The sequence below is a fragment of the Toxorhynchites rutilus genome, chromosome 2 (assembly GCF_029784135.1).
Source record: "Toxorhynchites rutilus septentrionalis strain SRP chromosome 2, ASM2978413v1, whole genome shotgun sequence".
Taxonomy (NCBI): Eukaryota; Metazoa; Arthropoda; class Insecta; order Diptera; family Culicidae; genus Toxorhynchites; species Toxorhynchites rutilus.
Genome location: NC_073745.1, coordinates 44,216,838 through 44,361,016, shown reverse-complemented (window position 1 = coordinate 44,361,016; position 144,179 = coordinate 44,216,838).

The window sequence follows — 144,179 nt, the reverse complement described above, 5'->3', positions numbered from 1 at the left end:
GCTTGTTAATAACTATAACTATAACTATAACTATAACTATAACTATAACTATAACTATAACTATAACTATAACTATAACTATAACTATAACTATAACTATAACTATAACTATAACTATAACTATAACTATAACTATAACTATAACTATAACTATAACTATAACTATAACTATAACTATAACTATAACTATAACTATAACTATAACTATAACTATAACTATAACTATAACTATAACTATAACTATAACTATAACTATAACTATAACTATAACTATAACTATAACTATAACTATAACTATAACTATAACTATAACTATAACTATAACTATAACTATAACTATAACTATAACTATAACTATAACTATAACTATAACTATAACTATAACTATAACTATAACTATAACTATAACTATAACTATAACTATAACTATAACTATAACTATAACTATAACTATAACTATAACTATAACTATAACTATAACTATAACTATAACTATAACTATAACTATAACTATAACTATAACTATAACTATAACTATAACTATAACTATAACTATAACTATAACTATAACTATAACTATAACTATAACTATAACTATAACTATAACTATAACTATAACTATAACTATAACTATAACTATAACTATAACTATAACTATAACTATAACTATAACTATAACTATAACTATAACTATAACTATAACTATAACTATAACTATAACTATAACTATAACTATAACTATAACTATAACTATAACTATAACTATAACTATAACTATAACTATAACTATAACTATAACTATAACTATAACTATAACTATAACTATAACTATAACTATAACTATAACTATAACTATAACTATAACTATAACTATAACTATAACTATAACTATAACTATAACTATAACTATAACTATAACTATAACTATAACTATAACTATAACTATAACTATAACTATAACTGGAGCTTAGTTCTCTCTGCACCTGCTGCTTGATCTCGTCGACTTGCGTTTGGGAGAGCATATTGTTGCGTACAATCGCTCTACGCCTCGCGTTCATCGCGTTTTGGTCAAGCCTCCCGACGAACTCTGGATACGCTTCCTCGAACATTGCGAGTATTCGAGGGCGACCGCTCATGTCCGTCTCCAAAGCCGTGCAGATGTAATAGGCGCGGATCACGAATTCATTCATTTCATGTGTCCACATGATCCGTCGCCTAGTAGTACCCACAAGTGTGGACGACTGTCGTCTGACAGTCGCAACACGCCTCGTAGGCGCAGCGTTTCGTTGGTGATGTCGATGGCTGCTGTTTCCGTGTGGCGGTAGCTCTTCGGGTTGAACCCGGCTGGTGGCCCGCTCTTGCACATCGCCCTCCAGCCGCTGGCCGCTCGCTCTTACGCCCGTTCCAGGACCAGCTCCAGTTCGGGGACCCTCCTCGGGCGATCGCATTCTGAGTATTCTTCGTGAACGTAGCTCCATTTTCTGGGTGTATCTCCTTTGCCCGGGAGACAGCGGGTTGGCAAGGCCTCCATGACCCGGGAGGCCTTCCCCGGGAGAGATATAGCGCTCTGACTCGCTCGCACCCCCTCACTTAGCCACTTTCGACACCCGTTCTCGGAGCCAAGACCAGGTGTGTGTTTCCAGTTCACGCCCGATCTAAAAATGTCGTCATATGATCTTCGTGGAGGCGTGAGATAGGAACATTTGAGACCAACAGGTAGGCTCCTACCCTAGTGTTGATCCCCATTTGAGAACCCAAGAGAATTTCCGGATAAGAATTGCGTCAAGTGGAAATTGACTTCACCGTGCTTTCTTTGTACCCAATTGATTATATTTGGGATCAGTCTGTGGGTCCATCTACCGTTAGGGGTGCTGTTCCACTCCTGCTGCCACTTCCTCATGGAGTCGGCTCTTGCTGTTACTCGAGCTTCTCTATTGCTCTGTGTGCTTTTTTTTTTTTTTTTTTTTTTTTTTTAAAGAGGTGAGGAACGCTCTACCAGCCTTACCTGGGAAGGGTTAACCCAGACGTCGAGTGGGGATCGCACCCACAAAAACCAAGCCCTCTACTCGTTGCCTTATTCCCCCTGGGACCACATCTAGGCGACTACTTCAGGGGGCGGCTGTGCTCATGCACTTCTCGAGTTTTCAACGCAAACTAGCGTTGTCCTTCCCTTTTTCTCAATATTTTTTTCTTTCCATTCGTTATTAATTCCACTGCGCTGATGTCCTCTTCGCAGGCATTTTGAATTTACCCGTCGAGACGTGAACCGATTAGGAATTGCCCTCCAACTTGACGCGCAACCCGTCACAGCCACCCTCGCGGGGTTTCTCACCTGTCGAGACGTGAACCGATTAGGAAGCGCCCTCCAACTTGACGCGCGCCCCGTCACAGTCACCCTCGCAGGATTTCTCTTCCCAACGGAGCGCCGATTAGGCAGTGCCCTCCAACCTGACGCGCACTCCGTCACAGCTACTCTCGTGGGGTATTCACCATTTTGATCGTGGCTTCATCCTTGATGCTCGTTCCTTCGAAATGTTCGCGGTGTTCCTCCATCCAGGCCACGATCAGGCGTTGTCAGGTAGGCCTTTTGCTGTTCTCCGCGGCAGTATCCGTTTACCTGTCGAGACGTGCACCGATTAGGAAGCGCCCTCCAACTTGACGCGCGCCCCGTCACAGTCACCCTCGCAGGATTTCTCTTCCCAGCGGAGAGCCGATTAGGTGGTGCCCTCCAACACAACGCGCACCCCGTCACAGCTACTCTCGTGAGGTACCATCTCTTGCAACAGCCGTCGCCGTTGTTCACCTTTCACCGTCGGACGTTGTCAGCACTTTGGTCAGCCCTCCACCTTCGCTGCAGCTCCGACATGATTTGTGTGATTGCACTGCTCACGGCATTCCAGATCATCTCGTCGCGACACATCTCCTCCACAATATTCTCGACATGAAGTGCAGGCAGCCCCTCGCGCCTTTCGATGAACCTGGGACAGACAAAAACGACGTGCTCCGGTGTTTCCTCCATATCTCCACAGTCCGGACAGAGGGGTGAAACTGCGTGCCCGAACCGGTGTAGATATTGCCTGAAACAGCCATGCCCAGACAGAAACTGCGTCAAGTAAAAGTTAACTTCACCGTGTTTCCTGTTCAACCAGGTCGAAAGTACCGGTATCAGCCTGTACGTCCATCTACCATTTTCTGCCGTATCCCATTCATACTGCCATTTGTCCAACGACTCCGCTCTCATCAATTTCCGGATACCTCTGCTTTCCCGTCGCTTGTAGCACTCGCTATCTTCCGCCAGAGTGATGCAGATGGGAATCATTCCGGCGATTACACACACAGCTTCTGTCGAAATGGTCCTATAAGCACTTACGACTCGCATGGCCATGAGTCGGAATGTGCTGTTCAGCTTCCTCCGATTTCGGTGGGTTTCCAGAGCCGCCAACCAGGCAGGGCCACCATACCTCAGTATCGACGAAGATACACTTGCCAAGAGACGCCTCTTGCTGCTGCTTGGGCCAAAGCTATTTGGCATGATCCTCGCCACCACGTTGATGGCCTTTGACGCCTTCCCACATGCATAGTCGACGTGCTGGTTGAAGTTCAGCCGGTCGTCGATCATGACTCCGAGGTACTTCACCGCCCGCTTCGAAACGATGGTATGTCCTCCGACCGATACCTCTGCCCGCAGCACTGCCTTACAATTGCTCACTAACAGCACCTCGGTTTTGTGATGTGCCATCTGGAGCTTTACGCTGTCCATCCAACTACCGATCATGTCTACAGCCTCAGTCGCCAACATTTCCACCTCCTGAAGCGTCTCGCCGATTACCGTTGTTACGATGTCGTCCGCGAAGCCCACGATCTCCACACCTCTGGGTAGCTTCAGCCTTAGAACACCGTCGTACATCGTGTTCCAAAGCGTAGGACCTAGGATGGAGCCTTGTGGAACTCCCGCCGAGATATTCTTCACTATCTGTCCCCTGTCTGTGTTGTATACCAGGATCCGATTCTGGAAATAACTCCTCAGTATCCTGTACAGGTAGCTAGGGACCTTCAATCTGTGTAGCGCCTCGGCGATGGCCTCCCAGCTGGCACTATTGAAGGCGTTCTTCACGTCAATCAAAATCACCGCGCAGTAACGGTCGCCTCTTCGTTTTTGTTTAAGCGAGACCTGAGCTTTCTCGATAACTGTCCGAATAGCGTCCACTGTCGACTTTCCTTTCCGGAACCCGAACTGCATTTTCGACAATCCGTGGTCATCCTCCGTGCATTTCACCAGTCTGTTGAGAATAACCCTTTCCAAGAGCTTTCCCAAAGTATCCAACAAACAAATAGGCCTATACGACGCTGGATCTCCAGGTGGCTTTCCTGGTTTCGGGAGCAGCACCAACTTTTGTATCTTCCATTCCGCAGGGAAGAGACCGTCATCCAGGCATTTCTGCAGCACCACCCTGAACATGTCGGGGAAAGCAAGGATCGCCGATTTCAGGGCCACATTGGGGATTCCGTCGGGGCCGGGTGCTTTTTTCAACTTTAGACCTTTTGCCACCGCGATGAGTTCTTCGTTGGTGACTTGTGCGTTCTCTGCTTCGTCCTCACCGTACAGTGTGGGTGGCCACGTCGGTGGGTCGTGCTGCGGAAAGAGTCCATTCACAATGACCTCGAGTTTTTCCGGACATAATTCCATGGGAGTCGTTGAACTACGGAATTTCGCCATCACGATTCGATATGCTTCACCCCAAGGATTTGCGTCGACGTCACGACACAGCTCCCTATAGCAGTTCGATTTGCTCCTACGTATCTCTCGTTTCAAGGCGGCTCTGGTCGCTCGGAAAGACGCGCGGTGCTCCTCTCTCTCTACATCGGTTCGTGCCCTCTGGACTCTTCTTCTGGCTCGTAGACAGTTAGCGCGGAGGATGCTGAGTGTCTCGTTCCACCAGTAGGCTGGACGTCGTTCATTCGTCGGGTTCAGTCTTCTCGGCATCGCTGTATCGCATGCCCTCACCAATGTTCCTGTTAGCCCGTCGGCGCTCAGATTAAGAGTTCTGCTGTCTATGCGTAGTGCTTCGACGAAAAGCTCCTTGTCAAAAACCTTTGTCCTCCACTTCCGCTCAAAGGTTTTTGTATTCCGTACCGCTGCGGGATTCCGTTGGCCGACACTATACAGGATTGCCTGGTGGTCGCTGTGTGTGTATCCCTCCGACACTCTCCACTTCGTATTAGCCGCCAGTGATGGACTGCAGAAAGTTACATCGATGATGGATTCGCGGCCGTCCCTTCGAAAGGTGCTGCTAGTGCCTTCGTTCAGAAGTGTGACGTCTAGTTTTGCGAAGGCTTCTAGTAGGCTGTACCCCCTGGCGTTGGTGCATCTGCTTCCCCACTCCTCAGCCCAGGCGTTGAAGTCTCCTCCGATGATGACTGGTTTGCGGCCGCTGACCTTATCCGTGAGTACGTCCAACATCTCGTGAAACTGCTCCGCTGACCATCTTGGGGGTGCATAGCAACTACACATGAAGATTCCGTTGATTTTGACGATCACGAAACCTTCCTGTGAGCTTTCCACCACTTCTTGGATGGGGTACCTTCCCATCACTAGTATTGCAGCCATCCCTGCTTTATCCACCACCCATTTTCCGTTATCGCGAGGAACTCGGTACGGTTCTGCGATCATTGCAACGTCGCATTTAGTTTCAGTTGTTGACTGCCACAACAATTGCTGTGCTATGTCGCAATGATTGAGGTTGAGCTGGGTAACCTCCATTACTGCGAACCCGCAATCGCCTTTTTGTACGCCGGACATTTGAAGCTACCTGTGACGTGGTCGTTTCCGTCCTCCTCCTTGCACAACATGCACCTCGGTTGCTTGGTGCAGTCTCTAGCAACGTGACCTTCCGTCCCGCACTTCCTGCACAATTTCGATCTGTCAGGACCACCGCAGTTTTTCGCCTGGTGACCGAAGCCCATGCATTGAAAGCATCTCTCCATTTGCTTGGCCATACGAGGGGGAGCTTTCATCGGGCACACGGACCACCCCACTTTTATTTTACCCTTCTCCACCAGTTTATTCGCAGCTTGTTTCGAGAGCCGTATCGAGGCCGTTTGTGTCCCACCGTATGCCTTTCTCAGTCGGATTGTCATTGGCACATCGCCAAGGTCACATTGTGACTGTAACTCAGTTCTCAATTCCTCAACAGTCGTGATCTCGTCCAGATACCGGCACTCGATGGTTGATTCCTGAGAGAGAGCTCTCACCTTCGCCTCCTCCCCTAGTGACTTCTCAATGAGTTGTTTGAAAGCGGAGCTCTTAACCGCTGGATCTTTTTTAAGCTCGAAGAGCATCTCGCCTTTCTGCGTGCGCCTAGTTTTCACGACGTTCTCGCCCAGTGTCTGCAACTCCGGATCGTCTCTCACTTTCCGAAGGATAGCTGCATACGATACTCCTGCTGACACTTCAACGATCAAAGCATCGCCCTTGATTCGCTCCACTCGAGGTCCGAGTTTCTTCTTTTCCTGCTCAACTTTTTTCTTCTTCTCCTTCTGTTTTTTGCGTTTTTCTGCCTGGTTATCGACAGTACGCCATTCACTGCTTTCACCTCCTTTCGCGTTACTCAGATCGTTCTTGGCCTTTTTCAGCTCTTCTTCTTCTCCTGGGGTGTCCCTCCTTCTCTTGTCCGATCGTGTGTTCAGAGGACCCTTCGGCGTCTCAAGTATCTCGACGGGTTTCTCATTCGCCTCGAGCAGAGCCTTTTCAGCACCCTCTGCTCTCATCTGCAGCTCCTTATGCTCGCGTTCAGCAACCATGACGACCGATCTGATGCTCGTCACCAGATGTTTTATTTTTAAGTGGACATTGTTTTTGTCCTTTACGAACTCGTAAAGTTCGTTGACCTTTTTCCTAACGTCCGTGATGCTGAGCCTCCCAAGTTGCCCTTCTTGGGATGCGCTTGAGGTCAGCGTAAACAACTGGCTCTGTACGGAGCCAAGATCTCCTTGGAATGCTTGGGCAGCAAACACTTCTTGTGGTTTTGTGTTGCTTGTACTCGTTGTGGCTACTCGAGTGACAGGTGACCTCAGCATTCGTCCGCTTCTCGCGAACACATTCTCCTCTCCATCGTTTGTTGGTGTGTTATTGCAACTATTCATATTTTTCTGGGTCCCAACTTCGGGCCGCTATCTCCGCTCGTTGTACATAGTCGCTACCAGTGATCCCATGGTTATCTATGCAAGCAGTGAGGCCATGCAGGGGTTGACACGGTCCTTCATGGGGACCGTGTTCAGAGCCAGATCAGCGCAAGTCAGGAATGTGACATCTGACGCCTAGTACCTAGTGCCTGGGCCTAGACGAGCATCGAACGTACCCGAAGACTTGCCAAGTTATTACCGGGACGGGGGCAACCGCACTATTAGCCCAAACGCCATTTCAGGACGGTGTCACCCTTCCTTACTCAGGGAACAGGATAGTACGACTGTCAGCCTTTAGCGTCGTGTTGAAATCGTTTCCGTATCGTGTCCGTTTTCTATGTCGTAACCAGTATGTCGTAATCAGGATCTTACTGGCGTCAATCCTGATGTGCTTGGCACTCCTTTCGTGGCTCCTGTACACGGTATTTCCCCCGTGCAATCTCCAATAGGCTTTACCGCGCCCTTACTCGCGTTGTCACCCGATTAGTCGCCTCATACGACAGGGACAGGGACCAAGACCCGAAGTGCTATTCTAGGCCGGCAACTCCACGGCCATGCTCTGTGTGCTTGTCGTTCTCAGATTGTAGCACACACTATCTTCGCTCAGAGTGATTTCGATAGGAACCAATCCGGCTATGACACATACCGCCTCCGCAGATATCGTTTTATAGGCACTGGCTACTCTCATCGCCGTCATCCGGTAAGTTCTGTTCAACAGTCTACGGTTTTGTTGTAATTTAAGCGCTGCTGTCCAAGCCGGACCACCGTATCGCAATATCGAAGTGGCTACACTGGCCAGAAGGCGCCTCTTACTACTGCTTGGCCCTGCATTATTGGGCATTATCCTAGCAAACGCCGTGGAAACTTTAGCCGCTTTTTCACCCGCGTATTTCACGTGGCTCTTAAAATTGAGTCGGTCGTCTATTATAACACCCAGGTATTTAAGTTCGCGTTTGGAGACGATAGTATGCGCCCCAACTGTTATTTCTGCCTGCTGTACTGCTCTGTGGTTGCTGATTATCACCATTTCTGTTTTGTGGTGTGCGATCCTCAGTTTAGCATCGTTCATCCAATCTTCAACAGTTTGTATTGCCTCAGTAGCCAACATTTCTACTTCCTCTCGGGACTTGCCTGTTACCGTCAAGGATATATCGTCGGCGAAGCCGGTAATCACTACACCCTGCGGAAGCTTCAACCTCAGCACTTCATCGTACATTCCATTCCATAGTGTTGGACCCAAGATGGAACCCTGTGGGACACCCGCTGTTATGTTAAATGACTCCTGTCCCATGTCTGTGTCATAAATCAAAATTCGGTTCTCGAAATAGCTTTTCAGGATCTTACAAACATAGTTTGGTACCGTCAGTCTGTGCAACGCTTCGGCGATAGCTTCCCAGCTGGCACTGTTGAACGCATTTTTTACGTCGACCGTAATTACTGCGCAAAATCGATTTCCACGTTTTTTCTGCTTCAACACTTTTTCAGCTGCTTCGACAACTGACAAGATGGCATCCACCGTAGATTTATTTTTCCGAAATCCGATCTGCATCCTCGAGAGTCCGTGTTCACTTTCTGTGCATCTCGACAGCCTGTTGAGGATGATCTTCTCTAACAGTTTCCCAAGGGTATCAAGGAGGCAAATCGGTCTATACGAGGATGGATCCCCTGGTGGCTTCCCTGGTTTTGGCAGTAGCACCAGTCTCTGCTTCTTCCACATGTCTGGAAAGTACCCCTCATCCAGGCACTTTTGCAGCGTTGCCCTGAAAATGTCAGAGTTCGCTTGTATTGCGGCTTTAACCGCCACATTTGGGATTCCGTCGGGGCCAGGTGTTTTGTTGACTTTTAATTTTCTTGCTGCCGTAATCAGCTCCTCTGTTGACACTCTCTCGACGCGTTCTTCATCATCGCCATATGGCGTTGCTGGCCAGGTAATCGGATCATGCTTCGGGAAGAGCCCTTCTACGATTTTCTTCAGCTTATCCGGACAGCTTTCACGGGGCATCGATGGGCCTCTGATTTTGGCCATCACTACCCTATATGCTGTGCCCCAAGGGTTCGCATCGGCATCGCGACATAACTCTTTGAAGCAGTTTCTCTTGCTGGATCTGATTTCGTGCTTAAGGGCGGCTTTTGCCGTTTTGAATAATTCTCTACGCTCTATTCTTTCGCTAGTAGTTCTAGCCCTCTGCATTCTCCTTCTCGCTCGGAGACAGTCCGAGCGAAGGGAGTTAATCACCTCGTTCCACCAATAAACTGGGCAGCGTTCGTTTTTCGGTGTTCTTTTTCTCGGCATGGCGACGTCACATGCTCTCACCATTATACTTGTCAATTCACTGGCGCTCGTGTTATTGACTGATCGTTCCTCTCGGAGTGCTTCCAGGAAGAGATTTTTGTCGAATTCCTTCGACTTCCATCTTCGACCCTCTGTTCTCATTATTCGTCTTTTTACTAAGTTCTGGCTGCCGACGGTATAGCGAATTGCTTGGTGGTCGCTGTGAGTATAATCATCACACACTCTCCAATTAATGTTTGATGCCAGTGTCGGACTGCAAAATGTGACATCAATAATTGATTCTCGACCATCTCTATGGAAGGTGCTGGTGCAACCTTCATTGGCCAGTCTCACATTCAGCTTTGCCAGAGCTTCCAGCAGACTAAAGCCCCTCGTGTTGGTAAATCTGCTACCCCATTCCACTGCCCAGGCATTGAAGTCTCCGCCGATGACTATAGGGCTCCTTCCTACGAGATCTTCGGTTAGATTGTGGAGCATCTGATCAAACTGCTCTATCGTCCATCTCGGGGGGGCATAGCAGCTACATACGAAGATTCCATTTATTTTGGCTATCACGAACCCTTCATATGCGTTGGATACCACTTCCTGGATGGGGTATCTTCCCGTTGTCTTTACTGCAGCTATTCTAGCTTTGTCGGTCACCCAGTTTCCGTTATCTGGAGGTACTTGATACGGCTCTGCTATGATCGCTACATCGCATTTGGTTTCTGATGCGGCTTGCCATAGCAATTGTTGCGCCGTGTCGCAGTGATTCAGGTTTATCTGGGTTACCTCCATTTGGTTATTGCTGCCATCGCCCTTTTAAAGGCCGGGCATCTCGGTCCCCCTGTAGCGTGGTCCTTCTCTTCCTCAGTCGTGCAGAGCAAGCACCTTGGGGGCTTCGTACAATTCTTTGCCAAATGCCCCTTGTCGCCGCATCTTATACAGAGCTCCGATCTGTCAGGTCCTTTACAGTACTTTGCTTGGTGGCCAAAGTCCATGCATTTGAAACACCTAGATACTTGCTGGATAGCTCTCAGGGAGCACACCGTCCATCCGACTTTCATCTTACCAGCCTCCAACAGCTTGCTGGCTGCGGTTCTTGGCAGTCTTAAGGTTGCTATTTGGGTATTTCCAAATGCTTTCCTCAACCTGATTGATATGGGGACTTCTCCCAGCTTAAACTGTTCATTCAGGGCTTCTTTCAATTCGGTATCTGTAGTGATCTCATCCAGGTTTCTACATTCTACCGCTGTTTCTTGGGACAGAGCTTTCACTTTCGCTGTTTCGCCCAACGATTTCTCGACAAGCTCTTTATAAGTTGAGCTTTTAATCGTTGGGTCCTTCTTTAATTCGAACAGCAATTGTCCATTTTGAGTTCGCCTTACTTTGGCCACGTTTTCTCCGAGATTTTTCAGGGACGGATCCTCTTTTACTTTCCGCAAGATCTCAGCATATGTTGCAGCGCCCGCTGTAGCCACAATCAGAGCGTCCGGCTTTGGCCTCTCCAGCCTAGGCTTTAATTTTTCTTTCTTCTTCTCTTCTTTTTTCTTTCTTTCGATCTTTTTCCACTCATTTATCTCTTCGTTGTTCTGTTTGCTTTCACCATTAGCCACTTCGCTACCATCTTTCTGTTTCTTTGCTGCCCTTTTCTCTTCAGGAGTTCTCTGCACATTCTCTTTCAGTGCGTTCTCCGCCTTTTCAGCTTTTGCTCTCCAGAATTGTTGCTCGCGTTCGGCTGCTGCAAGCGCCGATTTGATTTTAATCGTCAAGGTCCTTATGACGGCGTGAACGTTACTGCGAGGCTTAATGTACTCGTAGAGTTCATCAGATGCCCTTTTGGCCTCACCCAGCTTAGTTTTCTCGTGTTGCAGGTTTGGCTGCTCTCCGATGTATTTATCGCTTGTGGATTTTGGTGCTGGTGGTTGGCTCAGCGGCGGAGATCTCATCACCTGTCCCCTTCTGGCAAAGAAGCCTACCTCTTCGATTTCGCTCTCGATTTCTGTTGAATTTGTTTGGAAACTCATTTTTGTTGTTGGGTCCCAACTCCGGGCCGCTATCTCCGCTCGTTGCACATAGTCGCTATCAGTGATCCCATGGTTATCTATGCAAGCAGTGAGGCCATGCAGGGGGTTGACACGGTCCTTCATGGGGACCGTGTTCAGAGCCAGATCAGCGCAAGTCAGGAATGTGACATCTGACGCCTAGTACCTAGTGCCTGAGCCTAGACGAGCATCGAACGTACCCGAAGACTTGCCAAGTTATTACCGGGACGGGGGCAACCGCGCTATTAGCCCACACGCCGTTTCAGGAAGGTGTCACCCTTCCTTACTCAGGGAACAGGATAGCACGATTGTCAGCCTTTAGCGTCGAAAGTAGTTCTCATCCTTAACATGTCCGTTTTCCGTGTCGTACCAGTATGTCGTAATCAGGATCTTACTGGCGTCAACCCTGATGTGCTCGGCACTCCCTACGTTGCTCCTGTACACGGTATTTCCCCCGTGCAATCTCCATAGGCTTTACCGCGCCCTTACTCGCGTTGTCACCCGATTAGTCGCCTTCTACGACAGGGACAGGGACCAAGACCCGAAGTGCTATTCTAGGCCGGCAGCTCCACGGCTGACTATAACTATAACTATAACTATAACTATAACTATAACTATAACTATAACTATAACTATAACTATAACTATAACTATAACTATAACTATAACTATAACTATAACTATAACTATAACTATAACTATAACTATAACTATAACTATAACTATAACTATAACTATAACTATAACTATAACTATAACTATAACTATAACTATAACTATAACTATAACTATAACTATAACTATAACTATAACTATAACTATAACTATAACTATAACTATAACTATAACTATAACTATAACTATAACTATAACTATAACTATAACTATAACTATAACTATAACTATAACTATAACTATAACTATAACTATAACTATAACTATAACTATAACTATAACTATAACTATAACTATAACTATAACTATAACTATAACTATAACTATAACTATAACTATAACTATAACTATAACTATAACTATAACTATAACTATAACTATAACTATAACTATAACTATAACTATAACTATAACTATAACTATAACTATAACTATAACTATAACTATAACTATAACTATAACTATAACTATAACTATAACTATAACTATAACTATAACTATAACTATAACTATAACTATAACTATAACTATAACTATAACTATAACTATAACTATAACTATAACTATAACTATAACTATAACTATAACTATAACTATAACTATAACTATAACTATAACTATAACTATAACTATAACTATAACTATAACTATAACTATAACTATAACTATAACTATAACTATAACTATAACTATAACTATAACTATAACTATAACTATAACTATAACTATAACTATAACTATAACTATAACTATAACTATAACTATAACTATAACTATAACTATAACTATAACTATAACTATAACTATAACTATAACTATAACTATAACTATAACTATAACTATAACTATAACTATAACTATAACTATAACTATAACTTTATGTTACAAATTTACTCCAGACTTCCGAATATCGTCACGTTAATTTCTGTGTAAAAAGAAGATGATTTGGTTTGCAAAATGTTTATATAATTTTTATTGATAAAGAAGTAAACCTGTGGGAGTGACATTGCGCTAGTTTTCTCTTCTCCCATAGGCACAAACCTCAATATATAACATCTTAACGAACATTCAATTTTATAACATAGAACGATCTCACCAAATAATTTCACGAGTGCAGAATTCCATCTCCTCGATGCTCTCTAAGCATGCGTCGAATATGCAACGCACACAAGGCTACACACAGCAGTCGCTTGAAGCAGGAAAAAAATCTTCGACGGCTAAATGATTTTGTACATATTTAATGAACAAACGTAGCTGGAAGAAAAATAATATATAGTACTAATAAATAGTAGGGTAGGGCGGGGCTAGTCATTGGTCATTTTTGAATAAATTTGGCTATACCTTTGTAATACGAAGTTTTGCGTTAGAATGTTATGTACCACAATGAAGCTTAACTTTTTCCCTTTCAATAAAAAATGACCAGAGAATCAATTGATTGACATTTTTCTTTTATTTAACGTATTAACGTATAGAATAAATTGACCAACTAGCCCCATACACGGGGTAAGTTAGTTTTTTGAGCAAATAATAAACGTTTTTCCATTGAAAGTGTCCTTCATTGTAAATTTATCAATTAAATCGAAACAATAACAGTTAACTAATATAATGTAGCAAGTAAAAAAACAAATTAATGACAATTTCTTTTCTTTCTTTCTTTGTTTTAAGATGCTTTAAACTTTTCAGTTCATTCGCCTCTAAGGCAATTTCTTCTTCTTTCTTTGTTTTTAAGAGGCTTTAAACTTTGCAGTTCATTCGCCTCTAAGGCAATTTCAAATTAGCATCGTTGTTGAAAATTAGTCGGGTAATCTTTTCTAGCGATTTCGTCTCACTTCCACTTTGTGGCGAACCAGAGATGCCAGGCTTGAAGACATGTCTTCATTTTGAAGACATTTTGAAGACATTATGAAATACGTTTCAGTATGATAGCGTACGTGGATTTTTAAAAGATATTATTTCCATGAAATTCTAACTATTGGCCGAAAATATCGCCAAAAAAGTAGTCTCAGCGAACAAAGCGGTCTGAACACATATTGTCTCTAGAAGACATTAGTTCATTTGCACTCGAAAATTCGAATGATTGTGACATTGTATTTCTATTATTTTGGTCCTACTATGCAATAGATTAACCTACATCTTTCAAACGACCACTTCACAAATCGAAGGTTTTCCGGTTACATACCTTTTTCTACAATTAGTTTCATGGATATGGTTTGAGTTACAACCAAACTTAGAAAACAGAAATAAACAAATAGAGTTATCACTGTTCCGCTTTTGTGTGAAGAACTTTGCTCCGATATTATGGTGAAGACATTTTCTCGTATCATGTCAAGACTTTTGAAAAAACTTCTTGGTATCACTGCAACGCACAACCGCTTGAATTCTTGCTTGCATTTGTTTTGATGACATTTGTACCGTTCGCTCCAAAGTATATAGAAATAGCCTCCAGTTATGCTACATTACTCGATGCATTATTATGAGTTTTGATATTCAACGATAGCGTTTATTATATTTAATGGAAATTTTACAGCAAAAAATATAAATATGACAATTATATTGCAAGAGGTTTGTGTGGTGGTTGTCTCGTTCAAATACACTGGGTTTAGCAGTAAAACGTATGCTTTCTATATTTATTTATAGCTTGCGTGATGAAACACGGCATACCTGAAAATTTTATATGCGTTGCTCTCAAACGAGCAATTTGTGTGACCAGCTAGCCCCTCTATATATGAAAAAGAATATTCATGAAAATTCCATAAAAATAATTTTAAAAGCGATTTCCATTAACACTTAAAGCTAATACGTACAATAAACCTTTGTTTTATGTTTGAGACGTTTTTTCGTGGTCATTAACCAGTTTTAGAACACATTTTATAATGCGCAAACCGTGAATGATTTTTGGTAAAATTGGAACCATGTCCGTATTTCTTAACCTACTCAATAAAAAGTTTTTCCAATTTGCTCATTTTATTGTATCAGCAGTTCGCTATTTTTCATCCATAGATCGCTAATTGTTTGGACGCTCAGATTCCAAGATATCGTCACTGACCAACTTACCCCTATGACCAACTAGCCCCGCCCTACCCTACTTTGTGGCACGCTGTTTCCGGCATGTGCGTTTACTCACGAGAAGCGAATGCCACGTCCTAATAGAGAACAATCAACCGTAGCGAAGCGGATTTATTTCCGATCTGAATTGGACGGAGAACTGACTAAGTACCTGTTGCAACTGCTTTTCGGGTACAAATTCACAGCGATCTCAGTAAGGGTAAATTTTCAACTTTCGTTTCGTTTCGTTATAACTATGCCCAGAAGTAATAAACAAGCGAGTTGAACAAAATAAGTTTGCACTTCGACCGTCAGTCAAACACCATAGGATATCTATGGTCCTGATGCAAAATGCTACAGTGCGCGTGACAACTCACCGTTGAGACAACGATACCCTATTTCCATTTCCCAAACCTGATCAGTCCCACAAAAATGGTTGCCCCGCTAACATCGAGTAAGCCGCGAGTAATCGCTCGAATTCCTCTAAACGTAGATTTACGATGAAATAGTGTAAACAGACACTGAATGAGTGGCTCTGCAAAGCTTTTGCAATTGAGCCTTACAAATAACAATTTGAAAAAAAATGATAATCTCGTAGTTCAACGTCAACAATACGATCAGGTCTTGGATACCCTCTATCTTTTTTCCTATGATACCAATACTCAAAGCAGATTTTCATATTCTCAATGCAAGGTATACAAAGAAGCAATGTAAAAACTTTTTTAGTATTTGGTTGATGTTCCGAGGTTAAATAATACGCGTAAAATAATAGACGTGTGCGAACCAAATATGTTTGGGTATGTTTGATCGTTTGCCACCAGATCCACATTTTTAGAAAAAATCAACCCCAACTTATCTCACATTCCCAGGGTGAATCGTTAAATCACCGATAACATTCGATTTGTATAATCACGCTATCAGCTTCCTATTATCTTGCACCACTCGTGCATGAAAAGCTGAACGCAGCTGCGTGTACATAATCCATAGTGCTCACAATCTCGACACAATTTGCATAAAACAGGAAATCTATTTTCTCCAGTTCCCGATGCTGCAGTATTTCATCCCACTTGACTCAAACCCGAACGCTGCACTCGTACCGCCGCAAAGGAAACTGATTGAATCCTGCTGAAGGATCAACAGCGGTCGGTACTCCGGTAGAAATAGCATCATAGCGATTTTTTATGCTTCATTGCAGCGTAATCTCCAGGCATTTGCCATTACATGAGCGGTTGTACTCTCGAACTGATACCTTGTTACCGCTTTTCTTTGAAGTGGGAAACAATAACTGTTTTTCCCTACGCTCCCGTAAATCGTCGTTATGCGCATTTTGTGGGCAGGATTTCTTTTTGTGTTATTCTCTCTTCATCCCCTCCGGATGAGTCCGCTGAGTGGATCGATCACGCCTTTCGTTCCACCAATTCAATTCATCTTATCCTTTCTATCGCTTCGCATATAATGATGAATCCTGGATGCGTCCCAGCGTCGAGTTCCATTATAATGTTGGTTAGATGTGAACCAGGATATGCTCGGCAACTTCCAGCCAGTCTCTCCGGGTCCACAATCTGAGCAAATTCACGAATGAAAGACATGCTCCACCACGAAGAACATGCATATTGCAAGGAAAAAGTAAGTCTTTTCATCGTACGGTAGAATAAACTGCAACCCAGCTTCCAGCATCTAGTGAATTTCATTTCATGCTTCGGTTGGCCTCCGGAACATGGAGTTCTCCGGTGAGAAAATATTCGATCCAACCGGACTCAGCCGGTTCGTCCACAATTCAAATTTGAACCATCGAAAAGCAGCTGATCCCCGATTCCGTATGATTACAATAGTTTTCTCCAGTGGAAGCAACTTTCACTTCTCGCAGATCTATAAAGGATAAACTGCAATCAACTGCACGGTTCAAACAAATGCCTGTGTATCAGCGAAACTATATATCCATAGAATCGATTGAAATTTATTTAACCAAGCGCATTGGATTCGGAAGATTCTATTTTTATATGCACTCGTTAGTTCGGTGCAACTGAGTTTCAGTGAAACATCATCCGATATTTGCCAGTCAGTGATTTCCCCTCCGTATTCGTTGATCCGCCAGCACATGTCCTTAATCGTGGAGTTTTTCATGCGAATAAGGCCACCCCGGAAAAGTTACATGCATTTAATCCATGACTGAATGGTTCTGGACCGTGAAAGCTGGAAAAAAACTTGTTTCGTTGTAATGTCGAGATTTTGTTCCCTTCCGCTAGGACGAGTGCGACCCCGACGAACATATGCTAATCGTCAGTGCTTCATGGTCGAATTTCAAATTTATAGGGTGAGTGGAAGAGTATATTGTGCAAGTTGTTAAATTTAATTGGACACCAAAATCAATCACTTTTGTCACTCCATTTTGAATGCATTATAATTTTATATTAATTCAAGCAAGCAGGAGTTTCGGGTAGAATTTTGGTAATACTTTAATGAACGAGACAAAGTTGTACGCTTCATTTGTTCGGATTCCACGAATTTCCTTCGGTGTGGATGAGACGAAGGCGAGCCATCGGTGGGCCTTTTTAGATTTTTGGCAGACCAAGGATTTAACCATTAGGTGTAGAAAACACGGGTTATTTCGTGGACCATCCGTAATAGACGGAACGAGAAAACTCGTGAGCGGTCTGCAATATGTTAAGATGAAAAGACATATATTAACAATAAGTAAGAAAAAGTAAAAGAGAAAGAATCATTTTTCATTCATGATTTTTATATTAAAAGTATATCCAGAAAATATATTATCATTTTCACTTCAAACCATTGGGACATGAAGCTCGATGTTTTCGTCGCAAATTCCTATTGGAGCATTCGTTATAAATTACTGAAAAAAATGAGCGAAAACAGTTTGGTGGAAATATAAGGTAATTTATAGGAACGTTGCGCCTATTGGTCCAATGAATTCTCCAATCGGGCAGTATACTTGCTGTAGAACATATGGGAAATAAAAATAGATTTTTCCAAATATTTCTATTTTTCTCCAATTTCCCAATTAAAACATAAGCAATTCCTTGAGCGAAAACGAACACAACGAAACCTGATTAATCGGACTACCCTAACTCGAATTCTTTAGGGATTGGGGAGCTATTTTTGTAGCAAATGCTAGACATTGAAGTGTTTGCCTAGGTATTGTTTGTGAGAAAAAAATATAATGGTGGAAGTTAAAACTAGTGATTGCACCATAGATCCTATGGTGAACCGCATAAGGGTTCAAAAAATAGCCGAAATTTATTATTTAGTAGCCTACACAAAATTTTCCATAGAGCTAGTGTTTTTTTCTTGAGGACACTTCTATTTTACACTTTTACCCAGACTTTTATGGGCAATCGAAAAAATCTGGCATTTTCCAATCGTGTTCAGAAATCGGTATAGCAAAACTGCAGAAAACGAATCGAATCGAAAGTTTTCTAAATTCTGTACGTCGCGATACGATTTGATTCGCAAATTCAGATTCAAGGTGGAACTCGATGAAATGATACATTCAGATGGTTTTCATGCCGTCTGATGGAGAGCACTAGTATTTACACCGCGCGCACACATTGTTGTTGTTTGTATGCTTTTCCAAATGTAAATTTAAATGGTTATCATTAAGCGGTTTTAATCTTATGTTTATTTAAAATCAATAGCTTGTGTATTGTTCCTGATAGGAAAATAATTAATCATGAAGTTTCTACTAAAGATTTATTTTTAAAAACCCGATGCTTTCTATAATAATATACGAAGAGATAAACGAGCGAACTGAATAAATAAAGTCCATAGTTCTACGTCAACAACGCGGTCATGACATAGACACAATCCCCTACTTTTCTTTCTTAAATGTTTTGAAATGTGTTTCATCGTTTCAAGTATTTTTGTATAAAAAGTATTGCAATATGCCTTGGAGCGAAACAACGTTTATCGGAGTTCGAAAAAATGTTCTCGGAGGGTCGAAAAAATGTAAAAAACGCAAAGCGTGTGTTGGTGAAAGCATCATCGAAACAGCTATAAAAACCACTCAATAAAATGTTGTTCCTGAGTCATAGCGTTTCATGTCATGAAAATCAATAGAATAAAATTGTGTTGATATCAATACAATTATTATTTTTTCGTTTAATGGGTCTATAATGTAAGTTTTAGCAACTTCAACATTGAGTAAGTAAATTGTATTGCAGAGCTTGGAACTCTGCCACGGCTGCCTATGCTTTCAAAAACAGTAAACGGAAAAGTATTACATTCAATCAAAATGCCTCCGCCAACGAAGAGAAGGGTTAAGGCTCTCCAACGTGAATATGTGAAAACAATACGATCAACGAAGGAAAATATTAAAGAATTGTCAACATCGAGTTACTATGCGGAAAACCAAAAGAGCCCCAATTCGCATGTGTTATAAATTTGCTCATGTTACGCTCGCGTATAATCAGAATCTTAATTCATATGCAAATGCACCTTCTATATATATTTATATTTGCAATTGTTCATCGGAACATATCGTTCATACATTTTAGTTTAGTATTAAATCGTTATTTTTTTTCAAATGTATTCAAAGACTCGTGTCAATGAAGCGCCACACAGTCTGATAATTGAATTAATCTATTTACGTGTGCTTTGCTCTTCTTTCACACAATTAACCCATTTTTACACGTGGGTTTACCTATACTACTACAATGGCTAGCTTCCACCTTCACCTTAAGCATTTCCATAGCTATAGCCAATTTTGTTCCAACACCACGAAGGGATTTCTCTAAAGATAGGCAATAGGCAAAATAGCAAAAATCGAAGATGAACCAAAACACGTGTAACATAGCAGCCCATAGACGTTCAATATTATTGGTCAATAATATTGAAGATTTTGGTTTCTGCAATATTGTTCGTCTAGGGGCTTCAATGTTGTCCCTAGACGATCAATTATATTGCACAAACCAAAACACTGCGCCATAATATTGAACGTCTATGGGCCGTACAAGTCCTTTTCCCAAAGGAAAAAAAAGAATAAATTGAAGCCGACACCATTAAATGGTTGGATTAGAGAAAATGCTCGTCAAATTGGTCAATCCCATTACTTAGCAAGTTCCGATGGATGCAAAAAAACTTAAGGCCTCCACGAAAAATCCATACTTTTCAATCGAGTTAGTTAGATAGAACGCATGATTTGCACGCAATTTTGTGTTACATATAACATTCATGGGAACCTCTACCTCTTTTGATTGTTAAATTGCTCACTTGTTTAATTATTTCCACTGTTGATGTCTCAGACATAAAAAATGCTGGATAAATTTGCCGTCTAATGGTATATATAAAGTGGTCACCTAGTGCGGGCAAAGTGGTCACCCGCACATATCAAGCTAAATGGGATAGATTTATGCGTTTCATTCGTCCAAATTTGTTCAAATCATATTTGTTACAGTAGGCACATGTATGAAATAAGCTTGGCCTATTCACCTAGAGTCTCAATTTAAATTTTCTCTTGCATACAAAAACGTAGTAAGAAACACATAACGTTCCGCATAATGAGGCTTGGTTTAGTTGGAGTGGCATATTTATCCAGGGTCAAAGCAACAAGAGCAGAATGTGATGAGGTATATCAGCTTTAGTAAACAGAACATTGAAAGTTGTTATTCTCCTATGACCACTTTGCCTCCGAACATGAAAATAATTTCTAAGCTAATTAATCGCTGAGATTAAACAAAATATCTGTTCACCCTACCTAGAATATGTTAACAGTCGTCCAAACTGATGATTTGTCCAACATATCAGATGGAATAAACTAAATTTCATGAGAAATTCCTTAGATACCATGCGCACGGAACTACGGCTGAATGGCTATCGAGAGAGTAATTTCTGTTTTTATTTGTATTTTGACATGCGACAGCTCTTCTGAAGTACAGGGTGACTCAAAAGTCATTAAATTCTTCAAAGATAAGGTGACTATCAATACGGCATCTATAGTCAATAGTTATACTACCAAACAAGCAGGTGACCACTTTGCTCCCACTACCCCTACATGTCATGTTGCGCCGTGAAACAGTAAAGTGCGACAGGAATAAAGGTTAATTTTCGAGATTGCTGTTCCGGTAAGGATAGGCTGACCAAATAGTTCATGATTGAAAACAGGACACGTGAGCCAAAAAAAGTACTAGTTGAACAGGCGAACTTCGTCCCGCCCCAACATATTTTTATGAACATATTTGAAAGTCCACGTTTCCAACTAAGCGATCGTTTGTGGGAATGGACGATGGTTCAAGGTCGCTATAATAATAAATGAAAAGAAATATATTATTCCACTTACGGATGCATTACCATTTTCGATTCATAGCAACGTGAAACGAACTTAAATTCCGCGAATTTCAATTTAACTAAAATCCATTTCCATTTCCATTTTCCTTCCAAATTTTCCAATCTTTTCGCCTTAGAAAAATTAAATGCAATCCGTCAAAAATACTAAGCCTCTCGATAGAAGTTCGGAGAGAAAAGAATAGTGTGTTACAATTTTTTATAATATTCACCAATGAAATCACAAAAACTTTTCAATTGTCCTACATGAATACAAAAACACTGACCATAACTTTAAATCTAAATACCAATCAAATTTTCATTCGAATAAATGTGTTGAAGGTAATGATATTGGAATAAATATTTTTTATTCTATACTCTATACTCAAAATACGGTACAGATTGATAAAAAGCCGGAACAATCAAAAAAGGGTCGAAAAAACGGCACTGTCCCGTTAAAAACGGTACGTTTGGTCAAACTAGGTATGGGGAATTGGGAATTTTTAAATTGACTTTATTCTAATGATGAAAACTGTGCATTCGCTGCGACTGCTTGGTCTCTTTTTCAAAGATATTCAAAACCAACATACCTCAAATACCCAACGTCAGCTATGCGGTCTTGTCACGGGCGAAACCCTCTAACTTTTTTGTGCTAATATCGTCGATAGCATTTTGCGTGTCAGCAGGACAATGCCACTTTTTAAGGAACGAAAATAAATATTCTGGACTGAACAGCTCATTTGATCGATTTGAAATCAGTAGAAAACCATTATTGGTCCTCGTTCGAATGATTTATTTCGGAGAAAAACAGTATACTAAGTGTTGTAGTTGGGCTGAAAACTCTGTAAAAATGTCTATAAACCTGTTTTGCTAAATTGCTTTTCCAGAAATTAACCGAAACAGCACGGTAAATAATTATTTAAATCTAAAAAAATTATTATCTGATTTTGTTTAGATAAAAAAAAAGTGTGGAATTCAATATTGTTATTCAAAACTTATTTATACATCACCATGGATTTATGAATAAGATATTGGGGTTAGTGTAAGCTGAATAAAGTACATTAGGATTGGGTGATCTTGTATCGATATTCAGAACATCGATCATTTACTCTCTGGTTTCTGATTTTTTTTATCGATTCTTTGTACTCCAAAAAAATGCGTAAATCGATCTTTGCTTTTAGATCCATCCGATCTTTTTGTTTTTTTTTTTTTCCATTAATCCGTTAATTTTTACATGCTCAGTTACATAGGTTTAAAGGAGCCAGACTCTTGGTCCGATCTTTTTAATCGTTGACATTTTTTTGTAAATTAGTTTTTAGTGATGACTGGTTTTAATCTCACCAAAAACCACCTTTAAAATGTCCAAGAAAAGACAATATTCTGAACAAATCCTGAAATATGAATGGATCAATATGATAACAGAAAACTCAAGCAATAAAAAATGCAACTCCTACTCAAAAATTCGAATAGTTTCATTGAAAAATGGTGATCATGATCATTTTTCGGCCAAACAGAGATTACAAAAAAAATTATTCAGCAAATATGTGTTTTCCGTAGTAACTTTTGAATTGGTCTCGATTAAAAACTTCTCCATCCAACACGTTCTTCGTTCCCTCCCAGTTCTGCACGCAATGCACGCTTCTTGCCCCGGTTTTAATTATCGGCTTCGGATGTTCACGCACTGTCATCCAATTAATTGCAATCAGTTGGTCATGCGAAAGACGATGCCTAAAACTTCCTGCCGTTTACCCCTCATTAAATACCACTCGCTGCCACGGCCCAAACGTCGTCACCTAATTTATTATTCAAATATACAATTTCGACACGCTGCCTTGGCAATGTCTCCGCCATCAGCGTAATGCAAAGCAGTTTATTTAGAAATGGAACGGACCGTGGTAATAGAACCCTTTGACGAACATGAGACTCTCGGATGTCACACACGTAAATTAAATTATACGTTAGCGTTCCCAAAACTGGATTTGGTGATGTTTCACGGATGATCGAAGTCGGAACGGGTCCTGCAACAAAAGAGTTCTCGAAAGGGGATGAACTGGTTTGCAGAACGAGGAACAAAAAATACACAAATTGATGCCGTGTCTTGCACTACAATTACAATTTTTCTGTGCATCTCACTCCAACAAAAGTAGCTCAATTAAAAATTTATCAACGGTGACAATTTCCACCCGTAATGGCCGTTCGGTGAACTCCATTAGAATGGCTCGCCACTTACCGCTTCGATTCCATCAACATCACATTCCGACTTAATGCTTTCGATTCTAGTTGGCAAAGGGAGGATATATCGAACGAAATGGACTGTTTGTATACTCAATGATGCGTTGTGGGCGATGTGTATTCTCCTCGGTTCTAGCTACGGAAATTTGCATAAATTTGTGATTCGACCGAAAGAATCCACTACTATTGGTAGGTGAACTGTTATTAGTGCAGCACGTTGGACATGCTCGCCGAAAAGCTGATTGACAGTTTCTGGGCCCATCTGATCCTAAGGGATTTTCTTTCAGAAAAATATCAACATCAAAAACATTGAACCCACTGAAGCCAAAGTAACGATGAACGGAAACCAACCCACGGTATGGCTCCAAATTTATTCAGTAACGGTCCGATAATGCAAACGATTCCGCAGTGAAAATAGATTGAAAAATATGCCAGTGCAAATCAATGCAATTCTATTTTCGAATGATTCAATAATCGAGTTATTCAAATGTATTTAAATTCAAATAGTGTGGCGCCCATCGCGAACTTCACGGGGCAGCTGCTGGTTTGATTCAATTCGCCAGGCACTGCACCGGGGCGAATCGAGTGGAAACCTTTGGAAAAAACACGATAAAATATTGTCTATTCATGGAAAGCTTCTATTCCATCACCGTCCGCATCGGATGAGTTCTATCCACAAAATGTGTTTCCAGCAATCCGGACGCGAATCGGTGTGAAGTTTCATTTGAATTCCAGACCACATTCTCTCGGTGAACCTTCAGAACTTCGGAATTAGTTTAGAGCGCATCCCACCCACGCGCGTGCACTTCATGAACCAATGGCTGTAGCCAATTTTCGATGCGCGGGTGTCAAAATTCGTACTGCTGCACCTCCAAATTTGACCGTTCACACGGATGGGAAGATGTAAACGATCCTCGTAGCTCTCTCGTCGAACGGTGAATAGTTGGTAATGTGAGCTATTCCAATCAAGTGGATACACTTTATGTGATCAGGGTTTTGATACATGCTGCAAACAACAGGTTTTAAACCTAGAACGAGAAATAGTGGGTGTAAATAGGGAAAATCGATTTCGCGGCTACATCTAAATGGAAGCTTCTGTTCGTATCTGTCAATCACCGGGTGAGATGAAAGCAACAAAATAGGATTGAATTATCAGCATGACACAAGCGAAATCTGCACATGACAAATGAGGTTTAAATGCGGTTATCGGCCAATTATGGTCGGCGGGATACGATGTCACGCAAGTCAGCGATGATCTATTAATTATGATACCACAAACCGAATCAAAAGCAACCATCGTGGAACTTAATCCATTTTTGAGACACTCCGTTTTGTAATTCATTCCTAATTCATAACATTTTTCGACGCAAAAACTCCGATTATTGACATTTTTTTTTCTCGTAAACGTATCTTCGAACACAAATTTAATCTTGACAGGAACTTTGCCAGACCAGAAGTTTTATAATTTTTTTTTCTTGAGATTTGTCTGGAGAGGTCTTTTCACCGTTCAAGTGTGGAAAAAGTCAAGCTCAATCGAAAAAAATCGACGAAAATGACACACAATACCATTCGCCATCAAAAAAGCATTGCTCGATCGTTTGAAATTGGTTAACATCTTCAATTGGAATCCGAAAGAGGAGATATTTCTTCCTATCTCATTTCCAAAATAATTACGAGAAATAATAAGCGCCATTTAAATAAAAAAGTTTTATATGTTTAAATGAAAACTTCTATAATTTGCTGCATTTCAATCTCTGACCAACATGTTTAAGGTATAGTTTTTGAGTTAATTTCTTTTTGTAATTTGGCGTTTCCTCTTACTAACTCAAAAACTATAAGATCAAAAAAATTGCCTAGTGAATTAAATGTAGGAAATTGTTTAATTTTAAATTTGAATATATGCAAAAGTTTTGAAAGGAATTGCACTAATTTTTTTTATTTAAATTTATTTTTGTCAAAAAATTATTTCTTTAAAATTCTCGTTCATATAATAACTTAATTGAGGTAAATGGGGTCACGGTCTTTGGTAATACATCACTTCATCGAAATTAATCTCAATCTTCTGCTTTTTCTAACGTGAATTTTAACATTTCTTGTCTGTCTGTTTTTTTGATTTTTATGGACTCGTAAATTACTGAATCGATCGACGTGAAAATGTGTAAGTAGGGGGTTTTGGGGCCGGGTACGGGTCTTATGATAGTTAGATACCCCTCCCCCTCTCTAAGGGGGGGCTGCCATACAAATGAAACACCAATTTCTGCATAACTCGAAAACCAATCAAACAAATGGAGCCAAATTTGGCAAGTTAACGTTCTAGGGAGCAAGAAACGTTTCTATGATGAATCGACACTTCTCCCCCCTCTCCAAGGGTGACTGCCATACAAATGAAACATAAGTGTCTGCATGACTCAAGAACTAATCAAGCAAATGAGCCAAATTTAACATGTGGAGGTTTAGGGGGCACGACACATTTCTCTGGTGAATAGACACTCCTACTACCTCTCTAAGGGTGGTGGCTGCCATACAAATGAAGCATAAATTTCTGTATAACCTCCCACCTCTCTAAAGGAACAATTATTCCGTTAATAATCAAAAAAGTATTCATTTAAAACTTTGGTAAAAAATATATGAATAGTTCATGCAATAATCAACAAGTCATCTATACATCGAAAGAGGGGGACTTCTATAAGAAAAATTTTCCAACCAACAACAAAAACAAAAAAAAAACAAAAACAAAATGCGATTGGCATGTTCTGTAATTTTTTTGACGTAGGACTACGTCTAACCGGAAGATATAGGGTGTGAAATGGAAATCTAGGTACTGAACAAGTAGGAAAAAATGCAAGATTTGGAACGCTTATAACTCGAGCATTTCTCAATAGATCGCAAAGGTTTTTGCATCAATTGATAGGAAATATATCTACACATCTATCATAACGAATAACATTTAATTTTTCTTGAGATAAATAATTGAATAATTGTGAAATATCAAGCATTGTCCAAATGCACTATGTGCCCATTTTTGATTGGTCCATTTTGTGCTCCTCAAATCGTACCGAGCAAAACGGGCAACCAGAGCAGCAGCGAAATAGAATGAAGCACGATTGGAAAGGAAAAAGAAAAAAAATGAACGAAACATTGGTCTCACACATGCGTAATTCTCGAGCCAGCCAGTCAGCTTAAAAATCCCCGCTCCGCTGCCGTAATCATTCGTAATCATCGTAATCATCATTCTTTGTGTGGACACCGACTGGACAACATCGTTGCTGGACGAGCTGGACGGCGAGGGATCGAGTGCCTTTCTCAAGGCAAGAGGGTGGAGGTGGTAGCGCTGGAGTAGATTAGAGTTTTCAAAGGGCCTTTCTCAAGGCTAGAGACGAATGAACTGCAAAAGTTTAAAGTCTCTATAATACAATACCTTCCTTCCTTCCGTAACGATCATTCTCATTCAAACCGTACACCACATCAGTTCGCATCAGAACACATCAACAAACCAACCCAAGCAGCCATGTCTGGACATGGCAAAGGAAGAAAAGTGAAGGGAAAGGCAAAATCACGCTCGAACCAAAGATGCTCGCGACGATAAGAAAAACTGTATTCGGATCAGAACACATTCGGTGGACATCAAGACAACAGGCAGTTGCAGCGAGTGGCGAGTGGCAAACGCAATCGCAAAACGGCAGCTGGTAGCAGAAGAAAAAAATTTGTTCTTTTTACAATCTGCTCTGGTGGCAAATCCAGAACAAGGCTGCATCGAGGGCGTTCGAAATGTTTTTTTTTCAAAACCACGAGTACAAAGTTTTCTAAATTGGAACCATTCCATAAAACAATGCGCTTATCAGGGCCATTAAACCTTTCAAAAAAGATTTTACGAAATACAGTTCAATTCTTTCTAAAATAATATCCAAAATAATAATAAAGCACAAATTGATTTTTGCATAATTTGTTTGCCAGGATATGATGAGTATGTGAATTTGGCAGTTGTTCTGAGCTTATTGATAGTTGGGGACCTAGAGGCGAATGAACTGCAAAGTTTAAAGCCTCTTAAAAACAAAGAAAGAAGAAGAATAGTTGAGGACTTTCCTGATTATTCAATTTTCACAAATTCTTAAATTGTTTCCAGATTGAAAGTACAGTCATTTACAATTAGTTCGACATTTAGCTAATTGGACGGACATGTAATGCGACATATTTAGTTGAACATTTTTGTAAACATAGAGTTCGGGGCCCAAATTATGACCCCACATTGAAAGTCGACACTGTATCACTGTCATCGCAAATATTCAATTACAGGGTCAAATCGCCTCCAATGCGACACTGAGTGGTGCTTCGGCACGTCACATTGATTGTAATTTACTGTAAAACATGTCACAAAGCTGGATGGGAAGAAATTGTGAAAGCTGTGGCGAGTGGCAACAAATCTCTAAACAGGAAGGTTTAGCCGAACAAGATGGGGATATCGAGTGATAACAAAACAATAAACTCTTTAGATTGAAGATAATTTTGTGATCCTGAAAAGGACCCTTTTTAGCCTGCATGTGAATCCAACGAGCGAACAAATCGTAATGAATGTATTTTTTTTTTTTGCCATCGCTGCCTTTTAACGCTCATTCGTTCGTCTCGTTGGACTCGCCCCTTTGGCTGAGTCTGCCGATTTGTCTCTATCCTGTGAGCGTGTACCGCTAAAGTACAAAATGCGCGGATCCGCTGAAAAATATATCATTCTCTTTCAAACCGTAAATCAGTGTGGTTTTTTTTTTTTAATCGTTTATTTTTACAGGCTCAGTTACATAAGTTTAAAGGAGCCAAACTCCTATCTGTATAGTTACAAGTATATATAAACATTTTTTATTAATTCTAATGTTAATGAAGTAGAGAACCGATTACTCGCGGCTTGCTCGAGTTTAGAAGGGTGACATTTTGTTTCAGGAAAAGGATGGGATATAAGGATATGTTGACAATGTTCACACTCACATTCGCACTCACATTCATCATACTCAATTCTTAAGCCTATCTTATATCTAACATGTATTTACATTTCACCTTATTCTATTGTTAGTAAGAAGGGATTTGATTTCTCGCGAAGGAAAAGGAAAAGGAGAATATAAGGATATAAGGACAATCACACACGAAGATCGATAGCTTTTAGGAAGACATATATTTGGGACATGTAATCACGGTCTAACCGAGCCAACACATCTCTCACCGGCACATTGGGCTGCCTTCCTCTAGCCCGAAGAGAGTTTTCTAAATTCGATCTGGCAACAAGATACTCCTCGCACGACCAAACAACGTGTTCGATGTCGTGGTAACCTTGGCCACAAGCACAGATATTGCCATCGGCAAGATTAAAACGAAAGAGTAGCGCGTCTAACGAACAGTGATTGGACATGAGTCGAGAGAAGGTGCGAATAAAGTCAGTTGCCAGTTAGCGATGGTATTTTTACGGACTAAAGAATAAAATTCATTGAAAGCGATTTGACGCTGATAAATATCGCCTTCAATTGCACCTACCTTTGCCAATGAGTTAGCCCTCTCGTTACCCGGAATTGAGCAATGTGAAGGGACCCAGACAAAGGTAATGACATAACAGCGTCTGGATAAAGCACTCAAAATTTCTCGTATTCTCTCAAGGAAGTACGGCGAGTGCTTTTCCGGCCTCACTGAACGGATAGCTTCGACAGAGCTAAGACTATCCGTTACAATGTAATAGTGTTCAACAGGTCGTGAGGCGACGCTGTCCAGCGCCCAATGTATTGCTGCCAATTCAGCAATATACACTGAGCAAGGATTCTGAAGACTGTGGGAGGTGCTAGAAAATTCGTTGAACACTCCAAATCCTGTAGACTCATTCATAGAGGACCCATCAGTAAAGTACATATTATCACAATTGATACGCCCATACTTTGCATTGAAGATCGTAGGAACGATCCCCGATCGATGATAATCTGGAATTCCATGGATTTTCTCCTTCATGAACAGATCAAAATGTACAGAGGAATTGATGGAGTCAGGAAAACAAACACGGTTGGGAGTATACGAAGAAGGATCAACCTGCATAGAGATGAATTCATGATATGAACTCATGAATCCGAAGCGAAAATTCAGCTCGATAAGCTGCTCAAAATTTATACGGAGAAAGTTTATTCTTTGTTGGCATTTTTTACTCAGATACCTAAATCAGTGTGGTTGTATGGCATCATTTCACATCACATCGCATCAACGGATTGGTGCCGGAGCACCAGTATACCTAATAGCGGTTATAGAATTTCGGCCGCCGGAGTGCTCGAGTTGGCTTGCAAAGCTGCTCACGACAATAAGAAAACCCGCCTACAGAACAGAGCAGAACAGATTCGGTTCGGTGGCAACAACTAATTTCAGCGAGTGGCAAACGCAATCGCAAAACGCTTTGGTGCTTTGCTGCTTTGGTGTCAAAACCAGCCATCGTAAAACACCGCGCTTTTCAGGGCCATTAAACCATTCAAAGAAGATTTATTAAAAGTTATTCACAATACCAATGCATTCTAAAGTGACACAATATGACATATAATATAAACTGATTTATTTTGTTTATGCTTGTTCTTGAACTTATTGGTGGTTGGGGTCTTTTAAATTGATCATTCAGTTTTCACAAACCCATGGTTCCCGAATTAAAAGTGGCTTCAAATTACAACACAATTACAACAAATTACAAATTACAACATTGCATACAATGCAGCATGGCATTAACAAATTTTCTCGGTAGCAAGAACTGTTTTCTTTGGTTGATAACTTATGTTGAAAATTGACTGACGTTACATCTGCATTGTATAGAAACATAACTAAGGATAACAAGGACTTTAATCCGAAGGTCATCCATCCCTGTATTTACTGTTGGTTTTTCAGAACGCTTATAGCTCGTCTATTTCTCGACAGATCGTAGAGTTCGTCTCCAAAACCTCAGTTCTTTTTCATTTTTATTTACGGTTTGCGGAGACTACAAATCTTACAATTCATTCGTCTCCGAAACCACAGTTTAAGGTACGGTAATGTACTCAATAGTGAAATATATGATAGTGAATGAGCTGATAACCACCTATGCATTCCCTATCACCGCCATCATTTTGATTGTACGATATGTGCATACGCCGAAAGATGCCCGGCGTTGAACATTTAATAAGCACAAAGCCTTCAGAAAAAAACAGGAATCAAGTTTGTAAAAAATAAAAACGCAAAAACACAACACCGAAGGTTCTTTCCAGAACCCCCAACATGTCATGAAGAGTGAACAGTAAACTAATCCATTTTTCAGGTAGATAGGTAGGTATTCACGTAGGAGAAGAAAATAAAAAAAAATATATTCGAAATATATATTTAGCAAAAGCTGTCCCCTTTGTATAGTCCTACGTCACTCCGGTTATGTCCCCGACATTACCCACCCATCTTTTTTATTAAGAAATATGTCAAGAACATGTCAATCCAGAGAATTTACACACAACCATGTTACGAGTGTAACATTAGTTTTCAGGAGTCTCCATGCGAAACTTCAATATATTTCAAAATTTATAAGAGATATAATATTATTTGTTTGACAAAAGTTCATATTTTAACATTAGCTAAAGTACTACCGGATACACTATATTGACTTTGAACAAAATTAGGGTTAGTTTTTTTTTTTGAAAGAGAACATGAAAAAAATGATGTCAGGAAAACTATTTCCATGTAAAAGTACCCAAGTGACTATTCAAATATTTTTTGAGAATATTGAAAAAAATGTGTTTTTGAGAAAAAAGCAATTTGAAAAGAATCAGAGTTAATGATTATTTTGTTATTTTTTTTTGTGAAAATCTAAACAATTTACTAAATTTTCTTCCTTGACCAAAACTTTTTAGATCTCATAGTTTTTGAGTCGGATGTTTTTTAAATTTGAAAAACATTGCCCTTTTTCGAAAAATAGTCTTTTTTGGAGATTTCAAGTATACAAATCAATCGGTGTCTTCATACTCACGTTGTCCTGCAATCGGAGATGGTGCTGCCAGTCAATTCGGAACGAAATTCGCCATTAATAGGGTTCGAATTTTGTTTAACTTGTTTGAAGCAAGTCAAGTTTTTCATTCATTGTTTCGTTCCCAACCCCTCCTGAGTATATGGAAAACTATGTTCATAACCGGAACGTATGAACTACACAAGTTGAACTGCAATCTACCAGTATTTTGGTGTAATTCAAGCCGCACATTAAAGAGTTACAGACAACTTTATCGTTATTTATCTAATATTGACAAAGATGAGTCAACAAATCGATTTGATAACAGACGTTATATTTATTAGTTCAAAGATAATCCGTCCAGATACAGATCAGATATAATCGGGTACAGCCTTCGCATATCAACTCTCGTTGTTCGAGGCTCAAGGATATGTTGTGAGTAAGTGAGTTTCCCATTGTAATTTTTGTAGCACCCAATTTTTAGGATTTCGTTTTCCCAAACGTTGAGAAGACTAAATCCATTTAATAAAAAACGAACAAATAAGTAGCGAGACTTTCAAGAAATGTTTGACGCAAATGAAAACTGACTGATAAGGTTGATTGGATATTTGTAGACTTAGACTTAAAATAAAGAGAACGATTTAATTGTTCTTCCAGATATTTTTGTACACTTTTGTACAGAAATCAAACTAAACAGGCATACGTGGTATAATCTAAAATTTTGAATCCATTACTATCAGAGAAAAACATTAAAAAGCTGCTGAAGCGGCAGAAGGTCACATTAATTAGATAATTGATGGCTGAGAGAAGGTAATTTGGTCAAATGAGATTAAAATAATGTTTTTTTGGTCTGATGGTATCACACGCAAATGGCCACGATGGTGGCTGAAGTCTTAAAAAGAAGTGTTTGAGATCAATTCTCTATCTGCTTGTCTTTTATCATATAATATTTAGCTGTGAATCTTCTGAATATTGCCCACTTTTCATAGACGTTTGGGAACAGCTTGTTAACTAACGCCCAGTTGCTCTGCTAGTAGCTTTCATGTTTCTCAATTAACTTCGTCTAACAATGCTTGCAATTCTGTTTCCAGCAACTACTTTCCAAGCATTGGAACTCGGTTATCCAGCATGACGACAATATTTTAATAATGCATTCCTTTATATTTTTTGTAACACAAAATGAAGAGCTTTTCATTATAAATGTGTTGAATAACGAAAGGAGTTGCGGTTTTCACAATTTACAATAACATTGCAATAATGCTATAAATGGAAAAATTCAATAGAATGTTGTCTACAGAGAGTTATGCAAACTGTCTAAAAGTTGCTAGAGTCATGAAGATTTTAAAATTTGAAGCGTTCCAGGTTCCAAATGGCGTCAAACGTGTACAGGTCGGACTCGATTAAATTCAGACTCGATTATATACAATTTTGGACTCGATTATATACAGTTTGGAAAAAAAAATTTTTTTTTTTATATTTCAAATATGGCTTATTTAATAAAAAATAAGTATCCTTTCAACGTTAAGGTGAAGTTTAAGTGGCTATTACATGTACAGTGGGGTAAAAATCGTGATTTTTGAAGATTTTTCTTGATATCGATATTGTAGCCAAATTAAGAAAGATAGAAGTTGGGCGTAAAAGAACAAATTGTAGAGCGGTTAAAGAGCTTCAATTTAATTGATAGAAACAATCTAGTTTAAAATAAATTTTTAGGATAAAATTAATAATAACACATTAAAAATCATTGACTTTTAAGTTTTTCACTTCCGAAATGTTATTAAAATCCACTAATTTAGTTGTTCCACTACTATATCCTCTACTAAATTTTCTCATATTGCAAATGAAAGCATCAGAATCGTCTTCCTTAGCGTACTTTTTACAGTAGAGCCAGTTTGAGGCAACAGAATCCGAAACCAAAAAAAAGTTCTATAACTCTGTCATTGTTGAAATTCGAACATATACGTAGGAGATTTTTTTTTCATCATTTATTTTTTTCATGTGAGAAAGATGTTTTCTGACGTTAAGGGGATGAATGAAAAATCAAATTCCTCTTTTATTTTCAAAAAACGAAAAATACATGTAAAAACATAAAATTTAAAAAATATATTTTTGACTCGATTATATACAGGATTCAAATAATAATAATACAAATAATACAATAATTACAATTTTACACAGTCTCCAGCAGAGACACTGTTAGGGATATTTGGAATCTGATAACTGGAATGCAAAAACAGGAACTTGGACATGTACAACAAGGTTTGGACTATTTAATCTTATTCGAAATGAGAACATCTGGAAGAAATCATAATGTGATCTACAGACTGAGATATATACTCGATATAAAATAAGATAACAATAACACAATACTGCTAATGCCGAGCAAGCTTAAACAACTAAACATGAATCTGTTCATTTGATTTCAAGTACACAATTTAAACAACCTACCCCACTCCAATTTTTCGTTCGAACCACTTCCGTATTATATAGCTCTATTTAGGTTGCGCGCAACTATAAAAACGTCATTTCCAGCTAAATTGCTTTCTGGGAATCGCTGCTCGTGACGCGCAATAAAACGGTAAACGCTACACTTGATTTGGTTCATTTTTAATAAGAGCGCAAAGTGTTTAATGAGGTGCAAAGCAGGTATTGTTGCATTATTCGAGTGGATATTTATTTCCATTCATGGTTTCCAATTTAAAATCACCCACACGCTAGGGTGGGCAATTGCCAATCTCATCTTCTTCCGCAGCGATGCACAACAATGCTGGGCTGCGGATTGCAGCGCCCTAAACAGACATTAATTACAACCACTCGGACTCGGATCAATTTCCCTCCGCTGACCATTGTTAGTAGGGTCAATCGGTGGAACGGAGGCCGCATCCTTGCTGTGAAGCATCAAAATTTACAGCGTTTTAGCATTATTAAGACATTCCGGAAAAACAACAACAACCAGCGCACCGAACAATTTGTTATACAGCCCGAGCGAGAACAGCAACAGCAGAAGGACTCTTCACGGTCTTTCTCCTCACGAAAGCACTTACTTTGATAGACAGAACCCACTCAGAGAGGCAGCTTTACACGATACGAATGAAGAACTGCTTATTACCACGAAAGAAAGCGCTCCACCGAACTTTCGCCATCAGCTCGTTCCTCTCCATGTCGTTAGCAGACACTGTTTGGTTCTACATATCTAGTGCAATATCTCATTGTTGCCACCTCACGTCCCCCCCCCCCTCCGAATTCTGGCACTGCTCGGATCTAACATCGAGTATTTACCCTTCAGCATACTACCTTCTCAAATCCAGGAAATGGAACCACTGCAGCAGAAGTTTTCCGAAGGTAAGAGATTGTCTAATAGCACCGACTGCAGTTAGAACAAATGAATATTCCTCATTTTTCATCCTATCAAGCGTTTTTCGCACATACACACTCCAACTCTCGAAATGGAGTGTTAGTTTTTCACTTCTCACAACCGGCATCAGCAGCAAGCAGCACTTACAGCTGTAATAGCGCAACCGAAACGCATGGTCGATTGTGGAAAGGGAAGCATGGAGTTCTTCTAGAAAGAACAACGTAGATTTGTGCTCCCCGCCAAGCCTTCAGCATTCTTCAGCTTAGATTTCTGAACACGCTTGAAGTACTGACACACTCTTCGGGACAATCCCTATCTGTATAGCTGCTGGTGCTGCCTTACCTTGTGTGTGGCGCTGCTGTGGCGTAATGTAAAATATTGCCTTGCAGCGTGCGAAATGAAAAATTTATTGCGCTTCATTTCCTTGCGAAAATAAATCCTCGTTTAATTTCGTTTGCGTAGCAAAACATGCCTGATTGCACGCAGAGGGAGTTGTCTTTCCATTTCACCTCTCGCGACACTGTCGTAAAGTAAATGGGACGGAATACTTCCTGAGACAGCAGTTCTAGCAGCGAGCTCTCAAGGTATTCATTATCGATGTTATTAATATTTTTATCACTGCTATTACACACGCAGTACCGAGGCTGCGTACCGGCGTATTTCATCATTTCACCATGTCAGGAATTTACAGCATTTTTCAGTGCAGACGTGTGCGTGTTTTAATATTATTCAAAAGCAAAGCAAAAGTATGTGCAATTCGTTTTTGGTAGGCTTAGGCTAGCCCCAAAAATCACAAAAGCGATGGAGCAGAATTATTCTACCAATTCATAGTAAAATTTCATTATATGAAAAATGCTGCCGCTCAATATAGCATAGTTTTAACCCTGGGTTAGATAACTGCAGTTTGCAGTGTAAGCAAAGCCTGTCCATCCGCTCAAATCATACATTTTGCAAACCTTTGTTTATTATATAGGGTAAAGATCTTGGTTTGTCCGATTTGGGGTGTTTTTACGCAACTAGTAAATGCAAATCGATTTTTCTTCATGAAAATTACATATAATCGATACGAGTTTGTGCTCCCGTGGCCGAGTGGTTAGCGTCAAACCTAACATGCCGGGGGTTCGGGTTCGATTCCCGTTCTGGTCGGGGAAATTTTTCTTCAAAGAAATTTCCTCTGACTTGCACTGTGGTCACGCGTATTCTACAGCTTGCCACTCAGGATGCAATCATGGCGTGTTATTTGGCATAGAAATCTCAACTAAGTACTAATGAAAATGACGCAAGTAATACTACGTTGAGACGGCGGAGTTCCTCTAGGAACGTTAGTGCCATATAAGAAGAAAGAAGAAGATACGAGTTTGGGTTTGTTGAAAAGTCCCAAGTCTCTTGTTTGCTAATAAATACTACCAAAAGGCGTTGAAATTATTCAAATTTTTATGTTTTTTAACGATTTTCCTCAAAGAAAAATTATGATCATGGTTTGACCACCTCTGATCATGGTTTGTACAAAAAATGATCATGGTTTGTCCGGTTTTAGAAATCACCATTTTTGAAAAAAAACATTCGAACTCTCAAGTAGATGTTGCATTTATCATTGCTTGAGTTTACTGTCAAAATATTGATCCATTCGTAATTTAGGCTTTCTTCAGAATATTACTTTTTCTTGGACATTTCAAAAGTGTTACCCTCAACACAATCAACACAGAGAAACTTTATTTTTGCTATGCGCGAAGGACACGATAAACAAACTGCAGCGCGCCAAGCGGTTGCCATAGAAATCATGTGGACAAAACAACATTATTGAATTGGACAACTAATGATCAGAATTGAGTTCATCAAAATGCGTTAATTTAGTGGTTTAGCTATGTAAATCTGATACAAATTGTGTGCAAGCATGATGTTTACAATATTTGTAAGTGTTATATCCCAGAAAAGGTGTGAATACGTGCCAAATAATCATCTGGTGATTGATCAAAAGTTAACTCGAATGAGGGGCGCATTGATAACAATAGAAGGTGTATTTTATAATCCTATAAACATGTGATTCCATAAAAATATACTATAAAACTACTTCTATTCATAATTTACGAAAAGACAATTTTATTTATATGCTTTGAAACATACGAATACCTGATCTGACAAAGGTGTGCTGAATTAGACCATTCGAAAAAGTGGACAAACCACGATCATATTTCCCACTGGACAAACCAAAATCATTTACTTTATATTTTCTTAGTTTTTTACCTAACTTGCACGCAAATCCAGAAACACGTCGTTCTTCACCGGGAGCTTAATAACACGCATCATAATAAATGTAATTTGGTAAGCATTCAAATGATTTTTTTTTTCGAAATAGAAGAATTAATTAACTTTTATCAAATGTCCAGGAGAGATTAAATACATCACCTGTCGTTTCAAACTACGTGAAAAAAGTATATATCTACGTGTATATCTAAGTTACAGTTGATTTTGATAGAAGAAAATGGAGCAATTCCAAACAAAATCCTAAAAATGCAGATTTTAAAACATGTATTTTTGATTCGAATGAAAGTTCGTATTCCGTTTGGGTTGGAGGAAATATGAGTTTTTCTCAGCAATTGAGATTTTTTCGACTCAAGTGTAACTTTCGAAAAGGGCATATCGATTTTAATAAGAGAAATCTTTGATGATTTATATCTCAAAAACTAATGGCGGGTTTACATTAGGGAGATCTATAGCTATAGATGGATTTATTCACGTGAAAATAGGTGTAAACGGGTGAGAATAAATATGATACACTTATTCGAGGTATATATAACTTGAATAAATTCAACATATGTAAACGCTTTTGAATTTCTCACTGGTGAGAAATCACTAAAGTTAGATGCAGTTCTACTTCAGGTGAATAAATTCACCGAAAATATGAATATATTCATTATAGAAGTTCACGCTAGTGTAAACGGTTGATGCGATTTCTATAAATCTCATCATATTTCTTCACAAGAATATATCACTAGTCTAAACCCACCCTAAGAGTCGTACCGAAATAGTGTCTTGGAAAGAATTATAGAGTATTGATGTTAAAATGTGAAAAAATACACTGAGAAAAAAAAATCAGTACTCTTTTTACAAATTAAAACTTTAATTTGAACTATCTAAAATACGTATTTTCTAATTGTTTCATATAAAATAGAAGTCATCGTGGAACAACGATTTTTTATGAACTTTTGAAACTTCGAATTTTTGTATATTAACAATTTTATTTAGTAACAAATTATGAATTCTGATGTGATTTGAAATAAAAAAGCTCATTGTCAACCTTATTCTAAATACAGCAATTTTCGAGATATTTGAGAAAACATTTCTAATTTATTATCTTTTTTATTTTAATTTTTTTTTTTTTTCATATAAAATAGAAGTTGTGTAGAAAATTTAAAAATGAGTCGAAAATGGTAAAGCTATTTTTGACGAACTTTGTGAAACAACGATTTTTATAAATTCTTGAAGTTTCGAATTTTTGTATGTTAATTATCATTTTTAGCCACAAATCATGAATCCTGATGTGATTTAAAACAAAAAAGCTTTTTGCAGCGATTCTCGAGATATTTAAAAAAATATTGTCTTTTTTAATGTCTTTTTTATAGTAAATAGGCTCTTTTAATATGCTTGTCGTGCTATAGCGTCATGTTAATGAAATTTTTTTGAGTTTGCTTATTAACAACTTTTCCAACTACATCATAAATAATGGTAAAAATATATGTTTAGAAATATCGTTGAAAAACATTTGAAGACATGTGGGCTAAAGCTCCTAAACTTATATTCTTACGGTAAGAATCTTACCATAATTATGTATTTGGAAAAGTTGTTGGAAATTATAAGCAAATCCATAAAATGTCATGAACATGACGATATAACACGACAAACATATTAGAAGATCTTATTTAACGTTTGCATTAAAAAAACTGGCCTTTTTTGGATGGTTATAAAATAAACTAAGACAGATAATTGAGTTTGGGGGGGTCTTCGTAGCCACTTCGTAGCCACGCGTTCGCTTACCAAGCGATCGATCGTGAGTTCAAACTCAGGGCCCTCAATTGACCATCTTTGTGTTGTTAAAGAATAACTACGTCCACGCAACCATCATCAGCGATGGAAATCGATCCACGGTGGAACAAAGATCGATTCATCCATACAACTGCTCTGCTCTGCAAGAAACATCGGGCTGCTGTTCTATAAATAACCCAACAATGATCAATATCAACTGTCTCCGCTGTCCGGTCTGCTGAACAATGGAAGAACAGAAAGAAAACCCTTACGCCTAAATGGCTACTACTAACTACTGTGTAATTCACAATTTATAGAAACATAAACATATGTACATGTACACGATTAAACCCGGCTCTGTTACAGCTAAATGCTAATGAGCCTAATAAATAAATGAGATAAAAGAAAAAAAAAAGATAATTGAGTTTGATAAATTTTCCATGGAAGGTAATTATTTTAGCTGGAGGCGATCTGGCGTAGTGGTAACATCCATGCCTCTCACGCTAAAGGTCACGAGTTCAATTCTCACTCCCGACATTCTTCCAAAAATGGAAGTAAAAGTGACGAACCAGCCTAATGAGTTGAAAATCACTATAATACAGATAATAAAAACAAAAAAAAATTATTTTAGCTCACTTGCAACAAAAATCTACACCTTTGCGGCTTTCCAGCAGTTAACCGGAACATTGACCATGGCGGACGAAAACATGCATGTAGGCGTGTTTTTGAGTTCGTTTTTCGTTTTATTTATCAATTCATTCTCAGTTTTCACGACAAAATTGTTGGAGTAGATATTACGCTTCAGGTTTGCCCACAAATTCTCGTTGGGACGCGGCTGGGGAACGTTGGGCGGGTTCGCCGACTTGGGTATCACATCGATATTCAGCCGCTCCATCTCCTTTAACGATCGCTTCGAGTAACACCAGATCCGGCCAGAACACCGCGTCTTCACCCTTATGGTATTTCCTGATGAACGCCGCAACTTCCGGCAGACACTTCGTACTATAAATTTTCCCATTCACGGTCAGTCCGGAGCTAAAGAAAAGCGGCTTTGACATCCCCTTCTCGCTGATTGTCAACCACAGCAGCATCTTCTTGGGGAACTTGGAGTGTGAAATAAACCTAAGGTACCGTTTTTTGAACGCGTACACTTCTGAGCGTAGTAGCTTCACTGTTTTCGCCATCACGATTAGAGTTCGACTGATAGAGCTGTCAATATTTTCTGCTGACTCATGGGTTACTATGATTGATGCAGCATGGGTAGTTTCGCCAGTACGTGTGAAGGTAAACCCATGAAAAATCGTTAATTTTTGTTCATTTTTTTTATTGCAAACGTTAATTCGGGTGAAGCATCCCTTCCCACCTGACGCGATTTAGTTTTGAAGTGGATGGACCGATTTCAACAGATTAGAGCCATGTTTTTGCGCTTAGGGTTATCGAAATAAATCCATCTTTATCGTCGCCAAAGACAATCCGATGCAAAACCGACTTCCTTTGGTGCTGTTGAAAAAGCATTTCACAGATGAATTCACGATGGTCCAATTGCCTTTCACTCAATAAGTATGGTATCCGTTTTACGAGCTTGACATTCAGTGTTTCTGTCCATTTTTGTTGTTGTTTGAGTCCAACAACTACTGCAATTACTCGTCTTCAATATGTTTCGCTGCACCAGAAGGGCCATTGTCCTTCAGATAAAAATCACCATTATTGAATTTCCGAAACCATCTTTCAAATATTTTGACTGCTGGAACATGTTCTTCATATCCTTCTACAAGCAAACGATGTGATTCAACCGCTTTCGAAATTTTCAAGTGAAAAAAACAAAAGAAACGAATGCGGCAAATGATGAATTTCATGCCAACTCGTCTTAGGAGTTCACAGCATCATCTCAGATTGCAGTGAAACGTTTGGGTGTAAAAACATTGGTCATTGAAACAATTTTGCATATTTGAAATTTCAAAAAAAAAAATGTTTATTGGAAAGGACTTTTTTCGTTATTTAAAAAAAAACTATAGCTCGAAGACCTGCAAAATCATGGTCAAAAAGAGGAAATACAGAAGGTTGCATAAATTTTCTGTTAAAATATCAGGAAAAGATTTAACCCTCCTGTACTCGCGTGCAAAATCGTAACACGTATACTCGCGCACGGTGTCACATACCGAAAATTGAACTTCTCTGTAATGTTGCCATTGTGCATTTTTCAGGCTTTATTGGCATTTATTTGAAGAAGAGGGTATGGATGAATGAAAAAACTCCAAAACATATGTTTTCTTCGTCTTTATTATGTTTTAATAGTCATATAATACAGCCTCATCAAAATAGAGCAATTTTTGAAACTCCATCACAAATAACGAAATTTGAATTTTTCACTGTTAATAATCAAAAGTAAGCAACTGAATATAACTCATGGAAGTATAAAGAGCTATAAAATAACATAAAAACGTATTAATCGATTGTGGTTTCATTGGAGCAAGAATCAGAACTAGCATAACTGCATGCTCGAAACAAACATATTTTTTACAATTCATGCAGTTTTTGCGTGTTTTTCGGGTCTTTTGTCGAAGAGAAGAATGTATAACGACCTTCTGCGTAATTACCAGATGATAAAGGTTCTGGAATATAAAATTTGCATATTTCTAATATTCTTTGTCTGTGTTTTCTTGGTAAACTAAGAATTAATGCCGTTTTTTTTGGAGCAGGAAAAAATGATATAAAAGGATTTCTAGGAACTTCCTAACTGCTAACTAAGCTAACTTACCTGACCTGACCTGACCTGACCTGACCTGACCTGACCTGACCTGACCTGACCTGACCTGACCTGACCTGACCTGACCTGACCTGACCTGACCTGACCTGACCTGATTCAGTTTGTTTGGAACTGTGAGGGCGCGCAGGAAAGCCGATCAATCAGGAGAAAAAAAAGCCGACCAAGAGAGTATCAGCATCGAAAAACGTCGGATACATCGGTCACACACACATACACGCGCGGAACTATTTTCATTTGGTTGCCATCCAGCGTCGAGAAGATCCGGAAAGAAGTTATCGTTGCTGAAAAATAATCGCCAGTTCCCTTGAAATTGAAAATTTCATTGTTAACTTCGGCTTTAGCCGTAGTGCCCGGCATAGCTCACCTCGGTATATAGATCTCTCAAGGTCGGCTTTGGACCTCGGAAAGATACCTGTTTTAAACGCCAGTTTTTATTTATGTATATTTTCACTAGTTCTGCTTGGGGTAAGTAAAGGTACCGTATCGTTGGGGCCCGTAGAAGTCCTCGATGTTCGTTGTCGTCGCGCTGGTGATGCTGTCTCCGTTGGAGGGCGATATCGCTTATTCGATGGATGGCGTGGCATGGTGTGACATGGTCGGCGGTATGATAGCTTCCGGAACACTTAGCCGTTTTGGGGTGATTTTCACTGAGCACGAGCTGGAAGAATTCGTTTCTCGTTCCGCTCGGCTGCACTCTTGCTGAATATTGTGCCTTCAACGTAACGCTCTCGTTTTCGAAGTACCCCAAATATTAACTTATTCATTCATTGAGAATTGATTCAGATGCAACTAAAAACAAATGATCACTACATCAACGATAGTCCTACGTCACCCTTGCGGTTATATCACAGATATAACCCACTTCCTGTTTTTTGTGTGTAAATTATTAGGATTGACATGTTCTTGGCATGTTTCTAAACAGAAAAAATAGAAAAGCAGAATATGTCATTCGCGAGAGTTTGCACACAAAAATGTTAGAAGTTAAGCGTTTTAAGGAATTTTTCAAAGAAAACATGAAAAAGTTTTTGCTAGATGAGCTCTTTTCCTGTACAGGTGTCCTTCTACCGATGTATGGATTATTGTTGGTTGTTGTATAGACTATTCATTGTTTTCCGAATTTTCTAAAAATACGTTTTCAATAAAAACGAATCTTAACATTGATTTTTTTTTAGCGTTATGTTTTTTAAATTTATTATTATATATTTAAAAAAATTAAGTAATTTCATACATTTTCTTTGATCAATTTTTTTAAGACTCATAGTTTTTGAGTTAGATTTTTTCTAAAATGTAAGAGAAGAAAACTCAAAATTACAAAAAAAAATCAACTCAAAATCCATAAGACGTAAAATATTCAATAGATATGTAAAAAATTGTTTAAATATATATTTTAATTGCGCTGATTTTTTTAAATTTAAATATATTTTTCTCAAAAATATATGCTAAATGAAAATTGAAGTAACTTTCGGCATTTCCTACCTTTAGTAAAATTTTGTAGGTCTTATAGTTTTTGGGTTTGAAATTTTAGAAAAAACAATTAAGAAAAAAAATTGGCTCATTCAAAAAGAAGGCTTGATTTTTTTAGATTTCAAGTATGCAAAGTTGCTTAAATTATCAATGTATTTACACCCACAACATTTCATTGCAATCTGAGATGGTGCTGCCAATGGCCAATCGAGTTGGCATGAAATTCGTCAAATGCGTTTTTTTATAAATCGTTTATTTTTACAGGCTCAGTTACATAAGTTTAGAGGGGCCAAATTCTATATCTAATATTAGTTCTAAAGCAAATTTACAATTTAGCTTATTCCATTGTTAAAAGGGTGGAAAACCGATTACTCGCGGACGACTCGAGGTTAGTAGGCTGACATGGAGAGGAAGGGACATACTGACAATACTGATGATTAAACACGGAGATCAATAGTTTTGAGGCAAAGATAGTGTTCAATACTCTACCAGAACCCTGAAATGAAATTTATACAAAAATGTAAATACTCACTACACGATACACTCACAGACACACTTGAAATGAATTACTTACCAGTTTTTACACGCCGGCTCTTCTGAAAACTCACAGTACGCTCTCGTTACGCATTCTGTGGGGACGATTCCAGAAGCCGTCTTCTTACCAACCGCCATGGTGATCATCAGGGACAGTAGAGGTCGAGTTTGCACCGTGCGCTGCTTGTTGGACTGTGCTTCCCAACGTAGTTTCATGTCGAGGGCTGCGAGTGATCGATTGCAGCTCCCACGGATCCATCTACCACATCCTGTCACCATCAGCGGAATCGGAAATGCTACAACGTCGGTTGAGTGCCAGTCCACGGTGACGACCTTCTCATGAGTGTCACCGTTCTCAATCATGGACACGATGCTGGTGCTGCCATCCATCACGGTGAAACTTCCACAATCGACAGTAGACACCAATCACTGGCCAATTCCTCACAATATGGATCTCGCTGATCCCACGTTTGCGGTAACTGGGAACATCGACATCATCCTGGGTGCAACACATTTCCTCCGTGTGCTTCGTAATGGTCGTGTTTCGCTAGGAAATGATCTGCCTCTGCTACAAAGCACCGAGTTCGGTTAGGTCGTTTCCGGGAAATGTGAGCTAAACAACAGCGATACGGGTAGATTTCAGTTTAACAACACCATCCGCACCATCAGTGAATTGGTCAGAATGCACGAGGTGAACGCTGCCGAAGAAGAGCTCCAGTCACCGTATTTCGTACCTCATCATGCTGTCGTGAATCCAGAGAGCACCACGAATGAGATATGTCTTGTTTCCGATGTGCCGTGCCGTTTCATTTCGGACCCGTTGATCAACGATGTTCTTCTTTCTGCTCCAACAATCAAAGATACTCTGGTCACAATCGTACTACGCTTCAGATTCCACCACTACATCATCTCTGCTCATATTGAGAAGATGCACCGTCGAGTGCTGGTTCACAAGTCAGATCAGCCTCTCCAGCGAATCCTGTGGCGTGACGATTCCGTTGCATCGCTTACGGTGTATCAGCTTCGCACTGTCACCTCCGGCACCAGCAGTGCCCCGTTTCTTGCGACCAGAGTAGACGACGACGATGACGAAGAGAAGACATTTCCGTTTGCCGCATCTGCCGAACGGTACGATTTCAGCACGAACAATCATCAACTCACGGATTCAGACAGCACCGACTCACTCACTGAGTTCTGTAGGAAAATTGTCGCGATGCTTGCATCTGCTAGTCTTTCTCTCCGACAGTGGCCGCCTGATTGTAGTGCTGCGTGGCTTCACGTCTGGCCAGAACACAATTCCGCAGATCATATTTCTGGGAGAAGAGACCTTGGTGATCTTCTCGACGCATCACTGTGGTGGGACGGACCGCCATGGTTACGTTCCCAGAATTCGCTGTGCCCTAAACCCACACCGATTCCCACAACCAGAGAACCAGACATCATCAACCGCTTCCGCGACATTAATCGAAGTCTCCGAATCACTGCATTACTCCAATGGTTTTGCGTGAACTGTCACCGCCACAAACGAAATGGACCTCAAGAAGTAAAACCGCTGACTTCCGAAAAGAACGATCGCACCTTATTGATGCTGATTCGGAAAGTTCAAAGGCAGTGCTGCAAGACCCAAACACAAAGACTCACCAGTTCTGGTCAAATGGATGGGAAATCAAAGCTTCGCATCCTCCATCCTCCGTTCGTGGACGGAATCATCCGAGTTGGCGGCCGGTTGCCCTTCGCACGAATGCCAATCGACGAGAGACATCCCATCGTGCAACCTGCTAACCATCGTTACATTAAGCTGATCTGTCTGCGAGAGTGCTTCGAACCGTTGAACGCTGATCCAGTACTGCTGATGTTTACCCTCCGCCAGAAATTTTGGCATCTTGGCGGCCGGATTGGATCAACCAGGCGACCCATTCCAGGTTCTCCCCCACCAACCATTTCATGTCGCCAGAACTAGCTGGTTCTAGCTCTAAGTTAAGAGCCGCTAGCACGGAGTTCTGGCCCAAGCTCGGGGGAATCGAGCATGTTCCTGGTGCATCTGTAAAGAGAACAAGGCCTCGCCGTGTGGGCTTTTCGGAGCCCCCGGCTGAGACTTGACAGGAGTTAAGTACTCCCGTTTGTGTTCTCTTTCGACCGATACAACCCTGTTTGATTACAGTTTTCATCAACGATAGACGATTCACCAGAACCCAAGACTGCGCCAGCCCTGTAAACCAACATCATGCACAAACACACCGATGAAGACACGTCAAGAGTTCGAGGAGCATCTCTAATAAAAAAAAAAGTCTCGTCATGTTGGTTAGGTAATTCCGACCCCTTGAGGTGCGGTAACCCCGGCCCCGTGACCGAGACTTAACACAAGTTAAGTTCTCCTTCCACACTGTTTATCGCCAGTCGTCGCACGAATTTCTCTTCCTCACAGAAACAATCAAGGACGTTTCCTGCCGAAGCAACAACCTACCGACCTTCAGGTCTACCATTGAAGATGGTTCCACCGCAGATGCCGAAATGAAGGAAAGAAATTTAATTGGCGGCCGGAATGGTCAATACTTACCAGAACCCTGAAATGAAATTTATACAAAAATGTAAATACGCACTACACGATACACTCACCATACACCTAGAATATAAGACACACTTGAAATGAATTACTTACCAGTTTTTACACGCCGCACACACTGTGCGAATCCAAGAACTGACAACAAACACGCTTTGTTTACTATACACAAAACCATCAGACACAACAAAACAACGAATTGTGAATAGAACACAAGAGAAAACCAGTAGGGGTAGTGGGGGCAAATTGGTCATGGGGGGCAAAGTGGTCACCTGCATGTTTAGTAGTTTAACTATTGACTGTAGATGCCGTATTGATAGTCACCTTATGTTTGAAGAATTTAATGACTTTTGAGTCATCCTGTACTTCAGTAGAGCTGTCGCATGTCATAATACAAATAAAAACAGAAATTACTCTCTCGATAGCCATTCGGCCGTAGTTCTGTGCGCATGGTATCTAAGGAATTTCTCATGAAATTTAGTTTATTCCATCTGATATGTTGGACAAATCATCAGTTTGGACGACTGTTAACATATTCTAGGTAGGGTGAGCAGATATTTTGTTTAAGCTCAGCGATTAATTAGCATAGAAATTATTTTCATGTTTGGGGGCAAAGTGGTCATAGGTGAATAACAACTTTCAATGTTCTGTTTACTAAAGCTGATAAAATGGTAAAGCTATTTTTGACGAACTTTGTGAAACAACGATTTTTATAAATTCTTGAAGTTTCGAATTTTTGTATGTTAATTATCATTTTTAGCCACAAATCATGAATCCTGATGTGATTTAAAACAAAAAAGCTTTTTGCAGCGATTCTCGAGATATTTAAAAAAATATTGTCTTTTTTAATGTCTTTTTTATAGTAAATAGGCTCTTTTAATATGCTTGTCGTGCTATAGCGTCATGTTAATGAAATTTTTTTGAGTTTGCTTATTAACAACTTTTCCAACTACATCATAAATAATGGTAAAAATATATGTTTAGAAATATCGTTGAAAAACATTTGAAGACATGTGGGCTAAAGCTCCTAAACTTATATTCTTACGGTAAGAATCTTACCATAATTATGTATTTGGAAAAGTTGTTGGAAATTATAAGCAAATCCATAAAATGTCATGAACATGACGATATAACACGACAAACATATTAGAAGATCTTATTTAACGTTTGCATTAAAAAAACTGGCCTTTTTTGGATGGTTATAAAATAAACTAAGACAGATAATTGAGTTTGGGGGGGTCTTCGTAGCCACTTCGTAGCCACGCGTTCGCTTACCAAGCGATCGATCGTGAGTTCAAACTCAGGGCCCTCAATTGACCATCTTTGTGTTGTTAAAGAATAACTACGTCCACGCAACCATCATCAGCGATGGAAATCGATCCACGGTGGAACAAAGATCGATTCATCCATACAACTGCTCTGCTCTGCAAGAAACATCGGGCTGCTGTTCTATAAATAACCCAACAATGATCAATATCAACTGTCTCCGCTGTCCGGTCTGCTGAACAATGGAAGAACAGAAAGAAAACCCTTACGCCTAAATGGCTACTACTAACTACTGTGTAATTCACAATTTATAGAAACATAAACATATGTACATGTACACGATTAAACCCGGCTCTGTTACAGCTAAATGCTAATGAGCCTAATAAATAAATGAGATAAAAGAAAAAAAAAAAGATAATTGAGTTTGATAAATTTTCCATGGAAGGTAATTATTTTAGCTGGAGGCGATCTGGCGTAGTGGTAACATCCATGCCTCTCACGCTAAAGGTCACGAGTTCAATTCTCACTCCCGACATTCTTCCAAAAATGGAAGTAAAAGTGACGAACCAGCCTAATGAGTTGAAAATCACTATAATACAGATAATAAAAACAAAAAAAAATTATTTTAGCTCACTTGCAACAAAAATCTACACCTTTGCGGCTTTCCAGCAGTTAACCGGAACATTGACCATGGCGGACGAAAACATGCATGTAGGCGTGTTTTTGAGTTCGTTTTTCGTTTTATTTATCAATTCATTCTCAGTTTTCACGACAAAATTGTTGGAGTAGATATTACGCTTCAGGTTTGCCCACAAATTCTCGTTGGGACGCGGCTGGGGAACGTTGGGCGGGTTCGCCGACTTGGGTATCACATCGATATTCAGCCGCTCCATCTCCTTTAACGATCGCTTCGAGTAACACCAGATCCGGCCAGAACACCGCGTCTTCACCCTTATGGTATTTCCTGATGAACGCCGCAACTTCCGGCAGACACTTCGTACTATAAATTTTCCCATTCACGGTCAGTCCGGAGCTAAAGAAAAGCGGCTTTGACATCCCCTTCTCGCTGATTGTCAACCACAGCAGCATCTTCTTGGGGAACTTGGAGTGTGAAATAAACCTAAGGTACCGTTTTTTGAACGCGTACACTTCTGAGCGTAGTAGCTTCACTGTTTTCGCCATCACGATTAGAGTTCGACTGATAGAGCTGTCAATATTTTCTGCTGACTCATGGGTAACTATGATTGATGCAGCATGGGTAGTTTCGCCAGTACGTGTGAAGGTAAACCCATGAAAAATCGTTAATTTTTGTTCATTTTTTTTATTGCAAACGTTAATTCGGGTGAAGCATCCCTTCCCACCTGACGCGATTTAGTTTTGAAGTGGATGGACCGATTTCAACAGATTAGAGCCATGTTTTTGCGCTTAGGGTTATCGAAATAAATCCATCTTTATCGTCGCCAAAGACAATCCGATGCAAAACCGACTTCCTTTGGTGCTGTTGAAAAAGCATTTCACAGATGAATTCACGATGGTCCAATTGCCTTTCACTCAATAAGTATGGTATCCGTTTTACGAGCTTGACATTCAGTGTTTCTGTCCATTTTTGTTGTTGTTTGAGTCCAACAACTACTGCAATTACTCGTCTTCAATATGTTTCGCTGCACCAGAAGGGCCATTGTCCTTCAGATAAAAATCACCATTATTGAATTTCCGAAACCATCTTTCAAATATTTTGACTGCTGGAACATGTTCTTCATATCCTTCTACAAGCAAACGATGTGATTCAACCGCTTTCGAAATTTTCAAGTGAAAAAAACAAAAGAAACGAATGCGGCAAATGATGAATTTCATGCCAACTCGTCTTAGGAGTTCACAGCATCATCTCAGATTGCAGTGAAACGTTTGGGTGTAAAAACATTGGTCATTGAAACAATTTTGCATATTTGAAATTTCAAAAAAAAAAAATGTTTATTGGAAAGGACTTTTTTCGTTATTTAAAAAAAAACTATAGCTCGAAGACCTGCAAAATCATGGTCAAAAAGAGGAAATACAGAAGGTTGCATAAATTTTCTGTTAAAATATCAGGAAAAGATTTAACCCTCCTGTACTCGCGTGCAAAATCGTAACACGTATACTCGCGCACGGTGTCACATACCGAAAATTGAACTTCTCTGTAATGTTGCCATTGTGCATTTTTCAGGCTTTATTGGCATTTATTTGAAGAAGAGGGTATGGATGAATGAAAAAACTCCAAAACATATGTTTTCTTCGTCTTTATTATGTTTTAATAGTCATATAATACAGCCTCATCAAAATAGAGCAATTTTTGAAACTCCATCACAAATAACGAAATTTGAATTTTTCACTGTTAATAATCAAAAGTAAGCAACTGAATATAACTCATGGAAGTATAAAGAGCTATAAAATAACATAAAAACGTATTAATCGATTGTGGTTTCATTGGAGCAAGAATCAGAACTAGCATAACTGCATGCTCGAAACAAACATATTTTTTACAATTCATGCAGTTTTTGCGTGTTTTTCGGGTCTTTTGTCGAAGAGAAGAATGTATAACGACCTTCTGCGTAATTACCAGATGATAAAGGTTCTGGAATATAAAATTTGCATATTTCTAATATTCTTTGTCTGTGTTTTCTTGGTAAACTAAGAATTAATGCCGTTTTTTTTGGAGCAGGAAAAAATGATATAAAAGGATTTCTAGGAACTTCCTAACTGCTAACTAAGCTAACTTACCTGACCTGACCTGACCTGACCTGACCTGACCTGACCTGACCTGACCTGACCTGACCTGACCTGACCTGACCTGACCTGACCTGACCTGACCTGACCTGACCTGACCTGACCTGACCTGACCTGACCTGACCTGACCTGACCTGACCTGATTCAGTTTGTTTGGAACTGTGAGGGCGCGCAGGAAAGCCGATCAATCAGGAGAAAAAAAAGCCGACCAAGAGAGTATCAGCATCGAAAAACGTCGGATACATCGGTCACACACACATACACGCGCGGAACTATTTTCATTTGGTTGCCATCCAGCGTCGAGAAGATCCGGAAAGAAGTTATCGTTGCTGAAAAATAATCGCCAGTTCCCTTGAAATTGAAAATTTCATTGTTAACTTCGGCTTTAGCCGTAGTGCCCGGCATAGCTCACCTCGGTATATAGATCTCTCAAGGTCGGCTTTGGACCTCGGAAAGATACCTGTTTTAAACGCCAGTTTTTATTTATGTATATTTTCACTAGTTCTGCTTGGGGTAAGTAAAGGTACCGTATCGTTGGGGCCCGTAGAAGTCCTCGATGTTCGTTGTCGTCGCGCTGGTGATGCTGTCTCCGTTGGAGGGCGATATCGCTTATTCGATGGATGGCGTGGCATGGTGTGACATGGTCGGCGGTATGATAGCTTCCGGAACACTTAGCCGTTTTGGGGTGATTTTCACTGAGCACGAGCTGGAAGAATTCGTTTCTCGTTCCGCTCGGCTGCACTCTTGCTGAATATTGTGCCTTCAACGTAACGCTCTCGTTTTCGAAGTACCCCAAATATTAATTTATTCATTCATTGAGAATTGATTCAGATGCAACTAAAAACAAATGATCACTACATCAACGATAGTCCTACGTCACCCTTGCGGTTATATCACAGATATAACCCACTTCCTGTTTTTTGTGTGTAAATTATTAGGATTGACATGTTCTTGGCATGTTTCTAAACAGAAAAAATAGAAAAGCAGAATATGTCATTCGCGAGAGTTTGCACACAAAAATGTTAGAAGTTAAGCGTTTTAAGGAATTTTTCAAAGAAAACATGAAAAAGTTTTTGCTAGATGAGCTCTTTTCCTGTACAGGTGTCCTTCTACCGATGTATGGATTATTGTTGGTTGTTGTATAGACTATTCATTGTTTTCCGAATTTTCTAAAAATACGTTTTCAATAAAAACGAATCTTAACATTGATTTTTTTTTAGCGTTATGTTTTTTAAATTTATTATTATATATTTAAAAAAATTAAGTAATTTCATACATTTTCTTTGATCAATTTTTTTAAGACTCATAGTTTTTGAGTTAGATTTTTTCTAAAATGTAAGAGAAGAAAACTCAAAATTACAAAAAAAAATCAACTCAAAATCCATAAGACGTAAAATATTCAATAGATATGTAAAAAATTGTTTAAATATATATTTTAATTGCGCTGATTTTTTTAAATTTAAATATATTTTTCTCAAAAATATATGCTAAATGAAAATTGAAGTAACTTTCGGCATTTCCTACCTTTAGTAAAATTTTGTAGGTCTTATAGTTTTTGGGTTTGAAATTTTAGAAAAAACAATTAAGAAAAAAAATTGGCTCATTCAAAAAGAAGGCTTGATTTTTTTAGATTTCAAGTATGCAAAGTTGCTTAAATTATCAATGTATTTACACCCACAACATTTCATTGCAATCTGAGATGGTGCTGCCAATGGCCAATCGAGTTGGCATGAAATTCGTCAAATGCGTTTTTTTATAAATCGTTTATTTTTACAGGCTCAGTTACATAAGTTTAGAGGGGCCAAATTCTATATCTAATATTAGTTCTAAAGCAAATTTACAATTTAGCTTATTCCATTGTTAAAAGGGTGGAAAACCGATTACTCGCGGACGACTCGAGGTTAGTAGGCTGACATGGAGAGGAAGGGACATACTGACAATACTGATGATTAAACACGGAGATCAATAGTTTTGAGGCAAAGATAGTGTTCAATACTCTACCAGAACCCTGAAATGAAATTTATACAAAAATGTAAATACTCACTACACGATACACTCACAGACACACTTGAAATGAATTACTTACCAGTTTTTACACGCCGGCTCTTCTGAAAACTCACAGTACGCTCTCGTTACGCATTCTGTGGGGACGATTCCAGAAGCCGTCTTCTTACCAACCGCCATGGTGATCATCAGGGACAGTAGAGGTCGAGTTTGCACCGTGCGCTGCTTGTTGGACTGTGCTTCCCAACGTAGTTTCATGTCGAGGGCTGCGAGTGATCGATTGCAGCTCCCACGGATCCATCTACCACATCCTGTCACCATCAGCGGAATCGGAAATGCTACAACGTCGGTTGAGTGCCAGTCCACGGTGACGACCTTCTCATGAGTGTCACCGTTCTCAATCATGGACACGATGCTGGTGCTGCCATCCATCACGGTGAAACTTCCACAATCGACAGTAGACACCAATCACTGGCCAATTCCTCACAATATGGATCTCGCTGATCCCACGTTTGCGGTAACTGGGAACATCGACATCATCCTGGGTGCAACACATTTCCTCCGTGTGCTTCGTAATGGTCGTGTTTCGCTAGGAAATGATCTGCCTCTGCTACAAAGCACCGAGTTCGGTTAGGTCGTTTCCGGGAAATGTGAGCTAAACAACAGCGATACGGGTAGATTTCAGTTTAACAACACCATCCGCACCATCAGTGAATTGGTCAGAATGCACGAGGTGAACGCTGCCGAAGAAGAGCTCCAGTCACCGTATTTCGTACCTCATCATGCTGTCGTGAATCCAGAGAGCACCACGAATGAGATATGTCTTGTTTCCGATGTGCCGTGCCGTTTCATTTCGGACCCGTTGATCAACGATGTTCTTCTTTCTGCTCCAACAATCAAAGATACTCTGGTCACAATCGTACTACGCTTCAGATTCCACCACTACATCATCTCTGCTCATATTGAGAAGATGCACCGTCGAGTGCTGGTTCACAAGTCAGATCAGCCTCTCCAGCGAATCCTGTGGCGTGACGATTCCGTTGCATCGCTTACGGTGTATCAGCTTCGCACTGTCACCTCCGGCACCAGCAGTGCCCCGTTTCTTGCGACCAGAGTAGACGACGACGATGACGAAGAGAAGACATTTCCGTTTGCCGCATCTGCCGAACGGTACGATTTCAGCACGAACAATCATCAACTCACGGATTCAGACAGCACCGACTCACTCACTGAGTTCTGTAGGAAAATTGTCGCGATGCTTGCATCTGCTAGTCTTTCTCTCCGACAGTGGCCGCCTGATTGTAGTGCTGCGTGGCTTCACGTCTGGCCAGAACACAATTCCGCAGATCATATTTCTGGGAGAAGAGACCTTGGTGATCTTCTCGACGCATCACTGTGGTGGGACGGACCGCCATGGTTACGTTCCCAGAATTCGCTGTGCCCTAAACCCACACCGATTCCCACAACCAGAGAACCAGACATCATCAACCGCTTCCGCGACATTAATCGAAGTCTCCGAATCACTGCATTACTCCAATGGTTTTGCGTGAACTGTCACCGCCACAAACGAAATGGACCTCAAGAAGTAAAACCGCTGACTTCCGAAAAGAACGATCGCACCTTATTGATGCTGATTCGGAAAGTTCAAAGGCAGTGCTGCAAGACCCAAACACAAAGACTCACCAGTTCTGGTCAAATGGATGGGAAATCAAAGCTTCGCATCCTCCATCCTCCGTTCGTGGACGGAATCATCCGAGTTGGCGGCCGGTTGCCCTTCGCACGAATGCCAATCGACGAGAGACATCCCATCGTGCAACCTGCTAACCATCGTTACATTAAGCTGATCTGTCTGCGAGAGTGCTTCGAACCGTTGAACGCTGATCCAGTACTGCTGATGTTTACCCTCCGCCAGAAATTTTGGCATCTTGGCGGCCGGATTGGATCAACCAGGCGACCCATTCCAGGTTCTCCCCCACCAACCATTTCATGTCGCCAGAACTAGCTGGTTCTAGCTCTAAGTTAAGAGCCGCTAGCACGGAGTTCTGGCCCAAGCTCGGGGGAATCGAGCATGTTCCTGGTGCATCTGTAAAGAGAACAAGGCCTCGCCGTGTGGGCTTTTCGGAGCCCCCGGCTGAGACTTGACAGGAGTTAAGTACTCCCGTTTGTGTTCTCTTTCGACCGATACAACCCTGTTTGATTACAGTTTTCATCAACGATAGACGATTCACCAGAACCCAAGACTGCGCCAGCCCTGTAAACCAACATCATGCACAAACACACCGATGAAGACACGTCAAGAGTTCGAGGAGCATCTCTAATAAAAAAAAAAGTCTCGTCATGTTGGTTAGGTAATTCCGACCCCTTGAGGTGCGGTAACCCCGGCCCCGTGACCGAGACTTAACACAAGTTAAGTTCTCCTTCCACACTGTTTATCGCCAGTCGTCGCACGAATTTCTCTTCCTCACAGAAACAATCAAGGACGTTTCCTGCCGAAGCAACAACCTACCGACCTTCAGGTCTACCATTGAAGATGGTTCCACCGCAGATGCCGAAATGAAGGAAAGAAATTTAATTGGCGGCCGGAATGGTCAATACTTACCAGAACCCTGAAATGAAATTTATACAAAAATGTAAATACGCACTACACGATACACTCACCATACACCTAGAATATAAGACACACTTGAAATGAATTACTTACCAGTTTTTACACGCCGCACACACTGTGCGAATCCAAGAACTGACAACAAACACGCTTTGTTTACTATACACAAAACCATCAGACACAACAAAACAACGAATTGTGAATAGAACACAAGAGAAAACCAGTAGGGGTAGTGGGGGCAAATTGGTCATGGGGGGCAAAGTGGTCACCTGCATGTTTAGTAGTTTAACTATTGACTGTAGATGCCGTATTGATAGTCACCTTATGTTTGAAGAATTTAATGACTTTTGAGTCATCCTGTACTTCAGTAGAGCTGTCGCATGTCATAATACAAATAAAAACAGAAATTACTCTCTCGATAGCCATTCGGCCGTAGTTCTGTGCGCATGGTATCTAAGGAATTTCTCATGAAATTTAGTTTATTCCATCTGATATGTTGGACAAATCATCAGTTTGGACGACTGTTAACATATTCTAGGTAGGGTGAGCAGATATTTTGTTTAAGCTCAGCGATTAATTAGCATAGAAATTATTTTCATGTTTGGGGGCAAAGTGGTCATAGGTGAATAACAACTTTCAATGTTCTGTTTACTAAAGCTGATATACCTCATCACATTCTGCTCTTGAAGAAGTACTTTTGTGGCTTTGGCCCTGGATAAATATGCCACTCCAACTAAACCAAGCCTCATTATGCGGAACGTTATGTGTTTCTTACTACGTTTTTGTATATACGAGAAAATTTAAATTGAAGCTCTAGGTGAATAGGCCAAGCTTATTTCATGCATGTACCTACTATAAAAAATACGATTTGAACAAATTTGGACGAAAAAAACGCATAAATCTATCCCATTTAGCTTGATATGGGCGGGTGACCACTTTGCCCCCTCTAGGTGACCACTTTACCTCCAAGCAAAAAAAAAAGTTCGATTTTTCACCCTTTTTTCTACTGATGAAAAGTGTACTATTTTGAATTTTTATAGTAAAAGCCGTTTGTTATCTTGAATAACAATGAGTTGAACTATAATATTCTTCGAGAAACGGGAATTAAATCGGTATGTGGGCGCTGGAAATGGGCATAATCCTTAGGGTGACCACTATGCCCCCACTTTCCCTATACAAATAGAGACGAAATAGACAGGTTATATTGTTTCACGAGCGGAAAGTGTTGAGAATTTGTTAAATCGCAAAAGAAAAAGTTTTGAAGATTTCGTGAAGTATTTCAAGTCGGTTTGAATAATCTACAAGTGTAGAATTACGGAAAAGAAGGTGCCGCAATTAACAAATCAGTACTGCGGCAATCAGTGCTTGTCCAGATAGATTTCGAACATGTAATCAAGGTCTAACCGAGCCAACACATTCCGCACTGGCATTGGGTTGGATCCCTCGGGCTCGAAGAGAGTTTTCTAAATTCGATCTGGCTACAAGGTACATCTCGTCAGACCAAATAACATGCTCGATGTCATAATAACCTTGAGATTGTTGCGACAAGATTTCTAAATGCTTTTTATTCGGAACGAAACTCGACATTTTGAACACGCTGAACAAGTTACTTTAGTTTTTTTTGCAGAATGACGCTGGCATTCTGCAAAAAGCCTGAGAAAGCAATCAAGAGAACATTTTAAGAATGAACCGGAATCGCAATGTAAATCAAAACTCGCCGCGCGTAGAACTATTTCATTTAGCGAATACTTCAGCACGTGACGACAGAAGATAATCCTGAGTAACCTGATAAGGCAATCGAGGCAACACTTTAGGCATAAACCGAATCGGAGATATCATTTATAATTATTCGCACCTGAAACTTTTATGTATTGAGTATTCTAATGTGGGACGTCGAAAGTTATCCTTTGAAATTCGAAAAGACAACTGAGAAAACATTTCTAAAACCAATCGAACTGATGTTTAAATTCGCGCGCCCTTTTTTATCTATGAAATACTCTAAAAAGCGGCTGCGGAGCTTGAGCTTGAGCTTGGGTAGACTGTACAATTCGTAGTTGCTCTCCGTGATTGACCTGAACCAACCAAATTGCACAAAGAACACACAGAATGACGCTTGGGACTAGCAAATCATTCTCGTTGTGCAATTGTCGGTGATTCGAGCTTTAAATGGTCAATAACGACACCGGCCACGTCCATACAGCCACCAGGGGAAGGAAAGGAATGTTAGTATGATATTCGCCGCCCGAATGCCAGAAGGGTCGCCTCTATAGCGTGGTTCCCTAGCGTTTATCAAGGAAAGGATAGTTGTTAGTGGGAAGAGGTATAAATCAGGATTCACCGAGGTAAGTGATGTGATTATGTGAACGTGAGCCAGCAACAATTCGACGAAGCGAAAAACTCATGTGTCACGGCACGCGATATTATTATATTATATATTCTATCATTTATCTCACGTACTTTTATCAAATTCAATCGCTACATTGTAGAGTTAACTCTGGGAAACCTGAGAAGGTAACCGAGAAAACTCATATAAAACCAATAAGATCGGAAATATATATATATCGTTATTCATTGCACGTATTTTTTATTGATCTCCAAATGCTACGGTTGAGAGTTATTCTTGGGAAACCTGAGAAGGTAACCGAGAGAACTCCACAAACATCAAAGCGGCGATATATTCTATAAAAACTATACATAAATTGAAACTAACACATTATCTGGAAACATTCTACATGAAAAAACTAGAAGCGGGTTATATCTTTGATATAACAGCAAGGTGGACGTAGGACTAACGTTGACTTAGCAATCAATAAGTAACAAACATATAAATCTTAGACGTTTCATCTTTCGAATAAAGTGATTATCACACCACTTCGTTTAGCTCGAAAAGAATTATTAACATTCAAAGGGGGAATCGATAACTCCTCGGAAATACCCAGCGCAAATAATACCCACTCCCCAAACCCCGAAAATTGGAATCATCGTTGGTCCGGAGCAGGATTATTAACGATTGAGAAGGAATGGATTCCTCCTTGGAATTACACAGCGAAAATAAGACCCCCTTCGCTACAATCCCAACTTCCCAATAACGACGATCGATTGCAGCGTTCGTAAACAAATAATTTTATAACGCTGCTTTTATAAATGTGATTTCTTCGATATGTAATATAAAACCACTTTGATCAGATCCACTACACCGTATCATACCATTTAAAATCCATAGTCAATCCGAGTACAATAGTACTCGCTGCTTGCATATAATTTTCTATGCCAATTTTCCCTGGCTCCATGGTTTTGAAATCTGTGTTAGGGAAACATTCCGATTTCCAGGAACGCAAGCGAGTACAAAAGTACCCGCAGCTTGAATCTATTTTGCAATGTTGATTTCCCCCAGGCTCCATGGTTTCGAAGTCTGTGTTAGGGAAACATTCCAATTTCCAGATACGCAAGCGAGTACAAAAGTATCCACTGCTTACATCTATTTTGCAATGCCGATTTCCCCTGGTTTTGAAGTCTGTGTTAGGGAAACACCCATCCATTCCAGCGATCGTATCTCAATCGTTGCGCAATTATAACTGAGTGGATTTCCGAGCGGCACTCGCTTATATACCGATTGGTGTGATTTCAATAGCCTATTTTGAAAGCAATTTTAGGTCTATTGAAACAAATTTTTGGATCAAAAAGCAACAAGCATATAACGCGTAGACATTTTATCTTTCGAATGAAGTGTTTATCATACAATTTCGTTCAGCTGTTTAGGAGCTATTAACGCTCAAAATCTCGTTCTCCGGCGTAACGCTTTCGTTTACGAAAGTTTGAACTTACACCCCAGTATAGAAATGAAAGACGTAGTCCTACGTCAAAAAAATTAGTGGGTTATATCTATGATATAACCGCAAGGTTCACGTGGAACTACCTTAGCTGAGCAATCATTCGTTTGTATTGATTAAATTCTTGATTGAATGAAACAGTTTCCAAATTCAATTGAGTTCAATATATTTGCTCTGTGAGTGAAAAAAATGAACAAATGCCGTGTAAAGTCAATTCATTTATTGTGATTGATTGTTCTTCGTTACAAGTAAATTTAATGACGGACCTTTTACGTTTGGTATGATGACTAGAACAAAATATATGTACGGAAGAATTATCAAACGTTTGATGAACCAGCCTAAGGCTGAAAATCTTTCCAATAAAGACAAAAAAAAATTATCAAACGATTATTTTATTTTACATTTCCCTCTGAAGTTTACATCCCAAAAGTGTACATACTTCTCGAATCTCGAATTTGCTTGAAACTGGGAAGTTCATTCGCTTCTAGTGGCTTCACGATTTTCCCAGGTTCCTAAGTTTAGAAGATTATGTTAGGACAGACATATTCCACTCTGCACAAAGGCAAGCGAGGACAAAAGTACTCGCAGTTTGCATTTATTTGCAGAGCCGATTTCCCCAGAAACCACGGTTTTGAAGTCTGTGTTGGGGAAACACATTTCAATCGGAACAAAAATACCCCCGATTTGTATGAATTCGCAATGCCGATTTCCCCACGCTTCATGGATTTGAAGTCTGTGTTAGGGAAACACATTCCAGTCGGAACAAAAATACCCCCGACTTGCATGAATTTGAAATACCGATTTCTCCAGGCACCTTGGTTTAGAAATCTCTATTAGGGAACACATTTCGGTGGGAACAAAAGCTCCCCCTACCTTCGTGTGTTCTTTTTCTTCTTTTTGGCTTTAAGAGGGTTTAAACTTTTCAGTTCACTCGCCTCTAGGCTCTTTCGTGTGCTTGCAATGCCGATTTCGCTGCTTGGTTTTAAAGTCTGTGTTAGGGAACATTTTTCGATGAGAACAAAAGTCCCCCTACTTTCATGTATTTGCAATGCCGATTTCCCCAAGGCTGCTTGGTTTTGATGGCTGTGTTAGGGAAACCGTAAATCGGGCCAATCAAAACGATGCAGTTAGGGCGTTTAGATAACGCCTAATATTTTACAGTTATTCAATTGTTTATCTAATGAAACACAACATTTTGTTAGTTGCGATAGATGCGTAGAAATATTCCCTATCAAGTGATGCAAACATCTCTCCTATCCAGTACGAAATGTTCGAGCTATAAGCATTCGAAATCTTTCATTTTTTCCTGCATGTTCTGTGTTTAGGTTTTCATTTTACCCTCCATATATTCCGGTTAGACGTAGTCCCACGTCAAAAAAACACACACACACAAACGAACTTTCTATGCATTGAAATATTCAAATAAGAAACTTCTAAAATCGCACGTCATGATCAACGACGGAATAAGTCTGGAATCTACTATCCATTATGCAATTTTTGAATATTTTACTGAACTGACATAATTATCCATTAACAGGTTTTTGTGGGAAATTCAATCGATTCAACATGTGAAAAACATTCTCTATAGTTCTTTCATAGCAAGACAAGAATTTGATACACGAAATACACAAAACCATATCATAAAATTATATATAAAATATAATCTGGAAGATATATTACATAAACTGTAGCACACTATCACAGTGTGACCTGAATCAGATATATAGATCATGTGAAAACTGAACCTGATACTATGAATCTAACACTTGAAGTTAATAATTAATTATTGTGTTCCAGTACTATTGTATAAGGCAGCTAAAATAGAAAAAATAATAGTGTCAAACGTCAACATGTCTGCTCGTTTTGAGCTATCAGACTTTCCGAAACACAGTGAAAACACGAAAGTTGCTCTCCACCAGCTGTCATAAACATTATTCTACGAGTAAAAAAAAATCAAAACAGCGCGCAAACATAAACTAACACGAACCAAATTGCTCCGACAGAGTATAAAAAGAGAGAGAAATAGAGAAAGAAAGCAACTAAGCTCGTTATCGTGGTTCCGTGTAAACGTATACTTCTACATCGACACTCGTTCAGAGATTTTCACTGCAGCAAATACACTAATACAACTTCCCCCGTGTCTCACAACAGGGAAGAGCAAAAATATGGAAGTTCCAGTCGAAACATCGAAACTTTTCCAATCGCATAAACACATTCAAAGATTGTTTCCAACTGGAAAAAATTAGTGGGTTATATCTATGATATAACCGCAAGGTTCACGTGGAACTACCTTAGCTTAGCAATCATTCGTTTGTATTGATTAAATTCTTGATTGAATGAAACAGTTTCCAAATTCAATTGAGTTCAATATATTTGCTCTGTGAGTGAAAAAAATGAACAAATGCCGTGTAAGGTCAATTCATTTATTGTGATTGATTGTTCTTCGTTACAAGTAAATTTAATGACGGACCTTTTACGTTTGGTATGATGACTAGAACAAAATATATGTACGGAAGAATTATCAAACGTTTGATGAACCAGCCTAAGGCTGAAAATCTTTCCAATAAAGACAAAAAAAAATTATCAAACGATTATTTTATTTTACATTTCCCTCTGAAGTTTACATCCCAAAAGTGTACATACTTCTCGAATCTCGAATTTGCTTGAAACTGGGAAGTTCATTCGCTTCTAGTGGCTGCACGATTTTCCCAGGTTCCTAAGTTTAGAAGATCATGTTAGGACAGACATATTCCACTCTGCACAAAGGCAAGCGAGGACAAAAGTACTCGCAGTTTGCATTTATTTGCAGAGCCGATTTCCCCAGAAACCTCGGTTTTGAAGTCTGTGTTAGGGAAACACATTTCAATCGGAACAAAAATACTCCCGATTTGTATGAATTCGCAATGCCGATTTCCCCACGCTTCATGGATTTGAAGTCTGTGTTAGGGAAACACATTCCAGTCGGAACAAAAATACCCCCGACTTGCATGAATTTGAAATACCGATTTCTCCAGGCACCTTGGTTTAGAAATCTCTATTAGGGAACACATTTCGTTGGGAACAAAAGCTCCCCCTACTTTCGTGTGTCCTTTTTCTTCTTTTTGGCTTTAAGAGGGTTTAAACTTTTCAGTTCACTCGCCTCTAGACTCTTTCGTGTGTTTGCTTGCGATTTCGCTGCTTGGTTTTAAAGTCTGTGTTAGGGAACATTTTTCGATGAGAACAAAAGTCCCCCTACTTTCATGTATTTGCAATGCCGATTTCCCCAAGGCTGCTTGGTTTTGATGGCTGTGTTAGGGAAACCGTAAATCGGGCCAATCAAAACGATGCAGTTAGGGCGTTTAGATAACGCCTAATATTTTACAGTTATTCAATTGTGTATCTAATGAAAAACAACATTTTGTTAGTTGCGATAGATGCGTAGAAATATTCCCTATCAAGTGATGCAAACATCTCTCCTATCCAGTACGAAATGTTCGAGCTATAAGCATTCGAAATCTTTCATTTTTTCCTGCATGTTCTGTGTTTAGGTTTTCATTTTACCCTCCATATATTCCGGTTAGACGTAGTCCCACGTCAAAAAATCGTTCCGACTGGTTAAGGAATAAAATTCTTCCGTATAAAACACCAATGGTAGGGTGCCGTAACACTATTTATTCCTCACACTCAAGCACACAACCGCGCAGAGAAATTGCACTTGGCGCTGACCTGAAAAGAAACTACATAATATACATATAAAAACACCCACCCACCCACAGATCCTCTAAGAAATGATACGGTAAAATGTATGATATGCGTGAGGTAAGGTAAAAATTAGAAAAAAACTTAGCTTATGCTGTTCTTAACCAAACCGTTACAGCGATTCCTTCTTGTGGTGATACATTCACAGCGGCATAAAAACTTCGCGATCGTTATTCTAAATAAAAACTTGGAGGTACAGAAGCATTCTCCTTAGCAAATCTGAATCAATCAGATACAGCCAAGCATTAAGAAACTCTTCAACTATTGCACACATACGACGGAGGGAGAAATAAAACGGTGACCGGAATAAATCGCCACAGTAAACAACTGCAACAGAAACAACCGCTTAGAAAAAGTGTAGTAGGCTAGAAATATTTGGCGCGGGAAAAACATCATGTGCCTCACATTTCTATTATAAATTTATTCTCTTGTTCTCGTTTTTCGAAATTTATTCTGAGGACAATGTAATGGGGACGAAGTCCCCATTTGGCGAGGATAAGGAATCGAGGCGGCCCATGCCGCCAAGATGACGCAATCCGAGTCCACCGCCGACCCGCCGTCGGAAGCGGCGGTGTCTCGCACGCAAACCTGGGATCCACTGATTGCCCGGTTAGTTTGAAACATAGGATACGATCCTTTAGCAATGTCCGACCGAGCTCTAGCGAGCGTCGGACGGTATACGTCTGCCCGGGGCGTTACGTTTGCCTGGGGCGATACGTTTGCCCGGTTAATTCTTGTTTTGAAATACAATACCGCGCCACAATATTTATAGCCTACTACACATTTTATAAGCGGTGGTTTCTGTTGCAGTCGTTTTCTGTGGCGATTTATTCCGGGAACCAAATAAAACATCGCGTAACCGAATTCGTCGATGAAGAAAACAATGCGAAAACAAGAGCGCGACGATGAAGAGCACACCGATCAGAGAGAATTCTCACCAACAAACGCGAGCGGAAAAGATGGCTTCCTCCAATTATGTCACTTTTTTATTGTTATTTTTACGATTTCTTCATGAAATTCAGCTAAACTACACTGGTTTTCAAATCAGTTGGGCAGATAATAGATTGTTCACCTGTTTCACGAATACTAAAACTGGTAAACGACGAAAAACGCGAGAACTCAAAGATCATATCACGGAGCGAAAAAGCACACGTCTGCACTCGTACGTTGCTCAACCCGAACTCCTCTACTCTAAAAAGCGGCTGCGGAGAATATTATCGAATAGCATAAGAAAAGATCCTCCAATTCTGAAAACACCAAAATGCATATACAGGGTGGACTGGATTATAAAGAGTCTCCAATTTGTTTTCACTATATATAATCGAATCGAAATAAATATATTTTTCTATTGTTTTATATATGTACATTAGGGTGCCAATGAATGTATGGGAAAAAAGCGAGACAAAAATTTTAAAACGTTATCCCATACAAAACCTTCACCATCTCGAAAAAAACACCCTATGCAATATTTCAGCTCAATCGGACTTAAGGAATAGTGGCACATGCGGTCAGAGTTTGAGTTTTTTTGAAAATCGAAAAATCAAAGGAAATCGGATTTTTGAAAGAAAAATGTTGATGCCAAATGTAACTTTTTTGAAATTAGAGATGATCATTTTCATTGATACCCCAATGTACATATATTTTTCGTTTTTTGAGTATAAAAAAAATTGAATTTCTGAGTCTTCTCCTTATAGTCAGAAAATATGTGCAATTTAATTGTTTTATTTTAATTTTTTTTAGTAATAAAATTTGTTTTTTTATTATTTTTTTAGTGCAATACACTAAACTCAAATCTCTACTGTCAACAACTGGACCGTCTGAAGCCAGCGATTGGCCAGAAACGTCCAGAATTGACCAACCGAAGAGGTGTTGTGTTCCATCAGACCACACATGTCTATAGTGACTTGCCAGAAGCTCCGGAAACTTGATTGGAATGTTTTAATTCATCCACCATATATTCCGGACCAAGCGATTACCATCTTTTTCTCGCATTGCTAATTTTCCTGTGTCATATGACAAATGTGATAAAAAAGATAAGTGATTATATTGGGAGCAACAGAAGATTGCAAAAATCGATTGCTAGAGTTTTTCCCCAATAAGGACCGCGACTTCTATGTGAGAAGCATGATGATGCTACTTTTAGAATGGCAACAAATTTTACAACAAAACGGTACATATTTGACACAAATCAGACAATCCGAAGCATATAAAATAAAGTGTTGGGTATCAGGCAAAAATAATGAATTTCTTTCCAACCTAATGTAAAAAATATATTCATTTTCCGGACTAAACATGAATTGAACTGTGTAAAAGTGCATAAGTATCAAAAAAACCAAAAACATCTCAGTGGAATGTTGATGTATGTTAGCTGATAATTGAAAACTATTGCCCACAAATTTGTAGTATTACCCCCATTTCAGTTTTATTGTTGTTTTATCACGCAGTGTGTTGTAATTCTTATGAGAACCGATAACAACCGGGGACGAGAATTGTGCACCCTTCGATGATGGATGGATGATATCTTCAATCTTTTATTTAAATAAATTATTCCCCACTCTTCTGAACGTCACCGGAACTTTGGGGCTGTAAATTTCCTACAGAAAATTGACCATCGTGTATTGAGTGGCTTATTATCATTCATTCCCAACTTCTGAGTTGGTTGAGAAAAGGGCACTCTCCCTTTCCCTACTACTTACTGTCAAGTAGCTGCCCTAGACATTTCTTCCGCACGCAGCACATCGGATAACGCTCCGTTTTGTGTGTGGGTGTCAGGGGTGAACGTACCCCGGCACTGCATTACGAGAGGGGTTATTATATTTGATATATTTTTATTTATTCGTTTGATATGTTGGGATATCTGTGCCCCAGTGCCCTGCGATGAAAGCCGACCCAGACCATTATCAAGTGGGGAACTTGGAGTACCATCGCTAGCTGCCGGTTCAAGAGCAAGCAAAAGTTCTGAAGGGAAGGAGACCATACTCCGGTACCGTCAGTTCACCCACTCCACTCCACGCATACCCCCGGGGGTAACACATTGTACCCGGCAGTGCCATATTTTTCCACCAGAAAACGCCTCGGTTCAAGTACAGCACAACAGGAGGAAATAAGTTTTCGGTGAAATGGAATTCACTTGTTAGCATAATTTTGGGGCCCCCTTTCGGCCTACTTATCGCCGTCGTCGTGGCATTCGGCCCTTTATACATTTCTTGCCACTTTCACCGCCCTCTCCTACTGACTGTTTCTTTCTTCCTTTTTAGGGGTGGCGGATAAAACTTCTGTTCTTGGGAAACAGCCAGCCGACGGTCATTATTTCTCTTCCATTTGTGTTTTTTTCTTTCTTATTTATTTCCTCTAGCCCGGACAATCTTTTTCGACGCTGTCCCGACTTTTTAAGTTGTTTTCCTCCTGGAGTGGTAATCCTTTTAATTGAATTTTCATATATTTTTAGATGGTTTTCAGATTTTTGTCTTCTTTGCTCTAAAAATTCACTTTCTTGCCGTAAGGATTCCCCTCCCCGAAAATCGTACTTGCCTATCCATTAAGAATGACAAAATTAATTATGTAAATAAAAGAGTTCGGTTCTGTTGGAAGAAAACAAAAAAAGGAAGAACGGGTAGGGTTAATCCACGGAATCTTTGTTTCCAAATTATCGATAACTTTTCGGCGATGGGATACTTTTCAAGCATGTGAATTAATGGGGTTTGTTTTTCGTAAAAATGCCACTTTATGATCATTTCCACCCGAGGCGAATCTTTAACGCAGAATAGGTTCCTGTAGGAAAAAATAAATCCCCTTATTGTACTCAACACGAATCTGTAATCTGTGATTAGAATTATACGTTATGTTCTCGAGCGAAAGTGGAGCGTTTAATTTCGACGATTTTGTTTTATCTCGAATCGCCATTTTCGGTACTACCGATGCGACATTCCATTGGACAACGACGTCTTCTTCCAAAGAATACTACATAAATAGACTGCCGTTTGAAGGTTCTTTCAAAGATAATCATATATTTACTCAGCTATTTGAGGGAATAGCAAATCATTCCGCCAGAACGATTTACTCGTTCGTTTGACTTCAGCTGGTTACACGAATCATTTACGGATCGCATAGTGTGCCTCACAGTGGGATATAAATGCGGAAAACCGAATCCACTCCATCGATAGAGCGGCAGTCACTATTATCCCGCTGTCATCCGTTACCCTATAATCAAACTTCTTGTTTCTTGCAGTGGAAATCGGTCGGGCAAAAGATTGCTACTTCGGCGCGATGAGAAGTTCAAAGTTGTCATCAACTTTTGAAGTGGCTTCAATTGAAACACACAAAATCATACATATGTATCGCTACATAAACACACATGAAGACATACACACGCGAGCATTCCTCGGAAGCGCTTAAGAAATGGAAAAGTCTCCGAATAGGGGAGGAATCCTACTTGATTAGCATAATATTTACATAAAACTGCATCACCGAGGGCTTCAAGGTTCGCTGTTGCTTCCACACACACGCACACTTGAATCTCAATGCTGGGCTGTGCGTCTCCGGTGCCCCATTGCCGTTTTATCAGATAAATAGACTTTTCGCTTTTTGTTTACTTGTTTATTCCGATAGGATCTTATCTAAGCAAATATATCTCTCTCCTAGGGGTTTTATATCTATTTTTGTGTTTTTTTCTCTGCTGCTGTCCCCTTTCACGTCACTTCATATCGAAGGAGAAAGGCAATTCCAGCGCGTCACGAGGTATCTTTCGACAATCCTCGAAACGGGACGTAAATCCTTTCCCGGGACAAAAGCCGTGAGCAGTGTTTCCGCTTATCGGTTGTAGCGCTGTGTTTATTTTTGTTTGATCTCCGACATGTAACATTTGTGTATCACTTTCTGGACCGAGAACAGCTCGCAAACTATGCCATTCGTTAGCTTAGTTGAGTTGGAGATTTGCGACGCTGAGCAAATAGTTTGACAGCTCTGAATAAACCCTGGCTGCTCTCTGTTGTCGGGTGTGTGTGGCCAAGTTTGTGTGATTCTTCTTTTTGGATTAACAAAACATAGAGGAACCAGAAACAGAAGCCCAGCTCAATTGTTGATTTTCATAATTGAGAACATTTCATTTGGGGGATCGTCCCACTAATGGATAAATGTTGCTATACAGACCAGGATTTATACGCTGTGCACATAACATACATTGTTGTGCCAACATAACATATTAGGTGAAAAAATATGAAACGAAAGTTTTTTATTCCTTATTTTGATATAAACATGAACTCGTTTGAAAAATAAATCTCTGCTACTTTATTCAAATCAATCTTTCAGGCAATAAAAGGTGTGTCACGTCAAATTGCATCACGGAAAAAACGCTGTAGAAATTCGCCCAGTAGACCGATCCTTTTGAAAATTTTAGACAGTAAAATAAAAACTATTAAACAACTTTTGGCATTTTATTTTTATTCATACTTCGAGCCCAAGCCCGTATGCTCGCACCTTCCTCTTTACCCCGTCCATAAGGTTCTGTACAACGTCAGGTTGTAGTTTTTTTTAACAGAAATCCATTTTCTCTTGAAGTCCGCCTCCGATTTGACAACTTTTGGGTTCTCCCGGAGGGCCTGCTTCATAATCGCCCAATATTTCTCTATTGGGCGAAGCTCCGGCGCGTTGGGCGGGTTCATTTCCTTTGGCACGAAGGTGACCCCGTTGGCTTCGTACCACTCCAACACGTCCTTTGAATAGTGGCACGAAGCGAGATCAGGCCAGAAGATGGTCGGGCCCTCGTGCTGCTTCAATAGTGGTAGTAAGCGCGAGTGCCTACACCTTAAGGTAAACCTGCCCGTTTACCGTGCCGGTCCTCACGAAGGGGGCGCTCCGCTTTCCGCAAGAGCAGATCGCTTGCCACACCATGAACTTTTTGGCAAACTTGGATAGTTTCTGCTTGCGAATCTCCTCCGGAACGCTGAATTTGTCCTCAGCGGAGAAGAACAACAGGCCCGGCAGCTGACGAAAGTCCGCTTTGACTTAGGTTTCGTCGTCCATTACCAGGCAATGCGGCTTCGTCAGCATTTCGGTGTACAGCTTCCGGGCTCGCGTCTTCCCCACCATGTTTTGCCTTTCGTCGCGGTTAGGAGCCTTCTGAACCTTGTATGTACGCAGGCCCTCCCGCTGCTTGGTCCGCTGGACGAATGAACTTGACAAATTCAGCTTATTGGCGACATCCCGGACTGAACTTCTCGGATCACGTCTAAACTGCTTAACTACGCGCTTGTGATCTTTTTCACTGACGGAGCATCCATTTTTGCTGTTCTTCACCTTCCGGTCGATGGTTAGATTCTCGAAGTATCGTTTTAGTACTCTGCTGACCGTGGATTGGACGATTCCCAGCATCTTACCGATGTCCCGATGTGACAACTCCGGATTCTCGAAATGAGTGCGCAGGATTAATTCACGACGCTCTTTTTCGTTCGACGACATTATTCCAAATTTACGAAAAATTGACAGTGAAGCATGGCCAACGTGATCTATACACTCTTATCTGGTTATAAGCGAAAGCTGAAGATATAATTCCTAAAAATTAAATTTCTACAGCGTTTTTTCCGTGATGCAATTTGATGTGACACACCCTTTACATAGATTTTACGTTGGTAGTAGTCGTTTTCTAAGCGATTCATTTTTAAAGCATATTTTTGATTTCATTATTAGAACAAAAATGTCACAGGAGGGTTGTGTCCGAGACACTACCGCATAGTTGACGTAGGATTCCGTTAGGCTATCTGTTGATTTTGGATATGTTTGAAGAATTAAACTCTTTGTTAATGATTTGGTGGCCCTGGAAAGGGCCGTTTTGTTTGGTTGTTGGGTATTGTTTGTTCACTCCACCAGTGTTTACCGAGTGATGATGACAGAAGGATGGTAAACAGTAGTTGGATGGTGCGTATCAGATAAAATATACCGAAGTGGAACTAGATATGATGAAAACCGCCCCTTGTGATCCTAGACGAGATGCCTCCTTTAATATGTATGGATGAAATGAAAAAAAAACTCACCAATGTAATATAAGATAATTACCAATACCTAACACAATTATCATTTTTTCTCATCAGTAAAAGTATGTTTCTTTAATATAGAGAAAACATATTTGAAATGGAAAAGGTAATTTTCTTTTATATTTTTTACTTTCTGAATGTTTATTCAACCCAATGCGAATTTCAATTGGACTAACAACACCTAATACTATATGTAGAGCATATGAGGAATCACTTTTTCTAATATTTCTTCACTTTTCCAATTTTTCTCGCCGCATAAATTTTCCTTGGGTGAAAATGAGCACAACAAAACAGACAGCTTAAACCAAACGACCCGTTCTCGAGTGGGAACACACCTTGATTTTTATTTATGAAAATTGAAATAAATTGTTTCATATATCAAGCCATTTTTAACACAATTGCTATCATATACAATTTAACACTTACACTTACACTTTTTCACAATACACGATCGGTCAATGATATGAAATTTCACGAAGCAACCAACATTAGTTCCAAATTCAAATTTTATTTGCTAGAATTAATCTTATCACTCACCTCACTTGCAATATAAAAATGCCCCCGATTTGCATATATTTGCAATGCTGATTACCCCCAGGCAGATTGGTTTTGATGTCTCTGTTAAGGAACACATTTCGGTAGGAACAAAAGTTCTCCCTACTACATGTTTTTGCAACGCCTATTTTCCCCAGGAAGCTTGGTTCTGATGTCTCTGTTAGGGACAGCCGCATGTGTCGTCAATTTCAACCAATCAGAAGTGGGTATTTCCGTTAGGATAGGGGTTGAGATTTTTCAATTGTTCGATAGTTAGTTTCATGACATATATTTTCCTCAGTATAAAAAATTGTTATGGAGTGCCGAAATCGATGACGCAAAAATTTCATCAATCCAACATGAAATGACTGAGCAATAAGCGTTTGAAATTGGACAATCTTCACGATGTACTCGATTTTCCATTTGAGAGCATCGCGACAAAGTTGCGTCAAACAGCAGACCATGGCCCTTACTCAAACATTCACTGACATTTTTTTGAAGAAAATACATTATGTTTTTAATCAAAAATACTGAAATCGATGAAAAAACGGTCAAGGCCACGAGTTCAATTCTCACTCCCGTCATTCTTCAAAAATGGAAGTAAAAAAGTGACCAACCAGCCAAAATGTGTTGAAAGTCACTATAACAGAGGCAATATGATGCTAAGGGCTTATCTGCGTACTTGGAAAAGTTGTCAAATGTATCGGGAGTGTAACATATTGTTATCAACGAGCCCAAGGTTAATGAACTCGTCGACCACCTTGAGCTCTTCGCTACTACCAAGAGAAATTCTGTAACAATCGGCCCCTCCTGCTAGCATGTATTTTTTGGTCTTAGACGGAATTAATTCCAAGCCAACTCAGGCCCAGTGCTGCCAATGTTCCTGTTTAAACTGAATTTTTCCAGTTTTGACGTAGGACTACGTCTTTCATTTCTATACCGGGGTGTAAAATCAAAGTTTCGAAAACGAAAGCGTTACGCCAGAGACCGAGATTTTGAGCGTTAATAGCTCCTAAACAACTGAACGAAATGGTATGATAAACACTTCATTCGAAAGATAAAATGTCTACGCGTTCTATACTTGTTACTTTTTGATCCAAAAACTTGTTTCAATAGTCTTAAAATTGCTTTCAAAACAGGCTCAGGCTTTCCACTCAGTTCTAATTGAACAGCGATTGGAGCATGTTGTCGCTGTTGTGGTGAAGCTCTTCGTTTTTCATGAAAGCGCGGATGAACGGTGTCACTAAGAGCCTGTTTGTGCACCTTAGGCCAGACATGAATCCATCAAGAGGAGAGTGATGCCACAAACGGTTCCCCGGGAAGATCTCGAAGCAGCCGCTACACACACATACACATACACGCGCGGAATTCTTTCCGTTTGGATGCCATTCAGCATCGAGAAAGATCCGGAAAATAATCTGCCAGTTCCTCTGGAAATTTAAAAATACATTCATGTGAAGGAGTTTATTTGAATGTTTTCTATCCATGCAACACTGTGACCAAATATGTTTCAATCAAGTGGGCTTCCAGTATCGAGGAAAATGTGGAAATATCTAATCGTTACAGAAAATAATCTGCCAGTTCCTCTGGAAATTTAAAAATACATTCATGTGAAAGAGTTTATTTGAATGTTTTCTATCCATGTAACACTGTGATCAAATACATTTGGTTTTGTGATTTTTCAATCAATCGCAATTAACAGGATAGCTTCTGAAGATTATTCTTCCCCATCAGTAGGATATTTCCGTATCCAATATTGTATGCGCCCGCAATCGATTATCGCTCAGTCGCCGAAAGTTCCGAGCTCAGAGAGTTCATTCCCCTCTAGTTTGCCTTCCAAATTGCCATCGTAAACCACGCCTTCTCTCGATTCAATCACACACAAAAAGCATACTTAAGCGATATTCTGGTGGTGAGACGCATTCATTTCTTTGTGTGGACACCGACTGGACAACATCGTTGCTGGACGAGCTGGACGGCGAGGGATCGAGTGCCTTTCTCAAGGCAAGAGGGTGGAGGTGGTAGCGCTGGAGTAGATTAGAGTTTTCAAAGGGCCTTTCTCAAGGCTAGAGACGAATGAACTGCAAAAGTTTAAAGTCTCTATAATACAATACCTTACCTTACCTGAGACGCATTCATTTTTCGTGAGGACATCGACAAGACAACATCGTTGCTGAGGGTGCTGGACGGCGAAGGATCGAGATCTGCCCTGAAACGCAAGCAGTTTGTTTGAAACTGTGAGGGAGCACAGAGAAGCCGATCCTTCAGGAGAAGAGAAGGTGACCATCGAAGCAGCCGCTACACACACATACACGCACGGAATTCTTTCCGTTTGGATGCCATTCAGCATCGAGAAAGATCCGGAAAATAATCTGCCAGTTCCTCTGGGAATTTAAAAATACATTCATGTGAAAGAGTTTATTTGAATGTTTTCTATCCATGTAACACTGTGACCAAATACATTTGGTTTTGTGATTTTTCAATCAATCGCAATTAACAGGATAGCTTCTGAAGATTATTCTTCCCCATCAGTAGGATATTTTCGTATCCAATATTGGATGCATAAAACCTTGTACCTCCAACGTAACGCTCTCGTTTTCGAAGTCCCCCAAATATTCATTTATTCATTCATTCAGAATGGATTCAGATTCAACTTCAAACAAAGGATCACTGAATTAACGATAGTCCTACGTCACCATTGCGGTTATACCATAGATATAACCCACTTTCTGTTTTTTTTTCTCGATCCAGTCAAACAGTAAAATCCTCAAATCTTCCAGTTTATTTAAATATTATCCTGTTTTTTTATATGTGTGCTTCAGTTTTACCCATTTTATGTGAAATGAATGTGTAAATATTATCCATCCTTCACCATTCCTCTCTCTCTCTGTGGAAACTGTGGGATAATTTTTTTTTCTTGATATAACCTCAACAAAACGAAGAATAGAAACAGGCTGGGGAATATTTTTATGAAAAGTATAGTGGCTACGAAAAACTTTTCTTTTCACGGGGAGCAATCGGGAGGGATAAACTAAACCATTAGTTGTTGAGTCATTTGACTTTGCATCTACACAACACAATCCTGGTCTATTAAGTTAGCTGTAGTCACATTCGTGCAATCAATTTGGAAAACGGTGCGTTGCAATTGGACATTGGGCTGGTACTTCTTCTTCGACGATTGGTGTTTAAAAAGGTGTTTGTGTTATATATGTTGTGTTATAGTTATAGGTACGATCAGAATTTGTGTTTTATGTATAACAAGACGTGCTTATTCCTCTTCCACTTTATTCCAGAAGACAAGGAAAAAATGTCAATTTAGTATTTGTGACAATAAATATTTTGTCAAAGAGTTGATGTTAGTTACTAATACGGCATACAAGAAACTCTCTATCGCTTTTATCTCATTTAACAACCTCCCAAGCAGCAACGTGCTACACTGTATTTGAATCTATATCAATATCAGATGTTCTACACTCTGTCCAACTTCTATAAGACCACCCTGATTCTATCTCGTTCCAACACAAACAGTTGGAATTTCAACAAGATACATTCATACATTGTTGAATGCTTAGAATAAAGTATATTTAACGTCAATTTCGTTCAAAAGAGTTGTTTGTTTATTTATTGTGCTTAAATATGATACTTTCAGCTGTCAGGTTTCTATAAGACCATTTCAAAATTCATAAGTATTATCAATGGAAAATTCAAAACGATCGGCTGAATTACATGTTAATAATTAGCAACCTTGCCATTTCGGCTAAAAACCTGGAAAATTCGTGTTGGAATACTATTTACCAAATGTTGCTGAACGATTTTCTCGATATTTTATCCATGAAATTGCGACCTTGAGCTCTTCAATCGTGGTGTACCGTTTTCCCTCAGTGTCGATTCTGCGTACAAGAATCCCCCTAAGATGTTTAACAGGATTCATATCTGGAGAGCGAGCCGGCCAGTCCAAAAAATTAGGTTTTTGATCCTTAATCCATTGCTTAGTTTCCTTGTTGATATGAATATAATATGATATGTGAATTTTTTGTGAACCATCCAAATTGAACATTTTTTCGGCAGTGAAGATAACCTATTCATTGAAAAACTTTACGTTATGGTATATAGCAAAATGTTTTTTTTTTTGGAAACATTCTTTGTCACACATGTCCCACTGTCGGTTGATAAGAGCTTTGGCAAAACTCAGACGTCTTCCGATGTGATGGTGTAAGATGAGGAGCTTTAACCTTTTTAAAACCTCTTTATGTGAGGTTTCATGTTTTTACCAAAACATGACGAATTGTCACCCGAGTAACATTTTTATTGAAATATTGCTTTATTTGCATAAGCGATTTTGAGGTAGTCGAAGCGCTTCTAGCTATTTCCTGCCTATTCCGGTCAGGCTTCGATTCCTTCGTCATTCGTCATTTTAATTGAGCACTACATGATGGGTTCGTCAAATCCACTGAGCAATTTCTCTGATACCAACATTTTCTTGGTGAAATGCATCGATTTGTCTATCTTTTCTCTCCGTGAGCACTTTTCCCTTTGGAATTTTCCAGATTTATTGATCAAAACAACTAAAACAACGGAAAATGTAACTGGTCTTATAGAAACTTGACACTTGAAAAATACAAAACATTTGGTTTACGCTCAGCGCTTGCACACACACATATGAAAATCATGCAGTGTATGGTAGTCACCAATACCAATACACTAGAATATAAGTTGAAGCATTGTTTGTTTACAATACCACAAAGCAGCCAGATCATCACCTGGTCTTATAGAAGTTGAACAGAGTGTATGTCCTCCAAAACATTCTGAAATTCAGACCAATTGATCATTATAACCACAACTGAAGTAATGGTCATAGCAAGAAATTTTACCCAAAATGGCACGTAGAGCCCGCGGGCTGTGCTGGCTTTGAGTATATATTAGGTAGAGGAAAAAATTATCCATTATTATTTCAGGAAATTCGAATATGCACCGTTTCGTTGTGAAATTTGTTTGCCATTCCAGAAGTAGCTTTATAATGTCTCTATAATAGAAGTTTTGGTCCTTATTGGCGAAAAACTGTAGCAATAGATTTTTACAATCTTATCTTGAACCCAATTTCTTATCGCTCAGGAAATTTTGCAATGCGAGAAAATATGCAATGAATGCAATAAATTACACGTATTTCACTGTTGTAGTATTGGCACCTTAAACATCGTTCACAATTTCAGCGGACTGGCTTGCGTTTTCGCCTTTATAAAAGAAAAAGTGTAAAATGTAGCGAATTTTCTCTTGGTTGACTTCCGTTTCTAACACTCTGTAACTCACAACTAAACGGAACAAATAAAAAAAACAGTAAAAGAATTATTTCTAGTGTGAAATGTCACCTTTACGACGAGCCTAAACTTGAAACTGTAGGTTTGATGTTACGCAAGATATTAGTCGCTAAAGCCAGCTACCGAGAAAATAATTGATTACTTTCTCCCCAACCTAATATAACATCAGATGTTATAGGTTCTCCAAATCTTTCTAAAGTTCAGAAGATCATAGAGTTAATGTGCTTCATTGACTTTAACTGATATGAATATAAAACCCAAGTAATCTTATTTCCGTTTACATCAATAAGATATTAGTTTAGCATGGTCACTTTAAGGACTTTTAGTTTTGAAAAGCATTAATATTTCACATGATCTGAACCTTTCTATCTGACGCATAGCTCGTAATAAATAGAGATGCATATTTAGTATATTATTTCTAAAAATACTTTCTCGAGCAGGAGGAAATAAGGATACCTCATTTTGATCTTTATACCAAAATTTGGTTTGGACTAGCCTGATATGAAATACCAAAAATTTGCAGAGAAATAGTTTTTCATTACAAAAATTTGATATTTTTAATACCACAGTAATACGTGAGCAGTATTAAATGTGCTCATTTCACTGTTGTAATATTATTGTGGAACGTTATCAAAAATTAGTCCAGAATGCTAATACATAGATCACTGCATAAATTAATGCCTGGAGACGTCAGTTTGACAATTTTGCTTGTGTCGTTTCAAGTTCCATTGGTTGCAATTTCCCGAGATGGAGGATAGAAGGTGAGAAGATTCACGGGTTTTGGTTGCATCAAACTTTGATTGTATTGGTCTGACTGGCTGCCTGGCTGATAGGAAGTTCACATACCAGGCATACCAGTCAGTTACTCAAATGGTCGGTGTTATATCAGATCGAACCATGTGACATTTTTATGATTTCGAGAAAAACGAGCTTGAAGTTTGGTGATGTAAGGGTTTTCATTGAGCATTCAAAACAATTTCGATACATTATTCCTGTTACACGCGTGATTTTCAAATCTGATAAATGTGATATGTAGCTTACGAAATGCTTAACATAATGCAATCAACAAATCGAAATTTTCAATTTTGCGACTTAGTCCCCTCTGACTTAACACCGACCAAATGATACAAAATTGATTGTGTCAACGAATAACGTTGAAACAGGATATACAGAAACTAATTGCATATTTGTCAAAAATATTGTTCGAACTAAAACGAACTAAAATGTTTCATTTTTCTTTGATTTCTCTTTCAGCCTAGCGACGGAGATATTCAGGAAATGTTAATTACAAATATTGAAATTCTTTGTCGGTTAAATAGTTATACCTAACTGCCAGGATTTGAATCGTTTTTTTTCATTCTAGAAAGAATCAAATACGGAAAAACCTTGAAAAATGATAAAAACGAAGCGCGACAGCCGAAGTATGTTCAATTAAGCCTTATTCATTGATCTTGAGTGTTGCCTTTCGAATGTACTTGAATGAAATATGTAGCTGAATGCTATAGTTTGTGTAATTTGTATTTTTAGATGTTTTAATGAAAGGAGAAGCTAAAATAATACAATTCTTTAGTTATAAATTTTAATTAACTTTAGAACACCTCAATTATATTTTTTCTTGAAGGCTGAGGATTACATAACATATATTTTTAGGATCACGGGTTAACTTTGAAAAATCATATCTCAAAAACGAAAAAACGCATCTCTGATATCGGGATATGTTATGTGAAAAAGTCTCAGTTGTCAAGAAAAAATATGAAAAAATATGGCCCTCTAGTCCAAAGCTTTCATAGATTTAAAGCTTTAAAAAGCAATAAAGAACAACTACAATCAATAATTACGAAAAAAAAATCCAGTTTTTGCAAGTTTAATATTTTTTAATAAACAATAATAATCATTTTTTTAATAAAAGGCATTGGCTTCAATTTAATATGTCGATCTTCTAAATCGGTTCAGTGGTTAAAAAGTTATGAGTTTTTGGAAAAAGTTATTTTTGGGAAAAAGTGGAAAAAAAATTTTTTTTGGACCACCCTAAAATGGAAATGGACCACATAATAAAAAAATAAAAAAATACGGTTATAATGTTTTGCGATAAAGAACAAAATTACTACTTTTGACGAAAACCTGAGAATCCCTATATCGGTTTGGCATGGAATGGCTGAATTACTTTATTCTTATCAGTGTATCTCGCTGGTATTTCTGGATATTTTCGAGCAACCGACAATCGAAATTGTTTTTTATTAGTATATTTAAAAAAATATCGAACGTAAAATTTAAGATATAAGAGTTTTTAACAAAAAATCAATTGTTGAGTAATAGTTTCCAACGGTGTATTCGAAATGTTGTTTTTTTCTAAATACAGGATTTCAGATTAAACGCTCACGCAAAAAAAAATCGAATAGCTCCTTATAAAAAAAAATTTCTCGCTCCGTCGCAATGCATTCCCCCCTCTTCGGGACGATAATATTCGGCTACTCGTTCAGTCTGATCGGATGGTTTTTAGTTTTAAGATGTACAATTCATAAGAACGTGTATTTTTAGTGAAATCGTATCACACGAGCAACCGAAGCCCTAATGAAACTTTGTTCTTTTGTGGTAAGAATTCCAACATTCCTCGTCGTCGATTACTTCCTCTGGGGGTACGTGAAGGACCGTTGCTATGTTGATAAGCCACAAAATTTGGGGGATCATAAAGAAGAAATAACTCGGATTTTCAACAGCATATATCACCGCTTAGAATTCGTCTGCGATTTGATCAAGTAAATCAGTGGTTTTGTGTCTTGATATCCACTTTATTAGTTATAAGCATAAAATCCACAGTAGACTAATGTACAAAGATTATCTACACAATCCGGGTTTCGAATACATATACTCTAAAACCGAAATATCATAACTGTTAGTATGCATGAAAAGCGAAAATCGATTAAGCAAAAAAAATCTCATAAGAAAATCCCCTTCTTTGTGATATTTCGGCAATACTCTATAGTGAACGCTGCAGACTTTACGAAACGAAACGTACAAAAACTGGAAAAAATGTTATGGTTGAAAAAAGTAGGAACAAATAAAGTAATAATTTAAAAGTTGAATAGATGTCAACGCATGAAAATAGGACTTGAAATTCAAAAAGTTTCAAATGCTATGATGAACGAAACGCTATGACGGATAAGGCTCTATAACACGAAAATAAAAAATCATCGAATAAAACACTTTATTACATTACATTACACTTGATTATATTTTATAATCAACTGTGAAACACTTACCAAGCAATCACAGTAAACTGTTAACGATGATGAAAACTGATTAAACACAAACGATAATGAGTAGTATTGTCAGATTTTTGCCGATTATGTTAAAATTCAAATGTAGTTCTCATAAGAAATGATAGTAAAACCAAGCGATTACTCTAAAGAAGCAATTGTGATATTAATTTTATAGTTATGTCATCAGTGAATTAAGCATTTCAAGATATTAGAACAAAGTGTCCGAAATATGATTCAGAACGGTATCATAAGAAATATTAATAGAGTGATAGCATATACGTAATAGAATCAAAAAAAAGTGGCTTTAAAACCCTAGACCAGGGGTCTAGGGATCAATATCGGGTTTCCAGCGGTCGACATAAACGAAAACATATTTTGGGGGTCGACGTTTAACTAATTAACACAAGAATCTTACAAGGTACTATTTAAGTTGTGTTACGAACCAACTTGTTACAAGAATGACTGATATTTTTAGTAGAAAGTATTTGTTAGTAGAAAGTATTTGTTTCCACCCTGATGGTTTTCTGAACAGAATTTCAGAGATGATGAGACTTCGCTTATGTAGAAGAAATAAGTTGAAATATATCCAAGCTGGTTGATCTATATTGATGCGTGGTTGATCATTCCGCCTGGACTTTGGACTACGTGGAATTTTACTTTCCTTACTTTCTACGTGATTTTCATAACACTAGATAGTTTCACTATTTCACTATTTCAATAGGATGGTTTTTTTTCGCGACTGAACGAAATACTGGACCTTTCATGCCCTATTTATACGGTACACGTTACAGTAAATTCTATTGTTGGATCTTTGCTAGGATGTTCTGGAATATTCGCTATAAACAATGGAACTTTGTTTTATAGCGGGTCCGTTTCCATCCGTTCTTATTCTATGACAATTCGATTGTTATTGTTTTGATTATACAATGTTATCGTTAATACTGTGCTGGGTGTTTGCGTAAACGAATCCCAAATGTTCCTGAAGAAACTGGTAAATGCGTATTGTTATGCAAAGAAAATAAAGTATTAACTTTGCTGTTTTATTTTTTCAGGTGCGGATCCAGAACTTTCGCTGGGGATTTGTATGTGTTCTAGATCTGTAATTATGAAAGATCTGTAAACAAAGTGTTTTTGTGCAGTGTTCTTGTGAATAAAGTGATTGGAAAAATGAATGTGTTTTTTTCTGTTTTTTTTTTAATAATGTGTTCGAGCGTACGAGTCATTCAGATACGTTTGAGTTACTGTGTATTTTACACATTTATCACGGAGTAAATCATGATCAAATTCAAATCCAAACATGCTCCAGATATCTCACTGCAAGTTCATTTGCGTTCTGAAATTCGTTGGAGCTTGAATGATAAAACACTCATCTGCTAATTTAATTCGTGAGATTACATTAAAAAGTCCGCAGGTGTTTTTTTTTTAAATTTTATTTTATCTATAATTTGCGATTCTAATATTTTTGTGAAAAAAAATTGTAGGTAATTTGTATTAATAAATGATTTTATATTGATATTTACCGAATTTGATGTCTATTAATTTTGTTTTCACAAGAAAAGGATGTAAATATTTTGTATGAATAAGTAAAAAAAAACCAGAAATATGATTTTATGAGAAATGTGGCTAGAGGGGTCTAACAGTTTGTGAATCCCTGCCCTAGACCATAAAAATCGTAAAATTGGAAATAAATAACGGATCTTTCATTAAGGACAACTTTTTTAAAAAAAACAGGTTTGTTGAGATAATAAAATCATTTTTGACGTAGAACTACGTCTTTCAGGAAGGGTGCCAAATTAGAAAATAGGTCACGTTTTTGAATAATAAAGTTAACGTTAATAACTATTCTCATTGCATACCAATCGAATCGGAAATTCTCTAAGATTTGTTTGATATGTTGTACATTACAATTCGCTAATCTAAACCCTACCCGTATTTCGAATGCTTATAACTTGAACATTTCTTAACAGTTCGGAAAGATGTTTGCATCAATTGATAGCAAATATTTCTACGCGTCTATCACAATTAATAAAATGTTATTTTTCATGAGATGAACAATTGAATAACTGTAAAATGTCAAGCGTTATCTAAACGCCCTAACTGCCAAGTTTTGATTGGCCCGATTTATGGTTTCCCCAACACAGACTTCAAAATCGGTGTAACTGTGGAAATCCGCTCTGCAAATATACATGAAGTCGGGGGTATTTTTTTGGTGTTGAGTACTTTTGTACTCGCTTGTCGTTGTGCAGACCGGAATATATTTCCCTAAAACGTACTTTCGCGGTTCGAGAACTACGTAAACATTAAATGTGCAATAATTTCAGAGGGAAATGTAAAATACAATGATCGTTTGACATCTTTTATTCGTTCACATATTTTGGTAGTCCTACGCATCCTATCAAACGTAAAAGGACATTCATAAAATTTATTTGTAACGTAGAACATAATCTAAAATTCGATGCATTCTAAAATAATATTCGAAATGGTAAACAAATGGATTGCATAATATAATTGCGAAGTTCTACGACAAAAATATGCGGTCGTGTTCTAGATACAACCCCTTACAATTTTTTCTTGTTTGTAGTTTGAATAATGACAGCGATCGATCCGTTGGACCCAATTTTTCACTACTCTTCCACACATTTCGACCAGAATGTTGCGAATTTCGCGTTGTATGGAGTCTTAGAGCTCTTCTCTACACCGGCATGAAAACCCCGCCAAACAGTATTTTTTGGCGGATGTAATGGTGTTTTTTTTTTTTCCAAAATATATATTTTTATCAAGGCTCATATGGCGTTAGCCTGACGGGGCCGGAGTTCAATATTTTGACAGTTTTTCTTATTATCTATGTTAGTAATATGTAACCGATTACTCGCGGTCGGCTCGAGGTTAGTATTACAAGTGTTCTCGTAATTGGGATGTTGCTGTCTCCAATGCTCTGTACGTGTGCCCGACACGGGATACTTCCTATTGGGATGCAGCTGACCATTAATCAGCAACGCCCCCTAGTCTATACCCCATATCTAGCGTGGTGCGTCTTCTCGACTCGAGGAATCCAGGATAGAATGGTCACTATCCGGCGCAATCATCAGCTCGTGTAGAGTTGTCATGAGCGGTACAACCTTTGGCTCTTGTTGAATCATCAGTGGACTGCACAACCTTTGGCCCGTGTGTCTGTAAAGAGTGTGTGTATGTATTGCCGCGACTAAGTAAAAGTTTATCGATCGGATAGGAGGGATATGAAACGGGGACACAACGAAGGAAACATCATTAAACGTTGACATCGGCGTTTCTGAGGAACAGGTATAGATGAAGCAGAAGATCAGGATCATGGCTACCTAAGATATCCCGGACGGGGATATCCGATTGTCTGCCTTGTGCTCTTAGTGCTCTAGAGAGCTGAGAGCGAGCAGCATGGAACCGGATACACGACCAGACAATATGCTCGATGTCGTGGTAGCCATCGCCACAATCACAAAGATTGTTTGCTGCGAGCCCAATGCGATAGAGATGCGCGTTTAGATTGTAGTGATTGGACATGAGCCGAGATATCACGCGAATGAAATCACGACCTTCATTCAATCCCTTAAACCAAGCACTCGTCGAGACCTTAGGGATAATCGTGCGTAACCAACGACCGAACTCATCTTCACTCTACATGCGCTGCCAACTAATGAGTGTGTGCTGACGAGGAATCTGAAAAAATTCACTATAGGCAATTTGCCTTTCAAAAAGTGTACCTTCTGAAGCGCCCACCTTAGCTAGCGAGTCCGCTTTCTCATTCCCCGGAATCGAGCAATGAGAGGGAACCCATGCTAAGGTAATCTTGAATAATTTTTCGACCAAAACAGTCAATAGATGTTTTATTCTTGTTAGGAAATAAGATGAGCGTTTATCAACCTTCATTGAGCGGATTGCCTCTATTGAGCTGAGACTGTCTGAAAAAATAAAATAATGGTCGATGGGCAGTGTTTCAATGATCCCTAAAGCATAGTATATCGCACCCATTTCTGCGACATACACGGAACAAGTATCTGAATGTTTATGAATGAACCGTCAGTAAAGAACATTTTATCAGATCCAACTTTCCCATATTTTTCCGAAAATATCGACGGAATAACATTGGAGCGTAGATGATCTGGTATTCCATGGATTTTTTGTCGCATGGACAGATCAAAAAGGTGAAGGGTGCACGTCGTGGGTAAGGTACTCATGGTATAAAGACATAAAACTTGACTGAGTGTTTCTTGAAGCACATGATGTGGGTTTGCATCTGACCAATAACGCATATTTTGCTTGTTGACAAAGCCATGTAGCCAGAAATGAGCCTCATCGCTGAAGATGATTTTGTTATGAAAATCATCATTTTCTTCAAAATTCGCCAGAGCCCAATCGGAAAAGTTTCGGCGCTTCATATGGTCAAGTGGATTTATTTCTCGAGTCAATTTGGTCATGTAAGGATGTAGCCCAAGATATTTTCACAAGATACGCCACAATGAAGTTTAGGATATGTCCAATTCATGAGAACGCCATGCAATTGACTGATTAATGTCATTTCAGGTGGATTCACTTGCTGCTGCGATATTTTCGTTACTTCGTGCGGGGCGACTTCTCGTTGGCACGAGATCATCCAAAAGCTAAAATATAGACTCAAATTTTGTCACTTACGAAAATTGAACAATAATGGTTGTTTTTCGTTCCTCATAAATTTATCCGAGTAACAATGAGGCATTTTATAGAAAAACAGAAAAAATTGACAATATCATCTGACGCGTTCGAACCTGATCTTTTTCCAACGTTGTTGAAAAATTGAATCGTGTTCGAAGGTTACACGAATGATTGATAATATCATATTCCTACAGACTGCCGTTCGTCCCATGTTTGATTAATAATTCAATCTTCTAACCTTGAACTATTATTGTTTGTACATATTTTGTCCTATTTAGCTTTGTGCACTCCGACATCAGCGAACATCTATGACTGTTTGCTCAACAACACGACATACACTGTGAACTTTAACATTTCCCTCTGATGCACATTATTGTTTCGTGTTTAATTGTCTACTCTGGATGAACCTTTATCACGACATGGCGGTGCGTGGTATTCTAGTAATTGATGTTCTTGACAGTGTGGCTTCCGTATGAAAAGTTGAAACAGTAACTCTCAAGCTGAATAGTGGATGCAACAAATTAACATTTTTGCGTCCCTCGCTGTTCCAGTAAATAATGTATGAATGCAAATAGCATGCTGAAACAGCATTAAACTACTGGAATCTTACAGTCTCACCTGAAACACCGCGCGTTGTAACAAAGTGCCACCCGTACTTCTTGTAAAAAAAGCAAATTAATATCTTCACCCAACACACAATTGTAGTCGAGCGCGAATCACCCCAACCGACGGATAATTGAAGTTTAGAAAGCACGGCAATCGTGTCCTGTCGAAGGCAACAATTTCATCACCTGAACCTGAACAGCCGAGGGGAAAATATACGTCCCCCAATGCTCATAAATTAAGAAATAATATTGCTCAGAATGCGAGCACAATGTTGGTGTGCGGAAAATTCCGTACATCATCATCACGCCAACGCGCCACGATAGTTCCAATTAAGGCTAATAACATTGCACTCGGGAACCGGCTGCAGTGGCATCACAACCAGCCAACCAATGTGTGCGAGCGCGAAAAAAAGGATCTATGAAAAATTCCTTTTCAAAACCAACCTAATCAAATTACATCCATTTTTTTTTGTCTGCCGCCCGTTCATCCTCTTCATCATGTGTAGTATCACTCCGTGCACGTTGAGTGCGTATACAGCTCCGGATATGACGAACGAGATTCCGGTTTCTGACCCACTCCGGCCTCGGAACCACAGTTGCGGCGTGACAAAATCATATTAACGTTCTTTGGTTTTTTCCTGATACTTTCGTCCGTAGCCAAATCCGTCGTGTACTTGTGGTTGGAATAAGCGAAACATTGTCCACGATTTGGTGTGAGTTTTTTCGACCCGGGTCGGGATGAGTACAGAATCATAAATTGGGACAGCATCCACTCTGGTAGAAATTTCAGTCATGAGGTCCCAAAAACATTTCAAATGTCACATTTGGACTTTCTCCGAGCCACTCGAGGTGGCCTGAAATCATCTTTTAAAAAAAATTAAATGCCAAATATGTTGCTCAATGCAAAACCCGAAGAAGGAATGGTTCGATTCGAGCCGCCTTTATTTTGTTGTTTTCATCTCTACTCATAGGAAAAGTTTTGAAATTTTTGAAAAGCTTCGAGAGAAAGTTCGAAAAAAAATCTCATATGTTCCACAATGACATTGTTCGTGTTCTGTTAGTGTGAAGAAAAAATGATTCCCAGGTGAAAAATGAAAATTTTGAAACAATATTTACTTTTCTGTATCAAACATGTATTCCGGGCAACGGAGAAACATGTTATTTGCAAATGGATCAAGAATCTTGAGCAAAAATTGTGTCTGAAAATGAATGTATATTGTAATGACGGGTTTTGGTAGTAGTAAAAGAAAATTTAAAGTAAATGGAAATCGTAAAGAACCAAATGGGAATTGTAAAGATAATTCAATGGAGAGTTCTGCGATTGAATACACGATTTAAATTGAATTTTATTGCTCGCTATCGCTATTCGCAAAAAAATATTGATGTTATTCTCTTAAAAAAATATTATATAATCCGACCTATGGTATTCAATAACAATTCAATACCAACAGTCTTCAGAAAACATACGCAGCGCTGCGCTTGCGTTTAATTTTCATCAGCGCGCGATCAAAACAAACACGTATTCTCTCTAGGTGCGAAGTGCCCAAAATTCATAAACACGACAGCGAAAAATGTACCCGGCGCATGATTTAGATTCTAAACATCTCTTCTCACTTGTGTGATGCGCCCCTCATTCTATACACACACACACATATACATCAAATTCTAGCGCCCGCATTGTCTTCGCTCGTTCTAAGCAGAGCATAAAACAAGAGCGCGCCTCCATACGAACCGTATACGCTTGTTAAAGAAAAAATTGTAAGGGGTTGTATCTAGGACACGACCGCATATTTTCGACGTAGAACTACGCAATTATTTTATGCAACCCACTTGCTTACCACTTCGAATATAATTTTAGACTGCATCGACATTTCTGTAATTGATTATGTTCTTCGTTACAAATAAATTTAATGAACGTCTTTTTACGTTTGATATGATGCCTGTGACTACCAAAATATGTGAACGGAAAAATTGTAAAACAATCATTGTATTTTACATTTCCCTCTGAAATGGCAATTTTCCCAGGCTTCTCAGTTTAAAAGTACGTTTTAGGGAAACATATTCCAGTCTGCAGAACGAAAAGCGAGTACAAAAGTACTCAACGCCAAAAAATATCCCCGACTTGCATGTATTTGCAAAGCGGATTCCCCCAGGCACATTAATTTTGAAGTCCGTGTTAGGGAAACACAGCTCGGTGGGAACAAGAATACCCCCGACATGCATGTATATTTGCAAAGCGGATTTCCACAGGTACATCGATTTTGAAGTATGTGTTGGGGAAACCGTAAATCGGGACAATCTTTCTTTGGCAGTTAGTGCGTTTGGATAACGCTTGAAATTTAACAATTATTCTATTGTTCAAATCATGAAAAATAACATTTTATTAATTGTGATAGACGCGTAAAAATATTTCTCATCAATTGATGCAAACATCTTTCCGATCTGTTATGAAATGTTCGAATTATAAGCATTCGAAATACGGGTAGGGTTAGCAAGCGCATATCGGTAGAACAAATGTATGGGAAAAAAGAAGCTCTTCCAGTTTTCATGGATTTAAACCGTTTAAAGATTAGCGAATTGTAATGTATAGCATATCAAACAAATCTTAGAGAATTTCCGATTCGATTGGTATGCAGATCATGAGAATTCGTTCACAGTGAAAATAGTTATTAACGTTAACTTTATTCCATTAAATCGTGACCTATTTTCTGATTTGGTACCCTTCCTGAAAGACGTAGTTCTACGTCAAAAATATCTCAACAGAGACACCAATCCAGATTCAAGCTCGCAGTATAGAAATACGGCACAAGCACGGCGCAAAATTCAGCGCAAAACAGAGCGCAAAAACAGCGCTGGCAACAAAACATTTCATCTGTGTTCCGCCAGAGCGCATATGTACACAAGGGGTGGAAGTTCAACTGGGTACTGGATTGGGCGATTTGATTGATTTGATTGATGGATCGATTTTCTAAACGGCACAGTGATCGATTGAATCGGTACCAAAGAATCGATCTTTGAAAAATCGAATGCCTTTTTCTAATTTATTTACTTGTTCTATATAAGTGTTGTCTTTTCTTTAAACATGGAGTAAACATTTCACATTTCTATTCAAACATCAAAGGCATTTAATTTTAATTCTCAGAAAAAAAAAAATTTTCCAGGGCATTCATCTTGAGCCGTCATGGAATTATTTAATTGAATAAGTTAATTGCAAATTATTTTTAGAAATTCAACAACTGGTATTCATCCAGAACTTCGCCGACAATGATCCCATTGAATCCAATCGAGTCATACGTCTGGCATTTAGTGACCAAACTTACAAAACTGCTACTACGAAGTTTATGACCACTGATTTGGCAACCTTGAAAGGGGTCCAATTTTAATGAAATTTGTCATGTGGTTTTGGGTGAGATTCAAATCAATGTTCACTGAAAAACAAATCAACATGTTTTTCTACGATCAAAAAGATCGGAAAGATCGAAATGAAAAGATCGATTTTCCCGATTTTTATGGAGTAGCAAGAATCGATCCGAAAAATCCAAAATCAGAGAGGAAAAGATCGATCTTCTAAATATCGATCAAAGATCGCCCAATCGTAGTACAAAAATCTTGTTACACATCAGTACCGCGTTGCATGCTGAAGACTGGTTACCAACAAGTTAAACTTGTGCTATCCAAAACTGAATGTCGCTCGATAAAACAGTCTCAACAATCGCTCAAATTTTCCTCCCAGCATTGCATAATTTTGTCACCCTCCAATGCAGTCTGTATTACATCCCACGTTCAAAGCAATCCGGTGCTTAGTGGTAAAAGCATTGGGATCTTTTACAAGAGAGAGCGCACAGAAAAATCCAATAAATCGCATTTCTTTCTAAGGAACAATTGTTTGCCATTTCAAGGAACATCTATTGCAATGTCCGTTAGAGAAAAAATGATATCCCTAGGAGGGTGCGTAAATTGAAGCCACACTTTGGACGCATGTGTGCAATGTATTTCTATAAAATATTTCATCACGGTTCGATTCATTGATTAGTTTCGACTGTAGCTTATAAAAAAATATTCATTTCCATTGAGAGAAACTTCCAAAAGCATATTACTGACACGTGTCAACCGCGCGAAGTCAAGAGTCCACAAAGTTGACCGCAAGTGCTTTCCCTTTAAAAAAAATCTCCCTGTCTCCAGCTTGAACAATCCTTCCCCTAAACTTGACAATCTTAATGCCACTCTCCGAAAGTCAAGACGATTTTCACAGCTTGTGCGAGCTGTAATTTCGACAAGAGTAATTAAATAACGCGATGGAAATAATTAGAATTTGATTTAAATTAAATTTTGACTAACAGCACGTGTTCAAGTTGTTCTGCTCTTCTCCTCCCCGGTGAGCAGCGAGATTACAGGCCGGGAGAGGTAGAGATTAAACCCAGGCTATATGCCATGACAACGAAAGCGATTAGATGATATCTTGGAGCTGTAGAGCATTTTAAGGGTAGGTAATGCCTTCATTATTCGTAAGGCTCGTTTGTTCCCCGGCGCCGAATGAATCGCTAATCGTTTGTTTACTGACATCAAAAAGCTGTGCGTGCGGATCAAATGTAAATAAATCACTACGGCGATGTCCCGTGATCTTTGCCGGAATTGATGGGTTGTCTTAAGCGGGGAATGAACATTTACGTATGCCCGCCGCGAAACACAAAAGCCCAAATCTCTTCGCTAACGAGCCTTGGGCAAACGATTGTTCACGTCAATTAGTCGATTATCGGGAAAACGGTCTCTATCGGGAAGCATCCATTATGGACCGGAGTTGTGAGCTACGCGCGGTAGTCGTAGCTATTGGAGAAACGAATTCCGCGAACTGTTGAAGTTAGAACGCTAAAGGGAAATTGTACTGTATCATTCGCAGTCAGTAGCAATTAGTGCCAAATGTGGAACCAGGTTATGTTTCCAAGTAGCGAGTTCTTAAGGAATACAAATTACGTAAAGTAAACCAACAGAAAAAAAAGATGCGAGTATTTTCTACCGAATTATTTCTGGTGAGTAAAATTATTAGGTATATCGGTAAGTTTCTTCGATTTTACAACAGATGGCGTAACTTGATTATTATTCCAATGAATCAAATTTCCAGTCATTCGTTGGAAAGCTACTGTCATTGCACGTCTTTTTCAGTATATGTCAATAAGTTGAAGCGTAAAGAACATGCTTTTTTGCCACTTCGAATATGTCGTAATTTCGTACCAACGAGAGTGTTTTTGCAGGACGTGTTACTTCATTACTTCAATATGAAGAAAAAAGTTGCGGAAAGTCATCGTATTTTGGTGGAAGTTTATAGTGACCATGCTCCAACTGAGCGAACATGTCAAACGTGGTTTGCACGGTTTAAAAGTGGTAATTTTGACTTGGAAGACGAAGAACGTTTCGGGGTCCGAAAGATAGGACATTGGGTGCCGTATGAATTGCTCGACCGCATGTCGCGAAACCGGTCAAAACATACATGGAAAAGCTGAAATAGGATGTCCTATCCCACCCGCCGAATTCTCCAGATATTGCTCCGTCCGATTACTACCTTTTTCGATCGATGTAACATGGCCTGGTTGACCAGCACTTCTCCAATTTTGATGATGTCAAAAATTGGGTCGATTCGTGGTTAGCCGACAATCCGGCCGATTATTTCCGCGAAGGGATTCGTGAATTGCCAGAAAGATGGGAAAAAGTTGTAACTAACGATGGGCAATACTTTGCATATTAAATTTTTAACCATTTTTGCATAATAAAGCATTAATTTTTGAAAAAACGAAGAAACATACCGGTACTTCTATTACTATGGGAAACAATTCCGAAAAAACATGGAATTTTCTCCAATGACAACATGATGCAAAAAAATTTCTACTGTCGAAAGTAACATCGATTGCTTCACGAACCAATCAGGGAACGATAAAAACTGTAAAGTTAATCTAACCAAATCTACCAATTCAGCACGTTTAGCCCAACCGAGCTAGAGGTCCGACAATGAACTTTACTAAAACTGATTTGATTAATTTGTAACTGTTATTCCCAATGCCGACGCTTTCCAAACGAAAACTAGAAACCAAACATCTTTTCCAATTGAATGTGAAGACGAATTTCTCCATAGTCTCCTGACTATCCTCAGTTGAGTATGACTTTTCCGAGCCCTGCCCAGTATAGCTTGGAACGATAATTTTCCTGAACAGGTGCACTGCCGGGTGATACCGGCAGTTTGGTACTATATCTTCCGAAAGACTACATTGGAGCTTCTTATTGGCGATATGTGTTTTATCCTTTTTGATCCGGCATACGTCTTCAACGTCTTAAAGGGTGAGTCACATCAAATTGCATCACGGAAAAAACGCTGTAGAAATTCGCCCAGTAGACCAATCCTTTTGAAAATTTTAGACAGTAAAATAAAAACTATTAAACAACTTTTGGCATTTTCTTTTTATTCATACTTCGAGCCCAAGCCCGTATGCTCGCACTTTCCTCTTTACCCCGTCCATAAGGTTCTGTACAACGTCAGGTTGTAGTTTTTTTTTTAACAGAAATCCATGTTCTCTTTAAGTCCGCCTCCGTTTTGACAACTTTTGGGTTCTTCCGGAGGGCCTGCTTCATAATCGCCCAATATTTCTCTATCGGGCGAAGCTCCGGCGCGTTGGGCGGGTTCATTTCCCTTGGCACGAAGGTGACCCCGTTGGCTTCGTACCACTCCAACACGTCCTTTGAATAGTGGCACGAAGCGAGATCCGTCCAAAAGATGGTCGGGCCCTCGTGCTGCTTCAATAGTGGTAGTAAGCGCTTCTATAGGCACTCCTTAAGGTAAACCTGCCCGTTTACCGTGCCGGTCATCACGAAGGGGGCGCTCCGCTTTCCACAAGAGCAGATCGCTTGCCACACCATGTACTTTTTGGCAAACTTGGATAGTTCCTGCTAGCGAATCTCCTCCGGAACGCTGAATTTGTCCTCTGCGGAGAAGAACAACAGGCCCGGCAGCTGACGAAAGTCCGCTTTGACGTAGGTTTCGTCGTCCATTACCAGGCAATGCGGCTTCGTCAGCATTTCGGTGTACAGCTTCCGGGCTCGCGTCTTCCCCACCATGTTTTGCCTTTCGTCGCGGTTAGGAGCCTTCTGAACCTTGTATGTACGCAGGCCCTCCCGCTGCTTGGTCCGCTGGACGAATGAACTTGACAAATTCAGCTTATTGGCGACATCCCGGACCGAACTTCTCGGATCACGTCTAAACTGCTTAACTACGCGCTTGTGATCTTTTTCACTGACGGAACATCCATTTTTGCCGTTCTTCACCTTCCGGTCGATGGTTAGGTTCTCGAAGTATCGTTTTAGTACTCTGCTGACCGTGGATTGGACGATTCCCAGCATCTTACCGATGTCCCGATGTGACAACTCCGGATTCTCGAAATGAGTGCACAGGATTAATTCACGACGCTCTTTTTCGTTCGACGACATTTTTCCAAATTTACGAAAAATTGACAGTGAAGCATGGCCAACGTGATCTATACACTCTTATCTGATTATAAGCGAAAGCTGAAGATATAATTCCTAAAAATTAAATTTCTACAGCGTTTTTTCCGTGATGCAATTTGATGTGACACACCCTTTAATACCAGAAGTACCACCTAAAGTTTATAGTTGGCATAATCCTGTTATGTGTCGCTGAGCGTCCGCGGGATAATCAGAGACCGCCCGAAGCTGAACGGTGACTGCCTGCTGATAAGATGGTGAAAAATTTGCCGAGTGCCCAGCCCACTTGATCGCTAAACTGACGATGCCCGTGTTGTCAGAACTGGGCATGCCACACACTATCCTAGATGATGATAGCCATCTTTCATTTTTGATAGCCGGATTCAATTACTGAAAGAGTTCACTATTCGTTAGCTACAGATAAGATAGCCAGTTGTTTGTATTCTTCAGCTAATTGATTGCGATGATCTTTTTCCAAAAAAAAATTTAGCTCTTTTAGCACTAGCCGTGCTGCGACTTTTCATACCCCGAAGTAACAACCAAAATATGCAGAACGGTCTCGTTAGAACTTTTATTCTCGGGTTAGCTCTTTCTAACTTATATGACGATTTACGAGCACCATTCCTTTTATTTTGTCGATGTTTTCGTTGGTGGAAGAGGTGGACTACCGTCCTTGACGTGGCGAATCATTCATCTCTTCTCGGTCGTCTTTGAATGCTTTATACCCCCAAATAATTTTTAGCCCATGTTTTAGCATCCCGATTTATTACGTGAAATGAACTTAAAAATAAAAGAAAAAATGTGTTCCATACCGGTATAGCATTTATATAATATACTACCTGACCCGGCGAACTTCGTCCCGCCCAAAATTATTGTTTTGATATGAATTCTTCAGAACAAATTTCTAAACTTTTTCTCATCATAACATTGTTCAATGAGCAGTATACAACAAATACAACAAAATGAAGACGGCTCAAAATGGACCTTTCCTTCTTCGGATTTTGCGATTAGCAACATATTTGACCTTCCTTTTTCATTTATATAGATAGGAATGCATTGTTCCACCTGAAAATCCATTTCCACCTTCAAACAAAGATCAATTTCGTTAGCGTAAACATCGAATGGACTAACAACGCTTATCATGATGTAATGTTCTATGGGTTTTTAATTTACCGAAATTTCCGAACTTCATTCAGAGTTTTCCGGAAATTTTACGATTTTTCTATCCGCTATATTGATCTATGGGGTTTGCACTTAGCAACACATTTGGCCTTCCATTTTTATTTATATAGATATAGAAGATAGAAGATATAGGAATGTGTTATTTCACTTGAAAATCCATTTCCACTTTCAAACAAAGATCAATTCCAATAGCGCAAACATCGAATGGACCGACAACGTTTATCATGATGTAATTTTAGTCAAATCAATTTTCCGAACTTTCCGACTTTCCTTCAGATTTTCCGAAAATTTTCCGATTTTTCTCTCCATAACATTGATCTACGAGCAGAGACGAATACATCAAAATAAAGATGGCCCAAATCGGAGGATTCCTTCTTCGGGTTTCGCACTTAGCAACATGTTTGGCCTTACATTTTTATTTATATAGATATGCTGTACCAATATAAGACTAATATGAGCGAGCGGAACAAGAGACACATTGCAAATAAGCACACATTAAAAAGTTTTCTGTCAACGCTAGTTGGGGTGTACCATTTTTTCTGTGTTTTCGACATAGTTGAGTCACCAAGTATATTCTGCAACATTTTCAACGTTCCGACACACAACATTTTATTTGCAACAGAAAATTTCACACAATATCTTTGATGTCATCAAGTTATAATTTTCATTCTGAACATATTTCATTAAAAAATAAAAAAAATTGTTATAATGTAAATTCTTAAATAATTATAATGTAAAAAGTCTTAAACCAATGTTATAATGTAAAAAGTCTTAAACCAATGATATGGAACTTTTCAGTTATTTTCAAAAATCCAACTTTTTTTTTTAAATCTAACTTTTTTGTCCATTATCTCCATTTTGGCGCACTGTGCAATAAACTTCATAAATTGTTAAATACGAATGTGTAGATGGTGGAGTATTTGAGTGAGATCGCTGCGTTTTCACAATAACTATCTACCTTGTAGCTTAGATATTCAGTTGGATACTGCTTTATATTTTTTTTATCAATTCAAAAATACCTTTTTCAGCCATTTCCGTGCGGTAGATTATTCTATGCATAGCATTTTACAAATTCATAGCATTTACTCAAATATTTTCCTATCAAAATTTCTTGTATTTCCCCAGACGTCATCAATATAACATTAAATCGTTATCAGACAAAAATTTCGTTCAAGATTTTTCCACCCCTATTGGACAGTAGTTTGTTTTTGAACTTTAAAGGAACTTCAGAAAAATCAAACATAACAATTTTTTTTAATATACTTATCAAATCGAAAATATGAGTGTCTGATAATTCAAACCTAGAAATAGTAGTTCCAAAACAATGAATCTTTCATTCTCATTTGTTGATTTATAATAAAGTTTCATCGTGAAATGTCATTTTTCTGTTTTGCCAAGTGTATTAGAAAAACCGTGAACTGTAGTTTATGTAATACATGTACAGATTAAAAAAGTTTAAATTTACTCGCAAAATGTTACACTATCATTCGCTCCGTTTCAGCCAGAAATGGAATGTAACTGATGGTATATAGATAGGGAAGTCATCTTGGCTCACATTTAGTCAATAATAAACGCCAAACATTGTATATGTGTTAGTTAAAAAAACGAGCATGGGACATCGAAACTTATTAGAGATTTTTGAAAAGTTGTAACTTCGTTATAAATGAACACCTGGAGATGAACACACAATTCGAACAAAAATTTCGAAGCTACAAGATTTCAATAGCATATTTTTGTTCTGATGACATACAGACATCAAATCAGAGTATGTGTCAGTGTTCGTCAGGTTCGAAAAAAAACGCCAGGTTCAAAAGATGAGAAATTTTTACGATGCATCTTCAGTGCAGTGCGCATCGAAAAAACGAAACAAATTGCGAAATATACCAGCTTGTGTATTGTTCTCGCGAGCAGGAAAATGAATCATGAATATACAATCTCGAGCTGCTTCTACAGAACAACAGTGGTTTTCATTAGCCCTTGTCGGGTCTACCGAAACTTCTCACTAAAAAGTTTATTTTAAATATATCGATGCATTCTAAAGTATTATATTAAGTGAGTAAATTGAATGAAACTTTTCCTTAGTTCTACGTCAAAAATTCGATCCTGGGTGTGGTATCCACCCCCTATAATACGTGTCGAGTGTATTTAGCGTACATGATTTTTCTATGATCTGATGGAAGAAAGCCAAAAACAGCTTGAATATTCTAAGAAGTAACACTATATTCGATGAATGTACTGCAGTTATTATAAAGCAATTCTTTTGTCTGTATGTCTGGCTGTCCATCTGAACCATCGATTTATTCCCTATTCCTTCAGCAAACAATTCTCAACTTGAGTACCTTTCTTTGATTTCAAAACATCTCTGCGAATTAACACCATTGTTGATTTCCCCCTCTCGATTCAAGCAACAATGCCGCCCTCAAACAATTGTCCTCCGCAACGAGAGAGGGAAACGCATCAAAATATTATTGTACACAATTTTATTCCTACTTAATGTGATTAAATTCAAATGCAATCAAACACAAACTTCGCCAACGGTATTTTTCCTCCCGTGACTTTACGGTTCAGCGAAGAAGCAAAAAACACAACCCTCGACGTAAAGGCCAATCGGAGTGCGGTGCGCCCCGATTTTCCGTTCGCCGTCTCCGAGAGAGAGCGAGGACAAACGCATCGTCATCATCGGTAGCGTGTAGCAAAAGGGGACATCCCCTGGTACTATGAAGTTCTTAGCCGATTGTAAGTCTGCCTTGCTGTTGTTGCCCACCCGGAAGGGAAAATCGTTTTTCCACACACCCCCCACTCGCTATTGTCGCTGCACTTGCTGTCGGCGCTCTGCAGGTGGTGGTCGCTTTCTTCCCCGTGAGGACCGAATCCGGTCGAGCTGAAGGGCTATTTTACATGATTTGATTACTTTTCACTTCGCGTTATCTACATCAACGTTTTCCCTCTTTCTCTATCACTGTAGCCAATGATTAGTGGCACTTGGCGGGGCTTTTCCGCCCACCCACTCGGCTCGCCCGGTTTTGAACAACGTGGGTGACCTGCTATTCCGGTAAACATGTTTTCTTAAACTTTTATTTCCACTTTCGGAGCGAGTGGCGAGACTTGAGACAGGATGGTAAATTGAATTTGACTTTAACAGCATTAAGGCAGTCTGAAAATGCTTGCAAAATATCCCGCGGGAGTTGAGGTGGCACAATTCGCCACTCTTAAAGTGAAGCAATCGTTTTCAGATCTCCAACGAGAAATGGATTAGTATGCGTATCGTACCGGGTTTGATGGAAGAAGGATAATAGATAGTCAAAAAATATTACACAGGAAAATCAAGTCGATAGGAAGGATATGGGGAAAAAATGATACGAAAAACATAAACGACATTACGTAGTCCCTACTTAAATGTCAACTGATTTTGATGAAGAGCCATACGGTCTGCTACACCTCCCACTCATCCTCGCAAGGAAAGGTCAATCGATTTTTTGTGAGAACCGCCTTAGGCGGAAGATCCATTCTTCGAGTTAGAGTGGGGCCGAATTTAACTCAATTCAAAACGGCCTGGCATCCTTTGGCCTAGATTGACAAGGAACAAATGCCACTCGAAAACAATCTAGCTCGGTATAGCTCGGCAGACACAATATTGTGTAGAGCGAAAAGTTAATATGCTACAATCTGTAGTGGACTGCTGTTGAGTTTCGGAGTCGAGACCCTGTGCAGTAGCTTCTGCGAAGGAACGCGTTGGTTTATGATGCTAAATTAAGTTGATGAATGTTACCGAACATTGTTTCAAAACGTTGCGGTCGTTCCACACCCACGCAGTCGATGCCAAATTACTAGATATGTGCGATATTCGCTCAGATGAAGTTTTGAAACGAACAGAACTAACACTACCCGTCCAGAAAAGAAAATTCAACCACATTAGGAGCATAATTACCAGCGCTAACCGACAGCCTCAGATAACACTCGCTACCAGACAAGTGTAATAAACATTGTACTAATCATTATAGTTACGGAAATACCTTTTTCTCGTTGCCGCGCATTCGAACATGCCATTGCTCTAACATTTCTTCCAACTGACCAGCCAACATTGTCCGAGACCGTAACTGGTCAAGGATGGTCCGATTGCGGACCGAGTTAGGTGGAAATCTCCTCGTAATCCCTTTTCACATCACTTGATTATAATATTTTCCCCATGCCCACTCACTGTCTGCTTTGCGTATCAGGGATAATCACATCACCGAAAGTATCCCTGCGAATCCACTCTGTTCAAACGGCAAACGAAGCTGGCCAGATAAGAACTAGAGTGGCAGTAGGTTCTAGCTCGCTGCTCCACCGAGACAGCAGCTTAATTTAGTGATTTAGAACAAAAAGTCGATCCCTTCGGAGAGGCTGTCGTTTTGAGGATTCCACCGATATTCAACAGAATTCCGCTCTGGTTATTTTTTTCTGTCCTTCTTGGTCTTGCTTGTGTACCACACTAACGGTACCCAAGTTAGGTAGGAATAATGTAGGAATAATTTCTGGCATTTTTGACATATTTCTTGCTGAAGGTCATCCACAGGCAACGCCTGTCAGATTTCGTAATTAAATGAATCCCTCATTTGCTCTATCTCTCGCTCTCATATTTGTCAGTCAGGCAGGTGGGGAGGGCGGAGATGGGAAGCTCGGGGATTCATTTTTTGTCCGTCGCCTTTCGGTACAATGTAGCATGTCAGTCATGGAGATACTCGTGAATGCCTATCGCATGTGTTTGAATTAAGTTATAGATATTTACAAGCCGTTTTATAAGATGATGATATTTATGGGTGGAGTAAAGTTGTAAAGTTGCAATGTGCTCCATTTCATTGATAATTATAAATCCATTGGAAGAAATAGAACAGTGGAGACGCAGGATCGTTTGAATTAATATAAAAACCTTCTAATGAGTTGTTTTCGTGTTACAGAGTCCGCTAACAAAAAAAAGCAATCAATCGATCACCGCGTACCCAATAAGGATAAATTGAATAAAATACCCATTGAATATTTTTGACAGCGGATGGAATTGAAACCAATAGAAATATGGAGAGAAAACACTGAAAATTTGAATTGAAATTAAATAAAAGAATGAAAAAATGAAATTGACAGTTTTGAGGCTAATCAAACTACAAAACGTACATAATCATACAGTAAGACACTAAACTGGCTTCACTCTAGATTATTTCATGCTCGATAAAGATAATTGCGAAGTATTAATTTTTCCTCCACTGCACTAACTCCCATCTCGTAAACCCCTTGCTTAAGGTTCATAGAGTTGGGCTTCAGGTTATTCTGCAAAAAAGGTGAATTCGTTAAAATTGAATAAATGGTATTAAATGGAATATGTGATGATAGTCGAACAAAAGCGAGCAAATTAAAAGATACGAAATCAAAAAAAAATTTCGATTTTTCTATTGAAAAAATATAGAAAAGCATGCTGTCCATTATACTGGAACAACGTAATCAAACCATTGCAAAGTTTGACAAATCAATAAAAAATATATATTTTATATTCAGCATTTCCATGAAAAAATGATCTACTGAAAAAATTAATAGGATTTTACTTGAACATTCTACATTATTTTTTTTTCCGAAAAATTTAAGACCTGTATTTTTTATTTTACTTTCACCCATCCTGAACTAGGGTGATCAGAATGATCGGGGTTTCTACCAAAAATCGCACGTCCATTACGCGGAATTATCCGTTCGTCGAACTTTAACTTCAATGGAACAAGTGTAACACGCATGCCACACAGTTGCGTATGTCTTGTTAAAACCACAGCTCCTCCACATGAAGAGCACTAACAATAATGGTTGCGATCCTTGCCCTATAACGGTCACTAATAACTGTTATATCTTCATCCCTTCCGAGAAAAAACGGATCAATAGTTCCACTACGAGCATCATCATGTACGTGTATGTTAGCCTGTAGACTAGAAGTGGTGCGCAGACGATCTGTGATTACATGGATGGATTGTTGAATAGTTATTGGATTGATTGGTTGGAAATTATGTAATATGAACTGTAAAATCTTCGGAAAAAAACTGCACAATTTGCAGGCGATCTTCTAGTGTCCATTCATGATAAAATTGGAAATCAAAATAAAATAAAAGTGTTGCCAAGTTTAAGTTTTATACCCTTTTTCCCCGAATTCCAAAATGTCTGCTGCAGTACAAAGATGGGGTATTATGGTGAAATTATTTCAGCTTTTTGGCATAAAGTTCAGAACGAATTTGTTTTACCTCTGCCATTTCGTTTGTCGATGTACCGAAAATGCTTTGGACGAACTATGAATCAGTCAAGTTAACTAGTTTTTCTTTATTATTTGAAAAGATATTAACAGAATTTGTATAAATTAAAAAAGTGTTTTTCCCTTTATAGCTACCAAAGTAGTGAAGGTAAAACAGCAATATATAATCTCATTTCTCCTGAATATCCTCATTGAATGAACCCTTTGTTAAATAGAAGGCCTGTTCATCAGGTGACATCAGGAACGGTAGTTTGTTTGAAATAACCATGATCACGAAATATCAAAAGGAAGAAAAGAAAATCAAATATTGCAGAAAGCATTAGAAGGAAAATGTTGAAAAATAGAAAATGAATGTTTTTTTTTAAAAAGATTTTTACTTAGAGAATCACTCAGTTCTTCATTTACCGAGTGTTCGATCGCAATCATCCACCGTATGACAGTAAGCCTCCTTGTGACGAACAACCGATGACGACAGCAACGATTACTACGAGTACTCCACATAAACGAATTAAAATGAAATGAAATTAAGAAATGAAATGTAAATTAAAATGAAATGTACACATAATAATACACTACACTACTCACACACGCTAATATAACACGCAACAGCAACACTGGCAACACGTCATGTTGCAACGAACATAGACGTCAAAAACTGCACGAAAACGTACACACTCATACACACACAAAACTGATACTAAAAACACACAACACATGTTCACGAAAGGAAGTAGGTTTTTTCACTGGCCTTTGTGCCAGTTTTTCCTACCAGAATATAAGCGAGTTATAAGTGAAAGAGTGCGGACGTTTCTATTTGCGCTCCCGAAACGTATTTCCACTTTCCACCATCCATCGTGATATTCCGCCAGCCGTATCACCTTCATCCGCCATCGTCGCCATTTGGGACCCATCGTGGGACGAGGACAACGCCAGATACGAAGCGTACACCGAGTTTTTCATCAGTGTTTGTTCGCGGTTTTACATGTCCGATATATCCAAACGAAGGAGGCTTTCGTAGTCCGAAGGCGGCAGGTCACGAAGACCGCCCAAAATTGAATAGGAGAGCTCTACCATAACCAGACAATCGAAAGTGTGCAGAGAACGGCGGAAAATCAAGCTAATTTTCCTTTCATTTCATTCATTTCCTTTCAATCATCAAATGCACAATTAATTGGATATACAAGTAATGGCATTATTCCCAATTTTTCCGAATTAGTCTATACTGAACTCCCTCTCAAACAATTCAATTCATAAATTGAAATTTCTACCAAAAAATTCTCCTCTGAAACATCATGAACAGTAATCATAAAATCATAATTGCAATCGTACGTTATAATAATACATTTGGAAAACTGAAATTCGATTCTCTCAAAACGAAAGATACGACTATAATTTTTGACGTAGGACTACGTTTTTAATTACTGTACTGGGGCGGAGGCATAAGGTTTTGAGCGTTAATATCTCTTTACCGGCTAAACGAAATAGTATAGTAAACACGTCTTTCCGTTGATAAAAGGTCAACGAGAGATGTTGGTACTTATTGATCCAAAAACTTGTTTCAACAGCCCAGTCACAAAAAACTATAAATATGTGTACCAGCTTCGAAATCCACTCGGTCATGATTGTTTAGTAGTTGATGCATATCGTTGGCTGGTACTAAAAGTACTATAAATATTGCGATATCCCTTGCTCATCCCGTTTCAGTTTTGCTACCCTGTTGAACGGACGTCCAAATTTTCTCGCCTCAGAATTCGTTCGTTGCTGTCATACAGATGAAACACAAATTTCTCATAACTCAAGAATTAATCAAGCAAACGAAACCAAATTTGGCATGTGGAGGTTTTAGGGTGCAATGAATGATTCTATGGTTGTTAGATCGACCTCCCCCCTCTCATAGGGTGTGGGGGGGTGGCTTCGATATAAATGAAACACAAATTTCTGCATTACTCGAGAATTAATCGAGCACACGAAACCAAATTACGTATATGGAGGTTTTGGGGTGCAATAAATGTTTTCACGGTGGTTAGACACTCCACCCCCTCTCTAAAGGGTGGCTGCCATACAAATGAAACCCAAATTTCAGCATTACTCGAGAATTAATCAACCAAATGAAATCAAATTTGGCATGTGGAGGTTTTAGGGTACAATAAATGATTCTATGGTGGATAGATACTCCTCCTACCTCTATTAGGGTAGGCTTCAGGACTTTTTTTCGGTATTATAGTGATTTTCAACACTTTTGACCGGTGCGTCACTTTACACTGCCATTTTTGGAAGAATGTCGGGAATGAGGATTGATTTCGTGACCTTTAGCGTGAGAGGCACCGATGTTACCACTACGATAGATCGCCTTCACTCCGGCTCGAGGATTGGTTTGACACAAAAAAAAAACAGAATAAACATGGAATTGGCGAGGCATTCATTAAGGGGGGACCCCTGTCTGGTAGGTCGAAAATTAATGAATTTTCGGGATTTTTGGAATAAAGTGAAATGTTCGGTTATTTTGGTTATTGTTTAAGGTATATTTGAAGATGTATTTTCCATTTTTTGAGTGCACGAAGAATGATTATTACGCTGTCGACAGCTGGATGCGTAGATGCTATCTAAAAATTGGTACCTTGCTGGTGGTATCGGTTCTGAAGCAACGGGATGTCGCAGAGCGATTTCCAATGAATATTTCGAAACCTTTGGACAATACAATACCTTTGGACAATAGACTTTAAATAGAGGTTTTGAAAAATTACTAAACCAGCGGCCTTTTTTGTTCAAAATAAGTGATTTAAAAAAAAATCCCTGTTTAGAAGCTCATAACAGTAGGACAACATTTCTGAGGGTATAAGCTTCCCAAAATGCAAAAAAAAAATAAAAACTCGATTCTTCGATCTTCCAGACCGGGGTCCCCCTCCTCTTAATTGCCTAAATATACATGGTTGACAAAATTCGATGAGGCTTTCATAAATCGCATGAATTGGATGCGCTACTTCCAGTTGCCATTACATTGAATAGAATATATTAACCCTTCTTCGCATGATTTTTTTCTTTATTGGTATTTAAATCAAGGTCCATACACGATCCACGTAAAGTGAACTTGTTCTTTTATATTAGTTTTGGGCATTCAGATGACTTGAACATAACTTCTTACTTGATAAAAATGTTAAGCAAAATCACTCAAATATTAGGTTGGGAAAAAAAATCCATTATTTTTGCGTGAAATTCAATTTTTTTTAACATGCTTTGGATTGTCCGATTTGGGTTTGCACCGTTTCATTGTAAAATTTGTTGCCATCCTAAGGGTAACTTCAAAATGTCTCTTTCATAGAAGTCTTGGTATGTTGGCTAAATCTCTAGCAATAGATTTTTACAATCTCCACTTGATCCCAATTTCTCATCACTTGCAATGCGATAAAAAGGTGGTAATCGATTGGTGTCAGTTTCGGACTCTATGGTGGATGCATCAAAACATCTCAATCAAGCTTCCAGAGTTGTGTAACCTTGTGTTGTCCTCATGGAACATAACACCTCTTCTTTTCGCCTATTCTGAAGGTTTCTGGTCAATCGCTGGTATCAAAAGTTCCTTTTGAACTATGCTCTCGAGGGCTAGGTGAACTGTTGAATTTTCTCCAATGATATAATGTTTTAAAGCAGCTTGGAGAACATCCGACCATCGACAGAAACCCGTAATAGAAGGAAAAGTAAAGAAAGTTGATCCTAAAACGCTTTAGAAGGGCTCCTTTCAAACAGAACCCGAGAGACGCGACGGAAATGACAGGAGTTACGCAATAATATTTCCTGAAAGCACAGAATTCGACTAATTGTTTTATTGCGAGAACGTTTAGTCTCTGAATAATAATCTACATATTTCTTTTCATGTAAAATTGCGTGTAGAATCTTTTTATGTGACGTTTCTGAAAAAGCCACAATAAGGTTTTGAAACGTCTTCAATTTAAAAAAATGATATCTACATTTCTGTGAATCCGCCACCAAATACTAGAAAATCGGGACAGTAATCTGCTAAAAATATTTTTTAACAAATAATAGACGATTTTTAGGTTTATATTGTTAAATTCGATTTTTGAATAAGTGAGTATAAAAGTTCATTTTCATCACCAGTCTTGAAACTTAATTAACTCACGGTGTATATATTTTTGGGTTTAGGGTTTTTTTGGGGCGCCGACGAGAATGCGTTAAGAATCTCCCGACTTTAAAAGTAAGAAATTCCCAACACATTAGAAATCAAATTACGAAACGAAAAGTTGTCGTCCAAAGTATGCTAGAAAGTACAAACAATTTTGCGCAAAATTCACCCCGTTCAATCAATCAATCAATCGATTGGTGTAAAATTTCATCAGATCCCACCTTCAACCTTTGCCGCTCTGCGTAACGGTCATATCCCATTTGTTATCAAATATTGACGATTATCGCTCGCAATTTTACCTTTCAACTTCTCGTGCGATTCAATCAACATAGTCACATTAGACAGTCCCACTGCTGCTCCTCTGACAGGCCAGCAATATTTAGCCAGTCATCATTTCCGCAATGACATGCAAACGACGGGTGCAAGCATACGCAGTTTAGTGACGTGCTTTGTTAGTGTTCCAATCGAGCGGGGGGAACCGTCCCCACCCACGCGTGTTCTAAGCCGACAGGATTTAGACGACTGACGGCTGTAAAATTGCGTGTTTCAGCGAATATTCCCAACTATGCGGCGAACAGTGGGACAGTGGACCCACTTTCCACTGCCAGGCGCCCTTTGTAGTTTACAAACCAAGAGGAATTTGAGGGCTTTGTACCGCATGTTGACTGCGGCCTGACAATGTTCTGTCGATGTACAAATGCGCCCCCACTGCTGCATAGACACGGCATTGACATGTGCTATCAGGATAATTGGCTAAATAAGACGGGAATCACGTGCGTGTTGAGTCGCTCCCACATCTATCGTCCCAAAGAGATTCGACAGAAAGTCGAAGCCCAGTTGCTGTTTTGGGAATTATTTCACGATTTAAACAACTCTCAAACGAGAGCTTCAGAATGGAAAGATTTACCCTACAAAACAAGAAAACTGCTATCAATAATCTCCAGGGTGTTTCGGTAGTTACGAACGAAGATAAGGATCGTTTTTCACTGACTCACTTCCGAAATGGTGTCAGTTGAGTTATGCACAATTCGACAACCCGACACTCGGTTCGAACAGCCCAGAGATGTATGTGCTGAAACTCAGTTCGAAGAGGTTGTGCTACAAATGTAAAGTTATGCAATTAACTAAATGAAAACCCCAATTTCCCTACACACAAACCAAACGACATCCGCCCTATCAGCCCACCATCCAGTGGCAGCAATGAAAAACCGACTCTAATTTATAGTTATGATGTTGCAACATAATTGCCATGACAAAGAATCCAAAGTTGACTCGCTTTGCAAAACAATACTGACGAACTTTGTAATCCAAGATGCGGGAGTGGTTTGCAGAATAGTAATAGAAAAACAGAAAGGGTCCCCCGACAAACTAGCACTAACGATGAAAGTTAAAATTTTACAGCTTACACTTTTCGTTTTCCAAATTCTCTTCCTGCTTCTGCGGAACATTTTGTTGGCACTTGGTTCCCCACTCAGCGTTATCCCAACGTTTTCCCAACGCTCCGGTGTAACAATTTCTCGTATTTTCGATTTCAAGGTTCCTCTCGCATTCGAACGAACATTCACTGCACTGCAGTTGTCCTGATTTGCACGCTTTCCCCCCTCCTCTCCCTCTCCATCACAAGCAAGCAGTTTGTGACACAGTGTGTTTGCAAATCTAAATGTGAATCCAACCGACCGTAACCTAGTTTTTGTGTGCTGCCTTCCTCTGGTAATTTTGATTTCATTTTCACCTGCTTGGCTTTTCTGGTGGGATTCGACCCAGCAATACCCTTCTTCACGCCGGACTTCGGTCTCGGGTATGGTCTTAATTAAAATTATTTATTTTGCCACTTACCTCACTTTGGGTGCGTTGCATTCGTCCCGCCCCTCCCACAAGATGCATGCTTGGCTGCAGCTTCTGTGCAGCTTTCTTATTCACGTTTCTAGGAATCTCGAAATGTATGCAGATCCCAAGCTTCATGCGACGAGTGCCTTCTAAGAATTCATTAAGATGCTAATTTGAGTGAGAAAAACTACGGGGTGGGATTTATGGGGATAATTTCTTATTCGACTAAGCTGTATGCAGCACGAAACGCGTTTCGCAATTGTGTCTCAACGCTTATAAAGGATTTTCGGAGGCGAAAATTGCTGCCAAGATTTGTAGCATTCTTTGTTTTGTTTTATTTATTTTTTCTCTAGTGTCCGATATCATTCAGAGCATTCATTAACATGGATTCATTAATCTATCTCGAATTAATGTGGTTTCAGTAGCTGGTTTTATGAACAACAATTCGTATTCCGTTGCTTAGTTCATAATACAATGCGATTTTGCTGTACTGTCAGACGACCTTGAACTCTGAATATTTGGTTTTGCTCCATGTTGCTAACGTTGATAACACGACAATTTATTGATATATCGCAGACATTTTTGCGTCAATCGATTGGAAATATTTCTACGCATCTATCATAACGTAGAAAATTAGTTTTGTTGAAACAAACTACTGAATGGTTGGGAAATTTCTATACAATATGTGCACCTCAAATTGTTCAAAACACAATTTGAATATATCAAAACAATCGTAGCTAGCCATCGTGCATCAATATATCCAAAGGAAAAAAGAAACAGCGCAATAAACACGTCCTTTGCTGAGGCAAGCCGACAGTTGTGCTGAACGAATGTACGAAACTTGTTGCTTCATAATGGATTAATAGTAATGAAGTAAATCAGAAGAAAAAAAATCCACCCGGTGAATAATCTATATATAGAAAAATCTCGTGTCACGATGTTCGTGGTCAAACTACTCCGGAACGGCTCGGCCGATTTATATGAAATTATGCTCAAAAAACTTCTTTGGCATTAGAATAGGTCGTAAACTATATATGATGCCGCTAGGGTACCGATTACAGTATATTAAATACCGATTAGGGTGGTCCTATGCAGAAAAAAATGTTCTGAAATTTTTTTATTTTTTTCCATCAAATTTATTGTATATTTTTTGTATGTTTTTATCATATTTGGTTTAAAAAAATACACATAAGCCAAAATTTTTACCTGCCAATCCCACCTCCCTTCCCCAATCTATATTTTTAATTGTGTTTTAACTATTTAGTGTACAAACAATCTCCAAATAACTTAACCGTCGTTGGCTTTTAAAACAATACGATTTTATTTACGTTGATAAATGACAGTTAGGGAAATGCACAACGACGCGAGAAAATGTGGTTCAAAGAAGAAACAATATCTAGAGTTCATCATTGACATGCATGGTTCATACGATGCTCTTCATATTTTATTCAATTGTACTAACGTTCCTAACATTCCTAGCGTGTGCCGTCTCAATATAGTATTGCTTGGTCGTGTCGTTCTTATTAGTACTTGGTTGAGATTTCTGTGACAAGAAACACGCCTAAAATATATTCGGAGTGACAAACAGTGGCAATATGTGAGACCACAGTGTAAGTCAGAAGATCCATAGTCGATTGTTGGCGAACCAACGTTTGACACAAATCCATCAAGTACCCTCTCTTTTTTGCTTTGACTCCTCTAACCTCATGTGTATTAATATTGATTAAAAATGAGCAATGATTTTCATGATGATTGAAGTATCCGTGATGGGATATCTTTGTTTAATATTTTTGCAATATCCGTGATGTCCCTTCAGAGCGGCCGGGATTTTAGTCATACAATTTTCTCCTGACTTACACTGTGGCCTCAAATATGGAGAGCAAACGAATGTGATTTCTACGACACAAAAAACAGAATCGGTGTGAGGAAGAATACATTCACTTGCGAGACGCTATCATGAGCAACCCCGACACAGCTTTTGCTATTGCCAAGTCGAAATACATGCATTGATATGACGTTACAACACGTGTGTTCAAACAACAGAATAAGTGTTCAATGATAATTACAACATTACACATATTCAGTCCAAAACGTTGCTGGATGTATTCGGTTGAATGACAGAAGCGAGGATTACGTCATACGCACATTGTTAGTTCGGTTAATCGACAAAAATGTCCTTAGGAAAATGATAGTGTAATTTCCTCGGAAACTCCAGATGCGTCTACTGATCAGCTACTCTCCCGTATTCTGAAATTCGATCGAGTCAGAATTATCCGAACGGATCGCAATATTGCATTCTGTAATCCTTTCGAGTTGTGCAAATGTACGACATTGAGCTTTGTGTTCCATTTCTCTGTGGTGTAACACATTCTCTGCAAGTGGGGAAAAATCTTGAACGAAAATTGTCTCTGATAATGATCTCATATTATGGATGAAGTTTAGGCGGAAATGCAAGGAGATTCATAGAAAAATAGTTAAGTTAGGACTATGTCTTCTAAATATCAAAACAACTTCGAGTAATTACTAAGACAACCGTTGGGGCTCCGAGCCTGTTGGCGAATAAACACAAATTAAATTAAATCAGGAAGTTAAACTCAGGAACTTTTTCAATGTAAGAAAAAGATGTTAATCACTTGGTGCCGGACTATAGAATGGATGCATGAAAACATCCCTATACAGCTCCGGAGCTACTGGCGAGTCACTACAGTAAATACATTTGCAATGTATGACTGTGTAAATACCGATTGTGAATACACCTCGATTGAATGAAAACAACGAAATAGTGTGCTACCAAATTGGCTGATACATTTAAAGTTTCGAAGAAGCCTGGCGTATCTTTGATTTCCCAATTTATAAACGGGGCCCAGCAGTTATACATTTATGTAATAAAATGTATTGAATCAAGAAAAGGAATGGTTTGCATTTTTTTATTTACTCTTTTCTTTGGTAAGTCAAACACAAATACAAGGGTCGTTGAAAAAATAAGTTTCAGTGCCTCGGAAATCGCGGAAAAATAAGGCTAGGATGAAAAACAAAGTGATTTTCGTAATCTACGTTTTATTTTCTATTTTTCTACATAATCGCCGTTCGAGGCATTTTTCATAGCGTGGCACGAGTTTTTCTATTCAGAGCGTAGCGTCCAACTTTTTGAAGTACGATGTAACTGCGTCACGAATTTCTTAAGTGTTATCGAATCGTTGACCGCCGAACGCCTGTTTCATCACCGGAAATAAGTGATAGTCGCTAGGGGCGAGGTCTGGAGAGTAAGGAGAATGCTCGAACACAGTCCATCTAATTTTTTTCAATTGCTCTTGAGTTACGCGAGCAGAATGGGCCGCGCATTATCTTGGATGAGTAACACTTTTTTCGTCAATAAACCTGGCCCTTTTGTTCTTAATAGCGGTTCTTAACCGTCCAAAACACAGGACACAGGAGCCACGAATGTTTCACGTTTGTTTATTGAATGACAATGCGCACCGTCATTTCCGACAACTTAAACACCAAATACAATTTCGTTCAAATCGTTTTATTTGTTCTTCATTATTGATCACATTGGATAAATTTTTGTAGATCGTTTGAACAGTTCAACTCATTTAAAATAATTGGTTATTTTTTATTAAACAACTTATTCTTTAGAAATAATTTATATGGCAGAACAACGCGGGTCAGCTAGTCTATATATATATATATATATATATATATATATATATATATATATATATATATATATATATATATATATATATATATATATATATAAATGGATTTTTGTCTGTCTGTATGTATGTCTGTCTGTCTGATTCTTAGGGACTCGGAAACTGCTGAACCGATCGATGCTGCCTCACAAATGAAACAAATGGCTGCCTTACAAATGAAACCCAAATTTCAGTATAACTCGAGTATTAATCAAGCAAACGAACCCATATTTGGCATGTGGAGGTTTTAGGGTACAAAAATTGTTTCTATGCTGGATAGACACTCCACTCCCCTCTATAAGGGACGGGGGGTGGCGAGGACTGCCATACAAATGAAACACAAATTTCTTCATAATTCGAGAATTAATCAAGCAAACGAACCAAATTTGACATGTGGAGGTTTTAGAATGCAATAAATGTTTCTATGGTGTATAGACACTCATCCTCCCTCTCTAAGGGGTGGAGAAACTGCCATACAAATGAAGCATAAATTTCTGCATAACTCAAGAACTAATTTAGCAAACGGAACCAAATTTGGCATGATTTGAGGATTTAGGAGGCAGTAATTGTCTCTATGGTGGTTTGATAATCCTCCCCTCTCTCTGAAGGGTAGAGAGGCTGAATAACTCGAGAACTAATCAAGCAAATTTCGGATGTGAGGGTTTTTGGGTACGAGAAATGTTTCTATGATAGTATGACACCCATCCCTCCTATGGAATGGAGAGGGAGTCCCATAAAATTATTACACATATTTCAACCAAACATGACCAACCATTCGGAAAACTCTGGTGGAAAATTGGAATTTCGGAAAATTCAATTCGCATATGTTCCACAACTACATAGTGACAAGCGTTGTTAGTTCATCTGATGTTTGCGCCAACGAAATTGATGTTTGTTCGAAAGTGGAAATAGATTTTAATGTGATAAAACGCACTCCTATACCGTTTTCTATCTATATAAATAAAAATGGATCGCCGAATGTGTTGATGAGAATCTCGAAGTTTCCTCGAAGAAGGAATTATCCGATTCAGGGCTGTCTTCATTCTATCATATTTTCTGTATCAATCATTTATACGATGTAACGGAGAAACATGTTATTTGCAAGTGGTTGAAAAATCATGAACGAGAATTGTATCTGAAAATAATCTGAAATGACGAGTTTTGGTAGAAGTCCTTGGAATTTTATATTAAAAGTAAATTATAAAGGGTCAATTAGAAGATGAGTCAATTAACAGTTCTGCGATGGGACCCACGATCGTAAGTAAGAAAACGTGAACGTTTGGAGGTATTGATAACAAAACATAAATTTTGGGCGGGACGAAGTTTGCCGGGTCTGCTAGTAAAATATATTTAGTCTGTAATGTGTTCGTGTTAAACTTTTTGACGTAGGACTACGTCTTTCATTTCTATACCGGGGTGTAAAATCAAAGTTTCGAAAACGAAAGCGTTACGCCGGAGACCGAGATTTTGAGCGTTAATAGCTCCTAAACAACTGAACGAAATGGTATGATAAACACTTCATTCGAAAGATAAAATGCCTACGCGTTATATACTTGTTACTTTTTGATCCAAAAACTTGTTTCAATAGTCTTAAAATTGCTTTCAAAACAGGCTATTGAAATCACCAATCGGTATATAAGCGAGCGGCGCTCGGAAATCCACTCAGTTCAAATTGAACAGCGATTGGAGCATGTTGTCGCTGTTGCGGTGAAGCTCTTTATTTATCATGAAAGCGCGGATGAACGGTGTCACCAAGAGCCTGTTTGTGCACCCTAGGCCAGAAGGGAATCTATCAGGAGGAGAGTGATGCCACAAACGGTTCCCTGGGAAGACATCGCTACACACACATACACGCGCGGCTATTAACAGGTGGTTATCGAGTTGGCATTAACCACTGGTGGGCTTCCAGTATCGAGGAAAATGTGGAAATATCTAATCGTTACTGAAAATAATCTGCCAGTTCCTTTGGGAATTTTCAAAATATATTCATGTTAAAGAGTTTATTTGAATGTTTTCTTTCCATGTAACACTGTGATCAAATACATTTGGTTTTGTGGTTTTTCAATCAATCGCAATTAACAGGATAGCTTCAGAAGATTATTCTTCCCCATCAGTAGGATATTTCCGTATCCAATATTGTATGCGCCCGCAATCGATTATTGCTCAGTCGCCGAAAGTTCCGAGCTCAGAGAGTTCATTCCCCTCTAGTTTGCCTTCCAAATTGCCATCGTAAACCACACCTTCTCTCGATTCAATCACACACAAAAAGCATACTTAAGCGATATTCTGGTGGTGAGACACATTCATCTTTCGTGAGGACATCGACAAGACAACATCGTTGCCTAACGTGCTGGAGGAGGTGGACGGCGAAGGATCGACACATACACGCGCAGAACTCTTTCCGTTAGGATGCCATTCAGCATCGAGAAAGTTCCGGAAAGATCTAATCATTGCTGGAAAATAATCTGCCAGTTCCTTTGGGAATTTTCAAAATATATTCATGTGAAAGAGTTTAATTGAATGTTTTCTATCCATGTAACACTGTGACCAAATATGTTTCAATCAAGTGCTATTAACAGGTGGTTATTAAGTTGGCATTAACCACTGGTGGGCTTCCAGTATCGAGGAAAATGTGGAAATAACTAATCGTTACTGAAAATAATCTGCCAGTTCCTTTGGGAATTTTCAAAATATATTCATGTGAAAGAGTTTAATTGAATGTTTTCTATCCATAAAATATCCATATAATACATTTGGGTTTGTGATTTGTCAATCAAGTACAGTTAGCAGGTTAGCTTCTGAAGATTATTCTTCAGAACAAGGTTTTACGTATCCTATATTGGATGCATAAAACCTTGTGCCTCCAACGTAACGCTCTCGTTTTCGAAGTCTCCCAAATATTCATTTATTCATTCATTCAGAATGGATTTAGATTCAACTTCAAACAAATGATCTCTAAATCAACGATAGTCCTACGTCACCCTTGCGGTTATACCATAGATATAACCCACTTCCTGTTTTTTCAAATTCATTTTCTCAAATCCAAGTAGAAGACTCAATAAAAAGATGCACGTAGTTTTTGACGTGGGACTACGTCTAACCGGAATATATGGGGGGTAAAATGAAAACATAAACACTGAACATGCAGGAAAAAATGCAAGATTTCGAATGCTTATAACTCGAACATTTTCTACTGAATCGGAAAGATGTTTGCATCAATTGATAGGGAATATTTCTACGCATCTAGTAGTTAGTAAAGTGTTATTTTCCATTAGGTAAATAATTGAATAACTGTAAAATGTTAAGCGTTATCTAAACGCCCTTACTGCCTCGTTTTGATTGGCCCGCTTTACGGATTGCCCAACACAGACTTCAAAACCAAGCAGCCTTGGGGAAATCGGAATTGCAAATACATGAAAGTAGGGGGGCTTTTGTTCTCTCCAAAATGTGTTCCCTAACACAGACTTCAAAACCAAGCAGCATTGGCGAAGCCGACATTGCAAATACATGAAAGTAGGGGGAGCTTTTGTTCCCACCGAAATGTGTTTCCCTAACACAGACTTCAAATCCAAGGAGCGTGGGGAAGTTGGCATTGCAAATACATGCAAGTCGGGGGTATTTTTGTTCCAACTGAAATGTGTTTCCCTAACACAGACTTCAAATCCATGAAGCGAGGGGAAATTGGCATTGCAAATACATGCAAGTCGAGGGCATTTTTGTTCCGACTAAAATATGGTTCCTCAACACAGGCTTCAAAACCAAAGTGTCTAGGAAAATTGGGATTGCAAATTCATGCAAGTCGGGAGTATTTTTGCTCCGACTGAAATCTGATTACCTATAAAGACATCTAAACCAAGGTGTCTGGGGAAATCGGCATTGAAAATACATGCAAACTGCGAGTACTTTTGTACTCGCTTACCTTTGTACAGACTAGAATGCGTTTCCCTAACACGGTCTTCTAAACTTAGGTACCTGGTAAGATCGTGCAGACACTAGAGACATTGCATTTGTTCAAATTTTTTCTCACAACACAAATATATTGAATTCAATTAAATTCGGAAATTGTTTCATTCAATCAAAAATTTAATTAATACAAACAAATGATTACTAAGCTAAGGTAGTCCCACGTCAACCTTGCGGTACTATCATAGATATAACCCACCCATTTTTTTTGTCAAAAATTTAACTTTTTAGCATTCGGTTATTTTTCATCTGAAAAGTCGATTTATGACAAAAACATTTTTTTTGTGATAACAATAAAACTCGACGTTATATGCAATTCCTAACATTTGGCACCAACATTTTTTTTTAAACCACCGATTTCATGTACGTTCCTCTTGGGTGATTTTGCAAACTCAATTTTTGACTAATACTTTGCACAGGGTATTATATCGTGCAAAACAACATTTCGCAGGTACTCCCGTATGAAAAATTGAGATGAAAATTTTCATTGATTCCATACGTTTTGCCTCGTATTCCGAAAAAACGACGAAGACCCAGAGAGTCGATTTTTGACCAAAAAAAAATTCGAGATGACAGTAGATCTCGATTTGAAGACATTTGGCACCATAACAAAATTTTTGAAAAACACCGAATTTAAGATGACCATTTTCATTTGTACTCTAGTGTGTACACTACTTCATCATATCTGTGGCCTTTTTCCAGTGAATCTTTTGTTTTGAGTCCTCCCGCGAACACAATTGATAATAAGTACAAGAGTTTTTATGCCATGACCAAGATGGCAAAACCGGTTCCCAACATACTTGTAGTAGAGTACCAACCAGCTCCTCAAATTATGTTATAACGATAGTTACAGCCAAAACTGGTTTTATTAATTAATTGGCAGGCTGCGATTGATGACCCATGTCTACAGTTTCGAGTTATACTATTTTTCGACCTTAAATCAATCATGTAAATGTCTCGAAAAATAGTCAAAAATTATAATTAATATAATTCACTCTTCGGTCTTAAAATTACATAGTTTGGAGACAGCAGTTGTTTTGAAGTTTTATTAACACGAAAACATAGACAATAGTTGCAAGAAGTGGAATGCAACTATAAAGTAATCAGTTGACACTTCTACTGCATTTCACTTCAATCGCAACCTGCCAAAAAATTGATAAGACCAATTTTGGCTGAAATATCAACTGTCAACATTCTATGATTCTAGATATGAGGTACAGACTAGGGGGGCGTTGCTGATTAATGGTCAGCTGCATCCCAATAGGAAGTATCCCGTGTCGGGCACACGTACAGAGCATTGGAGACAGCAACATCCCAATTACGAAAACACTTGTAATACTAACCTCGAGCCAACCGCGAGTAATCGGTTACATATTACTAACATAGATAATAAGAACAATTGTATTGAACTCCCGGCCCCGTGAGGCTAACGCCATATGAGCCTTTATAAAAATATATATTTTGGAAAAAAAAAAAAAAAAACATTCTATCAAATTCTATTCTATCAAACATTTGTGAATAAAAGTTATTATATTAAGAAGTCTACTCTGGCAGTAAGTATTAAATCCTGAAAATAGTTTGGTAAAGCATCATATATTTTGAAGTGTTTGAGTGAAAATTTTCTCTTATAATTCGAACAATTTTTTCTAGAAGCAACTAAAGCATTCCAAACTGGACCACACTCATGGTAGTTCTACTGTCCCAAAACCAATAATAACAGTTGAAAACCCTCATCATTATATACACACATACAACAGTGGAACACACATACAATAGTGGTATGCATTTTACACATGCATTTTCTTCCATAAAAGCATGCCGATCGCATAACTTCGAGTGCTAAACAACAGCTAAAAGTTCAACCATAGTCTAACACTTAGACTCTAAGTGAAATAACTCACTATCAATAGTTTCTTCAGACTCTTCAGACTCGCAAACCAATCTTTTCAGTTCTTACAGGAATACTGTAGAAATTCATGCTTGAAATTCTTGCCCAAACATCATTTCAGCGCAATGTAAACATATGACACCATCAAACCACAGTAAACACAAACGTAACGCATAACGTATAACCCACCATACAATGTAGCATTCCATTCATGCTTTCACCCTCTACGCTTCAACATGGTTCATGTTGCAAGCATACATTGTAACAGCGATGCCGTATTGCCCGGCAACATCCGATGAACAATGTTTCGAACGATAGCATTATCGGGCGTTATATTTCACATCGGATGAACCAACCTCCTCTCGAAAAGAATTGCATCGATCGCGGTGATTCGCTACATTTTTGGTATCGAGTTTTCAACATGTTATGCTGCGTTCGGTTTGAGTCTTTGAATGAAACAGTCGCTTATGTTGCACCCCAAACGGCAGCTCTTGCTACGCATTTTAGAGTGTGTAATTTTTCAAACGCACGAAGAATACACACCATAGTTTTATGATTCCAGCAGTTGACTAACGCTATTTTCGAGATGTAAAGATAATTTGGCAAACAAATTCTTCTTCTTCTTTTTTCTCATTCAGTTGAAGAATCTATTCGGCATCTTGTTCAAACAAACCAAACCGCCATGATCGGTTTCGGTGCAGAATCATACGGACTACGCAAAACGAAACGAATATTCAATTAATGCAGCAGATCCTGACCCATAATTGTCAGAGAGTGCAAACTATGTGAATAAGCTAGATGCTCAGGGAAGGGTAGTCAGATTATATTTTCCAGTTTCAACGCTGCTATCCCTTGAAATCTATATACATCCATTCCTCGCTATACGGCCGCTCTTTATACGGCATTTCGCCATAACGGCCATCTAGAATTCAAGCACGTTTTCGATTTACGGCCTAAAATGTTCAAACAAAATGAAAATATGTGTTTTGAATGATAAATCATGTTACATATTTTCCGTATTTAGAACTGATCCGATTGAATTTGTATTGTATAATTGATTTCTTTGCTTTTCGCTTTGCGGCCAAGTTTCGTGGAACGTATCTAAGCCGTAAAGCGAAGTAGGGTGTACAGTAGAACCCCAAAACAAAAACTCTCTCGTTTTAGGTCTTCTCTCATTCGCCGCTCTCCGCAAATATTTCATGTATCGTTTATCACTCTGCACTTGTCTGTGCAGCGGTTATTCGCTATAGCTAGAATGGGGATGTGCTCCCGTGGCCGAGTGGTTAGCGTCACACCCAACATCCCGGGGGCGGGTTCGATTCCCGTTCTGGTCGGAGGAATTTTTCGTCAGAAAAATTCTCTCCGATTTGCACAGTGGTCACGCGTATTCTAGAGCTTGCCACTCAGAATGCATTCAAGGCGTGTTATATGGCATATAAATCTCAACTAAGTAGGGGAACTGCGGGTAATACGGACAGAGGGGGTAATATGGACAGGTGGTTGATTTGTATGGTTACATTTTGAATTTCAGATTTCTGATAATGAGAACACCTTCTACATGTTATTCTATTATATTTAAACCACCCTATGACAATGAATACTGATCAAAAGTGGAAGAGGGAAACTAAAACCGAAAATCACATATGGTTCCGTGTGTGAATGTCATTTTTGAGTTTGACACTATATGTCCATTATACCCACACCGACACAAATGTTTTACTTTTCGGTCTGTTTTAATTTCAGTAAAAAAAACATTGAAAAACTATTTTTTATAAAACATTTGGCCGTTTAATTCGAAAAACAGTATATTGAGTTGCAAGAAACTGCATTTAATGTTTGGGAAGCATGTTTTACCACCCCCCCCCCCCCCTCCCCTACTAATAAAAAATTACGCATGTTATACTACGTTGAGACGGTCCTTTAGGAAAGCTAGTGCCATTTGAGAAGAAGAAGAAGAATGGAACCAAATATGCGGTTCAAACTTGTACGCAGGCTTCGATGGCGATGTTAGGTACAGCTCGGATATGCAATCAACAATCAAGCAATCAACGGATATGCTCAATGCGTATATCCATTTGGTGCAACAAAAGCGAATACTGTCATTCGGTCAAGAATCTGAATCACCCATGCATGTTAGGCTATATATTCGTGAATGGTTAGTAGCATGACACAATATGATTCATTCAATGTTGACAGATATCCAAACATTGATGATGATGAATATTTCGATAAGTAATAATCGTAACGCAGACGGGGCGATCTGACGTAGTTGTAACATTCTTACCTTTCACGCTAAAGTTCCATTCTTACTCCTGACATTCTTCAGAAAAAAATTAGATTGATGAACCAGCGAAAGTTGTAATATAGAGAGAAAAAAAAATCATAAATCAAATCGGAAGTTGTCTTCGCACTTGTGGTATTTACGATGAAACGCACCCCTAACTTAATCAAAACATTGATCGGTCGGCAGAACGTATAATTATGAAACGTTCACAGAGGTTTTGGTGATACACTATATATAAAAATGACTTTTTACTTACAGCAATATTTGCAAAATTACAGTAGATTTTCTAAAACACTACAAAACCCGGTTTTTGGTCCCTTTGTAGATGTATGGTTAAATGTAGAAAATTTCAAAAAAAAAATCTTTTTGTAAAAGCAAAAAATTAACCTTGAACAGAAATTATCGGAGGTTTCGAAAAGGCCTTCCAATTTTTGGAACGATCATTACTTGAAATATTCATCACCAAAAACGAAAGGGTAGTTTGCAATTCAATCAAAAATATATCTATAGTAGAAGGTCCTACAGGAACAGTCTAGGAATCAAACAAAAGTTTAAAAATAAGGTTGATTCGATGTTGCTAGGTTTTTATTTTTGTGAGAAAAAAGTCTGACAAACAAATATGTCATTTCTTTATACGTTTTATATAAACTCAGTTTTCAACCGAATGAGCTAAAACTCTGTGGAAGTGATTTTCTCACCAAATAGCCAATCTATTGAAATATGCCGTTCAGAGTCATTATTTATGTTTTTTAAGGGAAATATTTATATACAGATGCATGACCATATTTTTTAAAGAATGACTCGAACAATACTTTTTGGAACTTGGAAACTGCTGTGTACCATTTATCGCCGTTTGTTCTAGACCACATTTCCGTCAGATTTCATGATTGCATTTTGGGCCATAAAAAAACTGTGATAATCGACAGTAGCTTGGGTCGTCTTCATCTTCGATATTACACGGTTCTCAATATTTCTGAGGGCTACGTCTGCAATATTTTCCTCTGTGCGTACTCTGTGTACATTGGTCGGATGTCTAATAGAGTGAAACAAACATTTCTCACAGAATTTGCGATTCGATTGGTATGTAATTTATCGAAACCCGTTCGCAGCAAAAATAGTTCAAACTATTTCATGAAAACGTGAATATTTGTGATGTCCTACTCGTTCGAAATTTGTTCACTATGGTTTCAATGGTTCGATTGTGGTAGCCATAAAATGGTCTATATTTAAGAAACCAACTTTTCACAGAGCACGAATTTTGATAGTAAAATTCAACTCATCCGCTATTTTCCAAACAGTTTTGAACTCGAACAACAACATGAGGCCGAGCGTTGTCATAATGGAATATTATCGAATCGTGTGTGGTTGCACAGTCTGAGCGTTTTTCAGCAATAGCTCGCCTTGAACGGATCGCCTGTAGAAGTCTCCATTGACCGTTTGACCAGGTTTAAGTAGTTCATAGTGGATCACACCCATTTGATCCCACCTTTCCTTTACAAACTTTTGCATCATAGATATCCGGTTTCAGCGTTGATGTCCCTGGTTCGCCTGGATTTACACACGATCTTTTACGCTTTGGGTTATCGTAGTGAATCCATTTTCGTCCCCGGTAACGATTCGATGCAAACAAGACCTTTTGCCCAAGCAACATTTCGAACATGTAATAGCTCTGTATGCGTTTGACACGAATCTTGATCAAGTAATATCTCTCATTCTTCGGTAATGTTTGAATTTACGGTTGACCGGAAAACTCTTTAACACTAAAATCACTTCTATCCGATCCATCCGATGGTGAAGAGTCACCATTAACTTCCACAAGAATTCGAGGTGCCTCAGCCGCACTTTTCTTACAATGGAAACAGTACATCAAAGCTTCCCTTGTGCATATTTGCGACGAAATTCGACATTCTCAAGGCAATAAATATTCAATTGGTTGCGCAAAATTCAGAGGCTTGTAAACAATATTGGGTTGACAGATGTCGAGGATTCACGATTCGACTATGTCGAAACGGAACGAATTAAGTTGCACCTGCAGAAATATTCAGTTCACTTCGCATTAGGAAGAATATGATGTTAGGGACCGGGAAAATCTATAAAACAAAGCCTTTTATTGAAAGGCCGTAAATCCAATAAAATATGGGTTATCGTTGTAAATAATTCCTAACCTTTTTGGAGGAATTACAATAACACTTCCTCTATCATTATTATTAACATTGAATTTTTCACTCTAATAAAATGTTCAATATATTTTATTTTATTTTGTAATATTCCCTATATCAAACATGTATTCCATTCAACGGAAGAACATGTTATTCGCAAGTGATCGAAGAATCATGAACGAAAATTGTGTCTGAAAATAATGTCATATTATAATCTCGAGTTTTGGTAGGAGGGTCAATTAGAAGATCAATTAATGCACAATGGTCCGGGAGATGCATTTAAGTGGAAATTAGCATTTAGAGCTCCACAGAATTCTCTAGAAAAAAAACTGTCTTCGACAAAGTTGTTACATTTTTGTTTTCATCTGTATTATAGTGATTTTCAACTCAATTTGGCTGGTTCGTCAATTTTACTTCCATTTTGGGAAGAATATCGGGAGTGAGAATTGAACTCGTGACCTTTAGCGTGAGAGGCATGGATGTTACCACTACGCCAGATCGCCTCCCCAAAGTTGTTACATATGATAGAGCGCATTTTCGATTAAATATAAAATCTAACTCTCTTATCTCTATAGATAGAGGTGAATATAGTTCGACAATGTTGTAGTCTCAGTTATTTAAAACATCTTTGTAGAACAAAGTTTTTTTTTATATCTCTTGAAATAACCGATATAGCGCCTTTTTCCTAATTTGCGTTGCCCAGAAATAATGGCAAGCAAATTGCAGAGAGCGTATTTTTTGGGAAGAAATATCAATAAATTTGAGTGAAGTTGAGATATTGACAACTTCTGCATCGTTAAATTTTTGGTTCAGTATGTTCTAAAAGTCTTTCGAAGACAGTTTGTATGTAGAATTTGAAATATAAAAGTTAGAGCAAAAAACAGATTTTTTAATTGTGACCCCAACGCAAATTAGGAAAAAGGCGCTATATCGGTTATTTCAAGAGATAGAAAAAAAAATTTTCTTCAAAGATGTTTAAATAACTGGGACTACAACATTGTCGAACTATATTTACCTCTATATAGAGATAAGACAGTTAGATTTTATATTTCATCAAAAATCTTGGTTACCCTATTTTTGACAACATTTAAATGAGCGCTCTATCATATTTAACAACATTGTCGAGGACAGTTTTTGTGTAGTAATTCCACTTAAATGCATCTCATGGACCATTGTGCAATGGAGAGATTAGACCCACGAACTTAGTAAGAAAAGTGAATGTTTGAAAGTACCTATTCATATCAAGAAATAATTTTGGGCGAGACGAAACTTGCCGGGTCAACTAGTTTTACGATATATTTATTAGAATTAATTGTTGTGCTTTACCTAGCATTCAAAGTATTTCTTCTGTTGTGCCCAGATTCACCAAAACATCTTCTAAAATAAGATAAAGACAAGATATCCCAGGAGATCGACCTACTTCGATTTTTCTGTCAGACAGCAATTTCAATATTCCTCTGTTCGTTATTTCTGTCAATATTTTTTCTGTTCATCTACTGGGGATGACAGTTTTAACAAAATTCGCACGGTTGTATAGATGGATTGAAGTCACTACGAAGTAAATTCAACAACAACCCCATAAAAAAATATATTATATTTTTTATTACAATTTAAATGGGGATATTCTGAAGGAAAAAAATAGCTTAATAAACATAGCAACTATAATACGAATCATTGAAAAGAAATAATAACACAAACGAAAATTCTAAGTTAATATTCCAAAAGATGTCATATTTGGTAAACATATTGTTAAATATTAATAACCGCTAGCCCCACAAACCCATGATTCGTTTTGTTTGAGAAATAGAAAATTTCTTGGTTAGGATAAAGTTATTTAAACATCGAGTTCAAGTCGATTCTACAGAATATTTTGAATCCATCAAACTCATTTCATCTCACTGTCATTCCTGGCGAGAATAAATCAGTTCAACATCATTATAATTCAATTCATAATCCTAGCCGACACTCTGGTTAATCCAACAGACCATCAACGACTGGAACTGTGTTTATTGCAACATCTAATCGAAAATCACTTACCAATGACACATATTCAATTAAATCGATCGGCTTTATGCTCCAAATTGAGAGAGGCAGTTCCCCAAACATAGATCAAATCGCCAACAATCATTGCCGATTCTGGGCAGCAAACAATGAAATGCAATGCAGCTCCCGGCAGCATCCCTCGCTCACGAGCTCACACACTTCGCCGTATTGACAGCCAATTTATTGCTCATTAGAATTTTGCGAAAACTGATTCGAATTGTCAGCGCAGGCGGCTCCCATTAGCTGTCTGCTCCTTCCCGGTGACGACGGTAGAGCAAAACGGTTGCACATTATTATGCTGCCGATTGATGCTGAATAATGCGATAATTCCGGCTGATGTTGAGTGGCTTGATATGCTTGAAAGTGGGTGGGTTGGTGCAAAATTCGATAACGTGAGACAGTACCTAAATTGACTCGATAATAACCGATTGGTATGCACTTCGCATCATCAACCTCGTTATCAATGCCAGCGGTGAATACAACAGTGGCAGGAAGAACAAAATTTCCACAGTGTGTCCGGGCGGAAATGTTTAACTCATTGAAATGGGCCGTCAGTAGTTTAATTCGGTGTACTAATCAGGACATTCTATTCGATGCAACTGTAATGGACCATGATGAGCGAATTACCCACCGACACACAATGCTGTGAGTAGGATGTTTTAAGAGAACCAATGTTGCCGAAATTGAAGCACCAATGAAGACTGAGTAGTGTTGGTTATAAACTGAAAAAAAATAAGATTAAAGCAAACAGATCAGTATTTTTCCACGCCAGGAGGGTGTCTAAACATGATTGACACAGACAAGACAGCATTCACTTAGAGGCAATGAATAGCACACTCTGTGCTAAAGATTAATCTATCAAAATAGACGGAAAGCGCCTGACCCCAACTCTTCGATCGTAACCTTTTCCCTTTTTTCATCCACACATTCGATACATCAACTCGGCAAGTCTATTTTTCCGCAATCAGAGCGAAGTTCGCATGTGTCTCATTTTGGCGTGAATCACCACCCTCGGCCAAAGTGCTGTCGAATAAATTACGACTCCGAATGATTCCTATTCGGTAATGATGAAAGTGACACTCGGGCTGACAGAAAAGTTCCGGAACGGCGTTTGCCGAAGAGTTTAATTTGAAAATCTTCATCCGCGTTAGCCCTAAACCCCGGGAAGGATGCGAGAAAGAAAACACTCCATCTAAATCGGATAGTGGTGTTCTGGTGTTTCTGCATCCATTCATCCATTCTTTCCCGCGTCCTTGTGTAGGGGACAAACAAAAGATGACTGACAGTTTCTACTCGGCGCGCGAAGATGGGCACAGCTATTGACAGACAGGGTTGACACGGTAAGCCGCCGCGTGCCACGTGAGAATTGAAACCCAACAGACTTGAGGGAGAGAAATTGATGAAACACTAGGAGAACGGGGAAATGTTGCTTTTAGAAAAATTACACATAAATGGAAATTGAATGGACCAGTGGGAGTTGGCGCTGTGATTGGAGAGGGTGCTGTCCTTGACGGAAACAGCAGCTGTCCCGGGAGTATGGGATGGAAGAATTTCGCGATGAAACATATGGAATAAAGATGTACGAGATGTACGAAGATGTTTTTTTAAGTATCGAAATGGGGTTGTTTTCAAATATAAAAGTATTTAATAATAAAATTCCATATGTATCAAAATAGCCACAATTCAACGAATTTTCCTCAGTGTCACTCAATTGACGATTTCTTTCGATATCTTAGGTTTTCAACGAATCTTAGGTATATATAAACAATTGTGGAGATGACAATCTTTATAACCGAACAAGTATTCTCCGAGCCGACCAAAAAGCTGTACAATGCTCCTGTTCTAAAGCATTTCCACGCCTAATCATTTTCCCATTTTTAAACGGTTTTATTTAGCTTGCCCTGTAATCTGTTTTTATGTTTGTATGTTTGTATGTTTGTGTCGTGTAATTATAAAACTGCGTATTTCATGATCTTGAAAATTCAAGATGGTGGCCGCTACAAAATGGCAGATCATTTTCCAAAACCCCATCAATATGGGTATCAAATGAAAGTGCTTGACTAGTAGAACACAGTTATTTATGAAAAATGCAAATCCAAGATGGCTGCCACTACAAAATGGTGGGCTATATATTTTCTTAAAACCTCAATCATATGGGCATCAAATGAAAGGGCTTAATTAGTAGAATACGGTTATTTATGAAAAATGTAAATCCAAGATGGCTGCTACTACAAAATGGTGGACTATATATTTTCTCAAAACCTCATTAATATGGGTATCAAATGAAAGGGCTTGACTAGTAGAACACGGTTATTGAGCTTGAGCTTGAGCTTGAGTAGACTGTACAATTCGTAGTTGTTCTCCGTGATTGACCTGAACCAACCAAATTGCACAAAGAACACACAGAATGACGCTTGGGACTAACAAATCATTCTCGTTGTGAAATTTTCGGTGATTCGAGCTTTGAATGGTCAATAACGACGCCGGCCACGTCCTTACAGTCATCAGAGGAAGGGAAGGAATGTTAGTATGATACGAGGGTCACTATTTATATTTCGGGAATTGGCAACACTGATGTCATGTGAGTCCATCTGACGGTTCCATCGTAAAGTTTGACATTTTTGACGATATACCTACTCAGAACATTTTGTCATACGGACGCTATTTGTTTATTTTATATTTAGTTGAAAGTTTGGTCTCGGCAAAAAAATGGAACTGAATCGTGAACATTTTCGTGCGATGATTTTTTACGACTTTCGACGTGGATTATCACAACAAGAGTGCGTCAATCAACTTAATTTGACTTTTGGCGATGAAGCTCCATCAAAAACCACTGTGTATCGCTGGTATAGTGAATTCAATCGTGGTCGTAGTTCGCTGTCCGACGAGTTTCGTGAAGGTCGTCCAAAATCGACTGTAGTGCCAGAAAACATCGATGCTGTGCACGAAATGATTAAGCAAGATCGTCATGTAACCTATTGTGAGATTGAGGCATCCCTAAGCATTAGTTCCACCAGCATATATGCGATTTTACATGAACACTTAGTTGTGCGAAAATTATGTTCACGTTGGATCCCACATAATTTGACAGTCGCTCAAAAAAAAGGCTCGTGTCGATTGGAATAAATGCTTTGAAAATTGGTTTAAGCGCATCCAAAAGTGTATCGATCACCGTGGCGAGTACTTTGAAAAACGATAAAAATATATTCGCAGCTTAACTATTTGTTTTTGTTCCTATTCCCGAAATATAAATAGTGACCCTCGTATTCGCCGCCCGAAGGCCAGAAAGGTCGCCTCTATAGCGTGGTTCACTAGCGTTTATCATGAAAGGGATAGTTGTTAGTGGGGAGGATTAAGAATCAGGATTCACTGCGGTAAGTGATGTGATTATGTAAACACGGTACCTGACGCCGGAGATTACTAATATTAGTTTACTTAAAAGGACACGGGCTTCATTGCCGCAGGTAAAAACCCACAAAGGGTCATGGACCAGCTACAAAACGTTCAGGATGCACTCGAGGAGTTTCAACGACGTTGGAAAATGAAGGTCAATCCATCTCAAACACAAAGGATATTTTTTACACGATGACGCAGTCCAATTTATTTGCCACAATCGGAGGTGACTTTACTTGGACATTCTGTTCCTTGGTCTGATCAAGCTAAATATCTTGGGTTGATTCTAGACCAAAAACTAAAGTTTGACAAGCACATAACCTCTTCTCTAATCAATTGTGACCAACTAATTAAAATGCTCTACCCACTAATCAGTCGACGTTCAAGACTTAGTGTTACAAACAAACTTTTGCTGTATAAACTCATACTTCGTCCAACGATAACGTACGGATTTCCAGTCTGGCACAGCTGTGCACGCAGTCGACAGAAAAACCTTCATTATCAAAATACAAGATACTTAAATTGATGCTAAATCTTGAATTCAACTACCCTACTGACGATTTACATAAACTAATATCGAACCATTGGCCGAATGGACTTTAAGACGGTTGCAAAAATTTTGGACAGGATGCTCGATGTCTGAAAACATTCTCATATCAAATCTAGTGTAGGTCTAACTGTATAATATAAATTTTCCCTCTCATGCTATCCCCTTCTGCTCAGTTCGTGTAACAGTTTTTTTCAATTTTTCTGTTTCCCTGGTCAATCATTCTTTGTATATAATCGCCTGAAACAAAATAATTTGTTAAGCCACACTGCAAGGGAACCTACACCTCTGTTAGCGTTGTAAGAATTGTTTTAAATAAGTTAAGTTATGATCAATAAAAAAAAATGATCGAACTCCTCTGTGATGGCTCGAATCGACTATATATTATGAGATCGTTCGCGCCTAGTGCTCTATTGTAATCCCTGAAGGTTCTGAATGGGCTACCTGAGAAAGTAACCGAGGAGCTCATCTCGAACCAATCGGACCAGCGATATATTCCGTTATTAATATATTTTATTATTCATTCACTTATCTAGCTCCGATCGCGAGAATTCCTCTAAAACCAGTTGGAACTAGAATTATGTTTGGGAAATCTAAAAAGGTATTCCGTTATGAATTGTACGTAGTCTTTATCAAATTTTATCAAACGGCGGAGAGTAATTTTTGGAAACCTGAGAAGGTAACCGAGAGATTTCCCTCAAAACAATCGGACCGGCGATATATTCCCGTCATCATCGATCGTACTTTTTATGGAACTCCAATCACGACGGCGGAATGTTAAACTACAAGCTAATACAACACTAAAACTGAACTAATTAAAACTGAAACTGAAAAAAATACTGATTGAACTAAATTATCAAAAATCACTGTTTGTAACCACAACAATATTTATATGCTTTCTGAAGAACATCGCTTAACTGAAAACTTAAAGAACATACACTAACGAAAAATACAAAATTTATAGCAGGGTGAAAATATACATACACATACTTCATACACATACAAACACACACACACAAAATTCTCTATATTTTAAAGGAGTAAATGCTTTCAACTCGATGCCAAGACATATTAAACGTGCAACAACACTAGCAGAATTTAAGAGAAACTGTATTTCACACGTTAAAACTGTATTTTCCTACAGCCAAAATATTTTTTATTTTGATAACGATGTTGATTGACGAAGTTTTATACGAACGGATATCTTAAAGTGAACAGTTTTTTGATTTTGTTTTTGTTGTCATTCTCAATTTATGACCTGACGAAGTTTTGTTTTAAACGGATTATATTGTTTAGACAATTTTGAACAATTTTTCTTTCATGTTATATTTTTTGTTTTTTAATTTGTATTCGTCTCTATTATTTCTGTCATGATCTTGGTGATGATGGACTATTTTTATTTTTATTTTGTTGTTTTTATATTGTAGTAGTTGAAAAAAAAAATAAAAGTAGTCTACAAAAGTTTGAGCGTCGCGCGCGTTGTACAGATATAAAGGATAAGAATTCAAAAGTTTTGTTAGAGCCGGTCTAGAAATTGTTCGTGTTGCGTAGTTCACTCTATTCTTTCAAACTTTGTTCTAGCAATTTTCACTCGCTCACTGGTTTTTTGTCGAACTAAATAAAACTTACGATGTGTGTCGTACGAGAGTTTATTCCAATGGTTTCTGGTTCATGGTTTTACAACAGCTTTTTACAATAACTTCAAGGGTATTTCAATACAAGGTAAGTATATCATTATGGTAAATTATAGTAGGGTGTGTATATGGTAAGTATGACTTTGAAAGGTATGTATAAATTCATTTCTTCAATTCTTAATTTTCTTTTTTGTTTCTTTTCAGGTTTATTCATCGCGAACAGTTCGTAAGGAAAAATTTCTCGATTTCTCTGGATAGGGATATTTAAAGTCAATCCAAAACAAGGCTGGCGGTTGGACTTGTGCCTGGGTGGACCATTTGGCTGCAAGGGCCTTGCCGGGACCGTATCGGTTCTGCAGCGGACAAGACTGAGTATTGGCTTGTCTTTTGACATTGTAATTTTTTGAACTTATATCTGTAAATAAAATCAGTTCGTTTTTTTTTGCTAAGCTGATTTCAATGCTGAGAAAACGAAATAATATCTTTTAGATAACTCGTCTTGCTCAAACCTCTGTAGGGGAAGGAGGCGGGATCATCTTATATATTATATCATCATCTTATATATTATACCACATTGCATTAACTATTACTTAAACAATTTGGAACTAAAAGTATTGTTCATTAAGACACACGGCCAACTTAGCCGAAGTTTTCCGAATCATGTAAAAATGTATTGCTCCACGTAGCGATCTTCTAAAAAAAATTAGCGATCTTCTAAAAAAAATTAAATTCTAAAGATTGTCAAAATGATGGTCATATGATTTTTTCAATTTCGAAATTTTAATTTGAAATGTTCGTCTGAGATGGAAAATCCAAAACATCGGAAAACAGCCAGGCCACGTGAAAGACCACACCATTACACGCCAGAAAAAAATCTCAGTCATATCGATCGTATTGATTCTTAAGTAAATGTGCCGCCAGGTGATACGGTTTTGTGAAAGACGTATCTTGACTTTACTCAGACTGTAGTGAATTTCAATGTAAGAAGCTTGACTAGTAGAACACAGTTATTCATGAAAAATGTAAATCCAAGATGGCTGCCACTACAAAATGGCGGACTACATATTTTCTCAAAACCTCATTAATGTGGGTATCAAATGAAAGGGCTTGACTAGTAGAACACGGTAATTTATGAAAAATGCAAATTCAAGATGGCCGCAATCACAAAATAGCAAATTACTTTATCAAATGGTTTTCTTTAGCTTGAACTGTTTGTATGTCTGTAGGGTTGTCCCAAATTAATAGAAATTTGACCAATAGGAACTGACCGAATTTATAAAACACCTTTATCTCTGCTGTCATTTTAAAACTGCTTATCTTGAAAAATCCAATTTGGCCGCCGCTACAAAATAGCTGATTCCATATCATCTAAAAAAAGGATGATTGAGATATGTGTATCAAACGAACGAATTTGACTTGGAAAACACACTATGTATTTTCTGCAATCCACTCAATATCGGTATCAAATGAAAAATTTGACAGCAATCGGTCGATTGGTTCGTGGGTTACAGCAGTGTGAAGCAACTTTTATTGTGAAAAAATTGGAAAAATCACAATTCAATGAAAAAGATGGCAAAATTGCATGAATTGGGCTTCGAATTGCTTCCGCATCCACCGTATTCTCAGGATCTGGCCCCGAGCGACTATTTTCTGTTCGCAGACCTTAAGAGAATTCTCGCTGGCAAGAAATTTTAGACCGATGATGAAGTGATTACCGAAACTGAGGCCTATTTCGGAAAAACCGAAAGAGTGCTATAAAAATGGAATCGAAAAGTTGCAAGATTGCTATAATCGCTGTATCGCCCTCGAAGGCAATTATTTTGAATAATAAAATTGATTTTTGCAAAAAAAATAGTTTTACTGTGTTACCTTATAAACTTTTCAGCCGAACTGTTATAGTAGTATCTACCAAAGCTTAGTCTAAGCTGCGTGAATCATATATGTTCTCTATCAGATTAGCATGCCTGACGGAAGCTCTGAATTTTTAAAGTTGAATGAATATAATTACTTGATATTGTTTGAATGAATAAATCTCGTATTTATGACACTTACTAAAAGTTTTTTCTATGAATCACGTTGGATTTTTATTAAAACCTAATTTTCACCACTTGCGTAAACCGTTTTACTCAACTTTTCCGTATCAAAAAAATATTCGATGTAATGAATTATCACTCATGATTTCTATTTTGAAAATATTTTTGCTCTTCTGGTGTAACAGTAAATTTTTGTTAGGTGTACACAGGTACACAGGTACACTAACAAAAATAAAAGGTTCGTTATGTCCATCCATTGTATTGACTTTAATTGCATCAACCTACACACGTGGCGCAGAATGGAAAAACAACCAGTGAAAATTTATGAAAATGCATTTCTGTTCAATAATGCTTTCATTGTGTTATCCGACAATGTGCAGGAGAGTGAAATAATGACGTCGAACAATAATCGTAACCCGATTCGATTTAGGGCCAATTTTCAATTTCCTTGCTGGTTTGGAATATGGCGTAAATCCGCATTTTCTGCCTCCCATGAGCTGCGTTATTAAACATTCATAAAATTGAATGCAAAAATTTCACTCTCCAAATGGGTTGTTGTTGTTATTCGCTGTGGTTGTAGTTTGAGTGGATGTAATTTAGAGAGGTTCGATTAGCTCGCCCCTTGGCTGATGACATCGGTCAACTGTGCACACTGAATCCCACCGAACGATCGCAAAATTCGCGCGGATGGATTCCAATCCCGTGCGAATGAATGCCCGAATGTCCGAATCAGCGTCATTAATGCTCGATTTAAACCGCGGTTACGGGCTAGTGAGCGGATTATTGTTGCCGCCCAATGGTGCTATCAATTGGGGCCGTTTGGAATCAACTGATGGCTAATTAACCGCTAATCTGGTATTTGACCCGGATGGGATCCGCTCCGACAGTGCACCGTAAATTTTAGGGAAGAAAATGGCTGTCAGCCCAATAGTCTTAAAGTTCTTTTAAGTTTCATTCTTGTTTGGTCACGGGTTCAAACAAAGCTACGAATCGGAGGATCGGTAAATATAACGCTACCACGCTCCGCTGAATGCCAGCTGCTGGCCAGCTCAAGGGATTTCAGCAACAATGGCAAAGGAAGGGGAGCAACTTTTTGGCAAACTTCAAAACTTTTGTTCCATCCAACATTAGGAAGTATGTTCAACTCGCATGAACGGTTTTCCGGTTGGGCTCCGCTTGTTGAGTGGAAGAAACAGTTGTATTCCTGGAACGGACCGGGCATTGAATTTTAATGTAAAGTTGTTACGATTTCGACATTGTAACATTTGTGCAGCGACATCAAATAGATTGCTGGAAGTGAGTAGCTAAACAGTATCTACTTTCGAGCGCTACCCGGAAGATAACATTAAGAAAATTGATACAATTAACAGTAAATTATCACAACTTCTCGATGCGAAAGTGATTGAAGTAATGCTTATGAACTTGCACGCGAGAAGTTTGAAAGAAAAACCAAAGTTCTTCCGAAAAACAAGTATGAGTTTAGGAGGCTGCCACTGCACTCAAACCACCGCAAACAACTTTACTTTTTATCCTAGCGGAACAACATAATTATTCGCAAATTTTATGTTGTTTGCCTTTTCACTTTGTCGGAGCACACCAAAGAGAGAGAGCTGCTTTCATTGTCGTGCGATGCCGAAGAAAAAACTCCCGATGGAAAACTTCTTGGCAAGTCACAACTCAAACCACAGCTGCCGCCACTATTCATATCGAGCGGATATGATTAGTCTTGAACAAATCAAATTAGACCAAAAAATCCATTTCCGCAAAAAAAAAACTTTGAGAGGAGCTTAATATTTCTTCTTGAATTGAATTTAGTTGTATTAAACTTTGGCATTAAGTACATCCTTAAAAACTACACCAAACTTCACAACCAAGGCGGAAACAGGATTGAATGTTGCGTGAGTTTTGAAGCTCTCTAGTGGATGCGGGAGAGAAAAACGGATGAGATGAAATAAAAACTAATTTTGAGTACTGCAATGATTTGCAAAATTTTCTCTCGAGTGCATTTAATGCTATTCGGGATAGAGTACATTTAATAGCGTTGATTACAGCCGATTGTGGTTTTTGTTATCGAAGAAAAAAATTGAAACAACAATGACGAGAAAAATGGCAACAGCTCCCAACGCCAACGTCGTCACTTCATTTGTTAAAAAAGTATCTAGACGAACAAATCGAAGTTTCATCCACCTAATTCACATTTCATTAATAAATAACGAAAACTATTTTCGACTTTCAAAAGTAGCGGAAAAAGATCTGCATGGTTGGGTACGATTACGAGTTTGAGTCACTGTATGTATTTTGAGTGTTCCATTTATTGAACCATTTTCCGCAATTTGGCTAATAATTTGGTGTGCGCACAATTTGTATTAAATCATATATGTAATAAATATGTAGGTAATAATGCAAGCTTTCGAATGCTTAGAACTCGACCATTTCTTGAAAAATAGCAACATGTTTGAATCAATTGATTAAAAATATTTATACGCATCTATCAATAATAAAAAATATATTTCTCTTGAGATGAACAATTGAATAATGTTAACATGTCAAGCATTATCTAAACGCACCAAATCCCACGTTTTGATTAGCCCAAATTGTGATCCACAAATTTTACCGGCCAATAAAACGGCAACTAGAGTAACAACAGAATACAATTTCAATACATTAATACTACTGCGAAACCAAACGTAACTATCCCCCGTACAAATCATTCTATCCAAGGGAAATAAGGAAATGAAGAAAAAAAACACCATATAAATTTTTAGGTCACTCTTGTCGACCTCAAACTCACACCAGCTAACGAGGAGACATAGGGGAAAAATTGATAAAATAAACACCCAAGGGAATATGCCCATTTACTGCGTCTACATCCATTTTTTGAAAAAGATTGAAGCCCAACTAAGACATTTTAATTTTTATAGTAAAAATCATTTTTACTATAAAAATTAAAAACAGTACATTTTTCATTAAAAGAAAAAAATCGTCAAATCGAACAAATTTTTAGAGTTCGGTTAAAATGATCACATGGTGGCGAAGACACATCCATTTTTTGTGGTAAAACAAACAATTACACATATCACGCTTTAGATTTATGCGTTGTTTTTATACCTAAATTTATTTAAATAAGCTGGGCCTATTCACCTAGAGTCGTAATTGAAATTTTCTAATACATACAAAAACGTAATAAGAAACACAAGAGGCTGGATTTTGGCTGAAGTGGCATATTTTTCCAGGGTCAAAGCCACAAATGGAACCCCTTGAAGAGCAACATATGATAAGGTAGATCAGCTCTAGAAAACATAGCCTTCATTTTAGCCTCCAAGCAACAAAGTAATTTTTAATCCATATTAATCACTGAAATCAAACAAAATATCGGTTCGCCTCTTCTGGAATATATGAACAGTCGTTCAAACTGCTGGTTTGTCGAAGATATCGGGTCGGATAAAATAAATTTCAAGAGAAATTCCTCCAACACGATTACATCAGAATTACATCCAAATGGCGACCGAGAGAGCAATTTCTATTTAGTTTATTGTTTTCAACATATGACAGATTCAGGATGTCTCGAATAACTTCATATGTTCTAAGAATGGCTTGGTCAAAAAGTATTAAATGGTTTTAGTTGAATTATTGAAATTTCTACACTGGTTCATTTTACCACCCCTGTTCATTGTACCTGCATTTTCCCTAAGGTTTCCTGAGCGGTTAGCGCATCTCAAACAGTACCAACCAAAAAGAGCGACCAGAATTAGCATTGATGGCATTGAGTTTCATGCTCCGCTTTTGGGAAGTCATAATGACAATGGATTTTCAGGTGGAATATAAACGCTTTCAAAATAAAAAATTATTGATCAAAATTTCCTTTTTTTTCTTTGATTTATGTGTAAAAAAATAAAACGTTTATTTTGCAAATTGTGCAAAAATTATTAAACAAAAATTGTGTTCGATAATGGTTTTGATTATGATTTGATTTTTAGTGGAAATATCAGGAAATATATAGAAAACATATTAAATAAGGGTCAGAACTCTACATGTTTCGAGTAACCTTATAATATGAAGTAAAAATTCTCACTAAAATTTTCATTGCATAATCATTTCGGGGGCTATCAAAATATTCACTAAATAGTTATATTAGGAAGTTCAATGCTTTTAAAGTTATATCTGAAATAATAAAAAACAAATTGCTTTTTTTTATTTTTATTTTTTACTGGAGGAGTTCTTGTGTGCATTTAGAAGTATTTTGGGCTTCATGGTGACTTTTTTTGATCGATCATTCAATTTTCGCGAATTGTGTAGCCCACGCACAAATCACATTATATTGATGATATTTCATTTGAAAACATGCGAACAAATAAAGATCAAACAATATATTTAAATTGACGACCCTGTAAAGTCCCCGACATTACCCACACACACCCCCCATCTTTTTCTCGGTAATTTATTCAACGATGAACACAACCTTCCAAAGATGTGGTATATAGTTTCTATAAATAAAATACGATACGAATATTTGTGGATTTTGCTAATTTTGCCAATTTTCAATTTTCAGCTAGATTAGGATTTGCTCCTACGTCTGAACTCAAATGTCTTAAATCGAGTAAAGTACACCTAGGGCAAGTTGAAAAGCGTGGTAAAATGAAACGAAAACTGCAATTGTCAGAATAAATTTTTGTTCTATTGCCATAATTTTTTTTCAAAATATAGATCCACTAAATGCACAAACTGATTGCCATAACCGAAAGATTGAAGCGTAGTTGAAGTCATTCACTGGTCTCTTTCGGAATTCAAAAACCATAAATAGAATATGATACCTTACTTCATAACCGTGTTTGAAGAAAGAAATTTCAAATAAAAATTGGAAGGAAGATATAAAAATCGAAATTGAATGAACTAACATAACAAATGGTTTTGTCATTAAATTGCTTTTAGTGATACACGGACACAAAGGGCCTTGCTGGGTAAGGAAGTAAAAAGTGCCCCCAAACCAAATCATCAGCTTTATGAAAAAAATTGGATAGGGTTTTTCTAACAAAAACTTTTTCATGTTTTGTTTGAAAAAAATACAACTAATCCTAATTTTGTCTAAAGTCAAGATAGCGATATGGTGTATTCGACAAAGTTCTAGATATTATTAATATATGAACTTTTGTCGAAGACGTCAGCTTTCCATCTGTCAAAGTTTTTGGAATATGAGTCATTTTTGTATGAAGACTCCTGAAAAAAATAATATTTTGCTCGTTACATGTTTGTGTGTAAATTCTCACGTTTGATATGTTCTTGACACGCTTCTAAATAGCGAAATGTTAGCAAAGCCTGTAAATTGCGATAATTTATACATGAAAATGTTACAAATTAAAAATTAATAGTATTTTTTCAAAGAAAAAAATCAAAAAGTTGTTGTTCGAAAAACTTTTTCCATGTAAATGTGCCCATCTTCCGATGTATCGGTAACTTGTTGAAAGTTCAAAGGACTATTTATATCTATTTTTTCAGATTTTTAAAAACACATGTTTTCGAGAAAAATTAATTTTAAGTTTCAAAATATTTTTTTTCAATGAATTTTTTCCAAAAATTTGTTTGATATTTTTTTATGAAAACCTAAATAATTTCCTACATTTCATTCTCTGACCAACTTTTTGAAGATTATATAGTTTTTAAATTAAAATTTTTCGAAAAAAAAGTGATAAAACTCAAAATTAAAAAAAACCCACAAAAAATCTATCAGACCTAAAAAATTTTAGTCAAAGAATGGAATGTAGGAAATTATTTTGGTTTTCATTAAAAATTATCAAAAATTTTTTTGGAAAAAAAATTCATTGAAAAAAAAATATTTTGAAAATTAAAGTTCATTTTTCTCGAAAACATAGGCTTTTAAAATTCTAAAAAAAATAGATATAAATAGTCCTTAAAATTTCCAACAAGTTTTCCATACATCGGACGATGGGCAATTTACATGGAAAAAGTTTCTCAAACAACAACTTTTTCATATTTTTCTTTGAAAAAATGCTATTAATGTTCAATTCGTTACATTTTTATGTTTTAATTATCGCATTTTAAATGATCTGCTAACTTTTCTCTATTAAGAATTAAGTCAAGAATATTTCAAAAGGGAGAATTTACACACAAAAATGTTACGAGCAAAACATTATTTTTTTCAGGAGTCTTCATAAAAAAATTAGCTTATTCCAAAAATTATGAAAGATAGAAAGTTGACGTCTTCGACAAAAGTTTATATTTTAATAAGGTCTAAAACTTTGTCGAATACACTATATCGCTATCTTGACTTTAAACAAAATCAGGATTAGTTGTATTTTTTTCAAAGAAAACATGAAAAAGTTGTTGTTAGAAAAAAAATTCCCTGTAAAAGTGTCCATTTTTCGATGTATAAACGACTTGTTGGAAATTTTAAGGGCTATTTATAAATATATTTTTGGGAATTTTAAAAAAATATGTTTTTAAGAAAAAAAATTTAAAAATAACTTTTTTGTCCGCGAATTTTTTTTCCAAAAAAATGTTGGCATTTTTTGTGAAAAATTGAACAATTTCCTACATTTTATCCTTTGACAAGCATTTTGTAAGTATCATCGTTTTTTAGTTATAATTTTTTTGTAAAAATTTAAGAAAAACAATGTGGCTTTTTCCAAAAAAGTAGCCCTAAGACGAGTTGGCATGAAATTCGTCATGTATTACAAAATGTGACTACTTTCTAGTCAGATTTTTTTGAATATTCTCTGTATATACAATAAGTATCTTTGAGAGCTAGGACCTACATTGATATTGTGCAAATGATCTTGATGCGGGCGAAATGGAAAGCACAGCAAGAAAACCCAACGTGTTAAATATGTTCGCATGTGTTTTTTAATATATGTAATTTTTTTTTGATACATTCAATTCAATTTAAACGAGAAATGTGTCACCAATATCTGGGTGACGGCCTTGGGGAAATACATCCTTCATCGGTTTCTGGATGACTGGGCGACGAACGTGTTAAAAGATATAAATTTCAAAATATTTTACTTGAATTTTTATTTGACAATTGATAATATCAATACTGTTAATCATCTATTCTATCACGAAAGCGAATGGAATAATACCATTCAAGTACCACTTTCAGGAATTGACGCTTTCAGAAACGATTGATAATTATTTTTATTTCTTTCCAATCAAGTGGGTCCAGAAAGAACTGAATTCAAATGAATAAAAGTACAATCAACTCCCACACACTTATTTTCATTGAGTAAACTGCTGACATCTGTTACAAAACCGAGCAAACTTTTATCGTGCGCTGGAACTTCAAAGCTCTCTCTGAAAAAGCGTCTTCTATTACAGTATTCTCGTCATGAGGAGGGGGGAAATTGTACCGAACAAAAATGCTCGCATTTTTCCTCCCCCGATTGAGTTGTACCTAGCCGATGGTATTGAGATGATAAAACGTAGATTCATAAAAAAAATGATGTATGTGGGATGAAGATGCGATTACGGATAACACTTCCCTCGCGAAGCGAAATTGGTTAAGAAGTGTATGATGATGATGATGATGATGTGTTTTGTTTATTCTTTTTGTAAAGTATGCTGTTATCTAATACTGACGATCCAAGCTTCCCAACTCTAATTAATGATTATTCTCGGAGAAACATGATACTATTTCAGAGCGTCATAACAATACGGACGCTACAAGTTTCCGTCCAACTTGTCCAAGAACGATTGTCCGTACGACTACTCACTATGTCACGCCCTCAGTGCTAAACTTTAATAAATTATCCAAACCGAAAGAAGAAGTCCTTGCCCTGGAAGACAATGATACACACGAAAAAAAATAACTACTTTCACTGTGACAGGTCAATTAGATGAGTGGAACCGTAATGGACTGAAATTGATATTGCCGGCCATCTGTCCGCCTGAGAACATGAACAAACGTGATAGTGATGCTGCATAATAAGTGCGAGCGAAAGTATTATCTTTGTTTGACAAATGAAGAAAGCGAAAAGGTAGCTTCTTCCACTCACAGGACAAACACATGTAAAACTTAATGAGTAATGCAGTAGCCACAGCTAAAAGTGTTTTCATAACTTTCGGCTGGGTTTCAATTCATCGTTTGGTTTTAATGTTATAGATTAAAGATTTCTTCCAGAAAATCAGCCGCGCTACATCAAAGCACGATAACGATCAGTGATTTCATCGCAGAAATGTAAATGCATCCCCTCTCTAGAAGCGGATGGAAAATATCCTCCAGGGAACAATCAAAACCCAAAACACTCGCGAGTGAAAGGAATGGAGCTTCAACTCCCCACCAGTCGTCGGGTATGAAATTCAATAAAATTGTGCATTTTTGATTGAAGAGTTTATATTCTGAAACCATACTCAGCCGTTGCTACGGAACACTGATGCCGCTTTCAGATTTCATTTTTCCCGCCTTCCGGATGAAATTTTTGAGTTTTGACAAAAGAAGAAAGGGGCCAATTTACCCGCAGGAGCCACTTTGAAGTCATTGTGCATCTTGGGTTAATTTATTGGTTCGGGTGGAAAAAGAATGAACCGAAAAGAAATACTTTGGAGGGTAAGTTAGACTGCATAAAGAGAATCTTCAATTGAAGTAACACGATATACCGCGATTGACTATGACAATAAAATGACAGTGTGTGTCATTTCAAGTAACCCATTAACAATAAGCCAGGTGGTCTAGTTCATACACCAAACTATGCGTATTTTCGGAGGATGAGATTGATCCGTTGTTTCAAGAAATTCATTGGTATGGTATACATCAAAGATGCTCACAATCTTTTAGTGAAGGGTCTAAATCAGCGGTACTCAACCTTTTTTAAGAGAGGTCACAAACACGTGTTAGTCGTGGTGTTGCGGGACTCAAAACAAAAATAATAAAGAAGAGTGATGTCCAAAACATGACCGCATTGTTAACGTAGGACTACGAAATTATAACTGGCGGGAAACAAAATTAAACAACTTCAAGAACACAAGAAGTGAAACTCTTTAGTACAAACGTTTGGTAGCATTTAATGAACATTTTCATCGACTCAGAGGCATGAACACTTCGCGATGCAATAAAACGCCAATTTGAAAAGATTTTCAAATTAACTTTCAGAAATATATGTACTGTTGATAGCTCGCGACACTGAAACATTGTACTGAATACGGTATTTTCAGTATCTCTTAACAAAATTGCATTTCGCTCCCTAAACAACACTCCGAAGAACACTCTGAATGACAACAGAAAATCCAAATTAAATCGGAAGTATGGTGGGATGGCGACAGGGTTGCCACATATACAGAATATTCTGGTTTTTACATATTTTTCGCCAAATTTCAGATACAGAATCTGTATATACAGAATTACAGATTTTCAGCAAAGATATAGAATTTAAAAAAAATTAACCCTCTCCCGTAAAATATCGAGCCTAACTCGTGGTGTACTTACATAACGTAGGGCGTTAGAACACTCAGCAGAGCAGTGAAGTCATTTGATGTGTGACGTATTAAATAATACGGAAAGGGGTTAAATTCCATTTTAAACATTGAATTTATTACAGTGTATACCTTAATGATACCTTAATTAATAAAAATGTTGCACGCAACGCAACGAGATGGCTTTCTTTGGAATAGTTGTTAAGCGAAATCTTGAGCAATTTGGAGAGCTTAAACTATTCTTTTCATTCCAAGTTTAGTATGACAATAATCAATCCACCAATCGTATATTGAATCATCTAAACGATCCTAAACCGATTATGCTATTCTTAAGTTCAGGTCTACTGCTCGTCAATAACGTCAATTGCATTTTTCAATGAGAATATAAATATAACTTGGGTAACATATGTTAGGAAAGCTATGTGCAACGATTCGCTGATACTGACCTAGATGTGTAAGATTTTGAAGCTAGGAAGCTTACCTTCAAATCGATTCATCGTGACTTCTATATTGAACTCGTGAAACAGATTTCGAAGCGATTTAATTTCAGCGATCCGGTTATCGAAACTGTGGTCTTGATAAACCCTCAAATTTTCGTCAAGCTATCAAACCTTGATGATTTGATGCGTAAATTTCCTCAATTCGTTGAAGCTGGTAATAGACAAAGCTTGGATAACGAATTCAGGCTACTCAAGAGGAATCTTGTGGGGTAAAAATTAAATGACTCAGATATAACTTGGTCCCATCTGTTGGTTGTCAAGAAGCGTGATGAGAAATTTTTGTATCTCTGCTATGGTCGTTTGTGATATATTTAAAAAAAAAAAAATTTTTTCTTAACATTCATCAGCGTGTGTTGGGCGGATATTTTCGCTTTACAATGCCCATATAACAAAGTCAGGAAACATGTGGCACCCACAATTATAGACTCTATTTTGAAAGCAAAGAACTATGTATCGGCTTCTAGGATGAAATTGACGAAAAACATCACACAAATCAGATGAATATGAGAAAACCTGTTCATGATTTATTTCGTTGTATTGATGCGACTTTAACAACCCGATAACCCAATTAAAAAAATTCAAAATGAAAATATACTTTTATTTCAACTTTTTTTCCTTAATTTTTCGATACAGATTTTTTATACAGATTACATAGGTAATGCATGTCAGTTTTTTTCAGAAAATTTCACAGAATAAATGTAGCAACCCTGGATGACGGCATTGACAGCAACCGCTGTGGTACGAATTTTTACCTTTAGTTTTCCATCGACGAATGCAGCTCTACTCGCTGAAAGGTACCTTCTTCACATTCGGCTTGAAATGCGCTGCACTTTGACACTGCTTTTAACCCGGAAAACTGCTCAAGTTCACTTAAATTAAATGATCGATCGGAAAAAATCGTCACAATTTATCAGTCATTCTGCTGTCGACCAAATGGCAGCGGCAGCGAGGCTTTCTAAATAGCCTTTCTCAAAGCCGTGATCACAGTGTAATTTCCTCCGACTTACACTGTGATCACGCGTATTCTAGAGCTTGCCCCTCAGAATGCATTTGGTTGATCGTATTAGTTCTAAGTGTAGATTGTTGGTTGCGATCCGACAACTTCGACAATTCCCACAATAGGCCTTATTATTCCTCATTAATTGTCTGTCAGTTCACCATGAACTGCAGTATGATAGTAGAATACTTAGCTTAAAGGGTGTGTCACATCAAATTGCATCACGGAAAAAACGCTGTAGAAATTTAATTTTTAGGAATTATATCTTCATCTTTCGCTTATAATCAGATAAGAGTGTATAGATCACGTTGGCCATGCTTCACTGTCAATTTTTCGTAAATTTGGAAAAATGTCGTCGAACGAAAAAGAGCGTCGTGAATTAATCCTGTGCACTCATTTCGAGAATCCGGAGTTGTCACATCGGGACATCGGTAAGATGCTGGGAATCGTCCAATCCACGGTCAGCAGAGTACTAAAACGATACTTCGAGAACCTAACCATCGACCGGAAGGTGAAGAACGGCAAAAATGGATGCTCCGTCAGTGAAAAAGATCACAAGCGCGTAGCAGTTTAGACGTGATCCGAGAAGTTCGGTCCGGGATGTCGCCAATAAGCTGAATTTGTCAAGTTCATTCGTCCAGCGGACCAAGCAGCGGGAGGGCCTGCGTACATACAAGGTTCAGAAGGCTTCTAACCGCGTCGAAAGGCAAAACATGGTGGGGAAGACGCGAGCCCGGAAGCTGTACACCGAAATGCTGACGAAGCCGCATTGCCTGGTATTGGACGACGAAACCTACGTCAAAGCGGACTTTCGTCAGCTGCCGGGCCTGTTGTTCTTCTCCGCAGAGGACAAAATCAGCGTTACGGAGGAGATTCGCAAGGTCAATATGTAACAAACATCACTCATATTCTATTTATCATTCTGAAGTGATTGTCATACCACTTCAAACAAACAAGAAAAGGAGGTATTAATGCTCAAATCCTTGCACCCAAAACGTAACGCTCTCGTATCGATATTTTAAATTTACACACAGATGCAGAAATGATGAGGTGAAAAATACAGGAGCCCTCTCCACCAAATGGCATGCAAAACGACGCGGCGTCTCCATCGGATACAATTGCTCCACTGTGTGAGATATCTGTCCTCCACTCTTCATTTGTATCAAGCAAAGCAATTGTGTCTGGTATTGAGAAAGACTGCTGTCTGCTAGCTGGAGTAAAACTGTGACTTGAATAATTATGATCTTGGTTTGAATTATAGAGGCTTTAAAATTTCTCAGTTCATTCCTCTTTAGCCTTGAAAAAGACCAATTTTGAAAACTAAACTGAACTCTGATTCTTGAGGAAGGTCATTTGGACAACCTCGCTAGCGTCAGCTGGATGGCTGATAAAACGTAAATGTTCTGGAATCGCGAATAGCTTATTTATACTCAATCAATTGAGAACGTGCAGAGCGTAAATTGCAATATTTCCCCTATTCACATTGTCTATAGAACGTACGCTGCATTTGCTATTTACAAAATAGTTTAAAATTAGTAAAACCAGATGGGTCAATCAGAAGAACCCACCGCAGCCCAGAGCAGTTGCGTATAGCTAGCCTAAGGCTATGTGTTTAATTAAACAAACCTCATTGGATTCAAAAAGTGTTTATTTGGATGTGTAAAAAATTTGAAATATAGAAAATAAGCTCAAAACAGTATTCAATGCTAAGAACAACAGGACAATAAGTTCATTCTATGTTTTTTTCATAATATATTTCCATCAAACTCATTTTCATAATGTGGTTTATAAACATATTTGATTTTTTTTCATTTATATCTGTCTTTCGTTGCTTCCGAAATGCGAAATGATGATAATTCAATTTGTTAAGAAGCGTTTTATTACATACAAATATCATTTCAACAGTAGACAAACATTCAATCTCGGCAGGTAAAGTCTTCGAATCCGCCCTCAACAATCGCTTTGTTTCCGCACTCGTGAAATTGCGGTCGAAGGTGACAAGAAAAACTTTGTCAGGCAACTTCACATCCCCCACCCCGACCTGCCCGAAAAGTTGCTCGTCAGCTTCCGCTAATAAGATTAAAATTTAAAAGCATTTATTTGTTCTAATTACTTGGGCGTCTTACATTCAATTCGTTTTAATTGGATTATTTTCGCCTTCGCCTGCTGATGCTGCCAAAAGTTCCCAAATGTACCCGCGTTAGGATTCAATAGACTCTCGTTCTCGCGACCGATCCGCGCCCGGAACTAAAGACAATTCTTTCCGAACGTGATTACAAACATAGCGCGCTGGTCCTGGAGGACGAGCCACAGCTACCGGTGTCTAATTCAATCAATGTTGTTTCCCCCATTCGGTAGCATAAGTTTGAAGAGGAAGACTGAGAGCAAAACGATCCCGGACAATCATGCTGTAATATCGTCCTCCCACAATAATGTTATGGTTTCCCCGACCGCACCGATGTCTTAATTGGCTGGACGAAAGTAAGTCCTTGTCTGTGTGCGCTACTGTGAAGCGATTTTGAAATGTTGTAATTGTGGGTGAATTAAAACGAGTGACTGGACTGAGTACTCTTGTGTCATATCTGGAGGGTACTTAATTCATGGAAATCCAGCCGCAGCAGACGGTCCAAAGCGAACCATACAGAATAGGAAGCATTAGAGTTTGAATGAATATTTTAACCACTTTTAACGCTAAAATTGAAACAATCAAAGCCAGCTTGATTTTCGCGAGACAACTTCATCACACGAGTGTCTGTAGATTTTACGATATAGGACTTAAAAGATGAAAGAAATTTCCAACGTATGCTGCAAATAGCGCCTCAAATCCCCCCATCTCCAACAGTCATTTAAACAGAGCAAATGACCCTGTCCGTATATAATCCTGAAAGCTACTTTTCTTCCGGCTTTATGATTTATTATGAATGATCTCTCGAGAGCCCTGGAGGTAAGCAAACGGTATTCGCCAGTTTTATTGTAAATTTCAAATTTCATTTCAGTTTCGATTGGAATAACAAATCGGAAGTGTAAAATTTCCTTCCAAAACACAAAAACCAAATTAACTCAATCCTCTCGAAAACACACCGGTCGTAATAATAACAATCATCATCCTCCTGTTCTTGCGCTGGTGGTTATAGTCTTGAAATATGATTGGATATCATGTCAGAACCCCATCAACACTACATGATATTCTCCTACATTCGCAATGCAAGCTAAACGTGTGAGAATTCCCAACGGTAGTTTACGGAGCAATAATCTTCCCTGGCAAAAAAAAACCTGAGGTTTTCTTAGCATGAGAAGAACGGCTATAAATGTGAACGGTTTCATGAATTCACTTCTTGTAAAAGATCCGTTCCACCGGAATAAGAAGCATCCCACATGCTAAGAGCCGTGTATCTTTTGGTTTGCGCCTCAACTCAATCTAAATTTCCTAGATGAGCAGCCCTTCTCATCAAGTAGGTACCTCTGAAACCAGGTATATTACAGACGAGCACAAAAAGAACCAAAATGGTACAAAATTGTTCCTCGCTCCCACGCTCCGCCAAACACTCTAATAAATGATGCAACACTAAATTACGACGATTCGCGTGTACAACTGCGAGAGAGATTTCACCTTTTTTCTCACTTTGAAGAAGTAATTTTCGGTAAAAAGCATGCTCGAAGATTGCAAAACAGAAGGATGAACATTAATTCTCTCTACTTTTATTTTCCACTAAACAAAAGATATCTCGAACGACGCCGAAGAGATTCCAGATTGCATTCGATGCCATTAGTCTTGACCTGGGCGAAACGAACGCGGTGGATGCAGCTATCGGTAGCTTATGCACTCACGATAAGGCGAGGAGAAGAATTAAATCACTCATGAATTATTCAGAAGATGAGTCGATTTCACGGGTTGTCGGAACTAACAAGGTAATCGAAGCAGTAAGCAATCATCTTTCAATGCTGGCACGGTTCGGGAAAAAAACCGTGCTAATTGCCCAATTTGAAGAAGGCTCATTGATATTTAAAGAAAACTAATAAAATACTACTTTTTCGAGACTTTTATGAGAACCTAACAAGCTCAACTAGCAAATGACGAATTTCACGCCAACTCGACTGGCCGTTGGTAGCACCATCTCAGATAGCAATGAAACGTTGTGGGTGTAAGGACATGGGTCATTTGAGCAACTTTGCATACTTGAAATATTCGAAAAAGAATTAGACTACTTTTTGGAAAAAGACAATTTTTTTTCTTAATTTTTTACAAAAATTTATAACTTCAAAACTATAATACTTACAAAATTCTTGTCAAAGGGTGAAATGTAGGAAATTGTTTAAATTTTTTTGGAGAAATATTTCGCGGACAAAAAACTTAATTTAAAAATTCAAATTCATTTTTCTCAAAAACGTATTTTTTTTAATTCCCAAAAATATATTTATGAACAGCCCTCGAAATTTCCAACAAGTCGTCCATACATCGGAAGATGGGCACTTTTACAGGGAAAAAGTTTTTATAACAATAACTTTTTTACGTTTTCTTTGAAAAAAATACATTAATCCTAATTTTGTAAAGTCAAGTGTATTGGTGCATTCGACAAATTTTTCGATCTTATTAAAATATGAACTTTTGTCGAAGACGTCAGTTTTCTATCTGTTATAATTTTTGGAACATAAGTCATTTTTGTATGAAGACTCCTGAAAAAATAATGTTTTGCTGGTAACATTTTTGTGTGTAAATTCTCACGTTTGA